The sequence below is a fragment of the Carcharhinus amblyrhynchos genome, chromosome 4, assembly GCF_965287045.1.
Source record: "Carcharhinus amblyrhynchos chromosome 4, sCarAmb.v2.hapA, whole genome shotgun sequence".
Classification (NCBI taxonomy): Eukaryota; Metazoa; Chordata; class Chondrichthyes; order Carcharhiniformes; family Carcharhinidae; genus Carcharhinus; species Carcharhinus amblyrhynchos.
In genome coordinates, this window is record NC_137327.1 from 88,416,313 (window position 1) to 88,560,491 (window position 144,179).

Sequence of the window (144,179 nt, forward strand, 5' to 3'; positions counted from 1 at the left end):
CCATGCCGGGGGCTTGGAGGTGAGTATAGCCCTCCAGGTGGTGAGGGACATGGCCGGCCGTGCCCTGGCACAGCCCTCTGGCAGTGCCAACCTGGCAAGAAAGGGTGGGGCCAGGGGCCGGGGATATTAGAGGCACCTTTATGTTCGGGGAATGATGGAGGGAGCAGATGTCCCGATGCTAGCGATGGTCAGTCTGCAGGTGCAGCAGGTGATCAGGAAGACAAATGGGATGTTGGCCTTCATAGCGAGGGGGATAGAATATAAAAGCAGGGAGGTCTTGCTGCAACTGTACAGGGCACTGGTGAGGCCGCAGCTGGAGTACTGTGTGCAGTTTTGGTCGCCGCACTTGCACAAAGATATTTTGGCCTTGGAGGGAGTGCAGAGGAGGTTCACTAGGCTGATACCGGAGTTGAGGGGGTTGAACTATGGAGAGAGGCTGAATAGACTGGGTCTGTACTCGTTGGAGTTTAGAAGGATGAGGGGGGATGTCATAGAGACGTATAAGATGATGAATGGGATGGATAGGGTAGAGGTAGAGAGACTCTTCCTGCTCAGAAAGGACAGAAGGACTAGAGGGCACAGCCTCAAGATAAAGGGGGGGGTGCAGTTTAGAACGGAGTTGAGGAGGAACTTCTTCACTCAAAAGGTGGTGAATCTCTGGAATTCTCTGCCCGTTGAAGTGGTGGAGGCTGCTTCGCTAAATATATTTAAGACGCGGGTAGTTAGGTTTTTGGTAGGCAAGGGGATTAAGGCTTATGGGAAGAAAGCGGGAATGTGGAACTGAGCCACTTCAGATCAGCCATGATCTTATTGAATGGCGGGGCAGGCTCGAAGGGCTAGATGGCCTACTCCTGCTCCAACTACTTATGTTCTTATGGGACGGGAGCAGATGTCCTGATGCTGGCGATGGTGAGGGGGCAGAAGCAAATGCCCCAATGTTGGAAATGGTGAGGGGAGGGAGCAGATGTCCCGAAGCTGGAGATGGTGAGGGGACAGAAGCAAATGTCCCAATGTTGGAGATGGTGAGGGGAGGGAGCAGATGTCCCGAAGCTGGCGATGGTGAGGGGACAGAAGCAAACGTCCCAATGTTGGATATGGTGAGGGGAGGGGAGCAGATGTCCCGAAGCTGGAGATGGTGAGGGGACAGAAGCAAATGTCTCAATGTTGGAGATGGTGAGGGGAGGGGAGCAGATGTCCTGATGCTGGCGATGGTGAGGGGATGGGTGTGGATGTCCCAAAGCTGGCAATGGTGACGGGATAGGAGTAGATGTCCCAATGCTGGAGATGGTGAGGGGAGGGGAGCAGATGTCCCAATGTTGGATATGGTGAGGGGAGGGGAGCAGATGTCCCAATGCTGGAGATGGTGAGGGGAGGGGAGCAGATGTCCCAATGCTGGAGATGGTGAGGGGGAGGGGAGCAGATGTCCCAATGCTGGAGATGGTGAGGGGAGGGGAGCAGATGTCCCAATGCTGGATATGGTGAGGGGAGGGGAGCTGATGTCCCAATGCTGGATATGGTGAGGGGAGGGAGCTGATGTCCCAATGCTGGAGATGGTGAGGGGAGGGGAGCAGATGTCCCAATGCTGGAGATGGTGAGGGGAGGGGAGCAGATGTCCCAATGCTGGAGATGGTGAGGGGAGGGGAGCAGATGTCCCAATGCTGGATATGGTGAGGGGAGGGGAGCTGATGTCCCAATGCTGGATATGGCGAGATGGAGGGAGCAGATGTCCCAATGCTGGATATGGTGAGGGGAGGGGAGCAGATGTCCCAATGCTGGAGATGGTGAGGGGAGGGGAGCAGATGTCCCAATGCTGGATATGGTGAGGGGTTGGGAGGAGATGTCCCAATGCTGGAGATGGTGAGGGGAGGGGAGCTGATGTCCCAATGCTGGAGATGGTGAGGGGAGGGGAGCTGATGTCCCAATGCTGGATATGGTGAGGGGAGGGGAGCTGATGTCCCAATGCTGGAGATGGTGAGGGGAGGGGAGCTGATGTCCCAATGCTGGATATGGTGAGGGGAGGGGAGCAGATGTCCCAATGCTGGAGATGGTGAGGGGAGGGGAGCTGATGTCCCAATGCTGGAGATGGTGAGGGGAGGGGAGCAGATGTCCCAATGCTGGAGATGGTGAGGGGAGGGGAGCTGATGTCCCAATGCTGGAGATGGTGAGGGGAGGGGAGCAGATGTCCCAATGCTGGAGATGGTGAGATGGAGGGAGCTGATGTCCCAATGCTGGAGATGGTGAGGGGAGGGGAGCTGATGTCCCAATGCTGGAGATGGTGAGATGGAGGGAGCTGATGTCCCAATGCTGGATATGGTGAGGGGAGGGGAGCTGATGTCCCAATGCTGGATATGGTGAGGGGAGGGGAGCTGATGTCCCAATGCTGGAGATGGTGAGATGGAGGGAGCTGATGTCCCAATGCTGGAGATGGTGAGATGGAGGGAGCTGATGTCCCAATGCTGGAGATGGTGAGATGGAGGGAGCTGATGTCCCAATGCTGGAGATGGTGAGGGGACAGGGGTGGAAGATCCTGAATTTACCATTGAGCAGAAATGTGGGTCAGCTATATAAAGGCTACAATAATAGGTCAGAGGTGGAGAATTCTGTAGTGTGTAACTCACTCACACCCTAAAGTCTGCGCACCATCTACAAGGTACACGTCAAGTATGTGATGGAATTGGATGAGTGCCTCATCAACAGCACTCACGAACCTCTTCGCCAATCGAAGACATGGCAGCCCATTTGATCAGCAGCCCATTCATGACCATAAACATTCAATTCTTCCAGCGCTGGCCGACAGTGGCAACATTGTGTGCCACGTACAAAGTGTGCTACATCAACTCACCAAGGCTCCTGTGACAGCACCTTTCAAACTCCCAACCTCTACCACCAAGGAAAGGAAAGCCATTGAAATGCCACCACCAGCAATTTTTCCTCCAGGCCACACACCATCTTGATTTGGAAAAATATCACCACTCCTTCACTGTTGCAGTGCCAACCTTTTGGAACTCCCTCCCTAATATTAGTACAGATGTATCTACACCGCATTAACTGCATCAGTTTAATAAAATGCTCATCACCACCTTCTCAAGGGTAATTAGGGAAGAGCATTAAGATCCTGGTCTTGTCAATGGCACTCAAATCCAGTGAGTAAGCACAGAAGCATTTGGATTTATTCTTTGCACTGTTATTTTGTAGTTTAAGCCTGAGAATCTTTGATGCTGATATATTGCTTGAGCCATTGTTTGTTGTCTGCACTCATCCGTGCAATGTTGAATATCACAGTAGGCAAGCAGCAAAACCAAAGGACTGATGTGTACTGGAGCGGATCTAGATAAACCGTGGAACAAGAATGAAATGAGTGGAATAATTGAATGATTCCACATCCTTTTGAAATGCTAATGTTCCAAATTAAGAGGCAGACTGTTAAGAATAGTTTGTTTACAAACTGTGCCAACTTTGTATTTCTGGTATATGTATTTCTAGCCGAGGGAATGAAGGCAGTGACAAAAGATGTCTGAGGGAGTGCTTCATCCAGCCGATGATTTTCAGTTATCCATTATAGTATAGAATAAATTTTCCGCTTGCACGCTGGAAGCAGGGAGGCTTGCCTTCTGGAAGTGCATATCAGGAAATGACATGTACACAACACATTATTTTTCACATGTTAAAATTAATGGATTGAAAATCTGCGCTGTTGATTTCAAAAATGCATTCTAGGTGGATGAGGTTCCAGATCAGGAGTGTGCAAGCGGAAGCCTTGCCCTTTATATGTAAACCATCCTAACCTTTGGATTAGATTCCAGTTTGTTTCTTACTGCCTGGTGTCTGTTATGCCATATGTAAAGTAGACAAGCTCCTTGATTACTTTCCAGCCTGTAATTCACATCTGGGTATCCATTACTTATGTGCAAACCATTCCAATCTCATCTTGGACTTGGATTTATAAGAACATAAGAACTAAGAGCAGGAGTAGGCCATCTAGCCCCTCAAGCCTGCTCCACCAATCAATAAGATCATGACTGATCTTTTTGTGGACTTAACCATCTGCTCACCATAACCCTTAATTCCTTTACTGTTCAAAAATTTATCTATCCTTGCCTTAAAAATATTTAATGAGGTAGCGTCAACTGCTTCACTAGGCAGGGAATTGCACAGATTCACAATCCTTTGTGTGAAGAAGTTCCACCTCAACTCAGTCCTAAATCTGCTTCCCCTTATTTTGAGGCTCTGCTCCCTATTTCTAGTTTCCTTCGCCAGTGGAAACAACTTCCCAGCTTCTATCTTACCTATTCCCTTCATAATCTTACATGTGTCTGTAAGATCTCCCTTCATTCTTCTGAATTCCAATGAGTATAGCCCCAGTCTACTCAGTCTGTCCTCATAAGCCAAACCTTTCAACTCCAGGATCAACCTAGTGAATCTTCTCTGCACCCCATCTAGTTAGTTCCAGTATATCCTTTCTCAAGTAAGGAGACCAAAACTGTACACAGTACTCCAGGTGTGGCCTCACCAGCACCTTATACAGCTGCAACATAACCTCGCTGTTTTTAAACTTCATTCTTCTAGCAATGAAGGACAAAATTCCATTTGCCTTCTTAATTACCTGCTACACCTGCAAACCAACTCCTTGAAATTCTTGCACAAGGACACCCAGGTTCCTCTGCACAGCAGCATGCTGCACCTTTTTTACCATTTAAATAATAGTTCATTTTGCTGCTATTCCTACCAAAATGAATGACCTCACATTTAAGAACATTGTACTCCATCTGCCAGACCCTTGCACACTCACTTAGATTATCTATATTCCTCTACATTATTTCAGCGTCCTCTGCACACTTTGCTCCTCCATCCATCTTAGTGTCATCTGCAAATTTTGACATACTACACTTGGTCCCCAACTCCAAATCATCTCTGTAAATCGTAAACAATTGCGGTCCCAACACTGATCCCTGAAGCACATCACTAGTCACTGATCATCAACCAGAAAACACCCATTTACCCCAACTTTTTGCTTTCTGTTAGTTAACCAATCCTCTATCTATGCTATTACATTACCTGTAACACTGCACCTTTATCTTATGTAGCAATCTTTGGTGAGGCACCTTGTCAAATGCCTTCTGGAAATCCAGATATACCACATCCACAGGTTCCCCATTGTCCACTGCACATGTAATGTTCTCAAAGAATTCTACAAATTAGTCAAACGTGACCTGCCCTTTATGAACCCATGCTGCATCTTACCAATGTGACAACTTATATCCAGATGTCTCACTATTTCTTCCTTGACGTCAGATTCAAGCATTTTCCCTACTATAGAAGTTAAGCTAACCGGCCCATAATTACCTGCCTTTTTTCTACCTCCTTTTTTAATTCCCGTCCATAATTCATAACTGGATATGTCACTCTATGCAAATTATCTAAATGTCTCACAGCTGGTTGATCCAGATCTAGCACAGAATGGAAGAAAATTTATAGAATAAAGGCAGAACCTAAGGAATACCCTGTGCTGTAATTCTGGGGTTCTAGAGAGCCCAATTTTGAATGTGGTGTTTTATAACAGCATGGATTAAATGTGGGATCTATCTGTAAAGATTCATATGTCATAATAAATTGAAGTGGTGAAACATTTATCTGTTGCCTTTGGAAATCTGAAGTACAAAGGAACTTGGGAGTCCTGGTTCAGGACTCTCTTAAGATTAACACGCAGGTCCAGTTGGCAGTTAAGAAGGCAAATTCAATGTTAGCATTAATTTCTAGACGGCTAGAATACAAGAACGGGGATGTACTGCTGAGGCTGTATAAAGTCGTGGTCAGGCGTAGAAAATTGTGAGCAGTTTTGGGTCTCATACCTAAGGAAGGATGTGCCTGCCTTGGAGGGGACCCAGAGGAGGGTTCACAAGAATGATTCCAGGAACAAAGGGTTTGTCACATGAGGAGCGGTTGAGGAGACTGGATCTATTCTCGATGGACTTTAGATTGGTGAAGGGGGAATTAATTGAAATGTACAGAATACCAAGAGGCCTAGATAGAGTGGACATGGAGAGAATGTTTCTACTCACGGGAGAAACTAGAACTTGAGGGCACAACCTCAGAGTGAAGGGATGCTCCTTTAAAACTGAGATGGGGAAGAGTTTCTTCTGCCAGAGAATCTGTGTAACTCATTGCCACAGAGGGCTGTGGAAGCTAGGTCATTGAGTGTCTTTAAGACAGAGATAGATAGGCACTTGGTCAATAAGGGGATCAAAGGTTATGGGGAGAAGGCAGGAGAATGGGGATGAGAATCATATTAGCCATGATTGAATAGCGGAGCAGACTCAATGGGCCAAATGGCCTAATTCTGCTCCTATATCTTATGGTGCTATATATCAGACTTGATTTTTTACTGGATGCGATTTTGTAGTATGGACTAGAACATCTATCAGGGATCCTCTTCAGCACACTCCCTTCTGCTTCATGTGATTGTCTGGGAAGATACAAACAGAATTGACCATTAAACCTCTACAGCCTGTTCCATCATTCCATTTGATCATAGCTGAGATGCACCTCATCTCCATTTAACTGTCTTTGATCCATATTCCCTGAAACCTTTCTCTAATAAAAAGCATTCTTGACATCAGTTATGAAAACTTCAATTCCACAGCCTTTCTGAGGAGGGGAGAGAAGAGTTCCCTTTTCGTGTAAACTTTTTCTCGATTTCACTCCTAATTGGCTTAGCTCTGAGTTTTAGATTATATTGCCTTGTCTGGATTCCTCACCAGAGAAATAACATCCTGTTACCTCCCTTTATCATTTTAAAAGATCTTCCTCAGGTTACATCTTGACTTTCTGTACTCGAAGGAATACAAGCCAGGTTTATGCAACTGTTTCTATAAATTAACCCTTTAAACACTGCTAACATATCTCTCCCAAGTCAAACATATCTTTCAAGAAGTGCAGTGTCAAAACTGGAAGTGGTATTCCAAATGGGGTGTGACCAAGACTATTTGCAACTGAAACATCTTGTCCTTGCTTTTAAATTGAGATAGATGCAACATTTCTATTTGAGTTTTTGACTGCTGTTGCACTTGTGCATTAGCTTTCAATGATTTGTGAACATAGACATCCAAATACATTTCCTATTCCAAATCTCCTACTCTCGCTTATCTTACTCCTCATTAAAATCAGTCAGCTATAGATTTGCCCCTTCTCTTAGTCTGCCTTTGTCACTTGGTAACTTCCACCTCCCATCCACACAGATAATCAAACCATGGGAAACATTTGACAGTATTTGACATTAAACCAGAACACACTACCTTTTTATAAGATTATAAAGCTTAGGGTTCCTAAAATACATAGAAACAAACATAGAAAATAGAAACAGCAATAGGCCATTCAGTCCTTCAAGCCTGCTCATTAAAGTTCAATACCCTGTTCGCACCTCTGGAGTGGCTCCTGCAGATTGGAGGGTAGCTAATATAAGCCTGCTATTCAAAAATGGAGGTAGAGAGAAAACAGGGAACTGTAAACTAGTGAGCCTAACACTGGTAGTAGGGAAATTGTTAGAGTCCATTATCACGGATTTCATAGCACAGTAATTGGAAAGCAATGGTATAATCAGACAAAATCAGCACAGATTTACAAAAACAAAATTATACTTGACAAATCTGTTGGAATTCTTTGAAGATGTAACTAATAGAGTTGACTAGGGAGAATTGGTGGATATGGTTTATTTAGACTTTCATAAGGCTTTTGACAAGGTCTCAAACAGCAGATTACCATGTAAAATTAAAGAACTTGGGATTGTGGGTAGTGTCTTGAGGTGGATCAAAAGCTGGTTAGCAGACAGGAAGCAAAGAGTTGGAATAAATAGGTCTTTTTCTGATTGGCAGGCAGTGACTAATGGGGTACCACAGGAGTCTATGCTAGGACCCCAACTGTTCACATAATATATTATGATTTAGACAAAGGAATTACATTTATTTTCTCCAAAGTTGAGTAGGAGGGTGAGCAGAGATGCTTCATCTTGATTTGGACTGGCTGAGTAAGTGGGCACATGCATGGCAGATGTAATATAATGAAGAGGCTATCCACTTTAGTTGCAAAAATAGGAAGGCAAATTATTATTGGCGTAAATTGAGAGAAGTGGATACTCAGTGAGACCTTGGTGTCCTTGTGCGTCAGTTGTTAAAAGTAAATATGTAGGTACAGAAGGCAAGTGGTATGTTGGCCTTCATAACGAGAGGATTCGAGTATAGGAATAGTGATGTTTTACTGCAATTGTGTAGGGCACTGGCGAGGCCACACCTGGAGTATTGTGTGCAGCTTTGGTGTCCTTATCTGAAGAAGGATGTTCTTGCTATAGATCGAGTACAGTGAAGGTTTACCAGGCTGATTCTGGGGTGACAGAATTGTCATATGAGGAGGGACTAAATTGGTTGGGATTATATTCTTTGAAGTTTATAAAAATGAGAGGGGGTCTCATAGAAATTCATAAAATTCTAACGGAATTAGACAGGTTAGTTTCAGAAAGAATGTTCCTGGTGGTGGTAAAGGAGTAAACCTTTTAGAATTGACATGAGGAGAAATTTCTTCATCCAGAGGTTGGTGAATCTGTGGAATTCACTACCACAGAAAGTAATTGAGGCCAAAACCATTTATCTACTCATCCCAATTTCCTTCAACTTCTCACTAAATGTTTCTCTCAGAATGTCCAATATATTATTCATGTCTTCTTTTGTGAAGACAGAAGCAAAGTACAAATTTAGTTCCTCGGCCCTGCCTTTGTTCCCTGTTATGAATTCCCCCCTTTTCTGACTGTAAATGAACACACACTTATTGTTGTCAATTTATTCACCAAACAGAATGGTGGATGGTGAGTCTGGGGAAGGGTGTGTAGATAGTTTGGGTCATGTCAAGATCAAAAAGGAGGAGATATTGGGGTTCTTGAGAAACATTAAGGTAGACAAGTCTCCAGGGCCTGATGAGATATACCCCAATATACTAAGAGGGACAAGGGAGGAAATTGCTGGGGCCTTGAGAGAAATCTTCATTTCCTCACTGGCTACAAGGGGATGTCCCAGAAGATCGGAGAATAGTCAATGTTGTTACTTTAATTAAGAAGGGTAGCAAGGATAATCCAGGTAATTACAAGCCAGTGAGCCTTACATCAGTGATAGGGAAATTATTGAAGAGGATTCTTCGAGACAGGATCTACTCCCACTTGGCAACATGGTTTTGTGCAGGGGAGGTTGTGTCTCACTAGCTTGTTGTTTGTTATTTGTTCAATCATTTTCTCTTTACATACCAATAGAAATCTTTTCAGTCAGTTTTTATGTTCTCTGCCAGCTTACTTCCATACTCTATTGTTTCCCTTCTTAAGCAATCACTTGGTCTGTTTTTGCTGAATTGAAAACTGCTCCCACCTTCAGGTGTATTGCTTTTTCTTGCCAATTTCTTTGCTTCTTCTTTGAATGTAATACTATCTTTAATTTCCCTTGTAAACTATGGTTTGGCTACAGTTCCCTTTCCACTCTTGTGCCAAACAGGAATAAACAACCTTTTGTTCCTTGAATGCCTGCCATTGCCTGTCCACTGATCTACATTTCGGTGTTCCCCAATACATCATAGCCAACTCACACCCACTCAAAATAACCCTTAATTCCTTTTCTGTTCAAAAATCTATCTACCCTTGTCTTAAAAACATTCAGTGAGGTAGCCTCAACTGCTTCACTGGGCAGAGAATTCCACAGATTCACAACCCTTTGCGTGAAGAATTTCCTCCTCAACTCAGTTTTAAATCTGCTCCCCCTTATTTTAAGGTCATGCCCCCTAGTTCTAGTTTCATCTGCCAGTGGAAACAACCTCCCTGCTTCTATCTTATCTATTCCCTTCATAACCTTATAGGTTTCTATGCGATCTCCCTCATTCTTCTGAATTCCAATGTGCATACTCCCAGTCTATTCAAACTCTCCTCATAAGCTGACCCTTTCAACTCTGGAAACCAAAATGGAGAATGTAGGCATTCTATCATTCTATCATATTATGGTCAAAATATGTATTCATATCAAAACATGAATGGAATCTCACAAATCTTATTTTAATCAATTGTAAAAGAATGGATGAATGAACAACATGATCCTGGTCTTTAAAATCGTGAAAGGAATGTCGAATGTACACAAAGCAACAAAGGGGGGGGCAGAGAATTCACTCCTTAACAGCACTGCGAATATACCGATACCAACAAGGACTGCAGCAATTCAAGAAGGCAACTCACTACCACCTTCCCAAGGGCTACTGGGGATGGACAGCAATAACATACAAGCAGATTAACACAGTTATTGCTGGACAGTTGTCATTGGCATTAGCAGGACGTAATTGTCTTAAAGCTTCTTATGCAAGCCACACAGATAATTCCATATTAAAACTGAATTCCTCCGAAGAGTGCTATTAGATCAATAAATATTAACATAAGGTCTGAAATCTCTGCGCCTCTCTCAATTTTTATGATGTTCATTCAAACAATGACCACTATCCAGTTTATACTTGACAATGAATCCCAAATGCAGTGGCCATTTTATAGTGTGCCTTACTATCTGATTAACTATGCAGCAGACTGCAGACTAGTGTGTAATGCAGAGCTTTTCAATTTTTGTAACTAGAATTACCATTTACATAAACATGAAATGAGTTGACAGACCAAAAATATACTAGAAAATGATAAAAAGCAAAAATGTCTGGAGGCATTGTGTGATGGAATTCAGCACTAAATATTAATGTTCATGTTCAACATGAATGTCTCCCCTCAGGATTGGAAAGAGAAGAAAACAGTCACAGGAATCAACTGTTTTATTTAACGCAAAGCCGTAATATAAGAACCATGGCAGAATACAGGCAACTCTCAGACATGCTTCAAGCAATTCACCAGATGCACTGCAGGCAGTTTTCTATGTCTAACTATGGTACAGCAGACTGTAGATTCTTCGCAGCACCAATTCTGTCAGTCATAGGATGGCCAACTAACCTTGCCTTTTGCTTCGCTGCATTGGGGACAGAGAGAGAGAGATCACTGTTTCTGAAACCTACAGGCATTTGCTTCCAGAAATTGGGAATTACCATTTCCATGGGGCAAGGAACCAAATCAGCAAAGTGTGATGAATGGCTCCATTGTAAAAATGACAGAATTTATTCGTCAGTGTAGTTTCATACAGAACCAGTGTGACTCAGAAGTTAGGCCAATGAGACTCTGGAATCCATCAGTGTTTGTGCTGCTTAGCTTCAGACAAGGCAATACTCTTGAAATCTGATATTGGTAGTATTGTGGCAGGTATGATGGAATCTCATACTGGAAATGGTGTAGGGCTCAACATTTACCCCGCAGAATCAAAAAAGTTCAGATAGAAAGTGTATCAAAGCCATTGTTAAACTTATCCCCTTCATTAATTGAAAAAAAATATTGATATGCATATGATAAGCAAATATCAGAAGCAGACCGTACACCCTTCACTTCTTCTTCTTGGCAGTGTCTCTGGCCAAAGGTAAGTCTGACTCACAACACCATGTTCTCCACCTGTTGTAGGGCAAAGATGCAGGTCACAAGTCTACCCCAGCCAGAATGGGAATTGAACCATGTGCTGTTAGCACCAATCTGATCCACACCAGCCATTCAACTAACACTCCCCCAAAGCCATTTGAACTGCTGTGGCAACTTACATTTTTACATTCATGTTGAAGCCTGGAGCTATGATAGTGATGGCAGAGGCTCCATTTTCTTTCAGCACAGGAATCTCTCCCACTTATATCAGAACTCTTACTGCCTGCTATTGGTGTACATTGGGAGGATTTACAAGTTGACCCTCAACTTACCTGGCAGTGTTGTAAACAAACCTTCCTTTGGAGCAGGGCTTGAACCTGGGACTTCTGACTCAGAAACAGAGACCCCACACACTGCCCACATGACTTCTTCATGTCCCCATTGCTGGGGCCATACAGCTGAGCTGTTGTTGCTGTATCTCTTGTTTCTGACAGCCAGGAAGAAGGTTTAAAAAATATGTAAATAAGTGTAGCTCTTACTTTCCTGGCACCTTGAATGGTTTGGCCCCAGACATGTCTTTACATTCTTTGTAAATTGAGCACATTTTCAAATTCACGTTTTGACCTTTAATAGTGAGACTCAGATATTGTCCATATGCTGGACAGATAGCATATGTAATGACATTAGAATTTCTGACTTTTATGCTCTGGTTGCTATTTATATAGACTTGTCCCCCTGGGAGGACCTTGGGCTAAGAAATTGGAATGGAAACACAAACATAACTGCAGGTGGGGAAAAGGTAGTTACAAAGCCTCAAAGCTCAAGTGCCCTGCCTATGACTATAACACTATATTTCTGCACCCTCGCTTTTCCTTCTTCCCTATGTACTCTATGAATGGTATGTTTTGTCTGTCTAGTGCACAAGAAACAATACTTCTCACTGTATCCCAATAGATGTCACATTAATAAATCAAATCAAATCAGAATATCCAAAGGGAAATTCTAAACAAATAGGATTTACCTTCCCAGGTTTCCCTTGGCTTGATGTTTGAACATCCAATTGATCTGGGAGCAAAAAGCTCAATGCTGGATGTCGTGGATGGACTAAATTAGACATCTTTTCTTTGCTCTTGAGAGAAAGTGAGGAAAGAGGGTCTGGACTGCTCTTTCCAGGTTCAAATTCCAAAGGAAATTTCATCTTTTGCTTGAGGCTGGCTGAAGCAATGATTCTGCTGCCTGCAAAGATCTTCAGGAGTCTCACTACACAGCCTTGGAAACAGTATCCAAAATAATAGTGATACATGCATAATGATGCTCTGAGAAGGCAAGTTATCACGTATCAGGTAGACAAGCATCAAGTCAGCTTTGAATAGTGCAGTGACAAGCCAAAAGGTTAAAGTATTAGCTGCTGTATGAGACTTGCAACAAGGAAGTCAAACCTTGAAATGTCTAACACGCAATCGACTCAAATTCCTCTTCTGCATGCCCACAATTAACTATCTTACCACATATCATGGCCATCATTATTTTCTACTTCATCTCAAATGCCCTACATGTCCATCCATTGTGTTCCTGCAGAAATCGCAAATCACATGGAATCTCATGTTTTTAGAATGATACAATCATTCATAAGGGATTGTATAATAACATTGTAGGTTCATTTATTTAAACTAAGCACATGAGAAAATTTATGCAAAGGTAGAAAGCTTGAAAATATCAGCAGCAGAGCTATGTGTGATATATTCTGGTCACAGACAGGATTAAGACAGAGGCTTTTTTAGACAGTTAGATGGGTATGATGGGTATAGAGGGATACGGGCAATTGGGACTAGCTTAGGGATTGAAAAACGGGGCAGCATGAATAAATTGGGCCAAAGGGCCTGTTTCTATGCTGTTACCCTCTTCGACTCTTTTTTTTTAGGACAGACTGGTTGACACACTTTCCAATGATATCTACTGCCATCCTTTAAAGGCATTTTACAATTTTTTCCTCTTCCAAAAAAGTATATTTATTTAAAATACTTGTTCATGTTTCGCTACCATTACATAAGTGAATAGGACTGGTGAATCCAGGAGTCCCTAAAGTTAATTTTAATCTTTCGGTTACTTGTAATAGTAACCTTGACTGGAAATTTTGTTGATTGTTCATACTGATTTGTGGGATTGTAACTTGTGGATGTAATTCCTGGTTGCATTTAGGAACTTATCCAAGTAATTGGACTACATGGTGGCTAAGATGTGGAATGGATTTGATTTGTACTCAGTTATACCCCATCAATGTGTCTTTCTTCACGTAATGGCTATGAATAAATCCTTGTCACCTTGACTGGTTGTTATAGACCTTCTTGGATGTAAACTTGTTAACCCAACTGTAAATATGACATTTCTATATCCATACTCATGGGTGACATGGTAGCACAGTGGTTAGCACTGCTGCTTCACAGCTCCAGGAGCCTGGGTTCGATTCCCATCTCGGGTCACTGTCTGTGTTGCATTTGCACGTTCTCTTTGTATTTGCGTGGGTGTGCTCCGGTTTCCTCCCACAATCCAAAGATGTGCGGGTTAGGTTGATTGGCCATGCTAAAATTGCTCCTTAGTATCCTAAAATGCTTAGGTTAGAGGGATTAGCAGGTAATGATATGGGGGTAGGGCCTGAGTGGGATTGTGGTCGGTGCAGACTCGATGGGCCGAATGGCCTCTTTCTGCACTGTAGGGTTCTATGGTTCTTTGGTATGTTTATCATGATGTGGGAATGCCGGTGTTGGACTGGCGTAAACACAGTAAAAAGTCTGACAACACCAGGTTTTAGTCCAACCGATTTATTTGATAATACTCACATGCTTTCGAGAGGCAGTCTCCTCGAAAGCATGTGAGTATTATCAAATAAATCGATTGGACTAAAACCTGGTGTTGTCAGAATGTTTATCATGCACATTGTCCATCTTCTCTTGTAGTTTTAAATGGTTTTTTTTTCATTTCTGAGACAATAGAAGAGGTAAGCGTAGGTAAATTGGTATGCACTAGTCTGGCAAACATGAGTTTGTTGGATGTGATTTTGGACGAAGGATGGTTAGGAACTTGATGTGGAATCAATAGTTCTTTGAATTGGCTTGATATATACTCTTGACAATGACATGTTTATGCCTGAACAATAGACTGTCTCTCTTGCGAGCCCACTTGTCCAATCTGTGCCCGTGTGTGAGTGCAGTTGTTGAAGAATATCAGGTCACAAAGATTCTGGTTTGGTGATCTGCCTGCCTTAAAAAAACTGACTCCCTGGGAGATACCGAGCTCTCATATTTCACATGTTTGTGGACATGCCTGAATTGAATCCGACCATCCTTCAATAATGATATTCTACCATTTCTATAGTATAGGGTGTTTCACTGTTTCTCCTTGTAGTTGCTGAAATTTAGGCTGAGCAAAATGTGCCAGATCAATTGGCCGACAACTTGCATTCTCCTGCAATTGTAAATTTGTATCTCCCCCGAAACTGTCAATTTTGTCTAAACGTTCTGGATATTTCAATGTTAGGTTGTGAACAAGTAGTAGGAGTGGTTTCTGAGGTTGACCTGTCTTATGAAGTCTGGCTCCTTCTATGGATTTTCATCAGAATAAGGTCATGGCATGCTGGTGGACCTACAATTGCTGGGCCTTTAATCTCCATGATGTAGTACATCTGTGACATCTAGATGGAGTGATTATACTTATACTCTGTTACATATTTAAATGGTTGATGATGTCTTTAAGAGCTGGTCACATGATATGATGGTGACATCATCAGGATGTTTCACAGGCTGCTGTTTCAATTCATTTTCTACTCTACACAGGCAACACTCCTGGAATAAATCTGTTCTAGTTAGTTTGTATCATAATTTTATGTAGTAACCCAAGCCTTAGGTTTATCCACCTTACCTGTCATACTCCTTACATTAAAGCAAACACACCTCAGGTCATCTGTTCTGTCATGTTTTGTACATTCTCCCTGCGTTTTATTTTTGTTAGCCTTATTGGATCCATTCACTGAGTTATTCACAGTCTCTGTACTCTGTACTGTGGCCCTTTTTGATTCTTGTCTTTGGTTTCTCTGTCTTCCACTTTCCCCCTTACTAGCTTTTGTTGCTGTCCCCACTTTATCTCCATCTGACTTGCTGCATCAGTTCCCATCCCCCAGGAACATTAGTTTATACCCTCCCCAACAGCATTAGCAAATTGAATGGTCCATGGATTCTACAGGCTGTTGTTGAAATGACATAAAATCTAGTCAATGAATATGATCAATGATATATAGTCAATGATCAGAAATAGTCAACATGGTTTTGTCAAGGGCAGATCGTGCCTTACGAGCCTAGTTGAGTTCTTTGAGAATGTGACTGAGCACATTGACGAAGGAAGAGCGGTAGACGTGGTTTACATGGACTTCAGCAAGGCGTTTGATAAGGTCCCCCATGCAAGACTTGTTGAGAAGGTGAGAGGGCATGGGATCCAGGGGGCTTTGGCCTTGTGGATCCAGAACTGGCTTGCCTGCAGAAGGCAGAGAGTGGTTGTCGATGGGTCTTTTTCTGCATGGAGGTCGGTCACCAGTGGAGTGCCCCAGGGATCTGTTCTAGGACCCTTGCTGTTTGTCATTTTCATAAATGACCTGGATGAGGAAGTGGAGGGATGGGTTAGCAGGTTCGCAGACGATACGAAGGTTGGTGGTGTTGTGGATGGTCTGGAGGGATGTCAGAAGTTGCAGTGGGACATAGATAGGATGCAAGACTGGGTGGAGAAGTGGCAGATGGACTTCAACGCAAATAAGTGTGTAGTGGTCCATTTTGGCAGGACCAATGGGATGGAGGAATACAAATCAAGGGTAGGAGTCTTAGCTGTGTTGAAGAGCAGAGGGATCTTGGGGTCCATGTCCATAGAACTCTTAAATTGGCCTCGCAGGTGGAGGATGTGGTCAAGAAGGCATATGGTGTACTGGCCTTCATTAATCGAGGGATTGAGTTTAGGAGTTGGGAGGTAATGCTGCAACTTCATAAGACCCTTGTCAGACCTCACTTGGAGTACTGTGCGCAGTTCTGGTCGCCTCACTATAGGAAGGACGTGGAAGCGATTGAAAGGGTGCAGAGGAGATTTACAAGGATGCTGCCTGGATTGGGAGGTATGCCTTATGAAGATAGGTTGAGGGAGCTGGGACTCTTCTCCCTGGAGAGACGAAGATTGAGAGGCGAACTGATAGAGGTTTATAAGATGTTGAGAGGAATAGATAGGGTAGATTCTCAGAGGCTATTTCCCAGGGCAGAAATTGTTGCTACGAGAGGACACAGATTTAAGGTGCAGGGAAGCAAGTACAGAGGAGATGTCAGGGGTAAGTTTTTCACTCAGAGGGTGGTGAGTGAATGGAATTGGCTGCCGTTGGTGGTGGTGGAGGCGAACTCGCTGGGGTCTTTTAAAAGACTTCTGGATGAGTATATGGGATCTAATGGGATTGGGGGTTATAGATAGGTCTATGGCTTAGTAGGTATAGAAGTGATCGGCGCAACTAGTGGGCCGAAGGGCCTGTTTGTGCTGTAGTGTTCTATGTTCTATAAAAGTTTAGCTTGACTCTGAACCAATCTTCCAATGTAGTCTATGGGAGGGCGATCTTACCAGAATTTGACAGAGTGTCAGTTCTGGTGAGAGAAATAGAATGAATTGCGCTGATGACTCTTATGCAATTTCTGACCAGATTTTAAGCCTCTTTGACAAAAGTTCTTATTGCCATGAGAATAAAACCATGCCTCCGGGCTCCCTCTGATTCACCCACCATAGCTCCACTTAATTACTCCAGTCACTTGGTGGACTACATATAAACGGCTCCTGAACACTCCCTACATTTGTTCTACAGCAACTGCAGGGGATGGCAGCCAAAAAGTCTGCACCATGTCTGTGGACATGCACTCAAAGGGAGCCCTCACCAGACTTCTTGATGGAGTGGAGCAGAAGTGGATGAACTCTACGCCCGCTCCAAGAGAAGAATTCCCATCCAGGTTACCATCCTTGCCAGGGATGCACTGGTAGCCCTGGTGAGTGCAATCCTGGTGAAATGCCAAGTCCATGATCAGTAGCAATCACAGGTCCATGTACTATTGCCAGTGATGTCGGCCTCTGATTCTCCATTGAGGGAATAGCCTTTAATTAAATTTACCCCGTGGAGCTGGGAACCCTGTCCTTGGGTTCCCACCTCATGGCTCCCAGAGAGTGGATCAGTAGGGGTGCTGCCAGTTTTGACAGCAGATGTCAATGCCCCCATCCCCCTTTCACCCCCTCCCCACACTAGCCTCATTTTTTTTAACAGTTGCAATTTGCCAATATAATGTATTATGATGCGCAGTCACAAACCAAATGTGGGAGTGGTCGTCTAGCTGAGTTTATAGAAAACTTGTGTAAGGTTGAGTAACCAGCATTAGGATGTATCTATGCGGAGACGCTTGACGGTCACCGAGATAATCTTGTTACATTAGCTCTAAGGGTTTAGACCCATTAAGTGTCACCGCCTCATATCAGTTGTGGGGAAATTGTGAGAATCTATTATTAGGGGCATAGTAACAGAACATTAGGAAAGTTACAATATGACAAAGCAGAATCAACGTGGCTTTTTGAAAGGGAAATCATGTTTGGAAAATCTATTAGTTTTTTTTGAGTTGTAACTAGGTGAGAAAGGGCAAACAAGTGGATTTTCAGAGTACATTAGATAAGTTACCACAAAAGAGATGTAATTTGGGCCCACTCAAGATTAAGGGACCTACTTTACCATTCTGATTCTAAGTGCTGGGCGGACTTGAAACTGGAGGTGTTTCAGATCCGACTTTTAGACCCATTCTCAATCGCCCCCTTACGTACTCTGCTTGAAAAAATATCAGTGATTCTGAATCATGCTGCACAAGCCTGCGGGTGGGGCTTAATGCACCCGAAACACTGCAGTTCAGATCGGCACCCCTAACTGCACATGCGCAGAAAAAAAGTGATAGAATGCCGCTCTCCTGCCACATCCCCCCCAGGCCGGAAAACTACCCCCCCCCCAGCCCCACAGACATTAGTCCATCCGCACAACATTACTGACCACCTTATTCTCCCCAGCCCTCTGCCACTCAGAACGACCGTGGGCCCCTCCCCTTCTGCCCCTCCATTGATCTCAAGCAGAGTGGCAGTGGATCCATCTAATCCCTCTCTCCCCCCACCAATCTCAAGCAGAGGACCACCAGATGCTCAGCACTGACCTCTTCACTAACTGGAGTGCCCGAATTGGACTTAGATGGAACATGTCTGTCTCGTGCCAATTCTGGATGGGCAAATGCGATGGTAAAGGGGGGAGTGCCAGTAAAGCTGGGGGTGCAGCCCATTAAGTCAATTTAAATGCATATAAATACATTTAAATGGACATTGCGCCTGTTTCAGACACGGTCCCAATCACGGCCATTTTAGGGCCTTGGGAAAGGGGGAACTGGCACAGAGGCCAACACAGATTGCACTACCTGCCTCATGCCCAACTTTACCAAATTTACGCGCCCGCAAATGGGTGCAACTTAATGGTAAATTGTGCCCTAAGTGTCTTGAGATTGCAAATAATATATCAAAATAGATTGATGATTCTAGCGGACAGGAAACAGGGAGTAGGAATATTGAAGTGTAGCAAGAATTAGTGCTTACATGCATGGTGTGGATGAGAGGGACAAGTGTAATATATCCAAGTTTGCTAATGATACAAAGTTAGGTTGGAAGATGAGCTTCTGGAGGAGCATGTAAAGAGGTTGCTAAGTTATATAGATCAGCTAAGTGATTAGGTGAGAAAATGGCAAATGGAGCATGGGGAAGTGTGAAACTTTCAATGTTGGCTGGAAGAAGCGAAAGCAGATTTGTTTTAAAAGGTGAGAGACTAGTAAATGTTAGTACGCAGAGGGATATCAATGTCTTCTTCACAATTTATAGTAATTCATCATGTTAGCACAGCAAGTAGTCAGGAAAGCAAATTATGTTTTCTTTTATTGCAAGGGATCTGCAATATAAAGTAAGTCTTGCTGCAAATAAGGGTTTGGTGAGTCTACATTTGGAGATTCATACAATTTTGGTCTTTTGATCTTAGGATGGATTTCAGTGAATTAGAAATGATACAACAAAGGTTTATTAGATTGATTCCTGGGATAACAGGGTTGTCCTACAAGGGACTATTAAATGGAATGGGCCTTTATGCGTTGAGTTTAAAAGAATGAAAAGTTATTTCATTGAAGCTTGAGGGCTTGACAGGGTGGGTGCTGTGAGATGGTTTTCGCTGGCTAGGGGGCCTCAAACTAGGGATCATTATCTCAAGATAAGGGGGCCATCCTTTTGGACTAAGATGACTGCTATGAATCTTTGCAAGTCTCTACCATAATGCTGGGGGTGCTCAGTTGTTGAGTATATTCAAAACTGAGATTAAAAGAATTTTGTATAGAATGGAAATGTAGGGATATGGGTATAGAACAGGAAAGTGGAGTTATTGTAGAAGTTTAGCCATGATCTTACTGAATGTATAGCAGGCTCTGGGACATAATGGCCAGAATTTTCTAACCGTGCCCATGGCTGGGTTTCTCCAGCCCTTCCACTATGAATGGAGATTTGGTTGAGTGCCAAATTCTCCAATCTTGTTGGCAGCAGTAGTGGGACATGTGAGATTGGAGAATTCCAGCCCATATGGCCTGCTCCTGCTTCAACTCTTAGGCATTCTTATGTAAGCCTCTTAAGTATTTCAAGGGTTGTCTTCCAGCCATGTTAAGAGCTTTTGACTGTGGACCCCATTTCATTTTGTTCAATTTTCACTGAGACTCCCATGAGATCAGGCACTGGCCTCTGCCCTGCTAAATTACTTATTAGGTTCATAAAAAAGGCATAGCCATTTCACGCATGACAGTTGATCTGATACTGCTCTTTCCTCCTGCCTAATCACAGTCAGTGTGGATTGTTGGACAGTAATCAGATACAGGATTTGTTTCTCCTTTCCTGGACCAAGGTAGCACTCCAAATGCTGCTCCAGAAAAGACCAATTATTAGATTTCACTGTATCCATCTGCCCACATAAAAACTCTATGAAATTTATCTAAAACCATCTCAGATTTTACTCAAGCATGTTCCCAACCAATAAAGAGCAATATAAAAGAGAGGCTTTGCAAAAGCAAAAGTTCTATGCCATCTAACCTTCCAGCACTCCTGTAAATGTTTATGGGTTGAATAGGTAACTCCATATGAGATGTGTACTCCAACTCAGGTTAGTATAAAAGTGGATAAGTCTATGTAGACAATCAGGAATAAACACCGGATGTTTTTGAGAACTACTGAATATTCTGCACTACAATCAGTGGAAGCAACTTCAGACCTTTTTTTTTCTTTTTTTAATGGGATATTGCATAAAATGTATGTTCAATGCCCACAAGGCAAAGTATCAAGCACATTGGTGATTTAAAATTCCACTTATGAAGAATTATAACTGGTGTCTCCGGGCTAATTTTGTTAAATTAAAAAGGGTAATAGTCCAACTTCCGATACTGATGGAAGTAGCTAATGAATCTCAAAGAATCAACAGGGGAATGAAAGCAGAAATATTATTAACCAGGAGGCTAGGTCCTTACAGTATTTTCACCAGACACTAAACCCCTTCCCCCTCCCCCACTTTCACTCTCTAGATTTACAGAGCATTTGGAGGTCATAAACAGTCTGGCATTGTGTAATACAGGCCGCAGGTGTCTCAGGTACTTCCTATCTATATCAGTGGAGATAAAACCTATTACAGGCAAAATGAAGCCATTGAGCAGAAATGATCACTTCACCCGTTCTCCCAGACACATTCCTAATTGCCCTCTTCTTTTTTATATATTTTCTTATATTAGCAATTATTACACTTTTTCTCTCTCGCTTGCAAGTAAGAAATAAACAGCCAGAAGATTAACTGTCCTGTGGTATAATGTTAACCCTTCATATTCCCGAAGTGAAGCACACAAATGAAAGGAAACTGACTAATCTGACATCTGTGCGAGCAAACTTAAGTACTCCCAGCTGAGGGATTGCTAAAACAATGCTATTGGCACTCTTCATCTCTCATCAAAGTAGAATGTCTGTCCATGCTTTTGGCTATTTACATGATAAACTAATGGTTTATTGAAGGAAGCAGAGAATGGTACGCAAAACTGTAAGATCATGAGTCCTCTGTTCACACTGCAAACATATAGGGCAGACTTTTCCAGGGGCTGTGAGATCAAATAGGTGTCCCAGGCCTACACGATGTTGGAAATCAAACTGGAGAATTTTCTTTCTGGAGGCAGGCTCCTAATTGACCGCCTCCACATTTGTTATTCAGTTGAGGATGGAAGGCAAGCCCCCAATCCTGTTAGCCCAGACCGAGAGGTGGCAACTGCTGAGGCAGGTAGGCAACTGTGAGGCCGGAGGTAGAAATTTAAATCAAACATTTAGAGAGGCCAAGCAGGCAGATCCCTCTGGCAACAGTGCTTGGGCCAAGAGTGCAGCCTTAGCCACTAGCAGTTCCCTCTTTTGGGTATGGAGCCTCTGTGGCTTTGATGACCTCCCAACATGCCTCATGAAAACAGCCTCTGCATAGGTTTTACATAGAAACAGAAATAGGAGCAGAAGGAGGCCAATCAGCACTTCGAGCCTGCTCCGCCATTCATCATGAGCATGGCTGATCGCACCACCTCAATAGCCAAATCCTGCTTTCTCTCCATAATCTTTGATCCCATTTGCCCCAAGTGCTATAACTAGCTGCCTCTCAAATACATTCAATGTTTTGGTATCAACTATTTCCTGTGGAAATGAATTCCACAGACTTACTACTCTTTGGGTGAAGAATTGTCTGCTCATCTCTGTCCTACATGGTCTACCTGTACCCTCAGACTGTGACCCCTGCTTCTGGACTGCTGCACCATTGGGAAACATCCTCCCTGCTTCTACCCTGTCTGGTCCTGTTAGAATTTTATAAATCTCTATGAGATGCTCCCTCATTCATCTGAACTCTGATGAAAACAATCCTAACCTAGTCAATCTCTCCTCATACATCAGTCCTGCCATCCCCGAAATCATCTGGTAAATCTTCACTGCACTCGCTCGAGAGCAAGAATATCTTTCCTCAGAAGAGGAGACCAAAACTGCACACAATATTCTAGGTGTAACCTCACCAAGGGCCCTGAATAATTGCAACGACACATTCCTGCTCCTGTACTCGAAACCTCTCGTTATGAAGGTCAACATACCATTTGCCTTCTTTATCGCCTGCTGCACCTGCATGCTTACCTTCAGTGACTGGTGCACAAGGATACCCAGGTCCACCTGCACACTCCCCTCTCCCCATTTAGAGACATTCAGGTAGTAATCTGCCTTCTTGTTTTTGCTTCCAAAGTAAATATCCTCACATTTATTCAAATTATACTGCCATTGATTTGCCAGTCACCCAACCTGCCCAGATCATGTTGAAGGATCTCTATATCCTCGTCACAGTTCACCCTCCCACCCATCTGTAAACTTTGAGATGTTATGTTTTATTCCCTCATTCAAATTATTAATGTATATGTTATGAATAGCTGGGGTCCCAGCTCCGATTCCTGTGGCATCCAACTAGTTACTGCCTGCCAATTTGAAAAGCACTTACTAATTCCTATTTTTTGTTTCCTCTCTGCCAACCAGTTTTCTATGCATCTTAATACATTTTCCTCAATCCCATGCACTTTAATCTTGTCCAATAACTTCTTATGTGGGACTTTGTTAAATGCTTTCTGAAAGTCCATATTTATATTGACTGGCTCCCCCTTGTCAACTCTACTAGTTACATTTTCAAAGAATTCCATTAGATTTGTCAAGCATGATTTCCCTTTCATAAATCCATGTTGACTCTGCCTGATCGTGCCACTGCTTTCTAAATGCTCCGCCATAAAGTCCTTGGTAATGAATTTGAGAATTTTTCCCACTGCCGATTTTAGGCTTACTGGTCTATAATTTCCTGTTTTCTCTCTACTTCCTTTTCTGAATATTGGAATGTTCCAGAGTCTATAGAATCCTGGAAGATGACCACCAATGCATCCACTATTTCTAAAGCCACTTCCTTAAGTACTCTGGGACGTAGATTATCAAGCCCTGGAGATTTATGAGCCTTCAATCCCATCTATTTTTCCAGTACTATTCCTCTACTAATATTGATTTCCCTCAGTTCTTCCCTCTCACTAAATCTTGCAACATTTCTGGTATCTGATTTGTGCCCTCTTTTGTGAAGACAGAACTAAAGTATGTATTCAGTTGCCCAGCCATGTCTTTGTCCCCGATTATACATTCCCTGGAAACCACTCCTTGGCACCTGTTCTTCTGCTTCCCATTTCTTAGTAAACGTTGCTGCGCTGGCTTCTCCCAGAATGTTCCAGTGTGTTGTGGTGTGGGCTGTTCTGCCACCAACAAAATGTTGGTGAAGCCTTTAAATTGCCTCTAATCTGACCTTAATTATTTAAATTGGCTTCCTGCCTTCATTCAACAGACAGCTGATCCATACCCTTGTATTTGTCCAAGGCAAGAATGTTTCAGGAAGCCCTTTAGACATGGCTCCTTGTTATTTCCCTTACCATCTCCCAGCTCATCATGGGGCTGGGAGAATTATGTCCAAGGGCTCCAAAAAGCAGGAAAGCCATTCGAAGAGGTATCAGAGATCAGGGCTAGTGAGAGCAATATCATTATTCTGATTGGTATCAATGGCTCCAGCTGGAAATTGTTTATGTGAGAATAGGATTGAACATAGCCTCATTACCCTTATGTTCAAGATAAGATGTCAACACTCACTACTAAGACTCAGATGTAATCAGCTATGAAGTAAAAGAAACTCCATCGTCCCTCATTCGGTAGTTGCAATCTTCTTCCCCTGACATAATTCAAGAGTGTTGTAACCTCCTAAAACTCCAGGGCACTACATTAGGCCCAAATTTAAAAATAAACAAAAAGGCTCATTATACGTTTTCATCAGACATCACAGCAAAGATATAAAAGACAAACAGCAAATGAACAGGATCGAAATACATTGCTTAAAGGCACAGTACCATCAAACTGCATCTTTCAACTTCTCCCTTTGAAACAAAACATCCAGAATCTTCAATAGCCTGACTTCCTTCACCAGTACTTAGCTATCTGAACTACTTGAGCTCAGTCCCTCTTTCTCATTGATTCAGAAAGTGCACATTTCACCTTCACCACAGTTACAGTTTTAACAGCCATTTACTTTATCTGTGCTTCCTTTCCTACTTCTGCAACTGGTCTTCTATTAAATTTCCAACAATCTGCCTGAACATGTCTCACAAATATTACAGTGGAAACTCTGAGATCTCCAAGTGTTACTTCCACCCTCAACATCTTCTCTAGAGGTGAAATTTCTGGACCATTCCCAACTGTTCCATCTCCTCCTTGACAATTTGTTTCTTTTTCTCCTTCCAATCTTCCATCCTTTTCATGTTTGAAAGGAAGATGGAAAAAACAGTTTGATCTTAAGGACGCATTGATAATCATCAGCTAACTCTGCTGCCTGTCTAACTTTTATTCCTCAACATAAGTTCTAACAACTAAAGGAAGTGAATCTTTAAATCCTTCTGAAAGAAACATCTCTCTAAAGGCTTCACATGTTTTCTCTGTTACAACGCTCATATCCAATGATCAAATTTATTTTGTTTTCCTCTCTCAAATTTAATATGAATTTGTTCAAGCTTTTTTTCTTGTGTTCTGAAATTTCTGCCTGTGCCTCACAAACCAACTCATGCACACTAAGAATAGCTTTCTTTGCTACATTATGATCTCCAGATACCTCTTCCAACAAAATTGCATACAGCTCCCTAGCCCTAACTACCAGTCTACTTTGTAAAAGGAATTTCCGGATTTCTTTTGTCTATTTCATCTGTTTAACTACTAATTAGCATCCAAAACATTTCTCCACTGAAAGGGTTAATGATTACACAAACTTAAGAACTGCATACACTGCAAGGTGCTGGTCTTAGTCACACAGGGAAAACTATGAGAAAACAACAGGTCCTGATTAAAGCAGGTCCAGATAAGCATCAAGAACCATAAAACTACACATTAAACTTCCAGTGAATGGTATGCAGCTGCAGCTTGTCAGTATCTGTTATAACAAGGAACTATGAACATGAGAGGTTGACATACATTTGGACAGGCATACAACTATCATACTTGTGTCTGGAGGGTTGGTAGATAGTAACGAAAAAGCACCTGCTTGATGATATTATGACCAAGTAGTTGTGCACATGTTGTGATTGGTTAGTAGCATTTGTATCATATACATGATGTAAACCTAAGCAATCGTTGCAAGTGGACATAGATAACTTCTATACAAACGTACATCTCTAATTGGTATATTACTTGCAATTGAATCTGGAAGCATATATATTTGTGTCACTCTGTATCCAATGCCCTGGCTATGCCACCAGCTGACATACTAGAGCCCTTGCTACAGCCTGTAATAAATAGCTGATTTTAACATTCTGAAGATCTTTGCCTGGTCATTTGAAGAGAACAAAATCTGTAAGCAGCTGACCACCAGCCTCACAACATCATGTTTTGAAATCCTGCAAGAGCCCCCACTTTTGTTACGATCCCAGTTGATGTTATAATTGGACAGCAAGATCCCATAAAGGAACCTTAATTTTAAAAAGCTATAACTTTTTTTTAGAAAACCTGTGGTAACAGAGTCACAGGGCTACTTATTAGTTTTAACAAGAAAAAAAATTATGAAACGTACAAAGTTGGATTATGATGTACTCTTTTACTCCTTCCTAAGCTTTATAAATGCATACAGATTTTAAGGTTAGCATGGATTACAATGTATATGTTAAGCTACCATGATTTCAGTAACACAAAGGTCCTTTAAGCACAGAGATTGGCTGTAGTGAAATGCAGTCTCCACTCAACCTAAGTGAACACCTATGGATTTCTCCTCAAAATCCCCCCATATGACTATCATATGAAAGTTTCCAAACTCCACTCCCAAAAAAAAATTTTAAAATTTTCTCTCATAACAATGTTTTCCATCAATAGCTTGCATACCAAATCCAGTCCAGGTATTCCAGATTACTCTTTCAAGCACAGCTTCTACTCTTTCAACAAAGAACCCAATATCCAGATTTTACAACTTCTCCTTTCATGATTTATTTGTCTTAACGGTTGTACAAACTGTTCACAGTTGCTTTAACCATTGATTCCTGGACTCCATTGAGATGGCACCAAACTTTTGATTTATCTCTGAAATCTGTTTTTCTACTTTAATTCTAGTGACTGCAGCTGTCTCTTCACTTGCAACAATTTGTCCGCTTCTCCCTTGAATCTTCCTGAGCAATACCTTGGTTTTATGGATTTTTTAACTTCAGTCTTCCTAAGACAGAGAGGGAAGTGATGGGATAATGGGATTTTCACTGGACTAGTAATCCAGAGGTCCAGGATAATGTTCTGCGGACCTGGGTTTGAATCACACCATGGCGGCAGGTGGTGGAATTTGAATTCACAAAAAAAATCTGGAATTAAATTCTAATGATAGCCATGAATCCATTGTTGATTATCATAACTCAAAAATCCCACCTTAACTAGCTGCTCATATGCTGTCTATGGACATCGCTGTTTATAAATTGGCTGCGGCATTTCCTCGCTGTATAACAAAAGACAAGACTTCTCAAAGTGCTTCTTTGGTTGACTGGGGTCATAAAAGGGCTCTCTTTCTAGTGAAGATCTGGGATTCAGGTTCCTCCCACCCTAAATAATTCTAAACGCAATGGGTGGGATTTTCCAGCTGCGCTCGCTCTGAGATCGGAAAATCCCACCCGAGGTCAACAGACCTTTGCATGGTTCATGTCTTGCCTGCTACGATTCCTGTGGTGGGCAGGATGGGAAAAATCTGCTCTGTTAATTTCTGACCTGAATGTTAGTCAACTATTTTGGGCATCACACCTGAGCTTGACTCCAGCTTTATCCAGCATCTAAAAACAATGTCTAGTGGGAGTCAAATGACAATAATCAGAAAGAGAGACTTTTAACTCCTACCCCAATGCAGGGAGACGAGTCCAACTTGTTTTGTCCAATGGTTGCCTTGACAGATATCAACTAAGTCAGCCCAGACCAGAGTTGAACCTGAAACCAGTCTTAGTACAAAACTGACCAGGCAACAGCACTTATCCATTGAAGCATTTCATGTGCTGTCTCAATGGTTTCATTTTGTGCATCTGCAAAGTGCAGATAATGTTTTAACTAAAGCTGTTACCATAGGCAGGATCTGAGAGAAATTGAAAGTTTACTTTTACTTTGCTCTGCAATCTAACACTTGAGTGAATTTCATTCATGTGAGTGAGATACATTGAGTCTTATCGACAACAAGCACATCACATGTGCAAGAGGAACTCATATCATTACATGTGGATCTGGAGAAATTGTATTTCATAAAATTTCAAAATTTTCCACTATTTTCTTTGGAAATGATCACTTAATATTTAAAAGGGAGCTGCACTTCAGTTCAAATGCTGATAAAATATTGGGAAGATTAGTCAGCCATGCACCTTTCATTGTCCTGTTCTGTTCTTTTTAACATATTTTGTTTTTAGGGTAAATTCAGCTGGTGACATTTCTATACAGTGATTTTGTTTCCATTTCCCTTCCCACTTGACCTGCTTTTTGCTGGGTTACCTTTTATTGAAATAAAAGCAAAATACTGCGGATGTTGGAATCTGAAATAAAAACAGAAAATGCTGGAAGATCTCAGCAGGTCTGACAGCATCTGTGGAGAGAGAATAGAGCCAAAGTTTCAGCTGAGCTCTGAAGTAGGGTCATCCAGACTCGAAACGCTGGCATTATTCCCTCTCTATAGATGCTATCAGGCCTGCTGAGATTTTCCAGCATTTTCTGTTTTTGTATCTTTCAATGAACACTGAAATCTCGTCGGTTACTTACTGAAATGTTTGTATTATTACGTGAGCCACGATAGACCATGGAAGGATCAGAGCTGAGGCTGAACTTGTTCTCACCAGGTAACCACACAAATACTTTCCAATCAGCCTCACTGGGGGATCATCAGGAATAGGAAACTACTATTTTACCTTTCATAGCCCTGGAATGCCAAGGGAAATTATTGCACCTCAACAACCGGCATATAGAATTCTTAAAGCTATCACAGAGGACTGTTACCTCTGATAACAATTGTGAAATAGTTGTCCAGGGATAGGTTTGCTGGTGAGAAACCATTGTTAAAATGCTGTACTTAAGGGACTATATGAACAATCGAATGAAAAAGACAGGCAGAAAAATACCAGCTGGCAAATAACCAGTCCGACAAATCTGATTCCTGTACAGACAATTCTTACCACCATCACTTATAGTTTTGTGCCTGTTTAGCATTTTCAAACTTCTGAAAATGGAAAACAATGCAATTTGTAGTGTGAGCTATTGATTTTATTTTCATAATGGGCTTATTATGGAAATAAGATGCAACAACAGCAAAGGAGACCATTATCTTGATGTATAATGTTATGTCTTGTGGTTCCCAGAAGTCTGAAATAATCACACATTTTAGACACAAATATTGGAGCTTTAATCAAGTGTATTCTTCCAGATCTCACCATGTGCTCATATATTGTTCCTTTGGTACACTGACTGTAGTGCAGTAGTGAATGACATGGTACTGCAAATATATATGCACATAACAAAATGGCTCCTAACTCTTTTTGAATAATGCAACAATTTGGCATAAAGGAAGATAATTTTCCCATTTTTACTGCTTATGTTTTTCTCGCTCCTGTCCTAATAAAACAACAGTCATTAATGACATGTTCTTTACCTAATGCAATTGATCTTCCTTTTCCAAAAAAACAGCCAAACTCAGCTTTTAAACAGCTCTAATCACAGAAAATGATTCATGTTCAAGGACTAAGAATGTTCTGGAAGAATTTGTGTTTTGAAAAAAACACTATACCTTAAAGGGTTAATGCAAGGATTCTGGTTGCTGCTGTTCCTGGAAAAGACAGCATTTACAAGAAATGGTAATTAAGCAGTTTTTAATAAGCTGGAAACCTCTTGACCCTGGTGGGTTGTTTACAAAAGGGCCACATGGTGGTTTATGGCTTTGGAAAAAATCATGCCCGGAAAGCTGTTGAAAAGCTGGTTTTGGTGGGGTTTTTTTGGAGGAGAAGGAAGATCAACTGTATCAGGTAAAGAACTCATCAGTTCCTGAAGCTCAAAAACCAGAGAATGAATGAAAGTTGCTCTGACATTGCTCTAGGTTTTAAAATCGACTGACTACAAATTTTTCTAAACTCTGTCTTAAAACTAGTGCAAGGGTCATCAAGTTTTCCAAACAACAGTGCTGAGAAATCAACTGTGTAAATGGGCACTATTGCAAGGATTCCACTATCGATGCATTTTCCTTGACCATTTACTTCTGATGTATTGGCAGATTTCTATTTTTGTGAGGTTATCCGCATTGGTAGCAAAAATGGGAAGACAAATTACTTTCTGAAAGGCTATAAATTAGGAATGGGAAGTGTGCAATGAGACCTGGATGTTCTTGTCCACCAGTCACTGAAGGTAAACATGCAGGTGCAGCAGGCGGTAAAAAAGGCAAGTTGTATGTTGACCTTCAGAGTGAGAGGATTTGAGTACAAGAACAAGAATGACTTAATACAATTATACAGGGCCTTGGTGAGGCCACATCTGAAATATTGTGTGCAGTTTTAGTCTCCTTTCTCTAAAGGGAAGATTTAATTCCTGGAATGATGGGATTGACTTATGAGGAGAAATTTGTTAGGATTGTATTCATTGGAGTACAGAAGAATGGGAGAGTGGGGATGGAATCTCAGAAACCTATAAAATTCCCACATTACTAGACAGAGAAGATGCAGGAGGATGTTTCCAAAAGTGGGGGTGTCCAGAACCAGGGGTCACAGTCCAAGGATACAGAGTAGATCATTTAAGACAGAAATGAAGAGAAATTTTGTTGCCCTTTTCTTTTATCTGCAATAGTAAAACACATCTACTTCTCAAACTCCATTTTGTGATCACACATGATTGTTGATGCATCTACATTTTTCTTTGCACAGATGAGGAGTTGTTTTTGACAATCCTGCAATTTATACTCAGGTAATTTCAACAACTCAGGAACAGGGTTCAAATCTGTTAACTTTCCTTGCATAGTCTCGGCACCTGCTCACTTTTCTTATTCACATAATTGTTCAGTAACTGGCTCTCCTTCTCCGCCATCACCAGTTTTATATGGTTGATTGAGACTTTTGGTTGCCACATCTCAGACTGAGCAAACATCAGCTTCTCCTTCTGAACCTGTGCAACTTAAAGGATTGTATCTATATGGATATTGCTCAATTGGAACAGCATTTCCTACAACTACTCCTTGCATAATAATTTTAGTGTTTTCTCCCCTAGCTTATTCCCATATATCAGCTGATTTTAATAAATCTTTCAACTCATTTTGACTTTCCTCCAGAAGGTAACTCAATAATTTATTCCAATATCCGATAAGTTCCTCATTGTCAAAGTTAATTTGAGGAATGGCAAATTCAGAATCATCTGGATTTTGTTCTTCAGTCCCAGTTATAACAATTAACACATCCCCCTGCTTTCTTTCCCTATCACAATACCACTCGCACATATTCACATGACACACATTGAGTTTTCCTTCTATCTGGTTTTCTTATCAAATAATTCACTTCACTCAATTCCTCTTTAATTGATAAGGCACATTAACCTTTCATTTAAAGGGCCACCTACCATTGGTAGTAATACTAATAATTTACCCCCACTAGCAAAACTATGAAGTTTCGATTTCTTATCCATTTCCTATTTCATCACATGCTGTGCCACTTTCAAATGCTGTCTAGCCAACTCATCAGCTCTATTTCATCTCTCCCTAACATTTGACACATGGTCCAACAATGCAGTTTCAAAACACTGATTCACTATTTTTTCTTGATCCATTTAGGTGGTCCTCGTACCTCTTGACTAAAATTCCATTTAAATGATTGGAATTTACTTGATTCATTAGATGCATCTCTCATTGCAAAAAGTACGAATTTAGCCCAATCCTCCAGATTCACAATGCACATTGATTCATACTGCAGATTGGTTCATAAGGCACATTGAGTCACACTGCACACTGATTCACAATACACATTGACCCACACTGCTCATGGACTTACACTGCACATTGTCTCACGATGCACATTGATTCACATTGCATATTGATTCATAATGCACATGGACTCACACTGCACAGTGAATCACACTGCACATTGATTCACATTGCACATTGACTCACATTGCACATTGACTCACAAGGCACATTGATTTGCAATGCACGCTGATTCACAATGCACATTGATTCACAATGCACATTGACTCACAATACACAGTGAATCACGATACACATTGATTCACAATGCACATTGACTGACAATACACATTGACTCACATTGCACATTGACTCACAACGCACACTGATTCACAATGCACATTGACTTACAATGCATATTGACTCACATTGCACACTGATTCACAATGCACATTGATTCACAGTGCACATTAATTCACAGTGCACACTGATTCACATTGCACATTGACTCACATTGCACACTGATTCACAATGCACACTGCTTCACATTGCACATTGATTCACAATGCACATTGATTCACAATGCACATTGACTCACATTGCTGTTTAATTCTATATCGGCTCATACTGGACATCGATGTTTTTCTTTAGACTGATTCACACTGCACGAGTACTTGTTGCTAAGATTGGAGAAACATTGTGTGTGTTCTGCGCCAGTTACAGCACTATGTCCACTTTTGTTCTTAGTTTTGTGGATGATTTGAACTTTTAAATGAAGAACACAATTTCAAATGATTTGATGACACAAAATTGAGACAATTCCTGAAGAGCGTTACGGTACATCAGGTGGTGGAGGGGATCGGGGGGAGTGCATCACAAAAAATTCAAAGGAGTTTCATCAAATATGCAGACAGAGAGAAAATAATAAAGTTAATGTTAGATAGCGTAGATTTGTAGGAGAACCACGGAATGGAAGCTAGTATTCAGGGGGTTGAAAATAATGGTTGTGGATGAAACCAGGGCATTTTTGGTGCATGGATTATTGTGCTAACAAATTGTGTACCTTGTGAAAAAGTAGGAGCTCTGAGAGCTGAAATAAATTTACAGCTTTATCGTTCTTTGTGGCCTTCCTCCTCCATGCTCTCAGACAATACCAAGTCTCTGTGCTGTCATTCTTATCTATTCCATTTTAATCTCAGCCACCAGGGAACATGATATTTTGTTGCCAAGCAACAGGCCCTATTCCAGCAAAGGAATACCATATTTATAGGTTAAAAAAGGTTCATTTTGATTTCATATTGAAAATCTTGAATAAAACTCCTCAATTAGGATGAAAGAACAAAGCAGCAGTCTCAGGATTTGTTAGCCTGAATTATATTAATATTTTTAGAAAGGCCTGCATCCTCCAACTTAAAATATTCATCTGCCCACGGAATGTTTGACAGCCAAGGAGGTAAATGGTCTCCTCAACTCTACAGGATTAAACTCAGTGGTCAGGTAATGCAAAATGTGCATTATTCGTGGGAAAAGTACTATCACAGTGTTATCCTTAACTGCATTTTATTCTTCTCCTCCAGCTCTCTTCCCCAAAATTTCCCAAAATGCCCTCAGACAAGGCAGGACTTTTATTTACATGTTATAATCAGCCCATTATTAACTTCAGGAACATTTAAGGAGTGCTTTAAACAGTATGGCTATTGCCACATTTCATGCTCACTTCAGGCAAGGGGCAACCCAACATAATTTGAACATCTAGCCAAGGCCCCAAAAAACAGGCAAAATGCTACCAAAGTTTCTGCCCTGGTTGAGGGCTCAGCAACAAATCACTAGCTTTAAAATAATCATTAGGAGCGTGAGGAGAATGGTGTAAATTGAGAAATGTCTTTACACAGAGCATTGCTGCTGCAGAGAATGTTTTGCCAAAGGAAGTGGTGGAGACAACTTACAGAGGAAAACTGGATAATATGCAAAGTGCTTAAAGCCAGTGGCATCAGTATACTATTGTTTTAACAAAGAATTGGCTTGGAAATGATGGTATGAAAGGCCTCCTTCTCTGCTGTAAACCTCAAATCAAGTAAAATACACCACAATATTTTTCCCTTTACAATGCTGCAAAAACCCAGCCCTAGAGGTCACCAACACAACAGCTTCACTTAAAAACAATAAGATTTACTCCAGACAGCCTTTGTGGGCTGACTAGCTTTGAGACTTTGAACCTCTGTTACATTCTTATTTTGATTTAATCGACTAATTCTTTCAAACCACTAAAATCTTTGACTTCTAGCGTCATCCTTTACTTTCCACTGCAAACTTTCATTTCCCCTCTTTTTCATTTACAAGATACTAGAATGCTCCTCTGAATTTTCTTCCCTTATTCCTCCTAAGCTCCAGATATGGCAACCTGCATGATCTTCCTCCTTCCACTAGCCTCACTGTGTGAAAATTAGGATTCCTAGCATGGTTCCCAGAGCTGTGAAACTTTCTCAGCCTCTTTTTTTTCTCTTACAATCTGCAGGTTCTGAGATAATGAGCATAGTTTGACTTTGTCACTATTTTTTTAAATTGCATGATTTTTTTTTGTGCTCTATTCAGCCTTGATGGTGTCCTTCACTATGGGCCAAAGCCCAATATAGATATTTCTTAATTAGGAAAAATAGAAACCATCAAAGGTAGGCTGATTGTTTGAGTTGACCTCAATGACATACTTTTCTCTGATCTGTTTGAGGGAACACAATTCAGAACTTTAAAATGTATAAGGGTCGCCGTAGATTAAATTGATCTTCGTCAGCAGCCCAAAACAGGCTAGGAGTGAATGAGCAGCTTGTTATATTCTGTGCCAACTTTTATTGTCCATTTACTTGGAAAAGATTGCCAAGATTTTAATTTCCAACAGAGTATAATCAACAGTGATATTAGAAAACGGATCCCCCCTGGAAAGAATATCGGGGGAGTGAAAGCTCAACTGCTGACTCACCACAAGCCCATTTCACACTACTGGCACAGACAATCTATGTGCGTGTTTTTTTTGTGTGTGTTTGTGTGTATATATGTGTGTATACTTATGTATGTGTATATACGTATATGCTTGTAGCTGAAAATGAATACAAGTGAAAATAATTGATCCATTGTATTTTTATTTGTTAGCTTACTGTTTCAGCCATACATGTTCTAACTTATCAATAGGGAGTATGCTCATTATATAAAGGATGATTAACTGCCAGAAAAGATACTTGAACCTAGTGAACTGCAGTAAGAAGTTGATGAAAGTTGGAATAGGAAGACAATAAGGTTAGTATTCTAGATGAATCATATCAAGTGGTCTGATCCAAGTCTGCCTTACCATCATACTGAATGATAACATTATCACTATAGCTAAGCTCCCTCTGCTGGGTGGACATGCAGGTGTTTATAGTCTCAGGCTCTACAGCACAAGTTATATTGGGATTTTGTGGTAATGTAATAGTAAGATTATCACCATTTGCTATTACTATGGCCTAAATAGGACACTATTTTTTGGCACCTGTGCATATGTAGTTATCGGCAGAAATCTAGAAGATGCTATTTGAGATGTCCTGTTCCTCCACATCAGCACCTCATTGCAAGATTCAACATCAAACACACACAAAGAATGTGTCATTGCAATATATTTCCATTAGTTACTCACCAGTTACACATCAGGAAAAGTTAGGATTGGTGCTGTAAGTGCATATGAATTATTAACAGAATGGTAAGTCTTAATCACTACCAAACAATTTCTCTGACAATGAAACTTTAATTTGCCAAATGTGAAAGTTCATTTCTGCAGAATAAAATAATTATTGGAAATTGCAATTAAAATTTAATTTTTATTTTACTTTGTTCTGTCCCTTTTATCTCCCTTTCTCTCTTAACCCTATCCTTTTTTCTCTCTCTATTTCACTTTTTGTTTAAATTTTAACTTTGAATTAAATACTCCGAGTATTTCTGAATTAGACTCTGCAGCTGGTTTTTAGTAGAGGTTAGGGGGATCTTGCTCAATGCTAGAGAGCTCGTGAGAGCTCTGCATTGCCTCTTTTCAGTGAGGTCCACTGAATTAAGTGCCAGTTAGGTACTTAACTGGACAACAGTGGGTCTTTCCTGAAATGAAGGACTCCAGGGGTGGAACTTCCACCAACGAAGAGTTGCCATGCAATCAGTAGTCAGAAACTCTGAGGGGGTAGTCATGCTGCCAGTAATGTACCTTAGAATCCCTACAGAGCAGAAAGGACCATTCAACTCATCGAGGCTGCACTGACTGTCCAACAAAGTATCTTTCCCAGGCTTACGCCCCTACTCTATCCCTGCAATCCCACGTATTTACCCTGCTAATCCCTCTGAACTTCATAGCTTGGGACACTAAGGGGCAATTTAGCATGGCTAATCCATCTAACCTACACGTCTTTGGACTGTGGGAGGAAACCAGAGGAACCCCATGTAGACACGGGTAGAATGAGCAAACTCCACATACACACTCACCCAATGCTGGTATCGAACCTGGGTCCCTGATGCTGTGAGGTAGCAGTGCTAACCATTGTGCCACCCTGGCGTTTGTGGTCAGCCAATGTCCGTAACTGAGGGTCAGGATCTTTGATGGACCAGGCACAGCAGAGTGATGTTGGAAGGTGGGATGGCGGGGGGGGGGGGGGGGGGGGGTTTGGTGGTGGGAGGTGATGGGGAGGGGAGGGGTTGGTGTGTACAATGAATCACAGGGTGAGGAATGCAGGGGAGAAGCTAGTGGCATCAGAGAGCATGGCGTCCTCCTTTCCCAGTGCCAGGTCCATGGATCAGGCATGGGGTGCCTTTAAGAAAGTGTCACCACCAGAAGCCTGGAAGCAACTCTGATGGGATTTACTTTTTGAGGTTCTTGACAAGTCTCCCATCTGCTATTAGGTGAATGGTGAATGTCAATGACAGCAGGATGTGGCCCTTATGTGGACATTAATTATGCAGTTAAGGGCCTCAGTTAGACTTAATTGGGGCAGAGGTGGGAAGGCCCACCCATCTCCAAACTCATCATGGGGGAGGGCATTAGATTCCACCCTATCTGTCGCAAGAAGGATTCTTCAATTTGTTTCAACTTAACAGCCATATGGCCGCCAGCTTTTTTTTTGCATCCTTGTGCCAATAAAGCCTTAAGGATGGCCCTTGATGCCAGTGCTCGAAATCCTGCCCAATCCCAGGCTATTATGAATCAAGCACTGAAAGTATTGAGAAAATAGTTCCTGTTATGGTGTGAGGTTAACTTATGCCTGACATGCATGCGTAATGCTCAGTGCATGCTACTGCTGGCAAGACTGTGGTAGTAGCACAGTATCAGAGCCAGAATAAGGGGAGATGTTTCACTCCTTTACAACTGTGTATGTCACAGTGTCAGCCTCTGCACTCATGAAATTAAACTTTCATGTTCACTTTACAAAAAAATTCTTTCATAACCCATTATAAATTCTCTGTCATTTTTAAGCACAGATGTTTGTGATCTCAATCTTGCCGGAAGTAACAGAACACAATCACTGATAAGCATTACAAAACATGGATTTGCATTGTTCTGAAACGCTAAACACTGTGCGATATCTTCTAGCTATCAGCAGTAGCAAATATATTTTTTAAAAGTTCTTTTTTTTTGCCCAGAGCTGCTTTCTTTACTCTAAACGTTATGTTTAGTCAATGAGAGGCTGCAAGTCAAACTTCAACTCAGTCCTTGGTGCGCTCTTTCCTCTATTGAGTTGTAAGCATTTAATTAATAATCCAAGATCTCACCACAGAAAAGATTCCAACCTGTATGAATGCATAACTCCTATTAACCCATGCTGTTCCACAAGATGCCAGGATCTAATCATTAACCGTGTTGATTTCACTTGGATGTCACTAAATTTCAGTCGTGGGCTAAATATTATGCATGAGTCCAAAATATTTGCCTTGTACAATTATAACAAAAGGCCTCTTTATAAGGGTCAATATTACAAACTCAAGTTCTAAGCACATAGCTTTACCTGTGAAGAGTACACATTGGTCATTTGAACATATTCGCCTCCATTTTTCATCTGTTAATTTACAAAATGAGTAGAATCCACAACCACAGAAAGTAGTTGAGGACAAAATACTGTGTGATTTCAAGAAAGCATGAGATATAACTCCTGGAGGTAAAGGGATCAAGGGATGTAGGGGGAAGACAAGATCAGGATATTGAATTTGATGATCAGCCATGATCATAATGAATGGCAGAGCAGGTTTGAAGGGCCGAAGGCCTACTACTAGTTCCAGTTTCTATGTTTCTATAAAATTTATAAAATTATCCCCTTTCTTTCAGCTTTTTTTCCTTTACTTAACTTTCACAGCACTTATAATTTTACTTTGTCCATTCTCAGTGTTGTGCCCTCATAGGTGAATAAGTCCTACTTAGCCATTACAATCAGCCATGAACGATATTGTATATAACTGTGTCCATGGTAAATTATCCCTCTTCATGCTTCTCAGCCAGATGTACCGCTCTCCTACAATGCTTCTCCTCTGTCTTCCAGCTGGGTGGGACAATGTGTGTCATCTTCCATTTATTTCTGTCCAGTCATAGCCAAAGACAGTTTCTCTTTCTGCTATCACACAGTTACCCCTAAGACACCAAGGATTTATGTTATGTCTCCTCCTATACTGCTTCTTGATGGCAGGTTCCACATGTACACTGACAATACACAATTCCAGCTCATAATTACCTCTCTTGACCACTCTAGCTCACCTCTGATAATCATGCTGTTGGTCCAACATTGAGTAGTGGGTGACGAGATATTTCCTGCAATTAAATAGTGGGAAGGTCAAACTTATTGTCTGCACTCCCAACCATAAATTTGTTTCCTTAGCCATCAAATCTATCCTTCTCACTGACAGTTGTTTGAACCTGGGACAGGTCGTTTGCAACTTTGGTGTCCATTTTGAATCTGAGCTGAGCTTCCCATCTGTATCCTCTCCATCACCAAAGCTGCGTGCTTCTGTCTTTGGAGGAATAATAGTAGGAGGGATTACTATTTAAAGGGCAAAAAGCTGCAGCATGCTACGGTGCAGAGGGACCTGGGGGTCCTTGTGCATGAGTCGCAAAAACCCAGTCTGCAGGTGCAGCAGGTGATCAAGAAGGCAAATGGGGTGCTGGCCTTTATAGCAAGGGGGATAGAATATAAAAGCAGGGAGGTCTTGCTGTAACTGTACAGGGCATTGGTGAGGCCGCAGCTGGAGTACTGTGTGCAGTTTTGGTTGCCGCACTTGCGCAAGGATATTTCGGCCTTGGAGGGAGTGCAGAGGAGGTTCAGTAGGCTGATACTGGAGATGAGGGGGTTAGACTATGAAGAGAGACTAAATAGACTGGGTCTGTACTCGTTGGAGTTTAGAAGGATGAGGGGGGATCTTATAGAGACGTATAAGATAATGAAAGGGACGGATAGGGTAGAGGTAGAGAGATTCTTCCCGCTCAGAAAGGACAGCAGGACTAGAGGGCACAGCCTCAAGATAAGAGGGGGCAGTTTAGAACGGAGTTGAGGAGGAACTTCTTCACTCAAAGGGTGGTGAATCTCTGGAATTCTCTGCCCATTGAAGTGGTGGAGGCTACCTTGCTGAATATATTTAAGATACGGGTAGATAGGTTTTTGGTAAACAAGGGAATTAAGGGTTATGGGGAGAAAGCGGGATAGTGGAACTGATCCACTTCAGATCAGCCATGATCTTATTGAATGGAGGGGCAGGCCTGAAGGGCTAGATAGCCTACTCCTGCTTCTACTTCTTATGTTCTTATGTCTCCCAACACTACCCTGCTTCAGCTTATCAGCTGCTGAAATCCTAATCCAGGTCTTTGTTACCTCTAGATTCAACTATTCTAAAGTTCTCCTGGCAGACTTCCCATCATGCATCATCCATAACATTGATCTCATTCAAAACTCTGCTGCCTATTTTCTAACCTGAATCATTCCTGTGCTTATTGACCTATATTGGCTCCCAGATTGGCAACAACTTGATTTTAAAATTCTCATGCTTGTTTTCAAATCTGTCCATGGCCTCGTCTCTCTCACTCTCTATCAATCTTTGAGCCCAACAGTCTTTCAAGGTCTCTGTGCTCTTCCAGTGTTTATCTATTGCATATCCACAATTTTTGTACCTTATCATTGGTGGGCATGCCCAATAGAAATGTAGAGATGTAGGAGCTTGAGCCTGCTCCGCCATTCATCTTGATCATAGCTGATCTTCAAATTCAATATCTTGATTCCCCCCGGAACAGTTCATGTGCTGTGGGTTGACCCACAATACCGTAAGGGAGCAAATGCCAGGATTTTGACTCAGTGACTGCAAAGGAACGGCAATGTATTTCCAAGTATCCACCTCTCTCAATTTACGCCCATTCAAGTAATAATCTGTCTTCCTATTATTGCTACCAAAGTAGATAGGTTCACATTTATTCACATTATGCTGCATCTGCCATGCATACGCACACACATGGCACAGTGGTTAGCACTGCTGCTTCACAGTGCCAGGATTCGATTTCCATCTTGGATCACTGTCTGTATGAAGTTTGCACATTTTCCTTGTGTTGGTGTGGATTTCCTCCGGGTGCTCCAGTTTCCTCCCATAGTCCAATGATGTGCAGGTTAAGTTGATTGGCCATGCTAAGTTGACCCTAGTGTCAGGGGAATTGGCAGGGTAAATATGTAGGGTTACAGGAATAGGGCCTGGGTGGAATTGTAACCGGTGCACATTCGATGGGCCGAATGACCTCCTTCTGCATTATAGGGATTCCATGATTCTATAATACTGGGTGCAGTGTTTACCCTTTGCTGCCATGTAACGTGATGGTAGTAAATCAACTTCAGACTCCCTAATGGTGCCAAAAGTTTCTGCTCCCCATGTATCGACCGTGTGGTGAATGCCCAATGATTATTGTAAATGCTCTGTTCTTCACTGCTGATGACCAATTTTAGGATTTGAGATAGTGTTCTTCCTATTGTAGATAGGCAATGGATTGTAATTTGGTAGAAAGTCAGCCCAATAGGAATTTCATGGCCCAAATTTCTCACTGGAGCTGTTTTTTAATTTGGAAGAAGGTTCGTCCTGGAACTAAAGGGTGGTTGTAGCATAGATCGACCCTATTTCTTCCACTCCTCCCCATGAAGATTCTGAGATACACTGTTGATTGGTTTTGAACTGTGATATCTGTTGTTTTCAGAAGTATCAAACACTTCCAGGTGCCTCGCCCAAGTGGTCATACATTGATGTGTAGGCCGAGAGAGATAATGTTGGATTTTCCTCATTAAGCAGTAAAAATAGCAGGAAAATACTCCCATAGTTTCTTCACCTGCTCCTGTCATCCATTCTCTCAGCACATTGAAGACAATGGGATACAAAGGTCAAACAAGCCTTTTCATTGTTTTGCCTTTGGGCCATGTAGGAATAGTGTTGCCATTGAACAGTACATTTGAGGCAGTGGTTCCAGCAGTGGGTGTATTTATCTTTCTCAATGCCCCTTAGCACTTGGGTGAGGTTCAACAGCTCATTCAGGACCTGTCCAGAAATTCTTGAAGGAAGTCTTTAATGATCTTTCATCCTCTTAAAGTATTTCTCCTCCAGCATTGTACTGAGTGTTCCTCTTCAGCAACACCTAATTTTGCTTTCCACATTGTGGGCTTTGTCCTCTTCGCTTGGAATTTGACAGACTTCCAGAATACCAAAAATAATCCCAGGAAAAATGATCAGGGCCACAATGGCATGGAGCTGAGGCAAACTGGAATATTCAGGCCTCAGTGCCCTCAATTTATTCGAGTAGGAAACATCATTTTTTCTGGAAGCTCCTTGGTTGTAAAGGATAGTACCAGCTGCCTGGGTGTGGAGTTGGGGGGCAGGGGGAACCCCTACAACAGGAGTTGCCACTCCTTAGGCTCCAGCAGGAGCCAGCACACATGTTGAGAGACTGGTAAGGCAAATGAGCAACCCATCCCTCCAGTAGATTCTTAAAATCAGCATTTTAATGCAATCTATTCAATTGTCCAAGGCTCTAAGGAAATCCATAGTGGGGTTCAGGAAGAGGAGCTGGAAACTTCTTGGTGTGTGCCAAAGATCCTGGGAAACACGGACAATTTGATAACACAAATGCACCCAAAACTGCACCTCCCAAATTCTTCTGGGTTCAGTGTTGTAGGGTGCCCATAGATCATGATCCACAAAGGTCCAAGACCCAAATGTTCACACATGCATAGCACCTTCTAACACAGCTCATTAAGTCAGGAGTAAAAGTCATTCCCAATTCACCCCTAGAGCCCACCATCCAAACCTGTCTACATTACCACAGCAGAGATTGCAGCATATAGAATCTAAGCTAACTTTATGAGTAATACTTGGTCCAAGTAATCTCCTGGACTGGTTTCAATTGCTTGAGGGGATTGTCAGGAATTTCAGAGTATATTTTTCCCCCTATTGCCTCTGTTTTTTCCTTTCCTAAGTGTTTTTGCTCCCCAGAACTAACATAGCTGGCTGATCAGGGATAAGGTGGGAGAGAGAAACGCAATATTTCACTGTGATAATCCCGCCATCGTGGTGTGCGGCAGAATAACCTGCCAGTCTATTCCTGCCTGTCCACACGTGTGCTTGTTTGCCTCAATGTCACACTGGCTGCAATTTTTCCACTGAGGCATTTGAAAATGGATCTCATGAGCACTGAAACTCTTTCTGAACAACGGAAATATCATCAAATGGTCTATTACATTTGTCGTTTTAGAATGAAACTTTTAATTTTAACTATTTAGATGGAAGATTTGGAGTGCTATAAATGTGTGTTGATTTCCAAAAAAATAAGTAATAACGCAGTCTCTTTACATTTCCAACTGCCACTGGAGAAACAAGTTATTTTGCTGTAAATTAATGAGGGCCTCATTTTATCGACCAACAGTGCTTATTAACTAACAGAATCCCAATGTTTATTCTTTCATTTATACAACAGGGAGTATTTCTGGATACAGTATATGAGGCTTGCTGTGGTCCTGATGCTTTTAAACATTTTATTGGATCACACAGTTCAAACCATGGAATGCTAAGCTTGCCAGAACACATGGAATGCACAAGTTATTGATGAGATCTTATTCAACCTTCTTATTGCAAGTTTATTCCAGGAATGCCCAGGGAATTACCTCGTGGCAGGAAGCAATTTGAGATAAAGGAAAGCTTTCATTGTGTAACAAAGATATTTGAACTGCCATACCCTCCTCTCTTTCATAGTCTTTCTCCAAGATAAACAAGGACAAAAAATATAATGCAGTAGGTGTCCAAATCTTTTATCTCGTTTCCTTTTCTTAGGTCCTGCTGATTTGGATTGAGCTAATCACCAGGGATGATGATGAAAGATATAATTAGCTCAACAGAACCGGTGCAGTACAGTAAAGAGCAACAAGGTGTACGCCTAGTGTCAGGGGGATAAGCTCTGCACAATGGTTGGGCTCTTCAAAGATAGATCTGGGAGTCGGGGGTAGGGATTCGGGGATGGGGTCGGCGGGATACTGTCTGGAAGCATCAATGAAACTTTGTGGATAAAGGAAATATAATCCAGAACAATGCATACATAAAAGGGCCACCAGGCCAGCAGGGCACAAGTTCAATGTTGTGAAAAGAACCTTTTGGACAGATGTCACATAGTCGGACCTGAAAAGAGCTGCAGCAAGATGCAAGAAAAATGCTGTGCTCTTAAACACAGGCCTCAATTTAACACTCTATGTCAAAGAACAAAGAACAAAAGCAGCCCGGGGAACAGGCCCTTCGGCCCAATGAGCCCGTGCCTCCATCCTAACGCCGCCAGTCCCCCCCTCCACCCATGACCCTCATGCAATGTTTTATGGCCATCCACATTGAGGGAAACTAATTTAGGGACAATTTATTACTGCCAATCAGCCTAATAGCACGTCCCTGGGGTGTGGGAGGAAACCGGAGAACCTGGAGAAAACCCGCACAAGCACGGGGAGAATGCACAAACTCCCACAGACACTGGCCCAAATCCATGTGTCTGCACAGCAATCAGCGATAGTCACTGAGCTGTCGTCTTGCCCAGTATCTGGTCCAGTTTAAGCACACACTAACGACATGAAGCACGAGGCCAATCTCAAACAACTAAGAGCAGCCCAAGTACGACACATTGCGTGCATGCCCCTCGTTGGACACAAGGCAGACCAAACCCACCCTGAGCCCTATTACCTGCCCCCAGCCCTGATACGCAGAAGAGTCATAGAGGTTTACAGCATTGAGGAGTTAGAATGTAAGGATAGAGAAACCCAACCTCATTCCTGCTTGCTTAAGATTTAACAAAGATAAATCAGGCCATTGCAAGGCCCCTGCCAATAGTAAGTAGAGGGCTTATTAATATTCCAAGATTGAGGCTCAGTGACTGGGGGAGGCCTATGTTGAGAAATTCAAACCACACAACCTGAGATGGGGTTGGGATGGGGTGTTGATTGGCTGGCATAAATGTTAAAGGCATGCTTCTTCAAGGATTGCCCTCACCAGCCTCCACCCAAGTTCTCACAAGGGAACTTTTGGCCTCCTCTGTTCCAATAGTTACCCAATCTTCTCTCCACATTGGAATATAAATTCCACCAATTACCTAAATCATGGAGAAACAATGGGCAGGATTTTCCAGCTCTTTCTGGTGATTGGATCTTTCAGAACCACCAAAGGTGACCTCCTGTGATGGGTTACCCTGCAGTGAGAAAGCTAAGCCTCGTAAAGTGCCATAGACATTGGTGGGAGAGGAAGCTCCATCTGTGGCCAGTGGTGAACTAGCTCCATCACCAGAAAAAAAAAGCACTAAAACATTGAGGGGGTCGTCCAGAAAAACCCACTCTCTGTTGTTCAGGAGTTTACCACTCCAGGCTAAAATCAACCTGCAGCTTCTGATTCCGAGATCGAAGACTCCACCTCAGCTCCTGCATCGAGCGACTCCACCTGTAGCTCCTGCTCCAGCATTGACATCTGGCTGTATTTGCTGCTCCAGGAGTCCATTCAGCTGAGACCTGAGTTGTGCGTGTCATGCTGTTCTTAACATGTTTTGAACCGGTGTGAAATCCTACTGGTGGGACTGACAATTGGATTGAGGGGTTGGATGGGCAGGGGGTGGAATTCCACTTGGGTGTTCATTTGAATCCCAACAATGAGATGCAAAATTTCTTTCCAATGAAGCGTTGAAGGAGTGACGATCATTATTACACCGCCATGGCGGTTGGGGCCGCAAGTTTCCTCTGTCACTTCCCGCAATCAGAAAACTTATTGTCTTGCTTCCAACTCATTGTCCACCACGCCCTCCACAAACCTCACCACTGGTGGGAGGGGATAATTCCACTTGCTGTGTTTTTGTTTACTCTTTATTGAACACACATGTTAGTGTACTCACCAATCTGTGGGACATGGCAGAACGTACAGGCTCAGCTGGCCCTCCTGGCTATGCACTTGGACATTGTGGGCGGCACGGTAGCACAGTGGTTAGCACTGCTGCTACACAGCTCCAGGGACCTGGGTTCGATTCCCGGCTTGGGTCACTGTCTATGTGGAGTTTGCACTTGTCTGGGTGGCTTTCCTCTGGGTGCTCTGGTTTCCTCCCACAGTCCAAAGATGTGCAGGTTTGGTTGATTGGCCATGTTAGAAAAAAATTGCCCCTCAGTACCCTGAGATGCTTAGATTAGAGGGATTAGCGGGTAAAATGTGTGGGGATATGGGGGTGAGGCCTGGTGGGATTGTGGTCGGTGCAGACTCAATGGGCCAGATGGCCTCTTTCTACACTGTGGGGTTTCTATGGTTTCTATGATTGTCCAAGATTACTCTCAGCAGGAATAATAAATATTTGTAAGGACTCTGCCAACCAATATCCTGAGGTGCAGAGGAACAAACTTTCAGACAGCATGACAACATGCTTTAGACCCCTCACGTTCTTACCTTGACTGACTGTCCCCACACCCCATACCCTGCTGCACACAGACACTTCCCATTTCATTCCTTCACAGTGCTCAGGGCCCAGGCTGGCATTGTCAAGGTGGCAATGCCGGGGGGCACCCTCCAGCACCTAGGGTGCCTTGAATGCCCCCTTTCACTCCAGCAGGATCAGGCCACCAGCTCCTCACAAGTGGGGAGCCGTACTAAACCCAGCTGGAGTGAAGTACTCCTGGCGCTGGGGGGAGAGGCTTGCGGGCCTGGAAACTTCAGTCCCACTCCATAACCCATACACACCGACCCAACATTGCTGGTTCTCTGTCTCCATGCAAGAGTCCATGCTCCTGTTCCCCTCCCTTGTGCCCGAAACTCGGCTGCAGAGCTGACCTTATCTTCATTAAAAACACTTCCATGTCAATGAGTATTCACATCATACAAATGTGTGACAAATACGAACCCACCACAGCCTGGTGTAACAATCATCATGCTGGAAACATGCCGCTGACTTTATTCCTGTATCCCAGCCTGTCAGGAAATTACAATTTTACATTCTGCCTAATTAGTTCAGCCCTCACAAGAGGGCCAGGATTTTACAGTCCTTCTGCCCAGCAGGATGTTCCAGTTCTGCTCGCCATGGTAAATGGCAATTTAAATGGCCCATTGCATCCACTGGGGGGAGAATACACAGTGCTGTGATCACAGAATTCTGGTCCATATTTCCCGCTCTTGTAGCCTCCATGACATGTTCCCCACCACTGCCCCCCCCCACCCCCCACCCCCCACCCCACCCCACCCCCAATGTGACAAGTGCTCCCAGCTGAAATAATGCCCATAACTTCCAGTGGACTGTCGGATTGTCCCTCAGCTTGTGATTACCTATCTTGAAATCTAGCTACACTTATCTTGCTCAAATGTCCAACTCAGGGCGGCTGACATCAGCATAGTGAAGTGAGTTCCTGAGGACTACAATAAAGAGCAGTTCAGGCAAAGGTAGGTAAGATACGTACCCTTTTTTATCACACTCTCTGCCAGGTGCTGAGGTGAGCTGTTTAAACGCCTCGTTTTGGTTCTGTGGGACTTTGTCCCAGTTATTGTGAGAAAGGAAGGCCTCTTAGTTCTTACCTCTCACTCTCCCTCATCCCCTTAGACTCTCATGGTCCATCCATGCCGGATGTTGTCCTCCTCACCCATTACCCATGGCTGCTAAGGCCAGGGGGTGTCCCCAGCCAACCCATCATGGTCCGTCATGTCCCTACTCCAGCCTATGTCCCCAACAAACCCCATAGACCCGTGTGCAGAGTGACACCACACCACCCAACCACCATGGACCCTCAAGCCACCTGAGAGGCTCTGAACACTTTCACATTACAATGGTGTGTATAGAACAAATGAATCGTATTGTGTCACAAGGAACTGCAAACAAAAGTTTAAAAAAGTCACTCATTTATAACATTCCACTAAAATTGTCAATCATCCAGACCAGTTACGAAATATAAGTTGCAGGCACTGCGAGCAGTTGAAACATCTTGGGGGTGATTCTCTCATCCCACTGTGCTGGTTTTTTAGCACAGCGGGTGTGAGATTCGAATGGAGGCCATTGCGTTGGCTCCCTATTGGGCACCGTGGCCTCCCCGCATCTCCGGCAGCTGGATTTCCAGTGTTGTCAGTATAAATAGCCGAATAAATTATTCAAATGCACCTCTCCATCTCTTTTAAATATAATTAGTGGGCCTGGGACTGAAGTTTCCAGGCCCTCTAGCCTCTCCCCCCAATGCCAGGAGTATTTCACTCCAGCTGGGTTTAGTATAGCTCCCTACTTGTGAGGAACTGGTGGCCCGATCCTGCTGGAGTGAAGGGGGGCATTCGAGGCACCCCCAGTGCTGGAGGGTGCCCCTGGGCATTGCTGCCTTGACAGTGCCAGTCTGGGCCCTGAGCACTGCCCAGGGGGCAAAGTGCCAATGCCCAGAGAGCACCTTGGCACTGCCAAGGGACTTGGGGCCTTATGGAAGTGGCATGTCTGGGGATAACCTGATGGGTTGGGGGTATCGTGCTGCCATTCTGCATTTGGGATGGGTGAGAGTGGGAGAGAGGCCAGCAATAGGGGCTGGCCATTGGGGTGGGGGTGGTCAGCTTGCTGGGGGTTTTGGTGGGGATTAGGGCTGCCAGTGGGATTGGGGACAGATGGGGAAGGATTGATGGGGCTGCGGGGGGCGGAAACATTGAGGTGTGTTGGGGCAGGCATACTCGGGAGGGGGTGGGGGTAATCTGGGATGGAGGGATCGGGAGATCAAGTTGCGGTGGGGGGTACACTGAGGTGGGCTGGGGACGGGGGGGGGTGATGGAGGCTGGCCCAGGCATGTCTAGGGGTCCAGCGCTCGGGCTATGTGGGAGACGCATGGCTGGCAATGTGGGGTCACGGAGCTGGCCAGCGATTGGGAAGTCAGCAGTGCGGGGACACTGTGCAAGCCCTGATCTTGACACTGACAGTTTGGTACATGTGCAGTGGTCTGCTCAGCGCTGCGTTGCTGGCCTCTCCCGTGGGAATAGTCCCCACCCCAGATTTTTGGACTGCACTCTGTGGGAGATTCAGTTTGAAACACCTGTTGAAAAAAAAAATGCAAATTCGACACTTATAACTTTTTTGGGAGATTCGTGTCCCTCCCCCCTTAATTTTGTGTAAAGAAAGTCTGTGTAATTAAGAACATAAGAACATAAGAAATAGGAGCAGGAGTAGGCCATCCGGCCCTTCGAGCCTGCCCCGCCATTCAATAAGATCATGGCTGATCTGTCGTGTCTCAGTTCCACATTCCCGCCCTCTCCCCATAACCCTTAATCCCCTCGCTTATCAAAAACCTATCAACCCGCATCTTAAAAATATTTAGCGAGGCAGCCTCCACCACCTCAACGGGCAGAGAATTCCAGAGATTCACCACCCTTACCAGGAGCTCAGCACTGGAATGTTCCCATCTGGCTGGTCATGGGAAACTTACCAAGCTGGGTGGGGGAACCGGACCATGCAGAGGTCCTTTGACCTTGGGTGGGATTTTCCAATTCTGGGGCGAGCACATCCGGAAAATCCTGCCTCAGGTGTTTCAAAAGATTAATGAATTTTTGGGCTCTCAGCCAAGCCTCATTATGTATTCTTAGCTGAGAGCCCAGACATCTATTAGGGTACTAACACAGCTGCAGAGGTGTTTTAGGAAATGCCTATCTCTGCAAAGGATGGGAGAGCAGGATGCAGGCTCGTGATTTGAACCAGTCCACACCTTTAAAAGGCACTCCTGAAGATCAGAAAGTCCAGGAATGGGTTTGGGAATCCTGGAATCAGGAGCCACCCACCATTTTTAAAGGGCTCCGAGTTATCCAAATTCAGCGAAAATTCAAGCCATAGTGTAGGTGAAGTATAAAATAGCAAAGTGAGTTAAAGGCTAAAAGCTACATCGGACTACAAATTCTTATTCAAGCCAGTAGAAAATTTCAAAAGCTATTTTAACATATTAGCAGCCTTGGTCAAGATTGAAGAGAAATGGAGAGAGAGAAAGCAAAAAAGAGTGCCTAATAAAGAAGCTATACACCCCATACACAGCCTGAGGGTAAGCTTCATAATAATACAATGCCCGAGTTCCAATTTCATAGTTGAGAAGTGAATGATAAAATATATAAGTGAGTTCAAGGAAAGTTGTCCTGTTTGTCATTCGGGATTCTATTTCCCTCATGCACTGTGATTCAATATGCCTGAGGCCTAAAAGGAAAGGCCTGACTGATCTTTGTAGCCACTGGCAATGTCTTCCCTGTGGTGTAGTTTTGCTGCAGGTTAGATTGTGCCATTCAGCTCTACATAGCTCTTGCCTTGCTGATTAAACAGGAATGACGCACACCAAATACTGTGGACAAACCCAGTTATGTGTACTCTCCATGTGAGAAGGCAACTATGGGTAAAATGTTCTCCTGTGGTGCTGCGCCTCACCTAATTGGCATCTTTCCGTTCTTCACCCTGTTCCCCCCAAAACACATAAATGGAATGAGATTCCTGTGTGGAATCCAAAATTCTGTGGCCTAAACAAATGTTGACAGCACTGAAATTCATGATACAAAAGCTGTCACTGTCGGAGTGGGCAACATAAAATATAAACCACTGAAAAACATGATAGCACTTACAAAGCTGTATTTTAACCTCCATTAAATCAATGCCAGAGCTGCCTAGCAACCCAAGATGCCTGTAAGCATGCATTTTTTGTGAATGAACACCAAACCGGTGTAAATCTGGGATGGAGTGGAAACATGTAAATAATACTATTCCACCCTCAGTGAATAGTGAAACGAAGCTCCTATTCTTTCGGGCTCACATTCCATATTTTGTTATGCCCCCTGTGAGTGTTTATGGGGTGTAAAGAAGCCTGGTGTCTGTTTTCTCTGCCGGCTGCATGGGCCCTACTTGAAATAACCCTGGGGCAGGTTTAACCCACCCAGTGGAACAGGGCCTATTATATGAAATGGTCTTAATTTAGCACTAATCTCTTGTCGTTCAGAGTGGCACATAACTGAAAAGAAATGACACACTGGTGCAGGAGCAGATGCCATTCTGAGGTACATTGTTAATGCAGTACAGAGGGAGATTTTTTCCCTCCATTATTACTGACCTGGGAGCTCTTATTATTTGCACAGAGTGGCTAAAAGGAAAATATCCCACTTAGCTCTCTCAGCTTAATGAGTGCAAGGATTCACAAATAACTAGTGAGAAAGAATGAGTGAAATTCTTGCCTTGCAGTGTTTGGAGGTAACGTTGGCTGCTGGGATTTCTTCTTCAACCTCCAGCGCTGCTGCCAACATTTTGGACTGGCGAGCTGAGGGGTGAAGGGCCATTCATTTAACTATAAGCTGCCAATTTCATAGAATCGTGGAATCATTACAGTGCAGAAGGAAGCTGTTTGGCCCATTAAGTCTGCACTGACTCTGACAATTTACATTTCAGTAACAGTTAGAAGCTTCTCATAAGTTGCTGTGGTAAATCTGTCTGTTAGTTTCATTGAACTATACACTTCTATAGTCAACACTGTATCCTTCTTGCAGTTTCTCTAGATACCAGAGGGTGAGTAACATAGTCCACAGGCACTGCGCCAGTCTCAGCCTGACTCCCCTCTGACAGTGATTGGGAGCTCACCATCACGAGAAAATCCTACACATTCTGCCATATGTCTCTGGCGCAGTTTACGAGTGCGCCAATGGTTTGTGCGACTGAATGTTTTGCGTCTTCAGGGGTTTTAATTTGTTTCATTACAGAGAGGATGATGAGCTGAGTAGCATGATAATCTGTTAAAAAAAATTGTAGTGCATTTCCATGCCTGTTAAAAATCCATCCAGCGTAATATATATTCAAATCCAAACCATGTACTTGACATTATCTGGTGCCTCTCTTATCTCGAGCTTTCCTATTGTGTTCACCACATAGGGCTTCAGACCTTAGTGAGACCGACCAAATGGAAATGTGCAGATGTGTTTTTGTAGGTATTACAGCTGCCACTCAAAGATAATCACACGTTGAACACATCATTTGCATTCTCTGTATGTTCAGTTGAGTCCTACCAGTCACTGCAGGGAAATCTGACTGAACTCATATTGCAGGAAGTTTGCGGATGCTTCTTACTGCATACCAAGGTCCATTCTGAACACCGCTGTGCAATCGAGACACTCCAATGTCGCATTACGGTACAGCACAATTATACAGCTAACTGTTACTTTAATTTGCAAGGTATCAAAGCTTACACCTCAAGCAATATTATGAATAAATATAATTCCATGTAGGAAGAGTGAAATAGAAATGTAAGGAACTAGAAATAAAATAAGAACAGGAAAACAAAGCGATATAAAGCAAGAGAAAGACAAAAATATGAATGACTAGACTCAAGTTGCAGACTGCAGTCAAATCAGAGCCTTCAGGAAGCTATGTATAGATAATAGACAACCAGAGGCTGGAGTCTAATTGAACGTTACAGGTGACATTGCAAACCACTGAACTAAAACCTAAACTCTTTAGAATTATCTTCTGAGATTAGTTAGCCTATTGGAAATTAGTACAGGATATCTGCTGCAATGAGTTGAAGTCAGACACACTGGCAGCTGGGGGAGGGTTGGGCAGGGGCATTTGAGAACAGAAAACCTGGAAGTTCATCGATCTGTAAATGGCTTTTTAAACACAACATTTACATTTCCAGCTTCCCCAACTAAATAGCATCAATGGGCTTGTTGGTGACCTGCATGACAACTTCAGCATCTAAAAAGATATTCCAAGGATCTAATTTGAACGCGTTTGGAGTTGGGAAATGGGGATAGGAATTGGGAGAATAGAGTCAAGATGGATGGTTGCACCTCAGTTCAGTGACACTGCCCTGGATGTACTGCCTAAAGCTGTGAGGGCCTAGAGCAATGTATTATTGCTCAGTGATATAAGGAAAAGGTTGCCTGGCATCATCAAAAAAGCTTGGTTGAAGTTAACAGGAAAGACCAGCTGCAGCAGCTGGTGCCACCTTCCTGGAAGCAATATTTGAAGGTTTTCAATTACCCAAGGAGCACACAAAAGGTGAGATCAATGGCACACTATATCCTGCCATGTGCATCAATCACCTCAACCTCCTCACTCTGCTTTCTCAAGTCTCCCTCCTCATATCAACTTACTTTGAAGGTATAGCCTTCCCTCTCTATCTATGGGCTTCCTCCCATCCTATATGTCTCTCCACCACTGACGCTCACCCTCAACCATATAGAATGTTAGACCTTGCCATCATAGTCACATTCAACACATGCTCTCAATCTATTTGTCAACATATATCATAGCTTTTACTTGTGAACATTTCCTTTCCATCCTTCCAGGAGAAGAGATCACAGAACATGAGGAAATGGGGCAAAGAAGTGGAGGTGACTCTCCACAGACCCTGCAGACAAGAAATGCAAAGAGGGGGGCACTGAAATTAAGTGGAGTTTCAATTTGCTTGGCCCTCCAGGATTCCGGACGACCAGTTCATTGGTGATAGCATCAGCCCATATAACATCAACACTTATTTCTGTTGACCTGATGTCAACAAAGTAAAGTTTATTAATTAGTCACAAGTAGGCTTATATTAACACTGCAGTGAAGTTACTGTGAAAACCCCGTAATCGTCACATTCTACCGTCTGTTTGGGTACATTAGGAGAGAATTTAGCATGGCCAATGCACCTAACCTCCACATCTTTCAGTCTGTGGGAGTAAACCAGAGCACCTGGAGGGGACCCACACAGACATAGGGAGAACATACAGATTCTGCACAGACAGTGACCCAAGCCAGGAATCAAACCCAGGTCCCTGGTTCTGTGAGGCAGCAGTACTAACCACTGTGCCACCATGCCACCCTAGTGAGTGAGTGAGATCAAATACATACTAGAAAATGTCAAACTTTCTTACATTTGCAGCACTCAGTTGCATTTTTTATTTCTCACTGGATCTATATGTGTAAGTGTGGTCCAATCGGCCAAGGGAGGTCACATTTCTCTGAGGCAACACCATCAGGGAACCCGCACAAACCAAGCACTGGTTCAGAACCTCAGTGAGACCATTAAGACAGGATTTCCACCTGGTGACTCACATAATGAGATGGAAACAATGATAATAACAAAGTGTACACGTTGATGATCACTTCATGCCCAAGGTCTGTTCAGCTGAATGTAGATGTATATGTATATTCTGAGAGCAGTTGACAAACAGGATACTCCTGGAGGGGCAACAGAGAATATTTGATGCATTGACAGGGATTCCAGCCACACAGTGTGCACTTACAGAGAGATTAGAGGCACATGTCTTAACCATGAGTGGCAGAATGTCACAGATCATTGTGATGCTATCTTCATCCATGGAAAGAGTGGCCAGCTGATGGACTTTTCAGCACTCCACTGATTTGCAGAAAAGTGTTCTCCAGCTCACTACCTGGTGGGAAGATAGCTGGGCAATGATGATGAAAGGAGTCATGGAAATGGGGACTCAGAGAATCATGGAATCCAACAGTGCAGAAGGAGGCCATTTGGCTCATTGAAACTGCACTGACTACAATCCCACCCATGCCTTATCTTTGTAATCCCACGTATTTACCCTGCTAATCCCCCTGACGCTAAGGGGCAATTTAACTTGGCCAATCAACCTAGTCCGCATATCTTTGGATTGTGGGAGGAAACTGAAGCATCTGGAGGAAACCCATGCAAGATGGGGAGAACGTGTGAACTCCACATAGACAGGTACCTGAGGCCAGCATTGAACCCAGGTCCCTGGTGCTGTGAGGCGGCAGTGCTAACCACTGTGCCACTGTGCCGTTTCCAAATGCTTCCACGCACTGTGGCCCCTCTCTTATAACCCCACCACCGGCCTTATGTCCTGATGTCTGAGGGCAGTCTCTGACAAATTCTTTGAGGTTCTAAATCTCAGAAGACATTGGTCATGAACAACTCGGATGTCAAGATTCAGTACAACCTGCCTACACTCTGCTGAAGCCACCGGAGTTGCCTTGTAGAAGTGACGGGAAAAGATTCATGAAGTTTGAGATTGCACAAGGCTATGTATGTGTGTGTGTGTGTTACACATTTGATAGAAAGTTAAGTTTCTGATTTCTATCTGAGCCACATTGTTTTTCACCACATCCATGTCTTGCCAGCCAGTCACCCTGGTTCCAGGCACTCGTATGTTTGTAAGGGTGGACTGCTGCAGTACAAAAGCAGTCTGGCAGCTGCCTAGGAATCTTGCACACACCCCACTGAGCTGATTCTGTCCTCCTGTACCGGGATTTCCTACAGAATTCCAGTCCAAAGTCGGCAGAGCGGTCTTGTGTGTTAGTATTAACCCTGGTGGATTTTCTGGAGTCAGTCTCATTTGAATAATTCTGACAGATTCCCGGTGACATTCCTTTCCATGCAGAGAATTCTGTTGGCGGGGGGGGCGCAGGGAGAGCACAGAGCCATCATCGCTAAGGGCAACTTAAAGGGATCTCCAAATTATTTTCTTTAAAATTATTTTCAAATTAAACAAATCACTGGGTTACAAAACTGTAATCCATCATCCCATAATGAGCTGTACTTATTAAGGGAGACATTTAACCTCTTTGTCAACCGTGTCTGACCCCACCCCCCCACCCCACCCAACCCCCTCTCCCCACCCACCAACACTCCCACCCCCCACCGCACTTACCACAGAAATAATGGACATGAGGAACATACAGACATTCTTTGTGTCCAGTGATTCAGTATGGGGAATAAAGATTCAGATAGATTGTTGTGCCATGATAATTGTCCAAATTAAATTTGATAGATAGTATTTAGTAGAGTACATTCCATTATGATGGTCACTTCCAGAGATCACAAGTGAAACCTGACCTGTATAAATCAGCAGCTCATGGAATAGTAGTCATCAAGCCCCTGGAAAAGTTGTTTGTATTATATATAAATATAAATTATAAGTACGCACTGGCTGATGCCATTGGAAAATTCTGGAAATGACAGAAAATGATGGGATTCTGGCTGAGCCTTTCCTCAGCCAGTTTCACCCCCTGCCCACCTCAGATTGGATAGAATATCAGGCTGACGTTAGTATCCATATCGTACCAAGAGGAATCATTGAATATCAGTCAGCAAAGGCGAGCTGACTGATTTCTTTGTCTCCCCATTTCAGAGCCACTGCTTCCAACTGCTTTGAATGATATCAGTTTTATAAGCAGAGATCACAAATTAAACCTGATCTGTATAAGTCAGCAGCTCACGGAATAATGCCTTTACTCATCAGGCCACCGGAAAAGTTATTTGTAGGCATTTATAAATACGCACTGGCTGATGCCATTGTCTCATCTGTGACATAGATTTAAAAAGGTCACAGAAAATCAATCTGTATGGTTGGAGTTTTGTTAGGAATTTCTTTGCCAACTCAGTAAATCATTACTCTGCAAAACTCAAGCAGCTGAAGAATACAAACTTCTCCTGAAAAAGAAGTCTTATCTTGGCTCTCACCTCCAAAACCCTATTCTAAACTTGATTCGTACAATCAGCTCCCGCTCTCCTTCATCAGCATACCAACATCTTTATTTACAATCGGCAAGACATTTTCTTGCTCACTCTATTACTCATGGAGATGAGATGCTAGCTTTGGGAATGGCACACATTGCAGTTCACAAATCCTGGGCACTATAACACCTTTCCAGGTCAGGTGCAGAGTAAAGCTCTCTCTGTAATGTACCATCAACACCCCAAGCTCAGAGACAGCTCAAGTTAGTACAGGTTAAAGTGTCACTACATGGTTGCATCAAAGGCCTGCTGTTTAGATAAAGTACAGGTTAGACGTAGAGCGAAACTCACTTTACACTGTCATATCAAATGATCAGCCACAGTTTGGGTTCGATGCAGAGGAAAATTCCATCCACACTGTTAATTCCAAGACTCACAAATGAATCCTGAGGCACTGCCTATTGTGTGACAGGAGATGTACAGACACATTGTGCATTCCCAATTCCATTTTCTAAAAGCTGTAAACTACTGAACATGAGCCAGCTTTGGGAAACAAAATAATATTCATTAAAACTGAATATTTTTGACAATCTTTGTGCTTAGTCTTCAACTGCAGAAATTTAGATAAAGCAGAAAATTATGTTTACACAGGTGTCTTGAATTGAAAACATATGTCAGTAAACTCAGTATTGACCTTTCACCCTCAACACTAAAGTTAACAAGCAGTCCTTGGCCATGCATTAATTTTCAGTAAAAATAGCTGCTGACTCATTCAATTTTCATCAGATGTATTTTTTTTATTGTTGCTTCTCCCACATCCTGAAAGCTTTGACTCTTCTTGGGGTAAGGCCCCACAGAGCTGGCAACCCAGTGATTTTTTTTGGGGGGGGTGGGAGGTGGAGGAGGTTTGGGGGATGGCTATTCTTCATTTGTAAATTACTCTTTCTGTCAAATGAAATCTTAAACTAGCTGCCTGTTCAGGTGGACATTTAAGTCACATAGTAATATTGAGGAAGAGCAGGCAGTTCTCCTGGTGTTCTGGTCAACATTCCATTAAAAAATACACTGACATATCATTCATCTAAATGCTGTTCATGGCACAACCCTGGTGAATAATGCCAAACATATTTGCTTACATAGCTACAGTTTTATATTGCAAAATTGGTTTCAATATGTGAAGCTTTTTCGGAAGATTTGACAAAATGATTGAGCATGTGCAATCCCTGAGCCGATATGGCCCCAGTCAGTGGCAATCCAACACACAATGCCCAAGCTGTTTCTTCTTACATTTCTTCCAAGCACAAATAGGATAATCATGTACTGAAATGTATCTAACATTATTAGTGACTATGTTCATAGTTAATTAACCCATCCAAAATTCTGTTTCCCATATCCTATCTTGCACTAGGTCTGCGCACCCATTTCCCCAATTCTCATTGGCATACTTTTGGACTTTCAGTGCACCAAATTGAAAATTCTCATCCATTGATGTAATTCTTTCTGTGGCCTTGTTTCTTCTTCATTTCCTAGTTTAACACAAGTCATCTATCAAGTATTGGAAGATCTGCTAAAGAATTTTCCTGCCAAGATTGAAAGGATGTATCTGTGTGGCCTCACTTCCCATAGCATCAGCCCTTTGCAGACTATCATATGGAGCATCTCCAGCTTCAGTCAAGCTGCATACAGGTCCTTACTACATGAGCCAATTTTCACAGCCATTTGGTGGAAGTTTGACAACTGCCATGCTGCTCAAGTTTGGCTTCCACCTTGTCAATGCTATGATGATACTGTGCTATCTTGCTGTATTGTCAGCAGGATTTTCAAGGTGAATCTCCCACACGCTATGCATCACAGAGAGCCCTAGAATAAATCACGATGAAAACCAGTGTTTGAGGCCTATTCCTGCTGGAGACACCAGCAACATAGCGCTGAGCAGGACACTGCATACACGCCAACCTGTCAGAGCGGAGATTGGTGCGTGCGCAGTAGCCCCACACTGCCAGCCTCCTGATCACTGGCCAGCCTCGTGACCCCACATTATTGGCCGTGCAACCCCCCCCCCCCCGCCCCCCCACCACCACCTGATCGCTGGCCAGCCCTGACCCAATCCCCAGGACCATCTCGATCTGTGCCTTCCCACAGTCCTGATCTCCCCAGCAGACCAAATGTTTTTGGGAGAACCCTGGCCATTTTCTTTTACTTTTTCTTTCTTCCTTATTCTCTCTTTTAATCCAGAAATGTTCAATAGTGATACGTCTGAACACAGACAAGTCACAGAGACAAATTCAGATGTTGTTCTACACTGATGGAAATTGACTCTGACCTCATTTCACCTGAAGAATGACCAACAGAATAAAATGAAGACACACCAAAGGTTTCAAGTATACAAATTCCAGAGTGTCACATACAACCCAAAAGAATCAGACATCCACTTGAGAGACTATCCTATTAATTGTATATATATATATATATGAAAAACAATGGTGCAAATTAATGTATTTACTGTTTAATTGGGTCTGTCTTTGAAACATTGTGAAAAGTTGTCATTCGGGGGCTACAGAAGCAAAGGGGGAGGAATGTTATGTATTTAATGTGGTTGCATTTCTTCTGGTATAATGTCACATGATCTGTGGTGATGTAAGCAGAGCAATTTGTAGGTTTTTGTTGTCTCTTCCATAGTAGACCTGGAACGAGCTGCACCTTCATAGTGCATCTGCATCATTTTTTACTACAATCCACTAGTGTGACACCTCATTACTTTTCCCTTCCTGGTAGCTATCAGTCGATACATAACACTTTTCATTGCAGCTTATTAGTCAGCATTGTCACACTGGGGGTGATTTTGGGCCCATACTTCCCATCTGTGGGAATGATGGAGCACACTCAAAATGCTGAAAGCGCAATTTGCACCGGCAAGGTTTCAAGTTACAATCTTCCGGACCTCTCACCAGCAGAGTGGCGTGAAACACATCGCGGGATCCCAGGAAGCTTATTTTAATACAGTAGCATGTCATTAGCCAACACTGTTTCTGGGACCTCCCACTCATTGGCATCATTTACAACACGTTCAGCCGGATGTAAACCTGTTGTGAAGGTCTCCCCAGGGGCTGGTTTTCTCGCCAAAAACAACACTCTGCCATTATTTGGCAAGATTCCCCCCAATATCATTAATATTAAGGTTTGTTGCATAATAATGCATGTCATTTCATTTGGATTCAAGGAAATGATGAAAGGGTAACAAAGGTTGCTAGCATCCAATAGATTTTTATTTCTTTGGTGAGACAATTGAGGAGATTGCTGAACGTGCTGCACTATTAGCTCTTTCCTGGCCTATCTAACTGCAGTGAATGCTGCTGACCTTCCTTCAGATATTTTTCACTCAGTGTTCTCTGACAGTGAACTTCAGGATATGAGGATATATAGGGTGGGATTTTCAGCCCGTGTGTGCCCCAAGACTGGAAATTCCTGCCCGAACTCAATGGACCTTTAAATAGCCTGATCAATTCTCTGTCTTGCCTGCTATGATTCCCACGGTGGGCAGGATGGGAAATTTTCAGCTACAATATGACATATGCGGAATCAATGATTCCTGAAGGGAAATGGACGGGGACTTTAAGAAAATAAAATGGGGGAATGGGATTGAATGGACTGCTCTACAGAGAGCTCGCACGGACTAATGGATGGGATTTTATGGCTTATGCCTCGCTAGGGCGAAACTGGATATTCCAGTCAGAGGTCAACAGAAATTTCCGTTATTGGAGCTTCACCTGCGCCTGCTCCATGATGGGCAAGGTGATAGAGTTCCGGCCAATGGGCCCAGTAGTCTCCTTCCATACCGTAATAATGACCCTATGACATAATAGGTCAGGTACTTAGCATAGAAAAATGCATGGTAATTTTACCTTGGAACCTATTTTCAGTAAAAAGTCTGACAACACCAGGTTTAAGTCCAACCGATTTATTTGATAGTAAACTCTCAAGCTTTTGGGTTTGTCCCTTCGTCAGGTGAATGGAGAGTTCTGGCCTCAGACAGAGCGCATAAAGCACAGACAGTTTGCAGATTACTGATTAGAATGCGAATCTCTACACCTAACCTGCTGTTCAAGTCCTAAAGTGGCTGACAATGTAAGCGGAAACAGCACTGATCACAGGTTAAAGAGATGTGTATTGTCTCCAGACAGTACAGTAAGTGAGGTTTTGCAAACCCAGGCAAGTCACGGGGGTTACAGATAGTGCGACATGAACCCAAGATCCCTGTTGAGACCGTCCTCATGTGTGCGGAACTTGGCTTTCAGCCTCTGCTCAGTGACTCTGCGCTGTCGTGTGTCGTGAAGGCCGCCTTGGAGAATGCTTACCCGAAGGTCAGAGGCTGAATGCCCATGACCACTGAAGTGTTTGCCAACAGGAAGGGAACAGTCTTGCCTGGTGATTGTCGAGCGATGTTCATTCATCCATTGCCGTAGCGTCTGTATGGTTTCCCCAATGTACCATGCTTCGGGACATCCTTTCTTGCAACGTATCAGGTAGACAACGTTGGCCGAGTTGCAAGAGTATTTACCGTGTACCTGGTGGATGGTATTCTCACGTGTGATGATGGTATCCATGTCGATGATCCGGCATGTCTTGCAGAGGTTGCTGTGGCAGGGTTGTGTGGTATTGTGGTCACTGTTCTCCTGAAGGCTGGGTAGTTTGCTGCAAACAATGGTCTGTTTGAGGTTGTGTGGTTGTCTGATGGCAAGAAGTGGGGGTGTGGGGATGGCCCTGGCGAGATGTTTGTCTTCATCAATGATATGTTGAAGACTCTGAAGAAGATGTTGTAGCTTCTCCGCTCCGGGGAAGTACTGGACGACGAAGGGTACTCTGTCCACTGTGTCCCGCGTTTGTCTTCTGAGGAGATCGGTGTGGTTTTTTGCTGCGGCGCACTGGAACTGTCGATCTATGAGTCGAGCACCATATCCTGTTCTTATGAGGGCATCTTTCAGCGTCTGGAGGTGTCTGTCACGATCTGTCACGATGGAGCGTTGTGAGATTGTCTGTGGGCTTGCGGTACAGTGAGGTGCTGAGGTGACCGTCCTTAATGGAGATGCATGTGTCCAAGAATGCAACTGATTCTGGGGAATAGTCCATGGTGAGTCTGATGGTGGGGTGGAATTTGTTGATATCATCATATAGTTGTTTCAGTGATTGTTCACCATGAGGCCAAAGGAAGAAAATGTCATTGACATATCTAGTGTATAGCATCGGTTGAAGATCCTGTGCGGTGAAGAAGTCTTGTTCGAGCCTGTGCATGAAGATGCTGGCATATTGAGGTGCGAATTTAGTCCCCATGGCTGTACCGTGTGACTGGATGAAAAACTGGTTGTTGAAGGTGAAGACGTTGTGGTCCAGGATAAAGCGGATGAGTTGTAAAATTGCATCTGGAAACTGGCAGTTGTCGGCATTGACTACTGAGGCAGTTGCAGCAATGCCATCGTGAGGATCGTGAGCAATGGCGGATCGTGACAGACACCTCCAGACGCTGAAAGATGTCCTCATAAGAACAGGATATGGCGCTCGACTCAGATCGTCTGTTCCGATGCGCCACAGCAAAAAACTGCACTGATCTCCTCAGAAGACAAACATGACACACGGTGGACAGAGTACCCTTCGTCATCCAGTACTTCCCCAGAACGGAGAAACTACGACATCTTCTTCAGAGACTTCAACATATCATTGATGAAGACGAACATCTCGCCATGGCCATCCCCACACCCCCACTTCTTGCTTTCAGACAACCACGCAACCTCAAACAGACCATTGTTTGCAGCAAACTACCCAGCCTTCAGGAGAACAGTGACCACAATACCACACAACCCTGCCACAGCAACCTCTGCAAGACATGCCGGATCATCGACATGGATACCATCATCACACATGAGAATACCATCCACCAGGTACACGGTAAATACTCTTGCAACTCGGCCAACGTTGTCTACCTGATACGTTGCAAGAAAGGATGTCCCGAAGCATGGTACATTGGGGAAACCACACAGACGCTACGACAATGGATGAATGAACATCGCTCGACAATCGCCAGGCAAGACTGTTCCCTTCCTTTTGGTGAACACTTCAGTGGTCACGGGCATTCAGCCTCTGACCTTCGGGTAGGCATTCTCCAAGGCAGCCTTCACGACACACGACAGCGCAGAGTCACTGAGCAGAGACTGATAGCCAAGTTCCGCACACATGAGGACAGTCTCAACAGGGATCTTGCGTTCATGTCACACTATCTGTAACCCCCGTGACTTGCCTGGGTTTGCAAAACCTCACTTACTGTACTGTCTGGAGACAATACACATCTCTTTAACCTGTGATCTGTGCTCATCTCACTCACATTGTCGGCCACTTTAAGACTTGAACAGCAGGTTAGGTGTAAAGATTCACATTCTAATCAGTAATCTGTAAACTGTCTGTGCTTTATGTGTTCTGTCTGAGGCCAGAACTCTCCATTCACCTGACGAAGGGACAAACGCCGAAAGCTTGTGAGTTTACTATCAAATAAATCGGTTGAACTTAAACCTGGTGTTGTCAGACTTTTTACTGTGTTTACCCCAGTCCAACACCGGCATATCCACATCATGACTACCTATTTTCAGGTCAGCCATCATTTGTATCCTGATTCACTTATGTAAACTGCATTAACTCAGCCAGAAATCTGCTGTTTACTAAACTAGTTGAGGACTGTGACCTCCATACGGAACAGTTCTCCTTGCTTCCTCTTCAGTTAGAAAGACCCCTTCAGCTTGGCATTGGATCACAGCAATCTCCCTCTGCTAGCTTGCATTGAAGTCCGCTAGCTTGTCCTTGCTGCAAAAGTGAAGGGGATTAAATGCCTACGGAAGTATAGCTCAGTAGTATAATCTATTCCAATATTCAATGGCGATGACTTACGTGTGTTGCTACGGCAGCAGTGTCAAAAGTTAATGGACAGACAGGAACCAGTTGAAAAATGTTGTCTACATTTAACCCAACAGCAATTTCTAGGCCATATAGAGCGGCAACAATTTATTTTACATGTGTGAGCCCGGATGTAAATTTTGACAAGCTATTTGACCATCGGGAAAGCATCACAGCACAGTCCATTCCTGTTCTCATTCAAAAGTCATGTACTGCATATCCCAGCCAGATTCATTGGATTGTGATCTTAAGCAGAAACGCTGCTTAGCCAAGAGAAGCTGCCCTAGTCAATTTTTGTTTAATGACTAATTACCTTCCCCTATAATCACACTCAAATACCAGGGTTTAAAAATATCAGTCATCACCTTTTATTTCACAAATGTATAATATCTGCACATTTTGATTACTTTTAAATTGTTGTAGTTTGGCATGACCGAATAAACAGACAAGGACTGTGTATATAGACAGGGGAGTGTGAGTAATGTAAACAGGATAAAGCTGCGACACAGGACAAACAGTATTAGATGTTATTTCTTGTGAAGTTGAAAAGTAATAATTTTGCTTCTTTTGGTCAATCTTTTGTGCTTCTTAAAGCTCAGGGTGCTGGTGATAGAGCTTGTGTGTGTGTGTGTGTGTGTGTGTGTATATTTGTGTGTGTGTGTGTGTTCAGTGTCAACATCAGGCACACCCAGGTCAGGTCCAACATGGGTCAACTGTAGTGTAAAGCTGTAACGAATATGTCCGAAACCCAGTCAAGTGACATTTCAACACCAGCCACACTGACTCCTCTATGGTGTTGATGCCTGATGCAATTTTTCAAAACCCTCTTGGCCTCTTGGCTAAGATGAAGCATCAGATGAGGCCGGGGACAGGGTGCAATGCCTCACCCTATCAGCTTAGATCTTGTTTGTCTCTCTTGTGGAGATCATGAATTGGATTCAATTTGAGTTTGTTCTTTTTTTAATTGGAATAAAAAAAATTGAAAAAAAGGTGAAATTTTGTCATGGATGCTAAATACATTTTACTTGACATATTTTGCATTGCCAGTGTACAGAGGGAGCATTTATTCTCTTCATCATTTAAATATAGTCGGTGTACCACAACTATGTCACGTATGTGAGTGATTTTCTGGGTATGAGCAGAGAGATGCTGGTGAGCTGCACTTTCTAATGGTAGAAATATTTAAAATTGTGCACTTGTGCTTTATGTTGTGATGAGGCAAGCAGGGTAGTGTGTGTCAGGTAAGGATTTTTTTGAATGGTGATGATCTAGCAATAAAAAACAAACCCCCAAAAATTCAATGAAACAAGCACTATTGCGATGCCTCTAACCTAAAAATCACAAACAAAAAGAGTCAATTTCTTTAAAAGGTCAGCTAGGGCAGTAATACAACTATTTCTGGTTGCTGTGTCACGGTATGTTTTGCTTTGACCTTTAAAGGTGCCAAAGCACACAAGCACCAAAGGTAGAACATGCAAGTTCCTGAGGTAGAAGGAACACAAGTGCAATGCAGCTTATATGCTCTAGTCCATTCTCACTCGGAAACTTAGGCAGGGACTTCTGCAGCTCCAGGGAACTTCTTGGAAGTGAGGGAGTATATAATTGGATAGGATGCCAGTTAAATGCCTCTCCCCATTTTACCACATGGAGAGACTGCCAAGTATATGCTGGCGGCCTTTCTGTGGGCTTGATGGTGGAGTGGGGCGCCTCCTGATTGGGCTTTGTGTTCCTCTGAGGACCCTGCGAGCAGCAAGGCATCATTCCCCGCAATGAAAGATTTCCCCCCTGTCCTCACAGCTGATGATCCACAATCCCCCTTGCTGGGATATGCTTTATTGACTCTGGTGAGAACCATCCAATTCACCCTCATTCCGAGGCCTTTGCCATCATGGCTGCTCCTGGCCTGCTGCAATTCCAGCAGTGGCCACTGCTCCCAGTGGCACAGCTGGAACTGAAAAGCTGCTGGCCATCTGATTATCCTGCATCACTTGGGGAGGTGAGGGGGGCGGTGTTGGGGAGTAAGGGGGAGTTGGTGGCAGTAATGTGAGGGCCTCATCCTTTAAAGAGGTGGGATCCCTGACTGCAGGCAATTGATCATCTGAGGGACATCAAATGCAGCTGGGTCTTCCATGTCTGGCTAAGGTGGGATTGCCCCTGACTTTCTGGGCTATAGATGGCGTCAACTCAAGTCCTAAAATTTCAACTCTGGTGAAAGTTACAAATCACACACACTGCACTGATGCTAGTTTTCCACTCTGATCTGTGTTTGCTGTGCAATAGGCATTGGCACAGCCTTCATAGCGAGGGGGATTGAATATAAAAGTAGGGAGGTCTTGCTGCGGCTGTATAGGGCATTGGTGAGGCCACAGCTGGAGTACTGTGTGCATTTTTGGGTGCCGTACTTACGCAAGGATATTTTGGCCTTGGACGGAGTGCAGAGGAGGTTTACTAGGCTGATGCCAGAGTTGAGGGGGTTGAGCTATGAGGAGAGGCTGAATAAACTAGGCTTGTACTCGTTAGAGTTTAGAAGAATGAGGGGACATCTCATTGAGACGTATAAGATGATGAATGGGATGGATAGGATAGAGGAGGAGAGACTCTTCCCGCTCAGAAAGGACAGTAGGACTAGGGGGCACAGCCTCAAGATAAAGGGGGGGCGGTTTAGAACGGAGTTGAGGAAGAATTTCTTCACTCAAAGGGTGGTGAATCTCTGGAATTCTCTGCCCGTTGAAGTGGTGGAGGCTACCTCGCTAAATATTTTTAAGAAGCGGGTTGATGGGTTTTTGATAAGAGAGGGGATTAAGGGTTATGGGGAGAGGGCGGGAATGTGGAACTGAGCCACGACAGATCAGCCATGATCTTATTGAATGGCGGGGCAGGCTCGAAGGGCTAGATGGCCTACTCCTGCTCCTATTTCTTATGTTCTTATGTTCTTAATAGAGCTTCAGATTTTAGTCATAATTTGTGTCAAATTTTGATAATTTCCTGCTGTGTACTTCCACTCACCAGGAAAATGGTTGAGAAAATGTGTAACCCATATGCATTGTGTCTACCAGTAGAATTGGCCACCAAACTCACAAAGACAGAACAGACACAGATTAATTTATAGATGACACAGTAGCACCATGGGATAGGTGGGGTGAGTGGTGAGGTTAGAGAAGAGATTGTCCCTGTAATTTTTCAAACTACTTGTAATGGAATGTAAAAGGCAAGTAAAAATGGAAAAATAGAAACAGAAATAATCTAGAAAGGAAAATAAAATGTTGAAGGAGACAGTCATCGGCTGGAATTCTCCATTCTGTAAAAAGTCTGACAACACCAGGTTTTAGTCCAACCTATTTATTTGATAATATACTTGCAAGCTTTCGGGGCTAACCCGAAAGCTTGCGAGTATATTATCAAATAAATAGGTTGGACTAAAACCTGGTGTTGTCAGACTTTTTACTGTGTTTACGCCAGTCCAACGCCAGCATACCCACATCATTCTCCATTCTCACATGCCTTTCTACCGCTGCTGGCAAGATCGGAGAATTAGGCACCCAGCAAAATCTCCATTCATGGCACTAGAACCAGAAAATCCCAGCCATGAGCGAGGTCAGAGAGCCCTGGCCATAGGGTCACAGAGCCTTTTATAGTGCAGAAGGATCCATTAGGCCCATGAAGTCTATGCTGGCTCCTCACGGAGTCAGTCCCACTCCCCTATTTGGTCCATGTATCCTGCAAGCATATTTGCTTCAAATGCTCATCCAAATTATTTTTGAAATAATTTATTATTTCTGTTTCCACCAACTTCGTGGGCAAAGAATTCCAGGTCATTGCCACTCACTGTGTGAAAAAGTTCTTCACATTCCCCCAGCATGTCTTGCCCAAAATCTTTAATTTGTGGCTCCTTGTCCTTGTACCCTCGGCGAATGGAAGGAGCTATCCCTTATCCAAGGCTTTTATGATCTTGTTCATCTCTATCAAACCTCCTATCAATTGCCTTTGCTCCAAGGAGAAAGAGTTAGCCTTTCTAACCAAGCGTTGTAATGCTGCAGTCGCCAAAAGTAGTGCAATACACCAGTTAGGAACTAACCAGAGCTTTGTGTAGGTTCAGCATAATTTCCCTGCTTCTCTGCACAATGAGTCCGATTTTACCATTGCGTTGAGCCTGTTTTCATTCACCAATCTAGAATCGGGGCTAAACCAACATGCTCCATATACGTCAGATTCGGGCACTGCAGTTAGTGAGGTGGTAAGTGCCGAATACCAGATGGCTCTCTGCTTGAGATTGGTGGGGGGTGGGGGGGTGGGGTTCGCTGCCATTCTGCTTGATATCAGTGGGAATGAAAGGGGGTCCTCTGCCACTCTGTCTGAGCTCAGTGGAAGGGAAGGGGATCCCCTACCACTCTGCCTGAGATCAGTAGAAGGGAAGGGGAGTCTGCTGTCACTCTGCCTGAGAGTGCAGGGATAAGAGGGTCAGCAATGTTATGGGGATGGGGTAATGTATATGGGGGCTGAGGGGAGGTATTAACCGGCCTGGGAGAGACGTGGCAGGGGAGCAGCATTCTATCGTTTTTTTGTGCATATGCAGTTGGAGACACCGATTGGAGCTGCAGGCTTTTGGGCGTGTTAAACCCCGCCCACAGACATACACAGCGCAATTTAGGCTTTCTCATATTTTTGCAGGCAGAGTGCATACCCGGACACCTCAAAACAGGTTTAAAAGTCGTATCTGAAACACTTCCAGTTTCAAGTCTTGCCTAGCACATTGAATCAAAATGGTAAAATAGGGCCCAATGTCTTTATCTATGAAGCTCAAGATCCCACACACTTTACGTACCATTCTCTCAGCATGTCCTGTCATCTTCAAAGATCGATCTCATGCACCCTCAAACCCTGCACCTTTTTTTAGAATTGTGCCATTATGTTTATGTCGCTTCTCTCCAACTCTTCTGCCAAAATGCACCACCTCACATTTCTATCACAGGCAGAGTGTGTTTTATTGTTATCTCTGATCAAAGTGTTTTTATGTGTGAGGTTACTGTATTTTCCAATCTTCAGAATGATTTGTTCCAATTTAAAGGATTTTTAGCGGTGAGCTTTTGTGAATTCAAAAATAAAGAAGATTATCTAATAGTACACATTTACCTTGGGAAGTTTAAATGCAACATCTTATACATATTATCACACACATTAAGTTTAGATACAGATAAAGGAAAAAAATTCAGTATGATTGCAACCTGGAATTATTTCAGTTTCCTTTATAGCAGACGTATAGTTTCTGGGATGCCTTAATGCTTTAACTGCAATGCGGGTTCTTGTAAAAGCAGAGGATTCTCAGAAAACAGTGAGGCTTCTTGAAGCTGAATTGGCAGATGGTTGGCTTCTAGGTGAACATGAGCTTGGAACACGTTGATGGGAGATTTGTTTTACGATGCTCAAGGTATAGTGTATATTACCTTAGCTGCATTGATGCTTTGCAGCTGGTTCGATGGCTTGAATGGTGTTTTAATGGCATCTGTCTCTGAACAGCTTCAGCTGTTACATTTTAAAAAGCAGGTATGGCTGCCTTACTGATGCGATGTGTTGCAATTCCAAAGTCCTTTTCCAAATAATGTGGTGTGTTAGACAAGCAAACAATGTGATGTGGCTTTTCGCACCCTGAGAGTTTCAGGCAGCCAAGATCTTTGTGTTTGAGATGAAAAGCCAACACAATGCAATGCAAGGTCGATGAGATCCATTTCATATTTATCTAACACCCATTAATTTTTTACATCTCACTCCTCTATGATCCTTTCTGTTGACAATCTGTCCTGAAGTGAAGGGATATGTGAGTTTCACAAGTGGTTGTGAAATCAGATATTTGCTTGACTCTCAGGACTGAGTGGAGCTACATACTGCCAAGCCATATCATATTCTACAGCCATCTTAAGCAGCTTTGGTGTCCATTTAAAAAAAAATATAGCTTTAAAGTTTGTAATATTCATCATGTCTGTACTAGGTACAACATACCTCCCTCCCACAGGAAGAAAATGAGTTCTATAACATTTTCTTCCACAGTTTTGCTGTGAATCTGGAGAAAAACATATACATTCACTCTCTATACAGCCAGTCGCACTGGGCAATTCAGCACTATTACTGTTTTGCTGTTGCATTTCTTTTTTTTTACACATCCCAATTATATTTTATCTGGTGAATGTTTATTAAGATTGGTACACAAGGTTTTGGGAATGGTGGCTTTACTAAACATCTGAGTCTCAATGCAGTTTGATGAAGATTCAGATTCCATTACGGTTCCTAGGGAGAGATCAAGTTTCACCAAGTGGTATTTTGCTTAGACATTTGTAATATGCAAATTATTTGGACAGTGGCTATCCTCTGATGAATTATTTTAAATTCTCCTCAACCACACTAGTGAACCTATCTGCAAGGATATTGGGATCCTGTTGAGATGCAACCCGTCTCTTTAGAATGGGTGTCTTCTTTCCCAGAACTGGTCCTAATGACCCACGAATCTGAAGCCCTCTCTCCTGCACAATGCATTATTTTAAGACATGCAATGATACTCCCTACCTTCCTGTTTCTACTCTGGCTAGTGTATAGTGCTGGGAGTAATCCAAAAGTTACTACCCTGGAGGTCCAGCTTTTTAAAATTCCTTCCTAGCTTCTGAAAGTCTGACCTTAAGACCTCAATGTCTGCTTCTCTATTTAATTTGTACCAATGTGCAAGACAACTTCTGCCTCACTCCCCTCTTCTTCAGAATATTCTCCACCCTTTCTCTGATATCCTTTACCCTGGTACCAGGGAGACAACACACCAAATGGGACTCATAGGGGGAAATGTTCCCTTTCCGCCTGCCACCGGAATCGTAGCAGGCCTATGATCGTAGTGGACCATGCAAAGGCCTGTTGACCTCGAGCAGGATTTTCCAGCTTTGGGGCAAGCACGGCTGGAAAAATCCTACCCTCAATATTTTACAAAAATAGTTTGCTTCAGATTTTTCTGAAAATATTCAACTGAGAAAATAAAATCCAAGAAAGGGAAAGGGCTAAGCACAGAGAGATGAGGACAGGGAAAGAGTGAGGGATGGTTACACACAAGAGTACTCATTTCTGACTTCACACTTCCTATTCACAAAGCACGGTGAAGTGTGAAGCTAGGGTTGAGCATTTTCACATCCTATGCTCTTTAGATATCCCTGTAATTCTAGCCTTGCTTGACTTTAACAAGGTGTAAGTATGAGTGATTGTAGGCAGCATACTTTGGATTTAATAGGAAGGGCAATTGGAGGTGGGCAATAAGTGCTCATTGAACCAGCAATGTTTAAAATTCATGAAAAAATCAAAAAAAGGAATGGTCCAAGGCTGTTCATGAGGCAGTATGCAGCATAGAAGGGAAGTGATTGGAGATGTGATTAACATGAAAAAGTTTGAGCTGATATTTGAAGTGGAGAGAAATGTAGCACATTGTGAAGTTTATTAAGAGAGAACCTTAGATCATACAAGTACAGAATGGGGAGGGGGTGCTGACTGAAGGTTTTGAGACCACTGATGGAATCAGATGGGCCAGATGCATAGAGTTGAGATGGCAAGCTGAACAGGGAGAAGGTCTATTTTCTGCACTATTTAGTTTTTAGGATGTGAGGGGGCGGATTTTAGTATTTAAGTACTCTCCCATCTGCTAGGGCAATAATGTACACTAACAACAGACAGCACAATTCACAGATATAATATATGACATCTGATGATGCTGCATCATGAGTGTCCAATCTGAATTTAAGCAATTAAACAAGAAAATGCTGATAATATTAAACAAGTTGGCAGCATCTCTGGAGAGAGAAACAGTGTTAATATTTCAGATTGATAATCTTTCGTCAGAACTTACTTTTGTGAAAGCCAACAGTTCTTCCAGGTCCAGCTCAAATCAGATGGAAAACCATAGAAATGTGGTGTTCTTGGATCAAAAATAGCAGTGAAGAGGTAAAGGTGGCTAACAATAGTAAAAGAGGACATTTTACGCAATGATCGGAGCCACATCTATCAAATTGGCCTGTTTTGTTTGATTAGTTTGAAGTTTTCATCTGCTGGTAGGTTTATTTGGTGGATTGGGCCTGGCATACATGAAGGCATATAGGATGTGCAGAGGACTTGGGGTCCTGATGTACATGTGGATGCCAACAGTTGGTGTGAGTGCCAGCAGCAGTGAGGGGCTGGGTGGGTGTTGATGGAGAATGAAAACAGTGGAAGGTAAGGGGAGACCAACACCAAAATCACCTTGGCTAGAGAAATTGTTTCCATGAGAGATAGGTTTGATTTAATGGGAGGCCTTGTAATGGCGAGGGCAGTATTGCAATGTCGTGGTAAGGATGGTATCGGAAGGATGGCATGGGAGAGAATAATGGAATGGAAGGGGTGGATGAGATGATGGAATTGTTTAAAAGTGCCAAACTGTGGATGCAATTTTTGATACAAATTATAATTCAAAAGCTATTCTTTGTGCACAAGTATGAGACCCACTAGTTTTAAATGAATAAGTTTTAGAAAAACTGTCAGATGAATTAGAAGTACATATATCAGCACAAATTCCATAGATTAAGCAGATGACAACTTTCTATTACCTCCAAAGTTTCTACACAGTTTGCCTCCAATGGACATCCATCACATAAATATGGACTCGTGGAAGTAGACATTATAATGTTGCTATGAAACTTAAACTCAAACAAGGATTTGTCATGAAAATGAATTGTTAGTTAAGAAACTGCTTTCATTGTTGATAGCTGCTGAAATTGTAGCAGTAAGAAGTCTCACAATACCAGATTAAAGCCCAACAGGTTTATTTTGGAGTGCTGCTACCTCCTTAGGTGAGTGGAGAGTCTTTAACCTGGTGTTGTGAGATTTCTTACTGTGCTCACTCCAGTCCAACACTGGCAGCTCCACATCAAAATTATAACAGGCATGGTCTTAATGACATTACTGTTACTAGAGAGGCGGTGCTCGACAGACTGGAGGGGCTGATTGTGGACAAGTCCCCAGGACCGGATGGAATGCGTCCGAGGGTTCTGAAAGAAATGGCGGAGGTGATAGTGGATGCCTTGGTGGTTATTTTCCAGACGTCGCTGGATTCCGGGGAAGTGCCGGATGATTGGAAAACGGCTAATGTTACGCCGTTGTTTAAGAAGGGTGCCAGGCAAAAGGCGGGGAATTATAGGCCGGTTAGTTTAACGTCTGTGGTAGGTAAAATGTTAGAATCTGTCATTAAGGAGGAAATTGCGAGGCATCTTGAAGGGAATTGCTTGATAGAGCAGACGCAGCACGGTTTCATTAAAGGGAAGTCGTGTCTGACAAATTTACTGGAGTTCTATGAGGATGTGTCTAGGGCGGTGGATAGAGGAGAGCCGGTGGATGTGGTCTTTCTAGATTTTCAGAAGGCGGTTGACAAAGTACCTCACAAGAGGTTATTGCAGAAGGTCGAGGGACATGGAGTTGGGGGTAGGGTGTTAGCATGGATAGAGGATTGGTTGTTAAATAGGAGGCAGAGAGTGGGGGTCAACAGGTGCTATTCGGATTGGCGGATGGTGACTCGTGGAGTGCCCCAGGGGTCGGTGCTGGGGCCTCAGCTTTTTACCATTTATATCGATGATCTGGAGGAGGGAACCGAGTGTAGGGTGTCGAAATTTGCTGATGACACCAAGATTGGGGGAACGGCAAATTGTGCGGAGGGTGTGGAGAGTCTGCAGAAGGATCTAGATAGGCTGGGCGAATGGGCCAGGAAATGGCAAATGGAATTTAATGTTGGCAAGTGTGAGGTGGTCCACTTTGGTAGGAAGAATGGTAGGAAGGACTATTACTTACGGGGCGAAAAACTGCAGCAGGCGACGGTGCAGAGGGACCTCGGGGTCCTTGTGCATGAGTCGCAAAAACCCAGCTTGCAGGTGCAGCAGGTGGTCAGGAAGGCGAATGGGATGCTGGCCTTCATAGCGAGGGGGATTGAATATAAAAGTAGGGAGGCCTTGCTGCAGCTGTATAGGGCATTGGTGAGGCCGCAGCTGGAGTACTGTGTGCAGTTTTGGGCGCCGCACCTGCGCAAAGATATTTTGGCCTTGGAGGGAGTGCAGAGGAGGTTTACTAGGCTGATACCGGAGTTGAGGGGGTTGAGCTATGAGGAGAGGCTGAATAAACTAGGCTTGTACTCGTTAGAGTTTAGAAGAATGAGGGGAGATCTCATTGAGACGTATAAGATGATGAATGGGATGGATAGGATAGAGGTGGAGAGACTCTTCCCGATCAAAAAAGACAGTAGGACTAGGGGGCACAGCCTCAAGATAAAAGGGGGGCGGTTTAGAACGGAGTTGAGGAGGAACTTCTTCACTCAAAGGGTGGTGAATCTCTGGAATTCTCTGCCCGTTGAAGTGGTGGAGGCTACCTCGTTAAATATTTTTAAGACGCGGGTTGATGGGTTTTTGATAAGAGAGGGGATTAAGGGTTATGGGGAGAGGGCGGGAAAGTGGAACTGAGCAGCGACAGATCAGCCATGATCTTATTGAATGGCGGGGCAGGCTCGAAGGGCTAGATGGCCTACTCCTGCTCCTATTTCTTATGTTCTTATATTTAAGGAAATATGGACTGGGATTCTCCCAAAAAAATTCAAAGTGCCAAGTTTGCGTAAAAACTGGAGTAAATCAAAATGAATCTCCCACACTCTGTGCATCACAGAGTGCCCTAGCATAAATCATGATTAAAGAAGGTTGGCACTGCCAAGCTGGCAATGCCCAGGGGGCACCCACCCCTTAATCCTGACCACATTGGGGGCCCCCCTGTCCTCCCTTCACTCAAGCGGGGTCGGGCTGCCAGCTCCCTGTTATTGGGGATCTGGTTGTAAACCTAGCTGGAGTGAAACAGTCCTGGTGGGGATGGGGGATGGTGGGGGAGGGAGAGGAGTTGGGGGGTGGTGGAATGCTAGCAGGCTGGAGACTCCTGTCCCAGCCCCACTAATTAGATAGAAATTTGAATTTAAATATTTCAATCAGCTCAACATTGATTTCTGGCGGGGAGCTGATGACACCTGAAATCCGACGGCCATGGTGCTCAGTGAAGAGCCCACAATGGACTTGGAGAATCGACTTCCTAGAGTTTATTCCTCAAATACTATTGAGCCCATGCTTTTGCAACTCTGGAGTTACCAGTTAGGCTTTCATATTCTATGACTGCCCAGCCAATCTCTTGATACAATTTGTTTTTCTGTTTGCAGGCCTGTTTTTACATATGCACAACTTCATTAGCTTTCTTTGAGGCTGAATTTTGATTTTGTTAATTTTTTTTGGTGAAAGAATAGCTAGAAATCCTGCATTTAAGGAAGCAGTAGATAAATAATTTGACAACAACTATTTTTTGGTTTTTTGCTCGTTATTACAATATATAGAGGGACACGGTAGAGATGTAGGAATTGAGAGAAGGATTTTGACTATCAGACGACAAACTTTTTCTTGTTTCTTGTTAGATCATAATAGCGGCTTTAGCAAAATCTTCCTTGATCTGTGGCAAATCTTACAGTCCTGGATGAATTTGGGTTTTATAGAAAGTTAAGCATTATTGAAATAAACAAACGTTTGTGCAAATAGCTCAACTTTAAACTGGACAGAGTTTTAATCTAAAACAGACCAAGGTTTTGAACTTGCATCTATTAAGCTTCCCTAAGGACTGGTAATGGAGGGACTCAAGTATCCTATATCACCCCTGGTCAATTTGGCCTTGCGGACAGCACAAAAAGTAGAACCAGGCCTCGAAATGTTAACTTCAAATACGGTGTGGTCTGAATCATAGCATTTCTGGAAATGATGCACCACATGTAAAGTATTTAATTCTACACTGTACTCAGTAATCTTTCCTTTCCACTCCCACACAAAAGCCTAAAGGCACATACAAGTCTGGGAATGTCTGCACTGGCTACATCTGAAACATAGAAGGACAAGGTCGCACAGATGAACAAGCAACTAGTGCCCAAAACTCCTAAACTTGGTAGGAATCTCACCTGTCCATTTGTAATCCACAATCTGCTGCTTCATGAATGTATGTGCGGTCTGTAATATACTTTGGTATATATTTTGCCATTAAACCATGACCTGAAAGAATGTTAAAAGTCTTCGCATGGAACCTTGAAAAAAAAATCAGAAACAAAAAGGTCACTCAGCTGTCAGAAATCTGTGGAGGTTTGTTTTTGAAACTTGTCATGGACCAGAGTTTGTAAAATTAAGGTTGACTTCCGAGGAATATTGCATAGCAAAATGTTTCTGTGTTTAATTGTCCCTGGAAGGAAAAATCTTATTTGCGATGAGACATGAAAATTGAAAAGAGCAGCAACAAAAGCATGGCCACAGATTGTTACATTATTATTGCTACATTGTAACCAGATGGACAGAATAGTAACAAAGTCATTCATCATTTGTTTTATATCACAAAATTATGTGTGTGTATACAAGTACAGAAACTGGAGAAAGAGGAGGAAGAAATAATTTAATGAATTAATGAATATTTAAGAGAAGGGGGTGAAAAGCTGAAATTAAAAATGCCTTTTAAATGGAATATAATGAGTTGGGATTAATGTAGTTTCTTCATCGATAGTCAAATTTAGAAATGTAGATCTTTAACAGAGTACAAAATAACAATGGGAGGCTGGGACAACAATGCACTTTCTTCCATTTTGTTGTCCTTTGGAACTTTAGCTGCAGTATATTCACTATAGTTGCTCCAAACACCCAACAGAGAGAACCACAGCAAACGACAAATTGCCATAGCAGAAAGGTAGGCTTAGGAAAAAGGTAAAGGTTAAGAGAGGCAGAGACTTCCATTGACAGCATGAAAAACATAATTAGATCCAGTCACATCTGGACCTCAGTAAGACTGAGGAACGAAGCAAGTGGATTTTGTCTGAATATAATCGGGAACTGCACTCGACAGCGATATGAAGAAAAAAGTATGAAGGCCAAATGAAAAACAAGTATGAAGAGAAAAGAAAGCACGATTGAAGAGTGATGTGTCCTACTTGAGAGCAACAGCCTTCAGTTTGGGTTCTCATCAGAACTCTTTTGACTTGCATCAGTAAAATATACAATAAGCAAAACTACAGCCAGTTCACCACTGACATTCTTCTGTCATGAGCCCTGACAAGTTCCTTACCAGAGATTGTCCAAACCCTTGTTAAATTTACAACCTGCTACAGAAGATCCAATAGATAAAAGGAAAACCTATAAATTGTCTTGGCAGGTTCAGCAACGTTTTTGAATCCTTGTTAACAGGGAAAACTGCAATTTCATTTTGGGAGCGCTATTTTAAATAACCTCAATCACTCTCTTTATTAAGCATACAAGTGAGAAAATGCAATTGATTAGCATTTTAAAATCTTACACCAATTACCCCATGTAGGACATGACACATAAAATTGATTCACTTAAAAGAGATTAAAATTAATTGTCAATTGTATAATGTGAACAGTTTATCAGTTAGTAAAACCAGAACAAAAATTAGAGGCAAGTACTGACATCCAGCAAATTGGAATTGATGAACCATGGTTAAAGTGTTTCGCTTCTGCAGCATTATCCACTTCTGTTTTAAAAGAGTCAATGATACTTTAACAATGAATCTGAAAGCATTTATGGATTCTTTGGAGTAATTTTTAACCTTTAACTAGAATATGCTACACAGAAAGAAAAATAATTGCATTTAGGCCTTGTTATGTCTCTAAGAACATATATTTGTTGTAATGTGATAAAATATGGCAACAAATTTTCATAAAGCAAGATCCCACAAATAACAATTGGAATGAATGTCAATTAATGTGTTTGGTGATTCTGGTAGAGAGCATTATTGGCCTCAACACCAGCAGAAGATTTTGTTCTTTTGGTAATGCCAGGTGATCTATCTTTTATCATCAACTCAAATCACTGGAACAGATTTACAGGCAATATTCTAAGTTGCATGCCGCACAGAAATTGATAAAGTGTTGCAAATCGACTGCATATAAGCAACTGTCCCCTTATAATGCATGCATTGGTAAAGTGATCATGCAGTGCAACAAGTTAGCCACACAAAGCAAACAAAAGGTAAAGAGAACATTGTTCAAAAGGTTGAATAACCGAGTTGAAGAATCACTTCTGATGATGCAGGCCTCACTATTAAAATGGAACATCAACACAGAAGTATCCTCCTGGCCGTCATTACTGTAGGTGCACCAAATGCCAAATAGCACAGATGCCCATTCAAAGGGCCCAATTTTACCATCGTGTTGCATCCATTTTCGGATATGAAAACTTGGTAAAGTTGGGCGTGAGGTGAGTAGTGTGCCTCCACGCCGATTCCCCCTTTCCCAAAGCCCAAAAATGGCTATGGTTGGTACTGTGCCCGAAATGGGCTTGTCAACCTTTTAAATTCATTTGATAGCATTTAAATTGAATTAATGGGCTGCACGCCCAACTTAACCAGCACTTCCCCCTTTACCACTGTGTTCGTCCATCCAGAATCGGCATGAAACAGACATGCTTCATAACAGTCCAATTCGAGCATTCTATCAGTGAGGGTTAGTGAGGAGGTAAGTGTTTGGCATCTGAAGGCTGTCTGCTGCTCATGGGTATCTTTTTGTTGCAGCCATTTTCTTTCTCAGGTTGGTGGCGGCTCTGCCAATGTGTGTGGTGGGGGGGGGGGGGTGATGGTGCTCAGCAGGATCTCCAATGTCTGACTTGCAGTACAGACTCGGGTCTCAGCACTGACCTCGGGTCTTGCAATGCTGCTGGGTCCTAGTGCACTCAACTCACTTCCAGCTAAAGGGTGTCCACAAAGACCTTGCAAATTGTACACATGTCTGTGGCATCACCCAATCAACTGTGCACCCCTGTGCCAAGCAGGTCACAGAAGTCCTGTATGCCCGGGTTGGGCAGGACATCAAATTTAACCTGGACCAGGCCCATCAAGAATCCTGGGCTGCAGGGTTTGCGACCATTGCAAGGATGCTTAACTTAAAAGGGGCCATTGACTACATGCACATTGGCCTCAAGACCCCCTACAGAATCCGTGGAGATTCATTAACAGAAAGGGGTTCCACTCCCTGAGTGTTCAAGTTGTGTACGACCATAATATGAACATTATGCATGTCCAGTGCAAGACATCCAGGTAGTGTGCATGACAGCTTCATTGTCAGGAGCTCGACATCCCAGAGGTATTTAGGAGGAGCCCAGGCTATGGGGGTGGCTTGTGGGTGATTTGGGTTACCCGCTTCAGACATGGCTGATGATGCCTGTGTGGAGGCCTGTGACTGAGGCAAAGACCCCTATGAGGCCCATGTAGCCACCGGCGCATGGAGAGGTGTATTGGGCTCCTCAAAACGCAATTCTGGTGCCTGGACTGATCTGGCGGGACCCTCCAAAACAACCCAGTAATCTCTTCCCGCATAGCGATCATTTGTTGTGCCTTGCACAATCTGGCTCTACATAGAGGTGACCTATTGGAGGAGGACGTGGAGGCTGACCAGCCGAGCATCACTGGGGAGGATGACCAGCAGAAGTAGGAGGAAGAGGAGGAGGAGGAGGATGAGGAAGAGCCTGGTGTCTTCTAAGGAGCACCAGGCACTTGAGGGCTGGCAGCCCAAATGAGGCATACGAGGGCATGACGGAGGTCCTGATCACCAGGCAGTTTGTGTCTATGGATTCCATCCCCCCAATCCCCCCAAAAATTCTTTCTATATCCTGCAACATTGTCTCACCAGACTGGTGGGCCTGGGTACTCTGTGTTCGTGAGTTTTTGGGCAGGCAGGAGGGTGATGATAACTTACTAAGTACCATTATGATGATGCCCTGATGCAAACTAGTCTGACTCCTACCTGAACTCTGCATGCATACTGGAACCTGGGCCCATGTCTGTGTAGTGGGTAAGGGATCTGAAACCCCCATATGGGGCCCTGGAGTGGGTGGGGTGGGGATGGGAGGGAATCGTTCATGGGTTTTGGGGAACCAATAGCTTCCTTTTCTCAGTGACACAGCATTGAGGGGCCTCCCAACTGACATCAACATGAAGCATCCCTCCGACGATCATCAATGGAAGAAGATTCCTATTTGAGACAAGTTAGTCACAGGTGGGTGGTGAAAAACATTTCATTGCAATAAAGTTGTCTAAATAAGACGTTATAACATAAAAACGTGTGAACAGAAAATGTTAAAGTGCTTAAATATCTTTCTAACTAGCCCTTCACCCGTACCATCTCAGCGCAACTACAACTTCCTAACCTAACACAACCTACCATCACATCTCAGTGACTCCCCAGAATGTACATCAGAGGCAGATGGGGCCAGCTACCTACCATGCCCTGTGGTCTGTGAAGCGTTTGGCAGGCGTATTCTGGAGGCTCTGGACCTTGAAGTCCCTGGCCTGCTTCCAGGTGTCTGGGATGTTTCCATGCCACCCTTTTCACCCCACTGTCCCACAATGTCCCAGTGTCAGAGAATGGGGAGTCAGAAGGTGTAGCCACAGCCACCATCTCCTGGCTGCAAGGCCCCAGTATGGGCTTGAGCCCTTGCTCCTTCACTGGGGTTCCTGTGGGCCCCTGGGTTACTCCATGGGAAGGCGATGCGTCAGCAGTGAGCTCCAGGATCTCTGGCATCAACTGGCAATGAGATGATATGGCTGAAGGGCTGTACTAGTTAGAAAGACATGGTGGTCAAGCCCTCTGTGATGGCCACTTGAGTTTAGGGCCACCTCAATGGCCGCAGCAAGTGCCCTCTGAGACTGGGCCATGCTCTGCAACCCTTCAGTCATGACCGTCTGCAACTGGGCCACCTTCTCAAGGGCTGCTATCATAGCCCATTGTGTCTCAGGGCTGTCCCACTGGGTCTCCTGCAAGCTTTCGAGCCTCTCAGTCATGGGCCACAGAATCTCGAGAAGCCTGTTCAGACCCTTAGCTGTGGTCCGCTGTGACTTGGCCATCGCTTGGAGCCTGCCACTCATGATGAGGATTCCCTGCCCCAGGCTTTCCACTGCAGGCACCACCCTTGCAGATTGGCCTGGGAACCACGCAAGACAGGCAATGGTCTGACTGAAAAGTTGGGACTCCTGCCAACAGCCTTGCAATTGGTCCTGTGGAGACAGAAGGAGCCATGAAAGAAATGATGGCGTGACTCCTGCTGAGTGTCAGGTGATGGCCCATAGAGGGCAAGCATATTGGGGCTCTTGAGGGGATAGAAGGAACTGCTTGTGGGATCAGGTGCTGGAAGCATGCAGCGTGCTGGGAATGGGAGGATCTGGGGGAAATTTGGAGAAAGATGCAAGATAGGATTCAGCACTCACCCTTACTGCACAGATGAAGTCATTGACATTTTCCCAGCGCTGCTTTGCAGTTCGGGGGGCCAGTGCCCTGGCACTGACTGAGGCAGCGATTTTTTCCTAGGCCGCACTTCCATCAGCCCCCTGGGTCTGGTCCTCCTGGGGGGATGAGTGTGTCCCACCTTGCCGCTGCTGCATTCAGTAGCCTCTGTCTATCTATCCTTGAGTTTTTTATAGAGTTGCCCCCTTGTTAGGGCAGATCAGCTGCAGGCAGTTTGGCAGAGCATCCTAGCAAGTTCCATGTGGTTTGTTTGTTAGCATTGAGGGAAAGGCAAGTGAGCGCTTGCAGATGTGCTGATGGGGAGGGGGGCGTGGTGGTGGATTAGTGCCTCAATGATTGGGGACAGTGGAGAGAGAGGGAGGTGTCACACAGCCATCGGAGTCCGGAGGTGATGGGAGCCTTGTGCGGGAGATTCTGGGGTGGGGGTGAGGGGGATCACCCTACTGATGGCAGTTGGGTGGAGGGGGAAGGGTGGATCTTTTTGTCAGAGATTGGTGAGGGGAAGGAGGGTCCGGTGCCACTCTGCCTGACATCACTGGGGGACAAGAGGGGTCCGCTGCATTGTCTGAGATTGTGGGGGGGGAGAGGGGAGGGGCCAGCGATTGATCTAGGTGGTGGGGAGTGGGGGATTAGGAGGGTCAGTAATGTTGTGGGGGTGGGGCAATGTTTACGTGGGCCAGGGGGGCATTATCTGGCCCGGGAGGGATGTGGCAAGGGAGCGCTAGTCTATCTTTTCTTTTGAGCATGCACAGTTGGAGGTACCAATTGGAGCTGCAGAGTTTCACGTGTGTTAAGTCTCACCCACAAACTTGTGCAGCACAATTCGGACTCGGTGATATTTTTTGCAGACAGAGTGCAAATGAGGTCTGAAAGTCAGGTCTGAAACACTCCCATTTTCAAGTCCTCCCAGCACGCAGAATCAAAATGGTAAAATGAAGCCCAAAATGTACAAATTTGATAATCCTTTGGCAGTGGGAAAAAAAGCTAGTTGGAGGACAGGCATTTCATCCATTTATACTTCCAGTAGCGCTGTAGGAGCTTCAGGCTCTCCCCTAATTTTCAGATCTGGGTACTGGATTGGAGGCTTGCCTCTACATCTGGAATCCACGTTACATGAGACTCAGCTGGAAGTAAAACCATCATGGAACAGTAGCAACACAGTGAGATGTAGAATTCACTTCAAAGCAAAGGCTTAATTGGCACTGCCACAGGAACGGGAATTCTGTAGAGAATTTCAATACCCTTTCACCAGCGGCTCCAAACTATAAAACAGAAGAGCAATAGATATTTGAGAAACATTTGTCAGAATAAATACATCTGCCTGAGGAAATGAGGGACACAATCTGTGTGCTGATGGAGTAACTGAGAGTCTAGTCAGTCCACAGTTATTTCCTCAAGGAAAGGACTGAGAGATTGCTCAGTAAGAATGGATCTGAGAGACACCGATGTATAGATAACACCCTGTGTAACATTTTATACAATGTGATAACTTAGTTGAATACACTTTCTCTTTGTAGAATCTTATCGTGCGACAAAGTAAATATATCAAAATGGCATAAAAGTGGTGATGGGTATTGATGGTAACAAGCCCTCTTGTCCTGACAATAAATGTCGCTCTTTCAATGGAAAATCTCATCCATGATGTCAGGATGCCATTGGTGAACACACACACAAGAGAAACATGCTTATCACTGATAACAGCATGGCTTCAGAGATAGAGTTCTCAAGTCTTCCTGTAACTCAATTCAAGTCTCTATTAATGTTCCGCTCATATTAGCACTGGAAGCTGAAAAGGAAAAAGGGTGGGAAAAAGAACATTTTCTTGTTCTCTGTAAACCACATCTGCTGACCATGTGAAAAATGGGTGAGACAAGAAGGGATTGACAAGGCAGGAGTTGTAAAACATGTGAAATCAAGTGCAGGAGGAGACAGAAACACTCCAGTGACGTTTGGGTTTTCACTGCAGTGGTTTGTGCAGATTGAAAATTCTGATGGGAATTCAGTGGGAATGTCTGGATTTCATTATTGTCCCTCCCAGTGGTTAGGTCTGCAGATTGTAGATACTGTGGGGAGAAGCTGCTCTTCATTATTTTTTAGTGATATTTGTTTTATTATAGGGAACCACATTTGGCCTTTCAAATACTATAACAATGATGACTATTTTCCCCAATTTTTTTGTTCTTGTCTTGACTTTATTGATTTTGCTGAGTAAGACTCTACACTTGTTGATGACCATGCAGTCCTTTGCACAAAGCGATCAATCCTCATCTATGAGCCCAAGTCTTGAGTTTCTGCAAGGTAGTCAATCATACTGGGTATTATAGTTGAGACCAATACACAAAAGAACATGAGTGACTGGATAGTGAACAGGATATAATCAATTCTCTCAGAAACTTCCAATTCCATAAATGGAAGATTTTTTTGTTGGCTTCAGGTTAGGCCAGATAGCTCCGACTCTGATGTGCATAGTATTTGAATAAACTAACAACACACACAGACAAGGCTTACTCATGAGAAATGACTACTGATATTAGCCACTAAGAACAGAGGACAACCAATCTCCTGGGACTAGGGAACCAGGGAGGATAAAGGATTAACTGGGATTAATTGATTGAACCCTAATTAGTAGATTATAGGGCTGCCTCCCACTGGGCAGGCAGTCAATTTGACAGCCTGGTCAATCAACAGCAGGAAACATTGGCTGCATATTGGAAAGGAATTTTTTTGATTTGATTTATTATTGTCACATGTATTGGTATACAGTGAAAAGTATTCATTCTTGTACATAGAGTTCATAGAGTACATAGGGGAGAAGGCGAGGAGTGGGTGCAGAATGTAGTGATACAGTCATAGCTAGGGTGTAGAGAAAGATCAACTTAATATATGGTAGATCCATTCAAAAGTCTGATGGCAGCTCTGGGCTGCAGTCAGAGGTGGATGGGATACTCTGAATGAGAAGAGAATGGTGATTGGAAATGGTTGGCGATCACGATGAATTGGGAGAGCTTTGAGATCAAGGTGGCAAGAGAGAGAGGTTAGAGATTAGGCTAGGGGAAGCCAGAGGTTTTCTTGAGAAGCCAGCAAGAGCACTCAGATCAACTGCCAAGAATCCCACTGCTTGGCTCTCCCTGTCACTTACTATTAAGTTCAAGTTGTGGCACTGATGATGTCTTCAGGTCATGAATTTTGTATGTTACTCTGGCCCTGGCCTGCCTTCTGCAGGAGCCTCCTGGCCTTCCAAGGCAAATGCGTCTTGACTGTCAGGGAGTTGCTGATGTCAGAGGGAACCCCATTCCAGGATATAGAAACGTAACGCATTGCACACATAAGGATATGCCCGGGAATCTGTCCATATGCCAAGGCAATGTCCGCTGAAAGAACCAATAGTCACCTACTTTAAAACAGAGCATGGAGATATGTGCTACATTGCACATTTCCCAAATAACATGGCTGGACTTTTCCAGCTTTTCACGCCGGTTGGATCTTCTGGGCCCACTGACGGTGCATTCCTGCCACAGGATACCTAGCATCATGGGTGCAGTCATTGGGAAATCCCATTGACAGTGGTGGGACCAGAAGATCCTGCTGCCGACAAATGGTGAGCTGCCTCCCACCCTGAGGAACACACTCTGGGGAGGCCAGACCCCATAGTGTGTTCTATGCCCACCTATGACTCTAAATTCAACACGTCTCTCAGGCCCAATTGTTCTGTGTTGATGTGAACTTGTAATGGTGGGAAAGAAATGTGTTAAGTGATTGCCCATTGAAGTACATAACTGGACCCGAATGGTATTTACAGAATGCACAGTGTATTTAAAGGTGAATGCAAACCCGCAAAGTTAAATGTCAATGATGTGATCAAGTTCTTGGATGGAAACTGTTATTATAGCAAGTTATATGGGGTGAATAGATGGCTGAAAAGATAGTGTGAGGGGTAGGATTTCAGGATCCTGAGACATTGGGACCAGTTCTGGGGGGTTGTGGGGGGGAGGGGTGGTGGGGGTGGAGTGAGACTTGTACAAAATGGATGGATTACACCTGATCTCCTTGGCGGGGTACTTGCTATATTTGTTGAGGAGCGTTTAAACTAATATGGCAGGGAGATGAGAACTTATGTGAGTGGGAATTAAGAACATGAGAAAAAGACTGCAAGGATAATAAGAAAAGTGATAGGCAGAGTAATCAAGGGTCAGAGTCACATAATTCACAGTAAAAAATAATAGAACAGGGCAAAGAACATTAAAAGGACTAGTCTTAAGGTTTTGTGCCTGCATGTTCTGAGCATTTGAAATAAAATGGATGAATTAATTGCGCAGATGGATGAAAAGGGGTATGACATAATTGGGATTACAGAGACATGGCTCCAAGATGACTAAGGGCTGTTCAGTGTTTAGGAAGGTTGGTCAGGAAGGAAGAGGTGGTATGGTTGCATTGTGGATTAAAGAAATAATTGATAGAATATTGAGGAAAAATATTAGCACAGAAGAAGTGGAATTTCTATGGGTCAAGTTAAGAAACACCAAGGGGTAAAAAATATTGGTGGGGGTGGTATGAAGACCACCAAAGTGATAACGTTGGGAATAGCATTAAACAGGAAATCAGTGATGCATGCGATAAAGGAACATCTGTGATTATGGGTGACTTTAATCTGCATATAGATTGGCTAAGTCAAATTATTCACAGTATGATAGAGGAGGAATTTCTGGAGTACATACAGGATGGTTTTCTGGACCAATACGTCAAGGAACCAACAAGGGAAATGGCCATCTTGAACTAGGTATTGTGCAACCGGAAATGATTAGTCGGTAATCTAGTTGAGACAGAACCCTTGGGGATAAGTGACCATAGTATGATAGAATTATTTATCAATAGTGAGGTAGTTGATTCTGACACCAGGATCCTGAATCTCAAAAACAGTAACTATGATGGAATGAAGCTTGAGTTGGCTATGATGGATTGGAGAATCAGGAAAGGAAGATCAGAGGTCAAGCAATGGCATCCATTCAAGGAATAGGTGGCACAGTAGTGTGGTGGTTAGCACTGCTGCTTCACAGCTCCAGGGACCTGGGTTCGATTCCCGTTTTGGGTTACTGCCTGTGTGGAGTTTGCACATTCTCCCTGTGTCTGCGTGGGTTTCCTCCGGGTGCTCTGGTTTCCTTCCACAGTCCAAAGATGTGCGGGTTAGGTTGATTGGCCACCCTAAATTGTCCCTTAGTATTATCCTGGGATGCATAGGTTACAGGGATTAATGGGTAAATATATAGGAATATGAGGATAGGGCCTGGGTAGGATTGTGGTTGGTCCAGACCCGATAGGCCGAATGGCTCTTTCTGCACGGTAGGATTCTATGAATGAATAGGTGGACTCCAAAAGTACCTCTTGCACAGAGTGAGAAGTGAACTGTGGCCAAACTACAGAAATTAGAGATAGTATTTGATTTAAAGAAGATGTATACAAATTGGCATGAAAAAGCAATAAACCTAATGATTGGTAACTGTTTAAACTTCAGCAAAGGAGGACCCAGGGATTGATTAAGAAGGGGAAAATAGACTGTGAAAGTAAGATAGCGGGGAACATAAAAACTGACTGTAAAAGTTTCTATAGGTACCTAAAGAAAAAAAGATTAACAAAAATGAATATAGGCCACTTATAGTCAGAAATGGAGAAATTGATAATGGGGAACAAAGACATGGCTAAGTAACTAAATTTGTACTTTGCTTCTTCTTCAAAAAAGAAGACATGAATAATATACAGGAAGTTCTGAGAAACACAAATTTTAGTGAGTGCTGGAAATCAGTATTTGGGGAAATTAATGGGATTTAAGGTGGATAAATCTCCAGAGCCTGATAATCATCATCCCAAAGCACTTAAGGAAGTGGCTTTAGAAATAGTAGATCCATTGGGAGTAATTTTCCAACATTTTTTGGACTCTGGAATAGTTTCTACACAGATTGGAGGATAGCCAATGTAAGTCTGCTATTCAAAAAATGAGGTAGAGAGAAAGCAGGGAACTGTGGACCAGTGAGCCTAACATCAGTGGTAGAGAAGTTGTTAAAGTCCATTATCAAGAATTTCATAGCATAGCATTTGGAGAAGAATGGTATAATCAGACAAAGTCAGCATGGATTTATGAAAGGAAAATAACGCTTATCAAATTGACTGGTATTCTTGGAAGATATAACTAGCAGTGTTGACCAGGGAGAACTGGTGGATGTGGTTTATTTAGCCATTCAGAAGGCTTTTGACAAGGTGTCACATAGCAGATTACTATGTAAACTTAAAGCACATGTGATTGTGGGTAGTGTCTTGAGATTAATAGAAAGCTGGTTAGCAGACAGGAAGAGTTGGAATAAATGTATCATTTTCCAGTTGGCAGTTGGTGACTAGTGGGGTACTGCAGGGATTTGTGTGAGGACTCCAACTGTTCACATTATATATTAATGATTTGGATGAAGAAATTAAATTTATTACCTCTAAATTTGTAGATGATACAAAGTTGGTGGGAGGGTGGGCAGATTTGCTTCAGCATGCTTTGGAGATGCTGAATGAGTGGGTATATGCATTGCAGATGCAGTATAGTGTGGATAAATGTGAGGCTATCCACTTCAGCAGCAAAAATAGGAAGGCAGATTATTATTTGAATGGGTAAATTGAGAGAGATGGATACTCAGTGAAACCTTGGTTCATTATGTATCAGTGAAAGCAAGTGTACAGGTACAGCAGGCAGTCAAGAAGGCAACTGGTTGTCCTTTATTGCAAGAGGGTTTGATCATGAGAATAGAGATGATTCACTGCAATTGTGAGACCACACCTAGAATATTGAGTATAGTTTTGGTGTCCTTATCTGAGGAAGGATATTCTTGCTATAGAGGGAGTGTAGCAAATATTTATCAGTCTGATCCCTGGGATGGCAAGTCTGTCATGAGGAGTGATTAAGTCGGTTTGGATTATATTCTTGGAGTTTAGAAGAATGAGACGGGATCGCATAGAAACTTATAAAATTCTAACAGGATTAGAAAGGGTAGTTTCAGAAAGAATATTCCCGATGGAGGGGGGAGTCCAGAACTAGGGATCATAATTTGAGGAGAAGGGGTAGGCCTTTTAGGACTGAAGTGAGGGGAAATTTCTTCACCCAGTGGGTGGTGAATCTGTGGAATTCACTACCACAGAAAATAGTTTTGGCCTAAACATTGTCTGATTTCAAGAAGAAATTAGATATAGCTCTTGGGGCTAAAGGGATCAAGGGATAGGAGGGGAAGACAGTATCACAGTATTTAATTTGATGATCAGCCATGATTATAATGAAAGATGAAGCAGACTTGAAGGGCCAAATGGCCTATTCTTGCTTCTTGTTTCTATGTAAGTTCCTATGTATGATGCATTTATGACAATAAACCACACACGTGGCAAGTCTGCATATATAAATGTATGTATCTATTCATGCTGGGAAGATTTGCTGGTCCTGCTTCTACTGCACCTCTTGCCATGGATTTCATACTACCATGGGGTGGCTTGACTGGGAATTCCAGCAGGATGGGATGATCTCCCTGCCAGCAAAAGGCGTGCTGCCTCCTGCCACCGAGAAAAGTGCTGAGGGGTGGCCAGAGAATCTCACCCAACATTATAAATTGTGATTGTGTGCATAGATTTTTTTCCCACACATGAAAGCTGGAATAGTTGCTTCATTTTGAGAATTTAACAAAGCAACAAACTAAATATCTTTGCAGCTCTGATGCACTTCATTTGCAGAAAACTACATTTGTGAAACAGGAGAAAATAAAGGTTGGAATTGTGCAAGGATGGAGATGGGGGGGAGATGATGGAGAAGATGCAAAGGCAAGACGAAAGCAAAATCTATTTTAACATTCCAGATTAGATTGGATGATGGAAACGGTTTTAAAGAGCTATTTGGACAAGGGTGACACGGTAGTTAGCATTGCTGCCTCACAATGCCAGGGACCTGGGTTCAATTCCTGGCTTGGGTCAGTGCCTGTGTGGAGTTTGCACGTTCTCTCCATGTCTGCGTGGGTTTCCTCCGGGTGCACTGGTTTCCTCCCACGTTTGGCAAGACGTGCAGATTAGGTGCATTGACCTGAATAACAGCCGGACTGTGGTGACTAGGGGAATTTCAAAGCAACTTTATTGCAGTGTTAATGTCAGATTTTTTTGTGACTAATAAACAAACTTAACTTTAAATGTCTTTAGAACTATCTGCTGTCAGGCACTGGTTGGGCTGAAGGGCCTGTTTCCATAGGCTATATATTTCTGGGTAAAAATGATAAAAGGCAGGAAGGCAAACTCAATACCTGTGCATTCTGTGCGTATGAAGGTCATGTGCATTTCAACGTGTCAGTATTACATGCTTGCCAATCATCCCATGCAGATGCGAATACTTTCATTATTTAAACCTCTCTTGCTTTTACATGCTTTTTGATACTAGTACTAATAGAGAAGGAATGGCAAACTAGGCAGGGAAAAACATCATTAAATGAATTATAGGTCTGGTCTTTCCTCGCTGGTGAAATAGTGTCCACTGAGACATATTGTCCTCTAGAGATGGGCTCCATAATGTTTTCACAAGGAATTTTTTTCAGGGGTCTTAGTATAACAGAGAAATGCTGACGCTGAAATGTCAGAGCTTGTATCCTTCCTGCTTGAGAATGGAATACATCAACTCAGCTCCTTAAGCATTGATGACACTACAAGTCGTGTCTGACAAACTCCACATTTAATTAGCAAACTTCATTTTGCTGCGTTTTCCAGATTAGCTGAAGAGAAAAAGGAAGAGTTAGCTGAGAATAAAAGGAAGAGTACTGGGCTGATCATAATAAACTCTAAATGGCTACAGCATCATATAAACCGTACACTCACTACTGTGATTAAAAGGCTCAGCTCATGCTTAACTGCGGCTTAGCTCCGTCTTAATTACAGTATAATTACAACTGTTTACTGTGCTTGTTATTTTTCATGGTGAATAATTTAGGATTTTGTTAAAGTTGTGAGGTTGTTGTCCCAGCTGGCATTGTTCACTAGGTGGCACAGCAGGAAGCTACCTCACAAAGACTTCTGATGTCTCCCTCTTCAGCTCTTAATTCTTGAATTGTGAATTTTTCCATCAACCCTGGTATTTAATGGAATTAATCGGATTCTCCTAAATGCGGGGTTAAAAGTGTGGGGTTGAATAACATGAAGATGCTGTGGAGCAGAGCAAAAAGCTGGAATTTTAGCTTTGACAGTATGTGGAAAAACACACCCGATGAATGAGGAAAGATGAATTGATGTGTGGTGTGTAGCTGCTCACAACACAGTTCTTCAAATAGTTTTAGTGTCCATGGATTAGGGAGGGGAAAATCAAACAGGATTTTCCCTCCTTATCACTAGCTAATAGGTCTTGCAGAAATATGTGCATGAATACAGGTAGGGTGAAGAAAGGATTAGGATCTTTGTGATAGATTAGTTTTTTGATACTCACTGACAAGATTGGTAAATGAAGGGCAGCTTTTGGAGAAGGTATCAGAGCTGTCTGGAACATTACCTAATCAAAAATCAATGGTTTAAGAGCATGGAGAAAGAATCAAGGGAAAAAAAATGCATGAACATTCTTTCAAATCTCTGTTGTTAGCTCATGCCATGTAGAAAACGCGAAGCTAATAACCATTGGGAATTAAACACTGCTATGTCTAAGTCTGTTTTAAACCCCGTATTTTCCCACTGTGATAAATCCTGTTGTTATAATAAAAGTTTATATTTGTATTTATGCCACACTTTTAATGTAATAAAACATCTCAAGGCGCTTTATAGAAATGTTATAATACAGAAAATTAAGCAAGCAACAGAAGGAGATATTCGATCAAATGACCAAAAGCTTTCTGAAAGGGCAAGTCTAAGAAGCATTTTTGAAGATGGAAAGTCAGATAGAGAAAAGATTTAAATATGGTGTTCTAGAGCTTAGGGCCTGGGCAGAATGGCCATCAACAGTGAAATAATTAAAATCAGGGATACTCAAAAAGAGCTAGAATTAGGGAAGCGCAGATGTCTCACAGATTATAGAGAAAGGAAGGAACAAGACTACTGGCAGAATTTTTCCATCCCATCTGCCATGGGAATCGTAGTGGGTGAAGCACAGACCGTGCAAAGGTCTGTTGACTTCGGGTGGGAGTTTCCTACCTTGGGGTGAGTGCGATTGGAAAATCCTGCCCTATTTTGGGATTTGGAAACAAGGATGAGAATTCTGAAATCTGGGCATTCTTCAACCAGAGGTCAGTATAGGTTAATCAGTATAGGGGTGACAGGGGAAAGGAATTAAGTACAAGTTATGCAATGATGGCAGAGTTTTGGGTGCCCTCAGGTTTATGGAGAACATGGGATAACTAAGAGTGCATCAAAATAGTCAAATTTCAAGTGCCACAAGGATCAGTGCTGGGGCCTCAACTACTTACAATTTATATCAATGACTTGGATGAAGAGATGGAGTGTATAGTTGCTAAATTTGCTGACGACACAAAGATAGGTAGGAAAGTAAGTTGTGGAGAAGACATAAGGGCTGGGATTTTATGGCCTCTCTTGCTTGAATCTTGTAAAATCCCGCCCAAGGCCAACGGAGAATTCCATTCCGTGAGCCTCACCCACCCTGATTCCGGGGCAGGCGTGGTGATAAAATTCCGGCCAAGGTGTCTGCAAGGGAACATAGATGGGTTAAGTGAGTGGGCAAAAATTTGACAATTGGAGTAGGAAATGTATGTTTATCCACTTGGATAGGTAGAATAGAAAATCAACATATTATTTAAACAAAAAGAGCTACAAAAGTCTGAGGTATAGAGGGATCTGTATGTCCAGATACATGAATCAGAAAAATTTACTATGCAGCTGCAGAAACTGGTTAGAAAGGCAATTGGAATATTGTTATTTATTACAAGGAGAATGGAATATAAAAAAAAGATGTTTTGCCAAAGCTGTGCAGGGAATTGGTGAGACCACATCTGTGTGCAGTTTTGGTCTTCTTATTTAGGATAGAGTATAAATACATTAGAAGTCATTTAGAGAATGTTTACTCAATTGATACTTTGGGATGGGGGCAGTTATCTTAAGAGGAAAAGTTGGACAGGCTGGACCTGTATCTATTAGAATTTAGAAGAATGAGAGGTGATCATATTGGAACATGTAAGATTCTGAGGTGATTTGACAGAATAGGTGCTGAAAGAATGTTTTCCCTTGTTGGAGAGATTCAGGGACATAATTTAAAAATAAGGTGTCATCCGTTTAAAACAGAGACAATTTTTTTTTCTCTTGGAAGGTCGTGAGTCTTTCCCAGAGACTGCTGGAGGCAGGATTATTGAATAATTTTAGGGCAGAGGGAGATAGATCCTTGACTAACAAGGGAGTCAAATATTATTAAGGGTAGGTGGAATGTGGAATTGAGGCCACAGTCAGATCAGCAATGATCTTCTTGAATGGAAGAGCAGTGTCGAGGTTCTAAATGGCCTATTCCTGCTCTTAAGTCATATGTTTGTATGTGTGTAACAAAGGTGTGGATAAGGATTACAGTAGCAGATGAGCTGAGGCAGGGCTGAAGTCCAGTAAGTATGATAGAAAACCCTGCTATTGCCCAATGTGATATTAATCCCTGTTACTGTGCACTAAGACAATAAACCCTGCCATTACTCAGAATGATATTAATCCTTGTTATTATACTGTGGGTAAGATTGAACTTTGTTATTACTTCATGTGAGAATAAAGCGTGATCTGCCTTTTTTGATATTAATCCCTGTTGTACCCAGAGTTATTGGAAACTGTTATGATTCAAACAGTTTTCCAGGTATAAGGCACTGCTGAACTATTGCAGATTCCTTTATAACACAGTTCAGAGTGCACAGCTTCCCTTGCAAAATATGCATTGTTGAGTCCATGCAGTTCCATGTGTAAAACACCAAACTGTTCTGTCCACACACCCCCAGTGTAGAACCATATTTAGGCTATACAGTTCTCCCTCTGTCCTTCATCCTTGAACTTAAGCAGTTCTCCTGGTGTAACATAGTGTTCAGCTATACAGTTGCTTCTGTGTACTGCACTATTTAATTTATGTAATCCCCCTTGTCCAACATCTTGTTCCATGCAATTTCCTGAGTAACACTTCTGTGTAACACTTCTTTACTGCCTTGAGTTTTTGCTCTGAGTGGCACTGTTGTCAATTATAAAATAACAGCAGAAAATACTTGAAATAACCCACTGGTCAGTTGACATCTGAAAGACAACAGATAGGTTAATCTTTCCATTAAAACCCCATCATCAGGACTAATACCGAAAGGCAGGCAAGCACTGTGGATTATTGGATTGATCAGAAGTTCCGACAGAAGATTTCACCTGGAGCATTACTTGTCCATTTTGAGGGTTTTAAAAATTTTTTGCTCTACTATTGTCTGGTATCATAGACTGTATACACCATACAGTTTTAGGATTTACACTTCTCATTACTAATTGAGAATTAAGTTCCCTTCGTACAGTTAATGAGATTTATTAGGAGTTTAAACATTGAATGTGGAGAAGTGACACCTTCGACCACACACAGTATGCGTGAATCAGTATCCACAATCACTGCTGCCATATCAACCGAGCCAAACCAGACGCATTGTTTTACAGTTATGTCTGTAAACATTTGTTTGGATACTGAACAGGTCCCATGGTGGTTACAGACCTCCCTATGTTCCTCTAAACTGCACTCCTTCAAAAGTGACATTTATTGTAATGCACAGCAAAAATTTATGTCCCCAAACTGTTACGCTTCATCTTGGTTTTCCTATTGTCACAATAAAATGTGCATCAGTTTATTATTCAGTCCAATCTTTTTGGATAGACTTTTCAACTGGTTAGTAACTAGTCTTTTCTATTCTTGGAAAACTGCTAGCAAGAGGCATTCTGTCAAGAATAATGTAGCTTTGCTATTAGAAACACTTTTGAATATGAAGCATTTCAATTAAGGACCCATTAATGTTCCTATTCCTATTCCTTCCTGTGTTCCTATTAAAGGAAGGGCATTGCCAACCAAGGCTTAAAATCATAGGAATTATTAAAACTGGGAAGCTGTTTATCCATTGCACATGTGGCAGTGCTAACTTGTCAACTCGAGCTACCTATTAAATTCAGACCACTTAAATTTTCCTGAAATCTATTATATCCTTCTTTTCTAAATACATATTCTATTCCAATTTAAATTAGTTACAGTCTTTTCCTCAATAATTACTTGTAGTAAAACACTCAGGGACTAAATTGGATTGCCCATGGAAATGGGTATGGGGATCATGGATTGAAATACTGTTGGCACACCAGCTTCATGCTGTCTACCTCTTTGCTGGACTTTCAACTGTAACAGAGATAGATGTCAAAAGTCACTATCCTTGTTCGCAGCCAAGATTCTCCAGTACTGCTGAAAGTGAATGGAATTTTGGCTGGTATGCCAAATTCACCATTCTCGCTTGCAGTGGGGCAGCTAGGGATGAGATCAGAGAAGTCTTGAACTTATGAGGAAAAGGTAAAGAGAGTATTACTGTCCCCTTTGTCAGTTTTCTTCCAGATTACTCCTTAGTAACTTAGGTATTATAACAAAATAGATTCAGAAATGTTCATTCTAGTCACATGACTTGTCTCTCCATAATGATTTCAGGTGGTATTTGATTAGTTTATGTCTGGACAAATTGTGGCTATTGTTTTATGGCTGAGGTGACTCAGTTCTGTAATGTGCCAACCATTAACTTCTGAATGACCCATCCTCTAGCTTGATGACACAGAAAGAATACTTTCGATGTAGCAATTGTCCTGGTAGACTTTCCTGAGAGGTAGCTTTATAGAACTGCAAATGTAAGGTTCAGTACAGTTTCAGTGACTCCTTTGAAGTAGTTCTTGACATCAGCAGGTTCATAATTCCATAAAGTGCCTGGGCATGTCTTAATTGCATGGCCTGCTAGGACGGCACGGTGGCGCAGTTCCTCCCACAGTCCAAAGATGTATGGGTTAGATGGATTGGCTATGCTAAGTTGTCCTGGAGCATCAGAGGGATTAACGGGGTAAACATATGGGGTTACAGGGATAAGGCTTGGATGGAATTGTGGTCGGTGCAGACTTGATGGGCCAAATGGCCTCCTTCTGCACTATAGGATTCTATGATTCTACACTTGTGACCTAACTTAAAACTTGGTGACTTGTGGCAGCCACCTTAAGTTAGTGTCCTTGCTTGCTTTCTAAAAGTAATTTTTAAACAGTTCAATATACATTTGAACAGCCGATGAAATTAAAGGTTAATATCACATTACTGGACACATTGTATGGGAGCACTGGAACTGCAAATAAGGACAGATACCAGAGAATACAAAAGATTTACTAGTTGATCCTTATGCACAATATACTATGATTTCATTTAGAAACCTGGTTTGAAATGTTTATTTTGTGGTGACTTTTATAGGAACATGGGAGCAGGAATATGCCCTTTAACCCCTTGAAGCTGTTCTGCAATTCAGTGAGATCATGCCCAATTTGTGACCTAAATCCATTATTTGTCTTTATCTCACATTCCTTAACAAAATGAAAAAAAGTCTAGCAATCTTAGATTTAAAATTTACGATTGTTCTAGTATTAACTACCATTTGTGGAAGAGGGTCAAGATAATTTTCGTTTAAGTCTCCGAGGGTTGTTAATCTTTGGAATTCTCTGTCTAGAAAGCAGTGGAGGCTTGGTTATTGAATATATCCTAGGCTTGGTTATACAGATTTTAGTTCTACAAAGAAATCAAAGGTTATGGGTGGGAGGGGTGGAGTCAGGCAGGAAAGTGGAGTTAAAGTCTCAATCAAATCAGCCATGGTCTTATTGAATGGCAGAACAGGCTTGAAGTGAAAAATAATCTACTACCCTTATTTCCTGTGTTCTTATGTTCCTAAACTCTACTCCATTTGTAGAATTGTTTCCTAATCCCAATCCTGAAGGTCTGGCTCGAATTTTGAGAATGCTTCTCTCTACCTATCCAATCAGTTCCTCTTAATGTCATAGAATCAAGGAATAGAATCATAGAATTCCTACAGTGCCCTTCAGCCCATTGAGCCTGCACTGACAATAGTCTCACATTATCCCCATACATTTACACGATTAATCCCCCTGATACTGAGGAGCAACTTTATGCAAGGCCAATTCTCTTAATCTGCACATCTTTGAACTGTGGGAGGAAATTGGAGCACCCAGAGGAAACCCACGCAGGCACAGGGAGAATGTGCCAACTTCACACAGTCACCCAAGGCCAGAATTGAACCTGGGTCCCTGGCTCTGTGAGGCAGCAGTGCGAACCATTGTTCCGTCATGCCACCCAATGCCATAGTTTGTGCAATCTCACCTCTTAATTTTATCCTTGATGTCAAGGTATCATTCTGGTAAATCCATGTTGCACTCTCTCATAGGTCACTTATTCTTTCTCATATGCAATGCTCCATATGTGATTTAACTGGGGCTTTGCATTGATAATTATTTTTGCATTGTAGCCAAGTGAATTTTATAAATAATCAGCAACTAATTTCAAATAATGTAACTGAATACATTTTAGCTTTACAAGGTTAAGAGACTATTGGGTGGAATGCTGAGCCCAAAAATGACACCATTGCCATCAAATGCTGCATAGATTGAATGCTAATCAACATTATAATTTATCTGCTTTATATTCTTTCGGCAAACGCTCTGGGGAGACTCTCTAGCTCCCCTCTCGGTGGTGGGAGGCGATGTGCTGTTTGCTGGTGGGGGGATTCTCTGGCAGCATGAACAACCAGAGAATTTCGGCCTCAGTTGTTACAATGCAATCAATGGCAATATGCTGTGATGGTCAGCTGACCCAGGAGAAATAGGATTCAGATGGGGATTGAGGTGAATCTCTTATGCCCCAGGGTAAAGCCCAAGTAGTTGTGTAGCAAAGGATCTTTACTAAACCTTTACTCTGTGAAGTTTTTTTTTGTTCGCTATGGTTTGCCACTGGAGGATTCTTACTGCTGGATGAATATCAATACTTCCCCACTAACAGCTGCATGAATGAGGTATCTGGTGTGCTCCAACCCTTAAGTATGTGCATGCACAATGTTATTAGATAGAAACATAGAAATTTAGAAATTAGGAGCAGGAGTAGACCCTTTGGCCCTGCCAGCGTGCTCCACCATTCATTATGATCATGGCTGATCATCCAGCTCAATAGCCTGATCCCACCTTTCCACCATATCTTCAATCACCTTTGCCCCAAGAGCAATATTTAAATCCTTCTTGAAAACATACAATGATTTGGCCTCAGCAGGCCTGACAGCATCTCCTTACAGAGGCTGCCAGACCTACAGAGATTTTCCAGCATTTTCTCTTTCGGTTTCAGATTCCAGCATCCACAGTAATTTGCTTTTATCCAATGTTTGGCCTCAACTACTTTCTGTGGTTGAGAATTCCACAGGCTTTCCATTCTCTGGGTGAAGAAATTTCTCTTCATCTCACTCCTTAAAGATTTACCCCCTATTCTTATGCTACAACCTCTGATTCTGGGTATTCCCACTGCCTGCCCTGATCACCACACCTCCCTGCTCTACCCCTCCCTCCCAAGTCCCCTTTGTGAGGTCTTGTTTGACTGTGCCCAACACTTCCAAATTCCACTTACATAGTTTGAAAGTGTGCTTCCATGGAATTTTCTTCTTCATGCAGTACCAGCAGTGACCACTGATCCTGGTGGCACTACTAAAACTGTTGAGCTGTCAATCCTCTGATTGACCAGAGTTGTTGCCCTTAATAGGGATGGCAGCCATGATGGAAATGAATAAGCTGCAGGCCCCTATTTCATTCTGCTAAGAGTCCCACAAATAATCGAGGCAGAGTTGCCCCGGCTTTTCAATATGTCATCAGGACTCTTGCCGTGAGAATATTCTATGTTAGAATAGTGCAGCGATAATACCCAGTGGTATTATCATGAAACTATTAATGCAGAAACTCAGCAAGTGTTATGGGAACTTGGGAACGAATCCCATCAAGGCAGATGGTGATATTTAAATTCAATAAAAAATGCCGGGAATTAAGAATCTACTGATGACCATGAAACCATTGTCAATTGACGGAAAAACTCATTTGGTTCACTCATGTTCTTTAAGGAAGGAAACCTGCTGTCTTAATGTGGTGTAGCCTACATGTGGCTCCAGACCCACAGCAATGTGGCTGACTGTCAACTGCTCTCTGAAATGGCCAAACAAACTATTCCGTTTCAAGGACTACTAGGGATGGGCAATAAATGCTGGCCATCTAATGACACCCTTGTCCCACAAATGAATTAAAAACCACAATTATGGAGCAAAACCTGAGGGTACATGTGCATGTTAGGTGGATTGGCCGTGCTAAACTGCCCCTTAGTTTGCCAAAAGGGGTAAGTTGGGGGGATTAGTGGGTAAGTAAGGTTTCTGGGATAGGATGGGGTGGGTAAGATGCTTTGTCAGAGAGTTGGTGCGGATTTGATTGGCCAAACGGCCTCCTTCTGCGCTATAGGGATTCTATGATTCTATGACTGCCTTAATAACAAGCAAAGTGGCAAAGAATTTAGCCTTACCATTTCAAACAATCAGTTTCCTGAGGTTAAGCTCTTTTGCATCTTTGGATCCATGATTCAAGAATATTTATGGCTTCCTTTTGGAGGCTATGAACCTCCCCTGTGATAAAATTGTTAATTTCCCCTTTAAATATTGCTTCATGTCGTGTAATGGATCTTGCAGTGATTGTTCAGGTTTACCTCGGCATGCTTGACTCCTGCAGTTCTTCTCCACAACATGTTGACAGCACATAAATGATGGGGATAAAATTGGATGGGTTGGGGAGGTGGTATTGCTAAAATATTAATCCAGAAACTCAACAAATGTTCTGGGGACCCGGACTTGCATCTGTCACAGCATATGGTGGAATTTAAATTCAATAAAAAATATCTGGAATTAAGAATCTACTGATGACCATGAAAACATTGTTGATTACCGGAAAAACCCATCTCATTCACTAATGTCCTATTGGGAAGGAAATCTGCTGATCTCAGCTAGTCTGGCCTACGAATGTCTCCAGAGCCATAGCTGTTGACTGCTCACTGAAATGGCTTAACAAGCCATTCAGTTAAAGGGCAACTAGGGATAGGCAATAAATACTGGCCAGCCAGTGGCACCAATGTCCCATGAATGAATAAAAGAACTGCAGCCCATTTATTCTGCAAGAATGCTACATGGCACAGCAGTTTATTCAGCTTTATAACTGTTATTTACTTCACAACTGTGTTACTAGTTATTTGGTAAGGTGTTACTTTCTGTATAACTGAAAAGGAGTGCTATTGTTCATGGGAGGCATTTGTCATTTATTATTAATTTGTTATTTGTCATTTATATTAATGTTTTCGATGAGAATTTAGTCGGCATGGTTAGTAAGTTTGAGCTGATGCCAAGATTGGTAACATACAGTGGAGAAGGTCATCTCAGATTGCAACGGGATCTTGAGCAACTGGGCCAGTGAGCTGACGAATGGCAGATGGAGTTTAATGTAGATAAATGCAAGATGATATCTTTTGGTCAATCGAGCTCGGGCAGGATTTATTCAGTTAATGGTAGGGCACTGGGAAGAGTTACAGAACAAAGAGACCTAAGGCTCCAGGTTCATTGCTCCTTGAAAATGGAGTCATAGGTAGACAGAGTGGTGAAGAAGGCATTCGACATGCTTGGTTTCATTGGTCAGAGCATTGAATACAGGAGTTGGGATGTCTTGTTGAAGTTGTACAAGACACTGGTAAGACCACACTTGGAATACTGTGTACAGTTCTGGTCACCCTATTGTAGAAAGGATATTATCAAACTATAAAGAGTGCAGAAAAGGTTTACCAGGATGCTACTAGGACTTGATGGTTTGAATTATAAGGAGAGGCTGGATAGACTGGGACCTTTTTCTCTGGAGTGTAGGGGGCTTAGGAGTGATTTTATAGAGGTCTATAAAATAATGAGGGATATAGATCAGCTAGATAGTCAATATCTTTTCCGAAAGGTAGGGGAGTCTAAAACTAGAGGGCATAGGTTTTAAGGTGAGAGGGGAGAGATAGAAAAGAGTCCAGAGGAGCAATTTTTTCACGCAGAGGGTGGTGAGTGTCTGGAACAAGCTGCCAGAGCTTCAGTAGAGGTGGGTACAATTTTGTCTTTAATAAGCATTTAGACAGTTACATGGGTAAGGTGTATATGGATGTATGGGCCAAACGCGGGCAATTGGAACTAGCTTAGGGGTTAAAAAGGGGTGGCATGGACAGGTTGGGCTGACGGGCCTGTTTCCATGCTGTAAATATTTATGATACTATGACTATGATCCATTGCTTACTGCGCAATTGTATACAGTTTATGATCATTCACCAGAAGATGTTATACACACTAGGATTTAACAGTCATTTCAGCAAGATAAGGGTTAACTTGCATGATGCATTTGCCTTATCAGAACTATCAGCCCTGAGATAGGATTCATTTGTATTTCAATAGGTCCAGCATGCATCCTCAGAGGAGTTTGGTCAGAGCCCAGTCACAAGGCCGCAAATGAGCTCATCCCAAATACCTGCTGTTTAGAAAAAGCTTATGTGTAAATAAGTTAGTTAATCTCTGTAAACGTCATGTCTGTTTGTTCAATTTCTTTCTATTTACTGGTTTTCATGTATTTTATTCAGACCACACCCAAACCATTGAACAATAAGATTTTAAGTTTCCACAGCAGCAGTTCAAAGGTTTTTTTAAATCAGGAATCGCTAAATCACAGAGAGGCATGACTAATTACTCTTAATTTTCCAACAAGTTGATGAGAATTTATAGATGAACCATTTATCAGCTACTCAATCCCTTCCACTGATTTAGGCATATAGAGAGATAACAGACAGGCAGACAGATACAAACACAGATACAAGATCAGATTGGAAACAGTTCTAATAAATTAAAATGATAGCTAATTGCATTTATAATAACTTTGCTCGCAATGATCGCAATGATCGCAATGATGAATTAGCACCCATCAAACTAAGAGATGTTAGTGCTGCTGGATGGAATGCTTTCTCATTTTAGGCACCAGCCAGCCTTTGCAGATCGCACACACGTTTCTCAGAATAAGAAATAACGTTGAGTGAGTTAAGTTGCAATGTTTTGGTGATGTCAAGTTCGAGCCTAGAAAGATTTGATTTGTTGTAATAATGGCAAACAAAAGGATAATTGTGATTAGCAATGGAGCTATCAATTATATTGCCTATCCGAGTGAATAGTCTGTCTCTTTCAGATTATTATTTGGATAACTTTGGTTGGCTCACTCCGAAATCTTTGATTGATTTTAGAAAGAACAAAAAACATTCCTTACCCCTTGTTAGTAACTTACACTCTCAATACCCACAAGATATATCAGAATGACATTCCATCTAATTTTTATCTACCAACATACCTCACTTGTCACCCAAGCATTGTCTATAACCAAGCAAATTGTATACAAATTTATTTTCTTGTGACATATACATGCCAAAAAATGATTTGACAGAGTATGTCCTTTAAAAGCCTCATTGTAAATGATAGTTAGCACCCCCTCAGTTTGTAATGGCACCATTCCCACAAAAGCATTGACTGAGTGATGGCATTTTATGTGGCAAGTTAGCAGATCTCTACTCAAATGTTGCACAACACTTAGATCGGAACCATTGGGCTAGGGAGGGGAAGTAGTTTTGGATGTGCAGTTGTCCCAGCTGCAAAATATGACTGAGAATCATTATCAGGCATGGGCATGATTGGACTCAGCCATTACAGCCTTTCCAAGCAAAAAAACCTGTTAACACTTGTAGGCTAAGAGCGTACATGAAGAATGGTCACTTTGGGCAGCTGCCAGCACAATACAAATGTGCCTTCAGGAGAGGAGAGAGAAATGGATTTGAAAGAAACGAGTGCCAGCCCCAAAATCCTTAGCCTTCCTGGTGGACAGTTGGCCTTCAATGGGTAAATTAAATCAGGATGTGGAAATGCTCGTCCTGACAATGTCAGGGGTTGGGAAAGGAAGAGACTGAAGCTGAGACTACACCAGTAGTTTTTCTGAGCTTGTATGCAACCTATCAATGAGTTAGTCATGATGCACCTGGTCAGATCTGATGTATCATGCTTTGAAATGTGAGATATAAAACTGGGCTGAAACAGTGGTCTATGCACTGCAGAAAATACCAGTGAAATGTTCATTAATTCAATACAGTCTTCTCATAAAGGGATCCATTGACAGAGAGTGTTATTTTCCGGTGGGAAAAGACAGCCCTTTCTCCTGTTGCAGCCAGACACTTTTCAGCCAAACTAGGTGTATCCTTAATGAGACAAGTACCAGTGATTAGCAAGCTAATGAGGAAATCTTTCTCTGATTCTGAAAATTGCACGTGGCAGTGATGAAGGTTTCTGGTACGTGAGTTAGAAGATCAACCATGATCCCAGTTGAATGGCAGAACAGGCTTGAGGGGGTGAAAAGCCTCCTCCTGCTTTTACTTCCTATGTTCTGATGTTTCTACTTGCAGAAGATTATTCCCCGCTGCTATCACCTTTACATACAGCTTTTGAGGTATTTTACAGACTAAGAAAGACACCCATCACTGACACTTCAACATCAGGTCCATCTACCTCTAAATATTACAGAAAATTCTAAATATGCAGAGCAAAGAGGGAGAATGCAAGTATTCTGAGCTGTAAGCTATCACATTTACCTCTTAATAGGAAAGGATTTACATCTTTGTCGAGCAGTGGAAGATGGCAACACTACGTTATGATAATGTTATATTATGAAAAGAGGCATTTCATTGACAAGATTACAAGCTTTATTCCTGGGCATTTTTATCTCTTTGTATTCTGCCTAAATATTTGGCATGGGTCCACTGGCCCATAATGCTTAATTGTACTGAAGATTCTGGGCTTCACTGCTGCCAAGATTGCCATGCATGGGTTCTTCTGTAGATGCCATTATCACACTACCACCTCATTATGCTTTGTGCCCATTACAGCTGTACATATTAGCTTTAGTTACACCCTATTAGCTACAGCTGGGCTAACAGTGAAGAATAATGTGCTCCCTGCATGCAAAAAGGCTCCACCTTCTTCTAAGAAGATGAGCTAAGTGTCATACTATTCAATTACAGGATTTGGAAGCAGTATTTTTTGTTTCTATTGGTAACAGCATCCTACTGGCATTGTTAATGCTAATATCTGAGTGGGGCTTTAATTGTCACGGAATATTAAAGTATGCAGTTTGTTGCTGTCAGCACTTCTAAAGCAAGTGTTTTGATTGTTTCATTTGGAGTATTTTTAGGCGAATCCTGTAAGATATGCAACCTTGTAGACTAGTTCATGTTTATGACTTGATGAGTGGAACAGTGGTTAGCACTGCAGCCTCACAGCACCAGGGATCTGGGTTCAAATCTGGCCTCTGTGTGGAGTTTACACATCCTGTGTCTGTATGGGCTTTCTCCGGCTCCTCTGGTTTCCTTCCACAGACGTGTGGGTTAGGTGGATTGGCCATGCTAAATTGCCCCTTACTGTCAGGGAGATTAGCAGGGTAAATATGTGGGATTACAAAGATAGGGCCTGGGTGTGATTTTGGTGCAGGCTTGATGGGCCAATTGGCCTCGCCTGCCATTATCTTCTATTATCTTCACCTGTGCCCGTTCCTTTCTATCTGAATTCCTATCTATCTATTTGTCTCACTTGTATCTATCTCTGTCTATCTGTAAGTTCTATATTCTTACCTTTGTTTCACTTTTTTATCATAAAAATTATTGAGCCTATTGTCTATGCTACGGCAATTCAGTCCATTTTCTTCTTCATTAGTCAATTTTTTTTAAAGTTTGTTTATTAGTGTCAGCTTATATTAACACTGCAATGAAGTTACTGTGAAAATCCCCTAGTCATCACACTCCAGTGCCTGTTCGGGTACACTGAGGGAAAATTTAGCACGGCCAATCCACCTAACTAGCACAATTTCCAAACTGTGGGAGGAAACTGGAGCACCCAGAGGAAACCCTTGCAGCCATGTTGAGAATGTGCAAACTCCACACAGACAATGGTCCAAGCCGGGAATCAAACTCAGGTCCCTGGCACTGTGAGGCTGCAGTGCTAACAACTGTGCCACAGCGCTGCACAGATAGCTAAGCCACTGCTTTTAGTAATATGTTTGGTTATTTTACTTGGCTGCTATTCAATCCTAGGAACAAAGGTCGAACTTTCTGGCCGCTCTCACCCCACCGATGCTACAGGCGAGGACGGAGAATTTGGTGCTCAGCTAAATCTCCGTTCACTGCAGTGGGACCAAAAAACTCCCACTGGTGAGAATGGCCAGAAAATTCCTCCCAATTTGTGCCAAACGTATTTGTCTTCCATCATATTGCATAGTGTAGCCACTGTGATGATTCATCACCATGCCAAATAATAAGCATTCACAATAAAGTAAGGAATTCACTCATAGGATGGAACACCAATCGCTTAAAAGGTTTAGTCAGCACTTGCTGACAATGTACACCTCATCCCACCCCCCTGCCCCCCCCACCCTGGGCAATCTTACAGATGATGACCTTTTAATTGACCACCTTGGCACAACATTCACTGTCTAATTGAGATTGGTGGTTATTTCCTTGAGGCTGCAGATCCATTGCAGGCAAAATTGAAGGCCAGTGTAGGAGAGAATGTCTTCACCTTGAGTTGCTCTCTCCGAGATGTTCCCACATTTTTAAAAAATAAACTGTGGCCATAGCTAAGAACAAACACCCCCCACACGGTTGCCTGTGGCTGCAGCTGTGGTCCGCTGATTCCTGCACCCCCAGTGGCGGGGTAAGGGTTGTGGGGGGGCAGTGGGGGGATGGATATGTGGGCAGCCTAATCAGCAGTCTCCAGGCAGCTCCTGTGGTTGGCCTCAATGGGGTCCATCTCCTGCTGAGAAGATCCTGGCAGCATCTCCAATTTGCTCACACTTTTAAATTCATTGCTCTTGCTGCTTTCACTGTCCATTTCAAGTGGAAATGCAAGTTTAGCTATACACTATAGAGAGCTTTGAAAGGGATGAAGGTTGTTTTTGTTCCTTGCTTTTTTTGTATTTGCTACAAAAGTCAATAAACCAGTTGCATTAATAAAAAAGTTAGTTCAATTGTCTTCAAATATGCTTGTGGATAAAATATTTACATAAACGGAACAGAAAAACCAAGGTCTTACAGGATCACTTGATTTAATGGTTGATGTGGTACATGACGGAATGCTTCCCAGGAGAATTATCTGGAATTTGAGATGAACTGCACATACCCACCATTATGTACCTATTTGACAATGACTGAGAGCACCAATCGGTTGCAGTAGAGTGGAAGCCATTGCAGAAATGTGCTATCAGCTGCAGGATCTGAAACAGCCCTACCACTAAGTTTGTACTGCAAATGTAGCCAAGATTATCCAATTACCTCAGCTGTTTGTTATGAGGCTATGCCTTTCTATTTTGAAAATAGGCATTTTCAACTTCGAATTAACTAAAACTTTTGCAAGTTGAACTAACACGGAGCTAACTGCTTAAAAATACACAGCTACATTCCAAGGTGACAGTGAAAACATACCTTAAGAGAGTGTGAAGAGAGAGACATTTCCTATAAATCAGCCACTCATCAAAACTCACAACTGTCTAAGGAAGAGGCATTAAAAATGGAAAGTACTGGATATTGAAACAATGCCTGTCACAGACAGACCCCTCCAAAACTGCTTGGAAATACACAGTGGGTGAAGTATTTCAAGGCAAGGCTGTCAGCCATTCAATAGAGATAGCAAGCATCAAGAAAGGGAGTATCAAGGAGGTCTTCAGCAGAGGAACCAAGCTGAGGGCTGTTCTTCCTCTTTTGGAATAAAAGTTCCCCCGCCCCCTCCAACCCCGTTTGTTCAAGAAGTCAACTCTACCAGAAATTCAGCAGCAAATCGAGATATTGTAATAATTGCAACAGTATCTACATCTGACTGTATTCAAGAACCATTTATGACTCAAGGACAATCAAAGGACACTTCACTGTATATTCTGGTGTATGAGTTTGTGTTTGTGTGTTTGCCACAGACAAAATCTTTGGAGTAGAGAAAGTAATTGTTTCTTCAAGAGCAATTTAAAAACTGCGTAAGGTTTCCTGCTGAAACGCCCACATTCAATGTTAGTGCTTTTGTACAACAGAATGAGCTGACTGGCGAGAGGTTAAGGACTCTGTCCTTGGAAGAATAAAAAGGTGTAGCTCGGTACTTAGAGCTGGCGTTCCGCCCGAGAGCCAGAGAAACGCAAATTTGAAAATAGGTAGAGGAAGATCTAGAATTGGAAATTGAGGACACTGAAACAGCAGCAGAAATTTGAAGTGGACTTTTAGGAAAGAGCAAAAGCGAGGAAGTGGCAATAACAGAAGCGAGTGAATTTCAGGAAAAAGGAAAGGGAATTTAAATGAGAACATCTTAAGCTGAATAGGAAGGTTTCCCTTTGAAGGCAAGTGAACTACCCTGGATCAAACTCCATGTATTCAAGTTTAGCTATTTTCTCCCTAAATTCAGTAAAAGGGAGGTGGACGATTTCTTTATCTCTTTCAAAAGTTTAGCGCAGAAGCCAACATGGTCCCCTCAACACTGGTCCCTGCTGTCCTGGCAGAGTGGGCTGACAAGAAGAGCTCATGAGCTTTACTCCTTGCTGCCAGAGGAATGTGTAACATGCTATGAGGGCCATAGAGTACTATTTTAACATATGTGCCAGTTACTGCTGGAGTCATACCGTCATCAATTCTGTACCCTCTGGAAACAGCCTGACCAGATGTACCTGGAATATGAATGGCTAAAGCAACTGGTTTTGACTGATGATGCGTACATTTGATTAAAATTGAGACTGCCTACAAAAATCTTTGCTAAATAATTCACCTTGAAGAGATCAAAGACTCCACACTGTTGCCAATAAGAACTCAGAGACTAATGGAGCTAGGCAACCAGAAACCCTGGCTGATAATTATGAACTTGTCCACAAACCCTTGTGCCAAATAGAACTCTTCCCTAGTCACCCCAACCAACTGAGAGGGTTGAAGGTGGGAGAGGGATAGGAAACTGAGTGCCCATGGGAGAGAAGGTTCAGCCCGAAACACAAGGGAGCCCCCTCTGGCCAGAAAGCATCGTGTTGAGAAGAGGAGTGAGGCCAATAATTCTCACAGACACATCATATCCACACAGATTATTGGAGGTTATGTCAAAAACCCATGAGATTTGCTGGGTCATGGAAACACCGTGTAGAAAATGAGAGTATAGTAAGAAGTCTCACAACACCAGGTTAAAGTCCAACAGCGTTGTTTGGTAGCACAAACTTTAGGAGTGTTACTCCTTCCTCATACCAATGTTGGACTATAATCTGGTGTTATGAGATTTCTTACTGTGCTTACCCCAGTCCAATGCCGGCACCTCCACATCATAGAAAATGAGATTCAGCCAGAAAGCATAGCAGACAAAGCTGTGGTTCTGACCGCAGCGACAAATCTCTGTGGAGGCACTACTGTGAGTATGGGTGAATTTTTAAAATATTCCTGAGAGTTACAAGGATTTTCAATCAATACAATTAATGGCTACACTTCCTCAGGGTGAAGCAAGTAAAAGCTTATAGAGATACTGAGGGATTCAGGGTCAGCAAATATTACAGCAGGGAAAAGACATGACCTTTCCACCAGGGAGTGCAGTAAGCGCCAAGTTGTTGGAAAAAGAAAGAAAGGTACACGCACATCCCCTTATACTGAGTTCACCTGGAGTGCAATCTTAGCTAGGATTTTCCAGCTGCTCATGCCAACGGGATCTTCTGTTCCCGCTGACAGCGCACTCCCAATGCGGGTTTCCCACTGGCATGGGGAACATTCACCGAGAAATCCCGTTGACAACTGAGGGACCAGAAGATCCCACTGTCAGCCAAAGGTGGGCCACCCCCATTGCTGTGAAATACCTGGTGAGTTGCACAAAAATTCACCCCCCCCACCCCCCACACTTGTGTCAGGACCGGTGACTCTGGGGGTTGTCTTCAGTTTGCCTGTAGACAGGGTAAACCAGCTCCTCAGCAATAACCTGATGGAGTCAAAAGTGATAACATCTCCAGTATACTCGGAAAAGCCAGTTAAGATCAGGGAGGCAGAACAGCTACAGGAGACTCACCCAATAAGCCCACTGATTTTACTCCATTTGAATCAGTTTATGGACACTAAGTGAGAGATCCTCTGAAATTAATGGGGGAGAGATTTTTTAACAGCAGGAGGATGTCTCCATGTTGGGTAACATTGGCATGTCCTGTGAGTGATTCATAAAGAGCGTTTAAAAAATCTGCCAAATATCTGTATCAAAACAGGCAGGCAAATATGCCAGAGCTTGAACCTTTCAGCCTGCCGACTACATGCAGGTGCTTCTACCAATTCTGTGCGACCCCCAAAAGTCCGGTTCAGTACCCTGAACAGAATAACAAAGAAGTTCAGGGAGGTAAACTATCTCAGTGACATCTCAGATTTCAGAAAGAAGCACAGGCTGTGTCATGTCAACAGGATAAAACAATATCACAGTGAGAAGGGGACTCACAGGTAATGAAATGGACCTTGAGAATGAGAGGAACAGGGAGGATGAATTGGAAGGAGACATGAGTGAGATCCACATTGAACCTACAACTGTCCAGCTCACAATCACAGAAACTCTAGTGAAACTGGACCCCATATTTACTCAGCTAACTGCAGAACAGTGAGGAGACCTGATAAGGCAGCTCACTGCGTTCAAAGATATCTGTAAAGACAAACCATGTTGCACCAATTTAGTTCTACATGATATGGATGCGGGAGGAATCCCTCCCATAAGACGAATTCTCTGATGGCTCGATCCAGAAAAGCTGCTCCGGGTTTGAGAGGTGCTGGAACACCAATAGATAGAGCTTCACAGCAGTGTTGGAGAAAGGATTGCAGCTGACTTCACCCTGGAGATAGCTCCATTTCATTGTCATCCAACAGAATAGACATCCACTGCTATAGGACCATTTGACCAGGGATTCCTTCTTCTGACTCAGTTAGGGTTCTGCCAGCCCCTTGGCTATCTAGTTATTGTAGTAGCAACCATTCATTCATTCTTCCTTCAAGCGGGTGCTGCAGCACCTTATGAATCAGCCACAACAAGCAGTATTGCAGAGTCAGAAGAGTAGTGGGTGCAGACAGTTTAAGAAGATTAAGAATTTTGAATGTGAGGATCTGAGAGCTGATTTATTGTGACACAGGAGCCAGTGGAGTTGAACAGGATGGCTGTGCTTTAATAGAAGAAGCTTCAAAAAAACAAAGTTCTGAGTTAGTTTGTGAAGATGAGAGGTGAAGTAATCAGTGGGAGTACATTGAAGAAGTCAATCCTCAAGATAATGGAGAAATGGATTAAGAAAGACATCATGCATAAATGGAAATACTCCAGAGACTGCAAAAGATGGTGCCTGGAATTTAACTACCAATGAGAAACTGCACAGCCTTCTTCATTTCCTGACTGCCTGCAGCAGAATGAGACTCAGACAGTTTTAACAGCTGGATCTCATTTCAATCCTGCCAGTGGGAAGCAGTGGGAAATTACTTGGCCTCCCACTGATACCAGGTAGGTGGTGGAATTGACTTGCAGGGCTGACTTCCTGGAGTCTCAAGCTCAATAATTGAGGGTAAAGAGGAGACTACACCAGGGGAGATCACAAGCGTTCCTCAATCAGTCCAGCGAACCATTTCTACGTCCCCAGACCTCTCCAGAAAATAGAAATTTCATCAACTTAGACCTCTTCTTATCATGACTCCTCTACCTAACAATAAAGTTATCTGCAGCCTCCCCCTGTTCAGACTCCCAGATACAATGATGGACAGGTCTCAAAGGTGCAATGAACATGTAAGCAGGAACCTTGCAGCATGAGTAGGGTGCCATTGCCATTTGTGTATTAGAGCACATTGAAATTTGGAACAGAGAGATCCTACAAGCTTTGCAGTGGATACTTTCCTAGGGTTCACTATTGATCAGAAGCTGATCTGGACCAGTCATAAAATACTGCTACTACCAGAGCAAATGCCAGGCTGGGAAATCTGGTGGCTCACCACCACCTTCTCAATGATAATTTGGCGTTTGCAATAGATGCTCACCTAACCAGTGACGCTTTTATCCCATGAAAGAATAATTGTGAACTTTCCAACTGCCTGCTCAGCAGATAGGATTAGGCAGACACAGTTAAAAAGAAAGCTCATAGAAGTGTTCTGAATTATGAGGACTCTTTAGTGAGTTAGTAACACTTGATTTAAAATTACCATTATCGTCAAAAATATAAAGGAAAATAGTCAGATAATAGAGAAATAATGCAGCATTTCCTCTTTAAGGAGAAATAGTCCACCCACTTTTCTTTGGCCCACCTTTAAAAGTTAAAGATTATAAGGAGAAATAAACATTCTTCCTTTGGGTATGTGGATGATGTTGGAGGTGGAAAGAGATACATTGGGGATCAGAAAGTCATCAAACCTAAATTTAGAATTGAGCCAACCATCTTCACAAACACGCACACATACGTTTCCCCACCCCACACATCCTTCCGCTCCCTCTGTACATAACTCCACCCCCACACACACATCCCCTCCCCCACATTCCAACCCTGTGCAAAACCCTCCCCCCACTTATATATACACACACACACACACCCCTTCTCCCCCAACACACACATACACTCAGCTCCCACAGATATACACACATATACACACAGTTCCCACAAATACACAGACACATACTCACCTCCCACAGATACACATACACGCTCACACTGCCCACAGAAACACACACTCACACGTATCTCTCCTCTACCAACCCCTCCCCCGCCTCCCCCCCCAAACACACACACACACACACACACACACACACAAACACATACACATACTCCTACTCTCCTCCCCCCACAGTCACACGTACACAGCCCTCCCCACACTGACACACACACACACCCGTCCCCCATAGACAGACAGACAGGTAAGCTCACAAATACACACGTACACACATATAAAATTGAAGTAAACTCCTCTTCTGTTGTGCAGATATAGCCTGTTCATTAGAATCAATTACATGCTGTTGTTTGATTATTTTATCCTACACTGGTAACTAGCATAAAATTTCAATCAACAACACATCCCCCGTGTTTCCGATCCCACTGAATCCTGGGTAAATTGACTTGGATACTTTCCTTGCAAATGAATAAGGACACGGTTCAGAGAGCAATTGCTGCAATATTTAAGGTCAATATTGTTAATGCTTCATTAGATCTGAAGCCCAGATGGTTCAGGGTTTGACAGTAATTAACTTTGTGATTACAGAATGTGTAACTAATTGTGAATCATAATATCCCTCTTACATCCTATCATCCACTGGAAACATGGAGCATGTGGCAATCTTCAGTCTTTGAATGTGATTTTTTTTTGTTTTAATGCTAATTTACTAACATCATTATGAGAATATGGGAGGGAGCTTTTGCATTGCTTTTGACATATTCACTACTCTCTCCCCTCCACTCCCTACAAATGCTTTCCAATAAATCCTCTCTAATAGATGTTGCCACTTGATAATTTTTCTTCATTCATCCATGGGATGTAGACCTCACTAACAAGACCAGCATTTATTTCCCATTCCTTATAGAATCATAGAATTTTAGAATCCCTACAGTGCAGAAGGAGGCCATTCAGCCCATTGAGCCTGCACTGGCAACAATCCTACACAGGCCCTATCCCCATAACCCCATGTATTTACCTTGCTAATCCTTTGACACTAAGGGCTAATTTAGTATGGCCAATCAACCTAACCCACACATCCTTGGATTGTGGGCAGAAACCAGAATACCTGGAGGAACCCCACGAAGACACGGAGAGAACTCTGCACAGTGACCTGAGGCAGGAATTGAAACTGGGTCCCTGGCACTGTGGGAAAGAAGTGCTAACTACTGTGTCACCATGCTGCCCAAAATGGTCCTTGAAAAGACACTGATAAGCTGCCATCTTGAACTGCTGCTGTCCATGGGATGATAGCGAGTGGTGCTGTTAGCGAGTAAGTTTCAGAAGTTTGACGCAGTGACAACGAAGAAATGGTGATGTATTCACAAATCAGGATAGTGTATGACTTGGAGTGGAACTTGCAGATGGTGGTGCCCCCATGTGCTTGATACCTTTATCCACCTACATGGTAGAGGTTGCAGGTTAGGTGCTGTCGAAAGATCTGACACACACTGTTGTCCTTGGCTGCTGTAGTGGTGGGAGTGAATGTTTTATGTGGCTGAGGAGTGCTAGTCAAGTCAGCTACTTCTTTTCTGGATGGTGCCAGGCTTCTAGAGAACTGCATACATCCAAACACATCATATTTCTGATGTGTGCCTTGTACATGCTGGAAAGGCTCCATCAGCACAGAATACCAGCCCCTGACCTTCCACTGTAGCCACAGTATTTATGAGGTTGGCCCAGATACATCTATGGTCAATGCTGACCCCCAGAATGTTGATAGAATGAAATTCAACAGTGTTAATGCCATTGAGTGTTCAGGGGAGGTAGTTAGATCCTTTCTCATTGTAGATGGTCATTGCCTGGCATAGATGTGGCAGGCATGTTACTTGCCATTTATCATTGCAAGCCCAAGCATTGCCCAGGTCTCGCTGCATGAGGGGTTGTTGTAGTGATAGTTTTCGTGTGAGATTTTATAATTAATGTTGGCAGATTATTTGGCTATTTATGGCTGATATCACTCTTAACTGAATATCAACATTTGTACAATTCCAATGCGAACTATTGTATAATAATCATGAATAGGAAAATCATACAACTAAGCTGCAAAGGCCAGTTTTAATATCCATACTGCTGCCCTGACTGAGATCTACAAAGTCAACAGGCTTGACATTCACCCCAGCTCCTAGGACCTTCATGTTGAGTGACCTAGATACTGATTTCATTGATCAGTGAAACCGTCTGGAGAGTTCTTGTGCATTTATATACTCTTAGGATGTCATTGACCTTTGTCTCCCCACACACATCAATTTACAATTGTGTCATTGTCACTACTGCTTTGTTTCTTGATGTTTCCACCATCTGAGACAGCTAACAAATGCTTGCAATCTTGGCTTCTCCAAGCACTAGTTGTCCAAGTACTACTGGTGTGTGTCTGTGTGCATGGGAAGGCCTGGCATGCTTAACATCCTTGCTTGTGAAAACAAAGCTCTGATTGCTTTTTTTGGCCCATCAGCCTCTGGCCTAGGTCCCAGCTGAGGTCAGGAAATCTCCATGTGGCGGAGTCAGAACCAGTAACCAGCTGCCCATCATAAAGATAGTTCATTGGCGTGACATTGTCACTGCTTTCAGGAAGACAGGATTCCACCTAATTCATTAAGTATGCACTGCTTTGCAGAGGGGATATGAAAGATCCTGATGACGTATCAAGAAATAGTCTGTTGAATGCCATTGGATAAATAACTCAGTAATACAACCATTAACCGGTTGTCAGGTGAAAGATTTACCTTTGTAGATGATCTTTCATGAAGGATATTATTAGGCAGGTACCCCGTGAACTCATTGAAATAATTAACCATTGATTACCAGGACACGTATACTGACTAGGTTGTGGAATATATTCAGGTTGGCAGTAGTTCTGATGGGTACAAACATGCCATGAAGAGTTATATCAATATTAATTGCTGCCCACCATATATTTTGTAGTTGGGCTCAAATGAAAGGGAGCACTTTGACAGCACAGTTGGTGGACCAGAAGGTGTGATGATGAGCCATAGCAACAAGGATGTCTCAGGTCTGATCCATGACCTGTGCAGTGTTTGTTGATTGCAAAACTATAGCAATTACAGAGGTTCTATAAAACATCTTGGTCCTTGGTTCTTCAGAGAAAGATAAGTTGGGATTTCTGTTCCTGATTGCTTTGTTGAATATGTAGATATTGGGTGAGCCAGGATTGGGCCTGAGTGTGAGTTATTCACACCTTTGCCATGATCAGTTAACTTCTTGGTGCTTTCTATCAAGAAATAAAGAACAGTCACATGGGTGAAGAACTGGGCAGCACCTTAACTTGTGGAACTATGATGGCACCCAAAGGTTTGTCAGGAGAGTAACAAGATTGGCAATTAGAACACTGAATTAGGTTGAGCTTATTTGAAATCAGGTGCAACAAACGGTGAATTATTACAGACGTTACTTTGGGGCATTAATAAGCATAGACAGTAAATTTTAATCAGTGCTAATCTACAGATGGAGTACCTACAAGACTTTACATGACCCCTTTGAGAGACAGCGAAGAGGAATTAACATTTCTGCTCTCCAACTTCAACACGGCTGTGTAAACACTGCTTCAGATAAGCATATTCAAGTTGCCAGGCAACTCTAAACTGCCCTGCTAAACATTAGCAAAGATCTGTGCATAATGCCATTAATACTGCTAACAAGCTCTGCTCATCCCAATACAAGAATCACAGCTTGCTGAGAAAAGAAAGTTTAAAGTAGTTATTTTTTTGCTCCTATCGGTGATATCTTTGCACATTGAAAGCTCTCAAGTGGAGAATATTCAATGTTTTAGGTCAGGAGACTGCATGATTCAGTGCACGGAGGGCTTATAAATTTGGCCAGCCTATTAAGTCCCCAATATGGCAAGCAGAAAGCACTCCAACAACTCCTGTATGCCGCATTGGCATAAAATGCCAACATTCAGAGGCAAGAGCAATGTTTGCAAATCAGGATTTCTACAGGTTTTGTTGTAGATTTTTGAATGGTCCAGTGCTTCACTGATGTGGCAGATTATAAACAGCAATGAGGAGAAATTACTTCTCTCAAAGGGCCATGAATCTGTGGTATTTGCTACCTCAGAGTGCAGTGGATGCCAGGACATTGAGGAAATCTAAGCAGGAGATAGCCAGGTTTTTAATTTGTAATGGGTTGAAGAGTTATGGAGAACAGACAGGAAAGTGGAATTGAGATTGAGACAAGGTCAACCATGATCGTATGGAATGGCAAAGCAGGCTCGAGAGGCTAGATTCCCAATTCCTGCTCTTAGTTGTTATGTTCTTAGGCTCCTCAAGGGATCAAGCAGTACTTATAGGTCAATTATTGCTTTATCTTTTCAGGCGACTACTTGACTTGTTTTGAGGTGTGTTGTATCACTCTGTTCACTTTGGCTATACATAGATTTTGCTTTCATTCTTTGTCCCACAAATAGTCTGTCTGCTGATATGTGTGCTCCCATTCAGCTGCCTCTGAGGATGGAAGACAAATGGTGATCAGAAAGAAAGACACCACAGAGCTGTTGCCAAAGGATGAAGGAGCGGGAAGGCGCCATTTCCACAGAGGCTAATAGTTACTTGGTTAATAGTCGGGCGTTGGGGAGAGTTACAGAACAAAGAGATCTAGGGGTACAGGTTCATAGGCCCTTGAAAGTGCAGTCACAGGTGGACAGAGTGGTGAAGAAGGCATTCAGCATGCTTGTTTTCATTGGTCCGAACGTTGAATACAGGAGTTGGGATGTCATGTTGAAGTTGTACAAGACATTGGTGAAGCCACATTTGTAATGCTGTATACAGTTCTGTTCATCCCATTATAGAGAGGATATTGTTAAACTAGAAAAACTGCAGAAAAGATTTACTAGGAAGCTAACTGGGACTTGATGGTTTGAATTATAAGGAGAGGCTGGATGGACTGGGACTTTTTTTTCTGGAGCGTAGGAGGCTTAGGAGGGATCTTATAGACACCATAAAATAATGAGGGGCATAAATCAGCTAGATAGTCAATATATTTTTGCAAAGGTAGAGAAGTCTAAAACTAAAGGGCATAGATTTAAGGTGAAAGGGGAGAGATATGAAAGGATCCAGAGAGGCAATTTTTTCACACAGAGGGTGGTGAGTGTCTGGAACAAGCTGCCAGAGGTTGCAGTAGGGGTGGATACAATTTTGTCTTTTAAAATGCATTTAGACAGTTACATGGATAAGATGGGTATAGAGGGACATGGATCGAATGTGGGCAATTGGGATTAGCTTAGGGGTTTAAAGAACAAGGGCGGCATGGACAAATTAGGCCGAAAGGCCTGTTTCCGTGCTAAAACTCTATGACTCTATGAGGTGGTTGAGAGTGTAGTTCTGTGGCATTAACTTAGGAGCAATGAGGTGCCTTTGATTTGCCAAGGATGCTGTAATTGAATAATGTCACCTGCTGCAGCCACAACTCAATCCTTATACCAAGGGATGGGCTGTACTGCTTCTGGCTGCCGAGCACTCTGTGGCCCTCCAGGGTTTATGCACCAGCTTCACAAGCTGCAACACCTGACATTAGACCCATCTTCCTGTTTGAAATATACTGGTATATGTCACTGAGGCTCTTTCTCTCTCTTCCATAATGACAAAGTCAAATGAGAGTGCACTGATGTTTGCCTGCATCAAATCGCTTGCCGGCATTCTCCGGCCACCAATGTTTTTCTTGGCTGTGGGAGATGGCGCACCATTGGCCAGATCTTCTGGTCCCACTGCTGTCAAAGGGATTTCCTAATGATTCCACCCCATGCCGCTGAGAATTCGTGACATGGGTGCACTGTCAGCAGGGCCAGAAGATTACACTGGTGTGAAGAGACAGAAGATCATACCCATTGAATAGCATGGCAGGCTTATCCAAGACGCTACAGGCTGCAACTGCATTATTTTGTGTGCCTATTGTCACCAGCATGGCATCTTGATTAATTGACAGTGAATCAACACCTTCATTGTATCGCTGGTTTGCAATTGGAGACATTGCATCAATCAAATATGTTGCCATTTTCTTAGCAACAGGCATGACTCCTTCATCCTCATCATTCCTCTGTGCTTTCTTTCTTCAACTGGCAGCCAAGTAATAGGCTGGCTACTGAGTGATAAAGATCATTTTATTTATTTATTAATTAATGTCACAAGTAGGCTTAAATTAACACTGCAATGAAGTTACTGTGAAAATCCCCCAGTCACCACATTCTGGTGCCTGTTTGGGGTCATTGAGAGAGAATTTAGCATGGTCAATGTACCTAACCAGCACATTGTTCAGACTGTGGGAGGAAACTGGAGAACCCGGGGGAAACCCATGCAGACATGGGGTGAATGTGCAGACTCTGCACAGACAGTGATCTAAGCTGGGAATTGAAACTGGATTCCTTGCACAGTGAAGCAGCAGTGCTAACCACTGTACCCCCACACTGCCCAGATTATCTTTGCTGGACGTGTTTTATCATTGATAGAACCCATGAAAATCTGCTGAGAGAATCTACAAGGAAAGCATCCCATAAGAAACATTATTGAGCAAATCAGCACGCTCCGGCAACATTCCCACTGCTTGGACAGTTGTGGATGAACTTTGCTGTGCACCATTGACTGCGGTCTTGGCCGGAATTTTACCGGCATGTCCTCCCCCGTAGAAAGCAAAGATGAATTGGTGAGTATTTCCCACAAAAGAATATACAGATGTTGAACTTCTGCCTCTGGGTAAATATTAAGAGGAGGAGGAACAATGTGCAATCAGGTTGGGGAGCTGTTTGAAAGGAAGTATATATCATCAGTGTGAAGCAAAGAAAACGCCATGAAAGGGACTGGTGATTCTGCTAAGGTTAAATTGGGAAGAAAATTGTTCAAATAATAAAAGTAAATTACTGTGAATGCTGGAATCTGAAACCGAAAGAGAAAATGCTGGAAAATCTCAGCAGGTCTGACATCTTGTGTCCAGATGACCCTTTATCAAAGGTAAAAGGCATAAAAGGTGGGAGATACTTATACTGCAGGGGGAGTGAATGAAAGCTGAGTCATAGCTACAGAAACCAGGGGAAAAAACTGGTAATGGCAGTCCACAGAGAGAATAAAAAGTGTGAATGGCCAAACGGCAAAGAAGCTAAAATCAGAGGGCAAGCTGTGACAGATGGAGATGTTGGGGGAGGAGGGGGGAACAGATGGGACACAGGTAAAATTTAGAAAAGGGAAAGCAAAGGGGGAGAAAAGGTAAGGGAAGGGGCATAAAATAGGGGGAGGAGTGGGGGGAAGAAAAATGAAGAAAGACAATAAAGAAATAAAAGGTAGAGAACAGTAAAAAATTAAACAAAATAGAATGAAAACAAAAGGGTCAAGGTGAGTAGAGCTAATTATCAGAAGTTGTTGAATTTGATGTTGAGACCAGAAGGCTGTAACGTACTGGCTGGAAGATGAGATGCTGTTCCTCCAATTTGTGTTGAGCTTCAGTGGAACATTGCAGCAGGCTAAGGACAGATATGTGGGCATGGGAGCAGGATTGTGTGTTAAAATGGCAAGCAATGGGAAGGTCAGGATCCTGATTGTACACAGACCGAAGGTGCTCAGCAAAGCGATCACCCAGTCTATGCTTGGTCTCTCCAATATAGAGGAGATCACATTGGGAGCAGTGAATGCAATACACCAAATTAAGAGAGGTGCAAGTGAAATGCTGCTTAACCTGAATGAATGTTTTGGACCTTGGATGGTGAGCATAGAACAGGTAAAGGGACAGGTGTTACATCTTCTGCGATTGCATGGGAAGGTGCCATGAGTGAAAGGAGAGGTGTTGGGCATAATGGAGGGTGGACTAAGCTATTCCAGAGGGAACAGTCTCTGCAGAATGCTGACAGAGGGAGTGAAGGGAAGATGTGTTTGGTGGTGGCATCACGCTAGATTTGGCAAAAATGGCAGAGCATTGTGCTTTGCTGTGGAGGCTGGTGGAATGAAATGTGAGAATAAAGGGGACTCTATCCTTGTTCTGGGAGGGAGAGGAGGGGGTGAGGGTCATGGCACGAGAGATGGACTGCAAGCTGTTGAAGACCCTGTCGACAACTGTAGATGGGAATCCATGGTTGAGAAAAAAGGAGCACATATTAGAAACATCACTTAGGAAAGTAGCAACATCGGAACAATGTCCCAAAGAGGTAAAGGAGCTGAGAGAAAGGGATGGAGTACTTACATGATGTAGGATGTGAAGAAAATTGTTCAAATAGGATTTGCAAAGACAACAGAAAGAGATTTGTTTGATGATATTGAGAAATGGTGTAATGTGTTCTTTGACTGGTGAAAGATATGATAGATTCGAGAGAATGATTGAAAATTCCAGGGAAAAGGAAACTATCACAATATGAGAGACCTGAAAATATGAAGGCTGTACTTTGCTGCTATTATGAATGCAGTGAGGTGTTACTTGTGCAGGGTTAAGGTCTTGGGAGTGATGCTTCTGGAGCTGGAAATCTCGGCAATGTTTCTCCTTGCCTGATAAATATTCCCGCTAGCTGACTGACGACAGACCTTCAATCCTGGCCTTGGACTTTCAGAGAGAATGTGGGCACTTGCCTGAGACTCACACAAATGTGATCTTCTCTTTCATTATTCCAAAACAAAGTCAGTCATACAACACCCAGAGGGGGCGGCATTGTGGCGCAGTAGTTAGCACTGTTGATTCATAGCGCCCCTGATCCAGGTTCGATTCCATGCTTGGGTCACTGTCAATATGGAGTTGCACATTCTCCCCATATCTGCATGGGTTTCCTTCAGGTGCTCCGGTTTCCTCCCACAGTTCAAAGATGTGCGGGATAGGTGGATTGGTCATGCTAAATTACCCCTTAGTGTCAAGGCAACTCGCTAGGGTAAATATGTGGGTTTACAGGGATAGGGCCGGGGTGGGATTATGGTCAGTGCAGACTCGATTGGCCAACAGGCCTCCTTCTGCATGATAGGATTCTATGATTCTCCATGTTTTAAATTGGCATCTGGCTAACCCACTGGGTAATGTATCGCCAAATGGACATGATTCATATGCTGGCAACAAATTGACTGGATATAAGAGAGCTTGCGAGGTAAAACATCTGGGGACCATATTTTCTGGAACAGCAGGTTGAGTTTCTAATACCACCAATGCCCCCCCACTCCCATGAAGTGGGTTTGCTAGTGGTGGAAGCGGTTCACCATTGGTTGGCTAGTTCCATTGGCCACTGACTTTGGTAAGATCACAAGCTCCTGCCAGCAGACAATGATGAGCCCCTTCTACCTACAGGAAACCTGCCAGGTGGTCAAAGTCTTTCAGGTGAGCTGCTAGAGTCCTGGTCACACCCAAAAAACCAAATCCCACTTAGAGTTCATTCAGAAGAGGAGAGAGGATCACTATAGTGCTGAACAACTTGACTTTGGGGTAATTTTCACCTTCTTTGCCTGGGCACTAAGCTACCAAAGCCACCTGATTTTGGAATCCAGAGAAATGAAAATTAAATGAATTCTGTAAGACCTGCAACACTACTTTACCACCCAGGCAACGAAGGTGAAAATTATCCTCCCTGTTTTCTACTTTTCCATTTGCTTATTTGTACTTCATCATGTTCTTCTAACCACATAATTTCAAGTCAGGGATCATCGATTAAAACAACATGCTGCTGGAAAGACTCCCAAGCAGACACAGGTTTATGAGGTTTGGAAAGAAACAGAATTTACTCAAGCTGCATTTATGGATTGTTTGACAGAACTGGTCATGATGGAGTGCAGGGAAGTTTAACTTTCCACTGGCATTAGTGATTGAAGAGAGGGAAATGTCTGTGCACTTAAAGATCATTCTACATCACACATTCAATTCCTGTCCTTAGTCTTTACTCCCTTTTACAAACTCCCTGAAAATTTAGATTGCACAGAATTCCACCTGCATAATTAAAACCCAATTACTTTGTCATTTCACGTCAACATCTTCAAAGCAAATATTGAGTCTTTTCGTAAGTTATTTTATTCAATTTCTAAAATGAAATTTGAAAAGGATTTGGGCTGCACTGTGAAGGCTGTCTGCATTTTCTCTAAGATCCATCCCCCATCTTCCCCTATTTCTTTTCTCCGGTTCTCTTTTTCTTGTTAAACTCTATGCCCTTTACCAAACACTACTGTCCACCTCCAAGGACAGCAGTCATGAGAGTACACTGCTTCGTGTTTAAGAGAAAGTTACCCAGGGTGACGCAGCCTAAGAATTTTGCTCTCTCTCTCTCTCTCCAAGCTAATGTTTCTGATCTTTGTCCTGCATCCTCCCCTAAAAGCTGGGTCAAATTGAGACTGCAAAGTATCATATTATATTTCCATTTTTTGACAATACTGGGACATCTAAAGTGGGATTCCGGCTGCGCTTTTCCCAAGACTGGAAAATCCTGCCGAGGTCAACGGACCTTTGCATAGTCCATATCCCACCCGCTATGATTCCCGTGGCGGGCAGGATGAGAAAATTCCAGCCCGAATCTTTATTTTGTGGCCATGTTGTGCCATCATACATGTTGTGCATACACAGAGCTGCTCCTCCACTAGTTGCAGATTCTGGCTGTCAGAAAGACAGAAAAAGCTGCAAGTGGAGCCTTGAAAATGAACAAAATCTGAAGGAGTGACATTTGGGATGTTCTTGCTCAACTCTTATCAAATGGATTCATTAAGATCATCAGGAAGGAGGTCTGAGAAGGCAGAGACCAGAATAAGTGGAAATGGTGGACAGAGAGGGAAAGACTGAAAGCGCGATTAATAGGGCGAATCTCAGGACATTCGAGCAGAGACTGTCTTGTGGGCTCCCTACTGGGCGCCACTGCCTCTGTGTGTCTTCAGCAGCCAGATTTCCAGCGCTGTCACTTTTCCATCTATCTCTGGTGCGGAGCTGTATAATTTATGTAGAAGCGTATCTCCATCTCATTAAATATCATTAGGGGGTCTGGGACTGAAGTCTTCAGGCCCGCTAGCCCCCATCGGGCATAAGGCAGTGCCAAGAGGGCGGGGCTTATGTATGGCAGGGCAATAGTTGGGGGACAGGGGCCTCTGGATGGCAATCAGTGGGGGTGGGGGGGTTCCACTGCCACTCTGCATTTGGGTTAAGTGACAGAGGGAGAGAGGCTGGAGATCGAAACTGGCCATTGAGGTGGGAGCGTCACTCTTCTGAGGGGGATGGGGTTGTAGGGTGGGGTTGGGGCTGTGGGGGTAGGGGGGTCAGGACTGCCAGTGAGGGTTTGGGGCTACTGGTGGGGGTGATTGGGAGATCGGGGCTGTGGGTGGGGGAATAGGAGAAGAAGCAGAGAGGGGTGGGGGGTGTTGAAGCTGGCTTGATGTTTGGGGGAGCCAGCAATCAGGCGATGAAGGGGTCGCATGGCCAGCAATGTGGAGATCACAGGTCTGGCCAGTGATCAGGAGGCCGGCAGTGAAGGGGCCATTGCGCATGCATTGATCTCAGTGCTGACAGATTGGCAGATGTACAGTGGCCCTCTCAGCGCTATGCTGCCGGCCTCTCCTGCGGGAATAGACCCCGACCCCAGATTTCTGGATTGATTTACATTAGGGCACGCTGCAGTGCATGGAGTGTAGGAGATTCATTCTGAAAACTCTGCTAAAAAAAAACAGCTGGATTAACTCCATTTATCACACAAATTTGGCATTTAAAATTTTTTTGGGAGAATCACCTCCTAATGATTTCAAAAAAAGTGGGAAAATAAAGATTTTTTTAAAAAGTAGCACCTACTGTGAAGAGCAGAGGCTCATAGTGCAGAAGACAACCACAACTAGAAAGAAAGGGGAGAGCGGAACCTGAACTAAGGAGTAGGTGATGGCAAGTTTAACCTTTAAAAGTCTACAGGTTATAGCAGGGAGAGATGCCTGTAGGAGACAATGGGCTTCACAGATTTGCTGAAAGAATCAAGGGATATGGGGAAAGTGAGGGAAGGTGTAGTTGATTTAGAAGATCAGTCATGATCTTATTGAATGACAGGGCAAGCTCAAGGGTCCAATTGACCTCCGCACACTCCTATTCCTTATATTCTAAGAATCTTGAAGCTTCTGGAAGTGAGGATATGCAGTGTGCCACAATGTTAGCTTTTGAGGAAAAGGAGCCATTTGTGAAAAGAATATGTAAACAAAGATAAATAAACAACACACATCTGTTGCAGTCCAAAATTCTAGACCCATTCTCCTTTCCTTGTAGGTATAAAATATGCGGAAAGTCTGCGTGATACGCAAAGACCAGTGCCAATAACAAGCCTGATAAAAATGCAGATCAGGTCTGCTCCACAGCTGCTAATATTAACCCTCATCATGCCAAGGTATTTTATAACCCCATGGCCATGCAATGATATTGAGAAGACTCAGACCTGGGATCACTGAGATAGGCAGAAAGAGCTCTTACACTGATAAAAGAAAAATCAATACGGAGGGAATTAAAACAAAACACTGGAAATGTCAACTCAAATAGAAAATATAGAAACACATGCTGTTAAACAAAAAAAGACAACATTTCTAGCAGGGGCCAGCTTGATAACATGATTCTGCACAAAAAACACAATGCAATACAAATGCTGGTAAACTTGCTGTATATTTCTGGCGATTCTATAATTATTTCAGTTAAGCTGCAGAAGTGTGTTATATGTTGGGATCTAACGATTTGGATTACTTATATTTGGGATAACATGAGTGTTACAAGCTGGAACCTGACTGAGCAGGTGAAACAGAATGACAAATCCCTTGGAATGAATTAAATAAAAGCAGAAATGCCCAGTTCGTAAATCAACTTTTGGGAAGAGAGCTTAATATTTTGGTTGTATAATCTTCATCAGAAGGACTCAATGCAACACCACAAAGGAAATGAGCAGAAAAAGCAGGGGAGAGGTCACAGCAACAGATTAAAGTCGAGAGTTCGGAATACTAACTGTTGTCACAGATTGTGCTATGTGCTCCCCATGCCTGCGTGGGTTTCCTCTGGGTGCTCCAGCAGGTATCCTCCCACAGTCAAAAGATGTGTGGGTAAGGTTGATCGGTCATGTTCAATTGCCCCTTAGTGTCAGGGTAAATACATGGGGTTGGGGGATGGAGCCTGGGTGGGATTGTTGTCAAGTCAGATTCAATGGGCTGAATGGCCTCTTTCTGCACCGTACGAATTTTGCGAGTTATTTCTGGGGACACTGCCGACCTGCAAAAATATGAAGTGGCATGCAAATGATCAGGTGCATGTCTCGATGTCATTGTGCACTAACACAATGTTTTGACCACCAGGTACATGTGGGAGTTGGACCTGACAAATGATCACCAAGCTAAGGCAATTAAAAGGACAATTGTATATTGCCCGTGAGATTTGTAGATTGCTGCGCAGGCAACATTGGCAAGCCGTCATCCAGCTTTATCACTTTTCTCATCCAAGGGCAGGATACAAAGGGATTGGCACATTGTTTGTGAGAGTGCTTAGGAGTTCAGATGAGAGTTTGCCTTTAGCCTTGACATTTCAGCATTTTTCATCTGTTTTCTTCTTTATTGTTTATTAGTCTTTTGTTTTCTCAATAATGTTGGAGGATTTTTGCCCATTGCAGTCTTTGGTGTACAGGACAATGCAATCTGCATTCATTTCAGCAAATGAGGATTGTATACACCACAAGGGGTACCTACTCTGAGGAGGAAGAGAGAGTCAAAGGGGGAGGAGGACTGCTTCTGTGGGAGGAAAGGTGCAGGCAGAGAGGTTGCAAAGACAACAGGGAGAGCAAGGCAGATAGAACATAAGAACATAAGAAATAGGAGCAGGAGTAGGCCAACTAGCCCTTCGAGCCTGCCCCGCCATTCAATAAGATCATGGCTGATCTGTCGTGGCTCAGTTCCACATTCCCGCCCTCTCCCCATAACCCTTAATCCCCTCTCTCATCAAAAACCCATCAACCCGCGTCTTAAAAATATTTAGCGAGGCAGCCTCCACCACTTCAACGGGCAGAGAATTCCAGAGATTCACCACCCTTTGAGTGAAGAAGTTCCTCCTCAACTCCGTTCTAAACCTCCCCCCCTTTATCTTGAGGCTATGCCCCCTAGTCCTACTATCCTTTCTGAGCGGGAAGAGTCTCTCCACCTCTATCCTATCCATCCCATTCATCATCTTATACGTCTCAATGAGATCTCCCCTCATTCTTCTAAACTCTAATGAGTACAAGCCTAATCTATTCAGCCTCTTCTCATAGCTCAACCCCCTCAACTCCGGCATCAGCCTAGTAAACCTCCTCTGCACTCCCTCCAAGGCTAAAATATCCTTGCGTAAGTACGGCGCCCAAAACTGCACACAGTACTCCAGCTGCGGCCTCACCAATGCCCTATACAGCCGCAGCAAGACCTCCCTACTTTTATATTCAATCCCCCTTGCTATGAAGGCCAGCATCCCATTCGCCTTCCTGACCACCTGCTGCACCTGCAAGCTGGGTTTTTGCGACTCATGCACAAGGACCCCGAGGTCCCTCTGCACCGTCGCCTGCTGCAGTTTTTCTCCACATAAGTAATAATCCTTCCTACCATTATTCCTACCAAAGTGGACCACCTCGCACTTTCCAACATTAAATTCCATTTGCCATTTCCTGGCCCATTCGCCCAGCCTATCTAGATCTTTCTGTAGACTCTCCCCACCCTCCGCACAATTTGCCTTTCCACCAATTTTGGTGTCATCAGCAAATTTTGACACCCTACACTCGGTTCCCTCCTCCAGATCATCTATATAAATGGTAAATAGCTGAGGCCCCAGCACCGACCCCTGGGGCACTCCACTAGTCACCATCCGCCAATCCGAATAGCACCCATTGACCCCCACTCTCTGCCTCCTATTTGACAACCAATCCTCTATCCAAGCTAACACCCTACCCCCAACTCCATGCCCTCTGACCTTCTGTAATAACCTCTTGTGAGGTACCTTGTCAAACGCCTTCTGAAAATCCAAGGTAGCGCCATAGAAGACGCCACAAATGGACTCAGAGTGTACAGGCAGTGATCCAACTACCTTAAAGTGTCCAAGGTCCAATACTGCAGCAGGTTCTGCCTCTCTAGGGACACCATGCCACCTTTATGTCAATGATTGGCCTGCAGATTGCTTCCAACTGTATGGGTGAACACCTAATGTCAGTGGCTCTGAAGATCACCGTGCGCAGTTTTTATGCAACAGGATCATTCCAGGGATCTGTGGAGGATTTGCATGGAGTGTCCGAATCAGCTGTCCATAACTGCGGTAAGCTTGTAACTGATGCTCTGTTCAGATGGGCGCACGCATTCATTCATTACTGATGGATCAAGCCAGCCCGGTTGAGTGAGCCAGAGGCGAGAGTTTTCCCATCTTGCCGGCCATGGGAATTGTAGGGGGCGCGAGGTAGGGAAGGGGGGATGGATGGTGCGGATCATGCAAAGGTCCATCAACCTCGGGCAGGATTTTTTGGTTTTGGGACGAATGTGGCCAGAAAATCCCACCCAGAATCTTTGCAGCTTTGGCTGGGTTACTCCACATCCAGGGTGCCTTAGACTATGTTCTTGTGACCAACAGTGAGTCAGCTGTGTGTCTTTATGAATAGGAAGAGTTGTCATTCCATGATTGGGGAGATAGTGTGAGATCACAGGACACAGATTCTTAAAGTCTGTGCAAGATATTATGACACTCCCAGGACCCAAGGCTTCAGCTGGGTTGGATTGGTCATTGCTGGGTGACAAAGGGTTTCCATTGTAAAGGTGGCTTTTGATGCCATTCCAGCACTCTACCACAGAGGCAGAAGAGAGGTACAATCAGTGTCATGACTTCACAAAGACAGTGGTTGAGAGGACAATAGTTGTTCTTGAAGATGAGTTCAGTTCAAGGGGCAACTTTCTTCACCAACATTTCTGCGAATTCAATACCAACACTCAACATTGCCTCACAATCTCTGTAATAATGCTTGTTGCAGTTGCAGTCTATCATAAAGCATTGGTGAGGCCTGTACCAATGGAAAACATGAAAGACATTCAATGCCATGTCTCGGTGCCATTGCTTCTTTGGTAGGGGGAGTTGGGGGCAAGTTTTTGACTCTGCCCTTGGCAATCTTCCTCTGGACAGATGTGTCTGAGCAGGCTCCTGCTCCGGGATGGTGCACCCAGCAACATGGCAGGCACCACTTAGTCATTGTGGCCTCAGAGGTTGCCAGGGTCACTGACAAAGGGGCAGTGAAGCAGCCCCGCTCATTTAGAAGATTGGGAAAGGAGCACCCAGAGTTGACGGACAGCTTGCCCACCAACATGATGCATGTCTGCACCTTCCTGTTTAGCATTGATGGATGGGCACCTAGCAGAAACTCTAGGCACCTGAGGTCAGTGCCAGGTCGTGGGCTTGCAGTTTTGAGCATGATCACACAAACCTGGATTCTGTTCCTGGAGCTGCCTGTCCATGATAGTCACCACCTTTTCATTGGAAGATGCTGTATTGTCAGTGCTCAGCCTCAACGCAGTGCTCAGACTCTTCATTGACCCCTCCATGACAGAGACCGTGACAAGCAGACCCTTTGGGATCTCCATCAGATCTTCCCACACATCCCAGTGGACATCTGGGCTGCCTGATGGATGGCTCCAGGGTTTCAATATCTGCCTTGGACTCAGCCTTTTCCTGGTTACAAGACAGGGTGTGATGCAGGTGGATCTGTCAACAACATTCCCTTGGGTAGCAATGGAGGGTCCTGGGAGTCCCAGTTGGCTCTGAAACATGGCTCACCTGAGAGAGGAAGACGACTGGTCATAGAGTCAATTTCCATGCTAAACAACTGGGTGAGGCTGATATCGATAGTATCATGTTGACTCCGTGATTTCTGAATAACTGGGAAATTTTGTTTTAAAGTGCTTATGAGAGCTGAGGTGACCCTACGTTATTTGTCTGTCTCGCTTCTATCCACTGGACTTTTACCTTCCTCTCCACAACCAGATGACCTTATTGCACACTTGCACTCGGGCTCAAGGGGTGTGCATCTCATATTTGCTCTGGATGAGCAGGTTGGCCACCCCACCACTAGTTGCTGTGCACTCGGCCATATTGTGGCTTCTCTTCCCATATAAGTACAAAGGTCCATTCATTATTCTACCCTCCACCTACAAAACCATACCATGCTCGATGCCCCCATGAACAATGTTAAAGGTCCCATCAACTTTGCAACCTGACCCTTAACTGGACCCAGTGCTTCTGATCACAGCTTTCAGCCTGAACATGCAAAGATATATATGTCTTCTGTAACTGAGGCCACAATTCCTTCACCTCTAAGCACCACTAAGGATGACCACTTTTCCACACAGGACCTAGCCAACTCGGTACACTCCATTGCCAAGCACAGAAGATTATTGAAACATTTTCGGCACTGTCTCCAAGTGTGGAGCACCACATTGTGCCTGCTAATCTCAGAAAACACCGCTGACCATGACTTCTTTGTTTGGTGGAGTGGCCTCCTCTTGCCATCCTGCAGCATTTGGATATCCCTGGCACTCACCACCTCCATTTAGAATGCACAGGCTCATCTGAGAAGCAGGAAGCAGTGTACCCACCAGAATTGCCCTCCCACCTGGCATGCCCGGTGGCACTGAGACCATGGGGTTTGATTTTCCCCTGGACAGCCCCCTGAGGCTCCTCACCAATTGCTATCAGCCTTTGCTCTATTTAAAGCTGGACCCTTATTGGACCTGGTGCCTGATTGCCCCCGCCCCTGCTGGCTGTGCTGAGCCTATGTTTATCTCAATTGGCCAGCCAATGTGTAATCACATCTTGGTTACAATTGTGGCTGGAAGTGGAAACCGTGGCTGCTTCCAGGTTCAACAATCGTGTGTGCACAATGTGTACAAAATTCAGGCCACGGTGTTAACTGGCTAACATTGAGTTACAGACTGGAATCTGTGAAGAGTTTAATTAATTTTAAATGAGTAACATTTTTGGGGCAGCATGGTGACACAGTGGTTAACACTGCTGCCTCACAGCGGCAGAGAACCAGGTTCAATTCTGGCCTTGGGTGACTGTCTGTGTTCACGTTCTCCCCATGTCTGTCCTCCAGATGCTTCCTTTTCCTCCCACAGTCCAAAGATGTGCAGGTTAGGTGGATTGGCCATGATAAATGCATAGGGTTACAGGATGCTCTCTTAAAGAGTCAGTACCGACTCAATGGGCCTAATGACCCCCTACTTCTCTGTAGGGATTCTATGGTTCTATAGAACAATGAATACCCAGGGCTGACTTTCAGACTGAAATCTAAACATAAGTTTAGATAAGGTTTATAACAAGGGTACATTTTGCAATGCTCCATGCCACTGGCAATGATTTGCAAACACCCTGTGCATATCAGAAAATAAGTATAACTTTTCATCCATCAAATCACTGCATTGTATATGTACAGGATCTGCCAACCCCACTCCCCATCAACAAAGGCACAGGCCCTTATAACATTTTCCCCATAGGATATTGGATATCCATGAACATGTTACACATTGAAATCTAATAAAGGGATTAAAGTTGTCTGTAAATACAATAGTGGCTATCGGAGTAAGCCCATCAACTGAAATTTAATCAATAGGTTTGAATAGTTTACATGTGGAATAAGAATTATAAAATAGTTACTGAGCATTCTGGGATGATTGTATTCAGTTCCTGAGGCAGCATGACTAAATATGTTATACGTTGTTAACACTAACTATGGGAGTAATGCTGGAGGATCAGCAGTGTGGAGCTGCTGGTTCACCAGAAACTAATTCTGAGCTGATTTCTATAGCAGGCATAGAAGATTAGGCAGTAATACAATCATGGGGCATTGCAATTGTATGCACAGATTATCAATGTGGGACTTTCTGATTCTTGATATAATATATTTGTGTCTTGTTATTCCTCGCACATCCATCATTCTATATATAGCCAGCAAATAAATCCAGTGTTACTCTGCGCTGTTCTTAACCTACTTTTCCTATATTCCAGATTGTTGCTCAGGGGATGACTGCACAGGGTTAAAGAAATATTATTCGTACATCTGTTCACCTGGGCTTCCTTCCAAATAAATAAGAACTTCGAATCAACTTGCCCTCACCTTGCAAATTATGATGGGCATTACTGGGAAATTTCAGGGTGCTCCAACGGTGCTTCAATAGTGCAGGCTGCTGGGGAGGAAGGAAGGGGTTGGGGGGGCATCCCACTAAAGATAATAACTCCTCTTCCTTCTCACCCTCTTAGAAGCTTTTTTGAAAGAATGGGCTGCTCGACTGCCCATGCCAATCCATTTGGGCAATGTATTCTTAGGGTCAATTGGCCTGTGAACAAGCTGAACTGATATTGAATTAATTATTTATGTTTGTGAGTGTGCTGCTGATTTCAGTACCTGATAAACTCCCCCCACCACCCCCCCCAGCCCACACCGTGGATTATCAGGGAGAGCTACCCCAGCCATGCTGAGAACTCGCTCATTGGCTGAGCCGTAAAGCCCAGCCCTAGGCTTCAGTTTTATCGTTCACTGCTTGGCTTTCTGAGCATTAACATTCCTCATGAGAGTATGCATCCTGTGTAAAGCTGGCCACTTACTTTATTAGAAGGGGCTTGGGGGCATTGGGTGTCACAGCTGAGCTTCATGAAATGCTGATGCCCATACACATCTCAGCAGGCAGTAGTGGGTCGGTGTAAGGAAGAGGAAACATTCCTGAGGAGTTTAGTAGTTAACCATAGAACCCCTAGCATTGCATTGTAACAACACAAATGAAAAATTCAAGTGAGGGATACTTGGTCTGTATGACTCCCCAGTGATTTTGGAACATACTGTCCGGTGTGCAACTGTATCCTCCAGACAAACGAAGGTTATTTTAATATAATGGGTGGGATTGTCTGGCCATACTCGCCCCAAAACTGGAAAATCCCGCCCAAGGTCAATGGACATTTGCTTGGTCTGCCTCTTGCCCGCTATGATTCTTGGGGCAGGCAGGATGGGAAAACTCCCCCCATTAAATCTTATCAGTTCGATGGGATATACATTTCATCTTTGTCGAGGAGAGTGGACTTTTAGCATAGTTAGGCCTATATTTTTGAGGGTTATCCAGACATCACTATTTTATACATAATGATGTATAGACTGGCAGGTAGGCTGGACAACTCTGGCTCCTTCTTGGCAATACTTAAACTAAAAATCTGTCACATGCAAAAGGATTTGCTAAGAGTAAGTGTGTTGACTGGAAATGGCGTGTTGTACCACCTATCTTTAAATGTAAAAGATGAGAGAAATCAGTAAACTAGCCTCCAGTCTTATCAGTCTGGGTCGCCACTATCTCTGCAACAACCACATTATCTTTTACCTCAAGGATGCCCATAAGGGCCATGGCAAGAAAATAATGATTGAACAATAGTTCTCACTCAATAGTCCTTTCAGATAAGAAAGCAACAAAGATAAATTGGAGAAATTGTAATTACACAAAGCATTAGATTTCAAATTGCTTGCACATGGAGATGGATGTGAGGCCCCTCTGTACCCATAGCAACAGTTCCACTCACAGTGGTTGAACAAACAACAAGTAAACAGAGCACACCAGAGCTAGAGAATGTTCCAGAAGCATATTTTTTCCATATACCTGAGATACACATCATAAAAGTGGTAAATGTCTTTTCCTGTTTCTCATGTGGCACATACGTGCTTAAGGAATCAGCAGAGACTATTAAATCAATCTTCTCCTTGACTGAAGGGTTAAAATCTGTGAGTCTTTAATCCAGTGGGGAGCTGTGTTCACAGGAGATGCAGGTCAGAGCCTTGGAACTACTATACTATCGCCCTTTCTCTGACCCATACTCCTTGCCAGTGCACTTCCCCACTGAGAGTGTGGGCTTGCAAAATTAGCACTTAAATTCCAACCTGTAGCTCACTGCTGGCATCTGTTATCCTATGTTTGAACCCTCCAAATCCTTCAATTCAAATCTAGCCTGTAACTTACTCTCAGTATTGCTTGTCAGTGACAGGAATAGGCTATTTGCACAGTCACCGAGAATGCTGGAATAGCCCTGTCATCATCGCATTCATCTCGTGTACGTGAACTGCTTTGGTGCAGTGAAGAAACAAGGAGGCTAATGTAGGAGATGGCTGTTTTCAGCATTACACTGGGAGATAGAATCTGGTTACAGCAGAGAGGGAGGGCATTTGTCCTATGCTGCCTGTGTTAAACAGGAATTCACTCAGAGCCACTCCCCTGCCTTCTCCCCACAGCTCTGTACATTCTTCCTTTTTGGTACTAATCCAATTTCCTCTTTGAATGCCTTGATTGAACCTGCCTCCACCGCACTCTTAGGCACAACATTCCAGATCATAACTATTCGCTGCATGAAAATATTTTTCCTCATGTTGCCATTGCTTCTGTCAATTATCTTAAATCTGAGCACTCAGTTCTCAAAGGAAACAGTTTCCCCTATTTACTTTGATTTTGAATACTTTGATTAAGTCCCACTCAATCTCCTCTTCTCCAAGGTAAACAGTCCCAATTTCACTACACTATCTCAGCAAATGAAGTTACTCATCTCTGGAATCATTCTTGGAAATTTATTCTGCGCCCTCTCTAACATCTTCATATCCTTCTGAAAGTACTTTTAAAGTAAAGTTTATTTATTCGTCACAAGTAGGCTTACATTCACACTGCAGTGAAATTACTGTGAAAAATCCTCTAGTCGCCACACTCCGGTGTCTGTTCGGGTACATTGAGGGGGAATTTAGCATGGCCAATTCATCTAACAAACATATCTTTTGGACTGTGGGAGGAAATTGGAGCACCTGGAAGAAACCCATGCAGATACGGGGAGAATGCACAAACTCCGCACGGACAGTGACCCAAGCTGGGAATCGAACCCGGGACACTGATGCTGTGAGGTAGCAGTGCTAACCACTGTGCCACTGTGTGCGGTGTCCAAAACTGAATGTAATACTCCAATTGAGGCCAAACCAATGTTTTATAAAGTTTGAACATAAATTCCTTGCTTTTCCTTGCCTCTGTTGATAAAACCTAGATTGATGTGTGCTTTATTAACTACTCTTTCAACTTGTCTTGCCACTTTCAATGATGTATGCACATATATTTCCAGGCTTCTCTGCTTCTGCATCTTTTTAAAATTGTGCCCTTTAATTTGTATTGTCTCCCTATGTCCTTTTTACCAAGGTGAATCACTTCACATTTCTCTGCATTAAATTTCACCTGCCACTTGTCCACCCATTCTATCAGCCTGCCCATGTCATTTTGAAGTTCTACACTATCCTCTTCAATGTTCACAATACTTCCAAGTTTGGTTTCATCTGCAAATTTTGAAATTGTGCTTTGTATACTAATGTCTACGTCTTTAAAATATACTAAGGAGAGTAGGTCCTAACAGCAACCTTAGGGAACTCCACTATAAATGTTCCTCCAGTCTGAAAAACAACAATTCACCATTACTTTCTGCATCCATGTTGCTCCTGTCCTTTTATTCCATGAGATTTTAATTTACTGCTATCTTTTGGAAGGCCATGTACATCACATCAACAGCATCATTCTCATCAACCTCTCTGTTACCCCACTAAAAAACTCCAGCAAGTAAGTCAAACCCGATAGAACATAGAATATAGAACACTACAGCACAAACAGGCCCTTCGGCCCACGAGTTGCGCCGATCACATCAACACCTATCTATAACCCCCAATCCCATTAAACCCCATATACTCATCCAGAAGTCTTTTAAAAGACCCCAGCGAGTTCACCTCCACCACCACTGATGGCAGCCGATTCCACTCACTCGCCACCCTCTGAGTGAAAAACTTACCCCTAACATCACTTCTGTACTTTCCTCCCCGCACCTTAAATCTGTGTCCTCTCGTAGCGACCATTTCAACCCGGGGAAATAGCCTCTGAGAATCCACCCTATCCATTCCTCTCAACATTTTATAAACCTCTATCAGGTCGCCTCTCAACCTTCGTCTCTCCAGGGACAGGAGACCCAGCTCCCTCAACCTAACTTCATAAGGCATGCCTCCCAGTCCAGGCAACATCCTTGTAAATCTCCTCTGTACCCTTTCAATAGCTTCTACGTCTTTCCTATAGTGAGGCGACCAGAACTGCGCACAGTACTCCAAATGAGGCCTGACAAGGGTCTTATAAAGGGTCGATAACCCTAACCCTACCCATTTAACAAATCCAGACTGACCTTCTTTAGTCACTTCCTATTTGCACAAGTGGCAGTTAATTTTGTCCCGAATTGTTTCTAGAAGTGTCCCCACCACCAAAGTTAAACCGTCTGGCTAGGCTGATCTTTACACTTTTTTCTGAATAAGCATCCAGCATTTGCAATTTTTCAGTCCTCTTGCACCACCATGAGCTTAAGGAGGATTAAATAGTAGAACTCAGGCAAATTTTCAGGGCCACTCTGTCAATGAGTATATATCACTGTCACTGTCTATTACTATCTATCTACCTGAATGTCCACTCATCTTGAAATGATAACATAACAAAGTCTTCCTTCCTCCTTTCCCTGGCAATATGGTGCCTGGAGCATTTTAAAGAGTGACTGGGCTTGGGGAATTACAACCCAAAAATTTGATTTTTCCCATATTCATGTCAGGCCTAAGAATAGATGCAATGTTATTGAATTTCATCCCCTTTATTGTAAACAAATGCCCTACTGATTGGATAAATTTTTAACTAGACCATAACCTGAATTTATATTTTTGCTAAAACAAAATACTGTGGATGCTGGAATCTGAAACAAAAACAGAAAATGCTGGAAAATCTCAGCAGGTCTGACAGCTCTGATGAAGGGTCATCTAGATTCAAAACATTGGCTCTATTCTCTCTCCACAGATGCTGTCAGACCTGCTGAGATTTTCCAGCATTTTCTGTTTTTGCTTATTTTTTGCTGTTTGCCTCTATGCTTAGGATGTTTTTTCAGAGATGGACTGGCCAGTGTATCATGCAACTTGCCATCTTTTCCATTGTGCTTGATGTTTTTGAGGACAAATTCATTGTTGTGAAAGTAGAAGAATTCCTTGTCTTTTTGAAATCATTTTAAATATTTATTTTTGATGTTCTTACATTGCCCATCAACATGAAAACAGAAATTAATTCACAAGTGTGAACTGAGATTATTACTAACACAAAATTATGTACATATTGTTGAATAAATTAATATGGATTCAGAACTGTTTTGTTAAATTTCTAATATACACATTAGAATGATAGTGCCTTGTGTTTGTCCCCTGCTTCAGTCTCCAGAGGTACATAAATCACATCCCCAATAGTTACATTAGTTACATTCCATTAGAGTAGTTGGAATGTAAATGTGTTGTTGCCTGTCTTTCTGCCGTGTGCTGTATTTGCTTTAATCTTACTAACACTTGGGGCAGAATTTGAAATGCAGCCCCATCACACATCTATCTAATAGGTTGCTGGGTATTATACTTTAGAGAGAATGGAGGAGTTATTGGTACGCAAAATGTACAAGTTTAACACTGGCTTGAACTTTACCGGTTCCGCATGGGCATTGTCCCATTACCAAATATTTGGGGACCATTTTATGGCATCCTGGCAAATAAGTAAAGTAGGTTAGAGGCACTTGGAAAAGTAAATGAAGGGCATATTACCTGGTGAGGACCCTTTTTCAAAATTTATGTTCAATATGCCGAGAGGCTTGTCAGGAATCTTCCTGAAGAGTCAGTACTGGGCTGGCATTTATCCATGGAGGCACTAGGGTGACTTGATCTTTGACACCTTCTTTAGTTGATCATTTGCAGTATTGGGTAGTTTGGTGGGTGTGGTCCCATTTTGGTGGATTTTGGTGGATTCATTCCTGATCCCAAGGGGATACAATTGATGGATGGGGTAAAGTGGGTGGCAGGAGAGGGATTGGGGATGTGTTAATGCCAGGGAGGAAAGAAGAGTTGGGTGTCCAATTGGTGGCACTAGGCACTTGCTGGGTAGAAACTAGTCCTGGAGTTAATGCTGAAAGGCCATGGCTGGACTTGCGGTTTCCTTGCAGATTGGAGAATACAGAGGAGTAGAGTCAGCATGGCGCATACAAATAACCAAATGGTTACTCACAAGCTACTGGATCCACTCTGCTTAACTAATGGCTACTTCTGTTGCAACGTACGCACCTCCATTTCAATAATTCTCTTTTCAACATTTTAATTCAGAACCATCCATTATGGCTTCTTGCAGTGCTGTTGATAGGTGTGTACTAAAGTGCACCAGACAGTTCACTCTTAACGCCCAATTCTTTGACAATTTCTTCCTGAAATTGTCCAGCCTGATACAGCTTATCAGTCAGTTAGTGAGAGACATGTGGGTTATTGGCGAGCTACCCCACAACCACGCCCCCCCCGACCCTTCCCATCCAAACCACACACCCGCCCTCACCGCAACCACCAGCCATTGAAAATCTAGCCTGAGCTGTTTTTGGATGGGTGTGGTGTGATAGTGGGAGCAGGGTCAGAGGAGAATAGTGGATAAGGAAGCAAATAATCTCAGGGGTGATGCAGGAAGAAACACCTCTGCTCCTGCTGGCCCACACGCAGCAATGCTGACCTCACCTCCCAAGGCAATGAAGGCCTAGTTTGAGCCAATTAAATATGGGAGATAGGTTAAATATGAACCACTTGGCCTCATTGTAATATGTAAATGGTAATCTGCCTCCTGGGACCATGTTGCTTCCTCGCCATCTATTCTACCTCCCTTGAAACCAGAAGTTCATGAACTTCTGGGGGGGGCTGGAGGGTTTAAGACTTTATGGGTTAGAAATTGCCTACTTTTGGGCACATGGGGCCACAATTTGCAGCTGGAGAGCATCTAATACTCGTGTTCTAAACTTGATTCCATGATTGTAGCATGAACCCAAGTGGATCCTGCCTGGTACTTCTCTCTGATGGTGATGACTTCGCATTGATTGGGGATGAATGGTCATGAGTAAACCATGCACTCTGGTCAGTTTTCCTTTGAAAAGATGCAGTCCCTATTAAAGGGAAATAATACCAATGGAGTAAGGTTGCTGGATAATTACTATAGCAGACTCTGGTGGAATAGAGATGTTGCAATGGGCATGAAGGCAGAATGCGGAGATTTACTCCCCAGAATGTCACCCAGAGATCATGACACCAGAGTCGGAAAAAGTTGAATGACCTCACCCGTAACATTTAGATGAATGAATGCATCTGCACTACACACAGGGCGGCATAGTAGCACAGTGGTTAGCATTACTTACTGCCTCACAGCGCCAGGGACCTGGATGTGATTCCTGGCTTGGGTCACTGTATGGAGTCTGCATATTCTCCCTGTGTCTGCATGGGTTTCCTCCAGGTGCTCTGGTTTCCTCTCACAGTCTGAAAGACACGCTGGTTAGGGCATTTACCATTCTAAATTCTCCCTCAGTGTACCTGAATTGGCACCAGAGTGTGGTGGCTAGGGGATGTTTATAGTAACTTCATTGCAGTGTTAGTATAAGCCTACATGTGACCCTCATAAATAAACATTAAATTGCATCTCTCAGCCACCACACAGCCCTCACAGTGCTCATTGCACCATTATTTCATTGTTCACTCAATAGCACTTTGACTCACCTCGAACGTCTTTATACTACACCTCATCCATCAACACACCTTCTGTTCATATCAGCTATGCACACCCCTTTACAAACCTCTTCAAGCATATAGCATGTAGCTATAGCAAACACATCAATCAAGCACACTGGCACAGACTTGATACTGAAATTCTACCCTTTCTCTTTCAGGAGAAGTTGGCCCACAGCAGGAGGGAAAGCCAGAGAACCAGTCAAGGATCAGCACTCTTGTATCTCATCAACACCCTTGAGAAGACTGTCCAGGGAATCATCGGGGCTGATGCCACATAGCTAGTGACTGCTGCCATTCATGAGACCATCGAGGATGCAAGGTCATTCTGCAGTCCAATAAGCTGTCCCCCCCCAACAGATTGATAGTGTTGCTGAGGTCCACTCCATGGGAGCGGCTGTGGCTCTAGAGAACACAAACCTGCTGTCTTCTTTCAGGATGACCGTATTCATAGTACCTTCACTGACACTTCGCCACTTCCCTGGGTGTTGACTTTCAGCCAGCCAGCCCAGACTAGTGCCAGCAATGTGAAGGTTGTGCATTTCAAAGCTGGGCACCAGAGGCCAGAGCTTCCTGTAGGCCAGGCCTTCTGAATAACCTCAGAACGGTGATCATCTTACTTCCGAATGTCTGTCGCTTCAAGAGTGAATAATAAAAACACTGGGCGTGATACTCCAGTCATATGCACTCCAAGACTGGAAATTCCTATCGGAGGTCAACGGACCTTTACTGGTCCACCAAATTTACTGCGGTGGGAGGGACGAAAAAATCTATACATGCAATAATGAAACTTTGAACCTTGCTACTGAATCAGCTTCCAATATATATTGGCATACATGTACATGTGTCTCTTCTCTGCAGTAACACCATGCAGAAGGCAGTCAGTTGTATATCACATACCCTGAAATCAACTGTAGGCCTCTGTAGCTGCACAGCATAAAGCAATTTTGTGCCCTTAAAGTTTTAACATCTCACCTGATCCATACCCATCTGTTTTAGTGGTTAAAAATATCTCCATTGTTTCCAGCATGCAGAATTAATCAGTACCAGTCATATTCACAGTATACCATCCCTCTGTATGAGTGTGACATTTCCATCTCACACTTCTAAAATCAATCAGTGCGAGATTATATTTAATGTAGAAAAAGAGATCTTTTCTGTAATGCACTGAGCAAATCTCGTAAGTTTGGTCTGTTATACTAACAGACGCATGCTGTTTTCTCTAGCTGGTTTGGAGCTAAATGTAAATAGTTACCTGATCCATCAATTCCTTGTATTTATAAGAAAAAGTAGAATATCATAATTATTCCCTCACATCCTGATTAATCTGTGAAATTTCAATCAAACAATTTTGGAAAGAAGGGTGATTTTTCTCCCTGAGTGTTGTACTTGTCAGCCTTCTGCCCATCACCAAAACAGGGCTTTTGCCTGTTTGCTGAGGATACCGGGGGCTTCCTGTGATTGATGACCATTGTGTGGCAGTCATAAACCAGCCATTCCCCATATTTTAACTGCCAGACACTTGCCACAACAGCTGTGGAAATAAGAGCTGACACAAATTGCCTTTCAGCTCAGAGAGCCTGGGATTGCAAACCTTTTAATAACTGTTGTGTGCGGAAGCTGGACAAATGGTAGACATTAACATGCACATAGTGATAAAAAAATAAGCACATTGTATAATTTCTATCAAAGGGACTTACATCTATGCGCATTAATCAAAGTATAAATCATGGTCAGATTGTGATTTTAATTTTAGAGGTAGTTTGAGTTGCTGGTATTCTGTGTTAGAGAATGTTCCAGATAGTGGGGGTTGAGGTACATCAGAAAATACTACAGTGAGGAGAGTGAGTAATCTTAGACACTAGACTGTAAGGAGAGTGGAGTATATTAGACTTCAGCTATGAAGGATGGGACAATATCAGATTATTACAGAGAAAAACAACAACACCCTATATTTATACAGTGCCTTTAATGTAATAAAAGCACCCCAAGGTGAAATATGATACTGAGCCACGTAAGGAGATGTTGACTGGGATTTTATTTAGCTGCATGATGGCACAGTGATTAGCACTGCTATCTCATAGTGCCAGGGACCTGGGTTCAATTCCCGGCTTGGATTACTGTCCATGTGGAGATTGTACATTCTCCTGGTGTGTGCATGAGTTTCCTCCAGGTGCTCTGGTTTCCTCCCACAAGTCCAAAAAACATGCTGATTAGATGCATTAGCCATGCTAAATTCTCCCTCAGGGTACCTGCAGTGCCGGAGTGTGGCAACTAGGGATTTTTTGCAGTAACTTCATTGCAATGTCAATGTAAGCCTACTTGTGACATTAATAAACTAAGTTAAACCAAACAACAATGGTTTTGCCCCCACTGATTAGAGAACTAGTGAGAATCCCCCATCAATTCTGAGGCGAGGCTCAATGGAATCAAGGACCTTTCAGGCATTTAAGTAGCAGCTATTGAACTAACCCAATGATTGAGGACCCCAGCAGCAGAAGTCCAACCCTAGAGAGATGCTGACTAATCAGAGGCTGGCAGCTTGTCATTGCTGCCAGTGTCAGCAACAGCAATGGCACCTACCAGAAACCCAGGATCATTGTGGGATCTCAGGCCAAATGTGAATGAGGGAAGGATGCATCAAGGGAGAGAGGGGATTCATAGAACAGAATAGAATCCCTACAGAGAAGAAGGAAGCCACTCGGCCAATTCAGTCTGCACCAACTCCAACACAGACCTAATCCAGGGCCTACACCCATAACCCCACATATTATCCTGCCAAACCCCCTGATTTACACATCTGGGACACTGAGCACTGTTTAGCATGGCCAATTAATCGAATCTGCTTAGAGCTCCCAGAGGAAATTCACGCAGACATGGGGAGAATGTACAAAATCCACACAGACACCCAGGGTTGGAATTGAACCTGGTCCCTTGGCACTGTAAGGCAGCAGTGTTAACCATTGTACCACCATATCATGGAGGTCAGAGGCAAGGGCGGCTAGCTTTCAGTGGCCCAGCCAATCGTGACAGCTCTGATAAAGGGACATCCAGACTCAAAATGTTAGTTCTATTCTCTCTCCACAGATGCTGTCAGGCTTGCTGAGACTTTCCAACACTTTCTGCTTTTGTTTCAGATATGTGCAGTAATTTGCTTTTACCCAGTTTATCATGGTTTGCTGGATAACTTTACAAGGGCTGTGAGACAGTCATGCAACCTCCATTTAATCCCTGAGTTATCATTAATTATCATGCAAGGATAATGGGTGTTAATTGGCTCAGTAATGAGCCCAATTGACATCCCATTGCAGATGGCCAGGAATCTCGCGTTCGTCCCTTTCGCCCTCCCATTTAATTGGAGAGAGGTTTTGCTGGGAGACTAATGCAGAACCTCTCCCACAATTAAGTGGGCCAGCCACCGAGTTTCCCATCATGATGGTTTGCGTTACAAAGAACAAAAACAAAGAACAGTACAGCACAGGAAGTCTCCTTGGACCACCAAGCCTGTACCGATGACACATAATGTTTTTCTAAACCAGAAACATTTTGCCTCTTTTAGGTCCATATCCCTCTATTCTCCAACTATTCATGTCACTGTCACGATCCCTCTTAAACATTGCTATTTATTCTGCCTCTACCACCTTGCCTGGGAAACATCGCAAGGCTGATAACAATATTTTGATCAGCATTTGAATCTCATTGCACTAATATTTACAATCCCACCAGGGGAGTTTCCCACCAGTAGGTTCACATATGGTCCCCAGCAACAAGGACCAGGCATGATGGCCTCCCTGGTGGGGATAGAGGTCATTGAGATACTCCCCTGGAGGTTGGGGTAGGGGGAATACCCCTGAGGCATTGCCAGCCTGGCGGTGCCAGCCTGGCACACTGGCACTGCCCACTGGGCACCTTCCAAATCTGTGAAGTTAGAGGTTCAGGTGGTGTGCAGGCCATATATCCCATCCACATTTTTGTGTGCCATTCTGTTGAGAGAGTAGCAGGCTCCATTGGTTATGGTTCTTCCTGTTGGTTTGGGGGTTGGACTGGTGTTTAAATATGCTTCTCACTCTTTTGTTCTTTTGCTTTATGTTGAACCATGCCTGGCCAGTTTGGTTGTTGTGCTAATGCATGGTTGTTGCTATTCTCGATAGTTTTTGCAAGGTGGACAAGGTATTATTGGTTTCCTTGACATTGCATTTTCTTCTTTTTCCATGTGGATACCTGGAGGTCTTCTTAGGCTGACAAAGTGCATTCCAGTGCTGAGAAGAAGGTTGAGTTCTATATTCACCTCTGCTTTTTGTTGTCGATGGTGACAAATATTATGCATGTTGGGTGATAGCCCCGTTAGGAGAATGGATCATGTGACATGGGGCGTGGGGTGAGCTTTTGGGATCTGCCAGACTGGGCAGTCAACATTTGGGGTGTGGTGTGTGGAGTGAATAGACATAATCAGGAGCCCTGTTCCCTAATGTCTAACTATAGAGTAGTTATTGAGAAGAAGCCTCGGTACGCAGGATTTAACAACAAACTTCTTCCCAGTGGGAGCATCCCGTGTTGTTGTGACTTGCTGGCTGGAAGTTGCAGTGTGTGGAGTTGTGGACAGTGTGGAAGGATGTTGCAGGTTACAGAGGGACATAGATAAGCTGCAGAGCTGGGCTGAGAGGTGGCAAATGGAGTTTAATGTGGAAAAGTTGTGAGGTGATTCACTTTGTAGAGAGTAACAGGAATATAGGCTATTGGGCTAATGGTAAAATACTTGGTAGTGTGGATGAGCAGAGAGATCTCAGTGTCCACGCGCATAGATCCCTGAAAGTTGGCACCCAGTTTGATAGGGTTGTTAAGAAGGTGTGCGGTGTAATAGCCTTTATTGGTAGAGGGATTAAGTTTCGGAGCCATGAGGTCATGTTGCAGCTATACAAAATTCTGGTGCGGCCACACTTGGAGTATTGTGTACAGTTCTCATCGCCACATTATAGAAAGGATGTGGAAGCATTGGGAAGGGTGCAGAGAAGATTTACCAGGATGTTGCCTGGTATGGTGGGAAGGTCTTATGAGGAAAGGCTGAGAGATGTGGGGCTGTTTTTGTTAGAGAGAAGAAAGTTAAGAGGTGATTCAATAGAGGCATACAAGTTGATCAGAGGATTACGTAGGGTGGACAGTGAAAGCCTTTTTCCTCGGATGGTGATGGCTAGCACAAAGGGACATAGCTTTAAATTGAGGGGTGATAGATATAGGACAGATGTCAGAGGTAGGTTCTTTACTCAGAGAGTAGTAAGGGCATGGAATGCCCTGCCTGCAACAGTAGTGGACTCGCCAACATTATGGGCGTCTAAATGATCATTGGATAAACATATGGATGATATTGGAATAATGTGGGGTAGATGGACTTTAGATTGGTTTCACAGGTCGGTGCAACATTGAGGGCCGAAGGGCCTGTGCTGCACTGTAATGTTCTATGTTCTATGTCTGAAGGCTCTCTGCTTGAGAGTGGTGGAGGGGGGCAGGGTTGGGGGGGAAGGTGTGTCAGTTGCCACTGTACCCTGAGAGCAGTGGAGAGAAAGCGGGGTTGCTGCCACTCTGCCTGAGGTTGGTGAGGAGGGAAGGGGGAAGGCCTTGCGATGGGTCTGGATGGCGGGTAGGTGGGGGTGGTGTCAGTAATGTTATGGTGGTGGGACGATGTCTGGGGGCGGGGGTATGGGGAGGCATTATCTGGCCCAGGAGGGATGTGGCAGGGGGGCAACATTTTATTATTTTGTTTCTGCACATGCGTGGTTGGAGGCTCCGATCGGAGCTGTAGCATTTTGAGTGCACTCAACCCCACCCACAGGCTTGTGCAGTGCAATTCAGAATCGCTGATATTTTTGCAGGCAAAGTGTGTATAGGGGCGTCTGAGAATGGGTCTAAAAGTAGGATCTGAAACACCCCCAGTTTCAAGTCCACCCAACACCTAGAATCAAAATGGTAAAGTAGGGTTCATAGTTCTTTTAGCATGGTGGATAGGAGTGAGGATTAGAATAAGGTTAAAATGTAAATACATATTTGTACATTTTCACTATTGAAGATGATACAGTAGTATATATACAGTAGTATATATAAATGCTTCAGGTATTGACTCCTTGAATATAAACGTATAAAGGGCCTTATCTAATGTCCCCAGGAGTTTAGCTGAGTTTCTAGATTAATAGTGTAGTGATAATACTAATAATACTACTAGGCCATCATCTCTCCAGATGGCTAGTCCAGTTAAGTTTTTGGCCAAGGAACCCCTTGTATGTTGATGGTGGAGAATTCAGTGATGATAATAGTATTGAATGTCAAAGGACAATGGTTACGTCCTCTCTTCTTGGAAATTGGCACTTGTGTGGCATGAAAATTACTTGCCACATGTCTGTCCAAGTCTGAATGTTGTCCAGGTCTTTCTGCATTTGGACATGGACTGCTTCAGTATCTGAGGCTCTGAAGATTGGTGAGATGCTGGACCTGATAACATTTAACCTTAAATGCTGTAGAAAATTGGAGAGATACGATGCAGGCCACTAACTTAGCTGAGTTCTTTGAGATCCGGACTTATACGAATTGACTGAAGAAAAACACTGATGCATGAAGGCTTGCATACACATTCCCTTTCATTAATATCTTGATAGAAACACAGAGACAAGAGTAGGCCATTCAGTCCCATGAGCTTGTTCTGCCATTATGGGTGATTTGTATCTTAAGTCTATTTACCCAGTTTTGTTCTACATCATGTTGGGAAAGCTCCATAATTCAGGTTTTAATTGGCTTGAATTACACAATTAAACTGTTGCAAAATGAGTTCTGTCTATGCTAAAGACTAATAATTCATCGATTTATGGTATGAAAAAATACCAACTGGCACTAATTTTTTCACATAAAAAGTATAGATTTACTGGTGTTTGGACACTCAAATTAGTGAAATATAGGTAAACAGTGTAACAGAGTATTGAGACATTACATAGCCAACATTTTTGTTGGAATTCCAAGAAACTGGAATCAGGATGGTGAGTTATTTGGAGGGGAATTTCCAGGTGGTGGATTTCCCATATGTCTGTGGCTCTTTTCCTTCGAGATGGTAGTGGTTGTGGGCTTGGAAGGCACTTTCTCAGGAGGCTTGGTGAGTTATTACAATGCATCTTGAAGATGATACTCACTGCTGCCACTATGAGTCAGGGATAAAGGGAGTGAATGTTTGTGGATGGGCTACAATCAAGAGGATGCTTTGGCCTGGATTGTGTTGAGCTTCTTGAGTGTTGTTGGAGCTACACTCATTGAGGCAAGGGGAGAATATTCCATCACACTCCAAATGTATATTTCGTAGACTGTGGACAGATTTTTGGGAGTCAGGAGGTGAGTCAGGACTCCTAGCCTCTGACCTGCTCTTGTAGCCACAGTATTTATTTGTTATTCATGTGTGAGATGTGGACATCGCTAACTCGCCAGCATTTATTGCCTATCCATTGTTGCCCTTGAACTGTATGGCTTGCTAGGCCATTTCAGAAGACAGTTGAGAGTCAACCACATTGCTGTGGCTCTGAAGTTACATATAGGCCAGATCAGGTAAGGATAGCAGATTCCCTTCCCTAAAGGGCATTAGTGAACCAGATGGTTTTTTCTGACAATCAACAATGGTCATCAGTAGATTCTTAATTCTAGATATTTTTATTGAATTTGAATTCCACTATCTGCTGCTGCAGCAGGATTCGAACCCCGGTCCCCAGGACATTAGTTGAGTTTCTAGATTAATAGTATAGTGATAATACTGCTAGGCTATCATCTCTCCAGGTGGCTAGTCCAGTTAAGTTTTTGGCCAAGGAACCCCTTGTACATTGATGGTGGAGAATTC